Source organism: Polyodon spathula, chromosome 1, assembly GCF_017654505.1.
Source record: "Polyodon spathula isolate WHYD16114869_AA chromosome 1, ASM1765450v1, whole genome shotgun sequence".
In the NCBI taxonomy this organism is placed as follows: Eukaryota; Metazoa; Chordata; class Actinopteri; order Acipenseriformes; family Polyodontidae; genus Polyodon; species Polyodon spathula.
In genome coordinates this window covers 72,416,072-72,560,250 of record NC_054534.1, presented here as the reverse complement: position 1 = coordinate 72,560,250, position 144,179 = coordinate 72,416,072, and the positions used below count along the sequence as shown (strand labels likewise).

Here is a 144,179-nt window from a genome sequence, read left to right as displayed (position 1 = left end):
AGCTTTTGCTCCTGTTTTATGAATACAGCATCTAGTTGGTAGAAATAATGTATAGCAGTACTGTATTGTATGTGTAGGAGTTATGTATTTATTTTTAATCTCGCTAGATGTTTGATGCAGTGCATTCATCAGCTGGCATACTTTTTATTTATTTTTTTTTTATTTTTGTGCAGGCATGGTGGTGGCCTTTAATTTATCTAAATTATGACATGCATGACTGAATTAACTAACATGAATGGTCATTGTATGGTCTGGCTGTTTTTAATTATGGACGGTACATAACATATCTTAATCTAATACAATATGAAGGGATTATCAATAAAATGCCCACTTATCACCCCTAAGTCAAATAACATTCACCATGTGAATTGTATCAATTAAAGCTTTACTTACCAGCCAATTTCAATATACAATGCCTATAGAAAGTCTAAACCCACTTGAACTTTTACGCATTTTGTTGTGTCAGTGCCTCAGAGTTACATGGTTTAAATGAGGTTTTTTTTTCCACTTATCTACACACCATACTCCACACTGTTAAGGGGAAAAGTTTTTATTGAGAAAAAATACAAAACTCAATGATCATAATTGGATATGCCTTTGCACACCTAGATTTTACAATATTTGACCATTCTTCTTTACAAAACTGTTCAAGCTCTGTCAAGTTCCTTTGGGAGCATTGATGGACAGCAATCTTCAAATAATGCCACAAATTTTCGAATGGATTTAGGTCGGGGCTCTGACTGGGCCACTCAAGGACATTTACCTTTTTGTTCCTTAGCCACTCCAGTGTAGCTTTGGGTCATTGTTATGCTGAAAGGTGAACTTCTGTTCCAGTGTCAGCTTTCTTGCAGAGGGCAGCAGGTTTTCTTCAAGGACTTCTCTGTACTTTGCTTCATTCATTCACCCTTCTATCCTAACAAGTGCCCCAGTCCCTGCCGATGAGAAACATCCCCATAACATGATGCTGCCACCACCATGCTTCACAGTAGGGATGATGTTCTTTGGGTGATGCTCTGCGTTGGGTTTGCACTAAACATAAGGCTTTGGATATAGGCCAAAAAGTTGCGTTTTAGTTTAGTCAGACCACAAAACTTTTTGCCACATCGCTACAGAATCTCCTGAGGGTTTTTTTCATAGTTCAAACAGGATTCATGGTGGGCTTCCTTGAATAAACTACAGGCCAGATTTGTGGAGTGCTTGGGATATTGTTGTCACATGCACACTTTGACCAAACTTGGCCATAAAAGCCTGTAGCTCTTGCAAAATTACCATTGGCCTCTTGGTGGCCTCTGATCAGTCTCCTTCTTGTTCGGTCATCCAGTTGGTGGGACAGTCTGATCTAGGCAGGGTCTTGGTGGTACCATACACCTTCCACATCTTAATAATCATTAATATGTGGTAGATGTATGGCACATCCTCATGACAGCATGGAGAGGCAGCTGAGGAGGAAAGAGACCCCATTGGGGCTGGCAAGGGTTAGCTACCTTGGTTGGCAAAATCCAGCTCTATGTTTTCAAAGGTAAACAGGATGCTGGAGACACCCTCCCAAGGCTTCTATGAAATTAAAGAGAAAAATACCCCTAGAGTCTGCAAGGGCAGGGGCGGAAGATGACTCAACGTTGGAAAACACGGTTAACGACTTAGGAACGGAAACAGATATGAGAATAGAGAGTACTTCACAAAAGACTAGTTCAAGATCTGCAGTTAGCAAAGACATGGAACGCCAGGTTTGTGTCTGCAGCTGGAGCAAGACGACAACGGTCAAGGGGGAATGAAATGCTTGAGGGAGAAGGGACAAGGGCCTTGCATTGATCAGTACTTCTTACGTACAGTCAAGACAGTCGAATGAAATCTAGCGACAGGAAGCAAACCACAGTTCGCAGGATATCAGCACCCCTGTCATAGACGTGAGGAGGACTTGCGTGGATACAACTAGCAATGAGCCTAATGATCCTTTTTAACCCGGTCAGATGAACCAGCATAAGAGAGAAAAGAAACTCAACGGGCACAAGCCTGGAGTTAAATGGCCAAGAGCTTGTGAGAAAACTGTGTGGGACACAGTAAACATGGATATCTGTTTTACTTTGGAAAGGTTAAATGGAACAGTTGAAAAGAAGCTGGATAAATGTGGGGACATCATCTACGCATATGGAAGCGAGTGGTTTGGAATTAAAAAAAGAAAGAAAAAGGTATAGACAGCAGCAGGAGATTGAACGCTTAGTTAGAGAAAGGAGGCAGTTGAGGAAGCAATGGAGAAAAGCAGAACAAAGTCAGAAGGAGGGACTCAATCTGTTACAAAGGGTCATAAAAGATAAGCTTGCAACATTGTGCAGAGCTGAGCACCTACGGAAATGCTACAAAAATAAAGAGCGCGCGAGAACTAACTTTTATAAAGATCCACTCAAATTTGTAAACAAGATATTCACCAGTGAGAAAAATGGCACACTAAAATCATCTAAGTTTGAGCTGGAGAGATATTTGGAGGAAACACATATAGATTAAAAAAGGCAGGAGCCTAAAAAGCAAGGGCATCATCATCTCCAGGGCCTAATGGAGTTCCATACAAAGTGTACAAGAGTAGAGTTATACGAATCTTATGGAAATTGATGAAAGTGGCATGGAAAAAAAAGGTTGCACCAAGAGCATGGCACCGAGCAGGTGGAGTCTTTATGCCAAAAGAAAAGGATTCTATATGCATCAGTCAGTTTCATCCTATTTCCATATTAAACATAGAACAAGATTTTCTTCAGCATTATTGCTCAGAGATTGTCAACCTACCTATTAAAGAGCTGCTTCATTGACACTTCCGTACAAAAAGCAGGCATTCCAGGTTTCCCAGGATGCTTAGAACACATCAGCGTAATCTGGCAACAAATTCAATCAGCAAAAAAGGAGAGGAAGGACCTCCATGTGACATTCTTGGATTTGGCTAATGCATATGTTTCAGTGCCACATGAACTTCTTTGGGCAGCATTTGATTTTTTTAGCGTACCGATGACAATAACAAATTTAGTGAAAGCCTACTTTGGAGATTTGCAAATTAGTTTTTCAGCTTCAGAATTCAGCACTACATGGCAATGCCTAGAAGTTGGAATAATGGCAGGATGTACCATTTCTCCACTGGCTTTTACCATGGCAATGGAAGTAATTATAAGGGCATCAAAATGGGTAGTGGGAGGAGAGTGCTTGGCTTCTGGAATGTGACTACCACCAATTTGAGGATACATGGATGACATGACAACAATGACTAGAACAGTAGCCTGCACTAATTGGTTATTAGGCAAATTAACCAATAACATTGAATGGGCACGAATGCAATTCAAACCCACTAAATCGAGGAGCATCTATATAATTAAAGGTAAAGTAGTAGATAAAAGGTTCTACATTAACGATGAGGCAATACCAACAGTGTCTGAGAAGCCAGTGAAAAGTCTAGGGAGATGGTACGACGGGGATCTAAAGGACACAGTTTGTGTAGGAGAAGTTAGACAACAAACAATGGAAAGGTTGAAGAGCATAGAGAGCAGCACTTTACCAGGCAAACTGAAACACTGATGCTTTCAGTTTGGTCTACTGCCAAGACTGCTGTGGCCACTGACTGTGTATGAGGTTTCCTTGACAACAGTTGAGAAGCTGGAAGCTTTAATCAGTTCATACGTCAGGAAGTGGGTGGGAGTTCCATGCTGCCTCAGCAGAGTGGGACTTTATGGTAAAGGAATACTGCAGCTACCAATCTCTGCTCTAAGGAGTTTAAGTACGCCAAAGTCCAACTGGAAATGACATTAGTAGATTCACGTGACAAATGCATAAGGGAGGCAGCACCTGTGTTGAAAGCTGGAAGAAAATGGACAGCAAAGAAAGCTATGGAAAATGCTAAGGCTACCCTTCATATCGGAGATATTATGGGTCAAGTTCAGCATGGAAAAGGAGGTTTTGGTCTCATTTCAGCTCCTGGCACAAGGCAACCCCGGCTCAACGGAGGAAGCTGGTAGTCAATGAGGTGCAAAAGCAGGAGGAGGGGATTAGGTCTGTAAAGACCGTTTCCCAGGCCAATAAAGGGAGAAAGGATGAGATGGGAGAGTGTGGAACACCGCACGATCGGCTGGCAAGACCTATGGACAGTGGAACAGAGCAGGATCAGTTTCCTCATCAGATCAGCATATGATGTTCTCCCATCACCACAGAACCTAAACCTCTGGATGGGTGAGGATCCCTCATGTCCTTTGTGTTCATCACCTGCAACATTAAGGCACATTTTGACAGAACGTAAGGTGGGACTTAGCTAAGGACAGTTTACTTGGCGCCATGACCAGGTGCTGTGATGTTTGGCCTTTGCATTGGAAGACAAACGTAACCTAACCAATAAGTTGCCAGCAGTTCCATCAAAGCATTACACACAAAAGACAATATTCCTCCGTCCAGGAGGGCAACCACCAAGAAAAGGTGTTAAAACCAAGCCTCGCTCAGGACAACTGGAAGCTGCTAGAGACTGGAAGATGTTGGCAGATGTTGTTCAACGGCTTATTTTTCCCACTGAGATTGCCACCACTAACCTTCGACCAGACATTGTCTTGTGGTCTGGATCAGCACGCCTTGTTCATCTGGTAGAGTTAACAGTGCCATGGGAAGATACTGTGGATGAGGCGTATGAGAGAAAGAAACTTCGGTATACTCAACTAGCTGCTGAAGCGGAACAGTGAGAATGAAGAGTCCGAGTTTACCCAGTGGAGGTGGGTTGTCGAGGATTTGTGGCACACTACAACTCGGTTTCTCAGAGACGTCGGTTTCAGTGGCCAAGAGTGGGATCTCAAGCACAATACAAAGAAAGCAACGCTGATGTACAGGTAAGTAAGCTGGGCTGAGCTGAGTGTCGGATGGAGGGAGGTGATGCTGGGACACCAGAATCACTGCTGAACCCTCTTGAGGTGTCGTGGGCTAGTCAACGAAACACCGAGGATGGAAGGTGCCCACTTGAAGACCCCAGAAATGTATCCTACTTAGCTCAATCCAAACGGTTGTCATGATGATGTGCTGGGGAGACCGCACTGGGTTGATCCCCGGAGCCAGCATTGCAGCCGTTGTGTGTGCTGATGTGCTGGGGAGGCAAAATGAGCTGATCCCTGGAGCCAGCATTACACTTCAGCAATCAACACCAGACAGAAGGATATCTACATCACCATATGGAAAACAATGCAAATGGATGGAGATGCGGATGGATCACATCAGTTTACTGCAAAGCTACGTCTTAGTTGGTGCTTATCTTGGTGAGAGCAGAGTTCAAATTAGCATGAAGTTCAACATCTATTTGACCATGCTCCAAGGGATATTCAAGGCCTTTGATTGTTTTTTCTTTATACCCATCCCCTGATCTGTGCCTTTCAACAACTTTTGAAAGTTCTTTTGAAAGTTCCTTGGTGCTCATGGTTGAGTCTTTGCTTTGAAATGCACTATCCAGCAGAGGGAAGCTACAGGGACTGCTGAATTTATCTTGAAATCCATGTGAATCATTACAATTTAACACCGGTGGATGCCACTTGGTGTGTGATTTTGGTTAGACCTGAGCTAATTTAGGATTGCTATTACAATGGGGGTGGACACTTATCCAACCAAGCTATTTCAGTTTTTATTTTTAATTCATTTTCAACAAATTTCTAGAATTTTTTTTCACTTGAGAAGTTGTGGAGTAGGATGTGTAGATTAATAAAAAAAATAAAAAAATGTATGCATTTTAATTCCAAGCTGTAGGGCAACAAAAGGCTAACATTTCGAAAGGGGGTGTAGACTTTCTATAGGCACAGGTACGGTCAATTCCTCAGCTATAAGCCTTTGGGCCACAAAAAATAATAAAAAACCAGAAGGATTCAAAAGTAAGTGTATCTATTCAGCTGTTTTTGTAAAACTAATATACACAGGAAACCATTAACATCCTTGACTGATTCTTTTTAAATTATTAATTTAAGCCATTTTTTGAGTTGCTTACAGAATGTCATTCTGCAGTTGTCATTATAGCAGTTATATAAGTCTATTTTAAATAAGTATGTAAAGTAAGATCGAGTGTAATAAAGTTACATTACAGTAATATTACCTAAAATATCTTAAATATAAGGTATACAACATAGAAATACTATTTTTAGTACATCAATTTTGTTTCAACGCTTTTTTTACAGTATTTTTTTTAGTACTTAAATGCTTGCCAGGTTCCTATTATCATTCAGACGATACACAAGGGATTTTAAAAGCCCAGAACAGATAATTATTCTAAAACATCAACTGTGATGGTGATTATTTCAGTTATGGTAATGAATTGAACGTTCTGGTAATGACGCTCAAAACTTTTACTTTGCAAACTTTTTGTTTATTTATTTTCACACCATAATATGCTAGTAACAACTATACATTAATTGACCAATCATTTTTCATTGGCCAGAAACAGCATCTGTTATTGTGTAAAATGCCAAAACAAGGATTAGCTGCATAACCCAACTTCATGCACTGTAAACATAAACAAAAATTACTAACCATTGTTTTAATCTTCAGTAGAACTTTAGAGTTGCAAACACCTTGGGAATTGGACATCGTTCGTAACAATGAAATGTCTTACAATATGAATTTTCAATAGTTTTAATAAATGTGTACATTTGCTATCTACATCCTTAATCTGGCAAATAATACAAGGATACAGCACAGTAAGTTGCTTTAAAACCATACTATACATGAAAAAAGGTTACATTTAACTTCGTATTCAAACTGTAGCAAAAGCACAGTGAAACGTCCAGGAAAACCTGAGGTAAGATCATGCTTGTTTTATTGTATTTTAAACAAAACGCATTTGTGCAGCCTGCTCATTTATTCAGACTCCTTTGGATCGAAAAAAAAAAAACATTTGTTTTAAATTGTTGGGTTTATTTCTTGGCCTTTTGTTTTTAAATATCGCCGACAATTTCCAGATACCGTATTCCCATTGCTGAAAATGGTATCACTGTCAAGTTTTACGAAATATTTTCAATGTCTTCCTTCAATTGAAAGTGTAACATGTTTGCATTTCCCAGTTATTGCTATTTCAGTAAGTAACCTTGTGCCTTTTAAAACTAGATTCTGATTGCATTGTAGGCATGGTTGAGAGATTGAATACTTCCACCTGCAAGTCTGGATGACCGGTCAGTCAGGCCATTGATTTTTATTTTTATTTTTTTTAGCAAAATCACATTTAACTGGACTGTACTGAAAGTTTTCCATTATATTTTGAAAAAATATTTAATAATTTTTTAGACCCTTCAGAAGGATTACATTTATTTTAATCTAGAAATCTAATTGTTATTGTACATGTATGATCACATTCACAGCTTTCAGATACCTACATTTAATTCCTACATTTTGTACAGTTACAGATCAAATATTTGTGTGTGAACCAAATTTGCCATCAGCTGACATGACAACACTCTGAATATAAAAGATTTAAGATACCTCATGTTTAATAAAAACACCTCGTATTCAGAGTATCACTCAGGGACCCACACCACTCAACCCTTCACTATTATAAATACTACATGGTATATGCAATGACTTATGTAGAATGTTTTCCAAAGAAAAGCTGCTACTCCAATAAAAAAAATAGTTAAAACATGGCATTTCTTTCTTTTTGAAGCCCATCAAGTATGTCTATGTATTTGATAAAACAAGCACAAATAATGTCTGATGCTTTTTACTCAGAAAATGGAATATACATTGAGACTACTTCCTCAAGGGACTCCGAAGATCCTTCTAAGGAACAGTGTAACTGCTGACCTGGGCTGCCGCAGCTATATTTTGTTTTCCCTTCTTGTTTCTAGGTCACATTGATGTGCAGGAAGGAGACCGTTTTTAAATCAGTTAAAGAAACAAGTAAATGCCAATATCTGATGGAATTTCAAACTCCTGCAGCGTGCCAGCCATTGCTACTTGAAATGAATGTGCATAATGAACTATGACAACAAAGATGTTTGAAGTGCTGTAGTCGGTGACAGTTGTGATGAAGTCACCGTTTATTTTACTGATCAATAATACAGACAGATTCCTAAAATATATTTGTTGCAATTGACCATTTCTGGATCATCACTGAATAAACTAAATTGTCTTTCGTATTGCTTATACAGTAACTGTTTAACTTTGTATTGTACTGTATGGCATTTGTTAAGACATTTTGTTTTTTGTAAATTAAAGAAAAAACACAATAAAGTCAATACAGCGACTTACTTTAGTACCAGTTTAATTTCCCACCTGAATGTGTTTTTTGAAAACTTTTAATCAATGTCTGACCATTAAAAATGCATCCAAATACATTAGTATAGCAGTGTTGGCATGTGTGAGGTAACATGGCTGTACAACAATAACATATGGAGACTTTTTATTCAACGCATTGCTGCAGGGAGATTGCTTCTGAAAAGCCGTCACTTAACAAAAGCAAAACAAAAGAAAAGCTGTCTGCAGAATTAACTTGCCAGATTTAAAGGGCAACTTGTACAGGATTGTTGCTAATTGTGTAACAGATGCTCAATTTTATGAACAAAATTCCAGGACCATTGTCTAAGCCTACGCACATGTCTGGAAAAAAAAAAAAAAGTTTACTGACTAGAGCTGGTTTCGACCCATCTTGCGAGATTGGCCTCGAGTAGTTTGATATACCGTGTTGGGAGCTGCTGTGTTGCTGTAAGGAGACTCCGCTGGCTCGCCATCCTCTACGCCTATTTAAGTGGTCACAGCGACCGGAAAAAAAAAATAAACACCTCGGGCCTAGCGCCCCATACCCCCCCAGGTGTAAACATCTTCGGAGCCAACTACAGCCCGACACTGACCGTGCCTACCATCGGCACCGACCTTTGAACAGGTCCACTCGGCACTAACAGCGCTCTCTTCGACGCCGATCCCGGCACCAGTTGACCATCTTCGGAGCCGTCTATAGCCCGACACCGACCGTGCTAGACATGGACACCAACCTTGGCACCGATTGACTCAGCACTGACAACGCTCTCCTCAGCACCGTTCTCAGCACCAGTGAACCTTCAGAGCCGTCTACAGCCTGGCACCGAACACACTACACATCGGTGCCGATTGACTCGGCACCCACCACTCGGCACCGACAGTGCTCTCCTCTACGTCGATCCCGGCACCGACTGATTTGGCACCGGTGAATCACTTTTAAGCATCTACAGCCTGGCACCAATGCCGCTATTATCGGCACTGAGCGCAGCAGCTTTGCCTGCGAAGCCATGTCAATACAGTTGACTGGGTCCTCCGCTGGGTTGCACAAGTGTGACCAGTGCGTAGTGAAGCTGCCCAGGCAGGACGTGCAACGGTCCTGCGCCAGATGCTTAGGGCCAGAACATGTGGCCAAAGAACTGGCAGGTGAGCTGGACTGCTCCCCGCGTAGGAAGTTCGAGAAGAACTAAAAGATGGAGAGCAGCCCTATCACCAGCAGAGTCTCTCTCCCCGAGCCATGGTAGAATGAGGTCCATGCTCCAAGGGCCTCCGCATAGTTCCTCTAGGACCTCCCATGCTACTGTGACCAGGGAGCTCTCCCACACACCTGGGACACCCTCCCCTTCTCCACCACCAGTACAGAGGCGCAGACACCTGAGGAGGAGGCGAGATGGTCACCGCTGAGGCAGAGCCACTCATCAGGGGACAGGCGGTTGCCACATAGGCACCGCTCCCCTTCCCCACACAGGCGCAGACGATCCCCGTCAGTCGCCTTGAAGGCGCCCAAGCTCGGCTGAGTGGCACTTTGCGGAGCTAGCAGAGACTAAGGGCTCAGCAGACCATGTTAGAGACCCTACTAAAATCACAGGGCAGACTGCCCCCTACCACCGGGCAGTCCCAGCCCCCACAGTCTTGTTCGCCATCCCCACTACTTAAACCTCCTAGCACAGTTGCGGTGTCCTTCATGGCATCCAGATCAGACATCTTGGACCCAGCCACTTCCATGGGGCACGCCACGGTGGGGGGCTCCTTACTGTCCTTGCCTCATGTGTCGCAGAGGGAAGAGTTCTGGGCACAATGCAGCGTGCAGCTGCAGCCATGGACGTTCCCTGGTCGGCAGAACAGGAAGCAAAGGTGAACTGCTTCCTCCAGTGCAAAGGCCATCCACAGCATGCCCTCCCTTAATACTAGGACTTCCTGGAATTGGTGCGCTCCTCATGGAGAAATCCAGCTTCTGCACCTCCAGAACAGCAGGCGCTCAAGAAGCAGGCCTAGGCACATTCCCCACATGGTCACGGTATTGGTGCAAGGCTCCACCTTCACCAAGGGGGATATGGATTCAACCTCTCCATCCAAACCTTTCAGGTCAACAGATGCAATGCTTAGTAAGGCGTACGCATCGGCAGCGCTGTCAGTCCGAGCAGCAAATGCCATGGCTATACTGGTGCTCTACCAAAACCAGTTAGCAGAGAGGCTGCAGGAAAGGGCTACAGAAGCAGACACAGGGGAACTCCAGGAGGTACAAAGCCCGATGACTAACCTAATGGGGAATTTAGGTCAGGCATCAGGGAGGTCATTGGGTGCGATGATGGCTACTCGCCGGCATTTGTGGCTGACGCAAGCCAAGGTTGTGGAGACCGAGAAGGTGGCATTACTAGATGCCCCCATCAAGGCCACCTCCAAGTTTTCGCACCTTCCGGCTAACCGTCAGCGCCAAAGGTGGCATTCACAGCCTGCTGGGATAAAAGGGTCTGAACACCGCCCTCCACCCCAGAATAAACAAGCAGGCAGAGGCAGAGCCAGCGGCAAGGGACCACCCCAGACCAGAGGTAACCAGTTTTCCGGCTAGAGACCATCTCCCCATCTCGACCCCTCCCAAGCCCAAGGGAGACCACCCCTGGGGGGCCCCGGCTGCCACCAAAACCCCCCACAACCGGACTGACCAATGGAAATGACCCATGGCAAGGCTGCACCCAGAACTCCTAGGTGCTATTGGCAATGAGACATGGATACGCTCTACAATTCCGCATAGGTCCGCCGCCCTTCAAGGGTGTGATCCTCACCACCATCGAACCAGTGAGAGCGATACTCCTTTAACAGGAGATCGCCAATCTTAAACAGAAGAATGCTGTATGCCTGGCAAGTCAAAGCGATGCCCTCAGTGGCTTTTACTCTAGGTACTTCCTGGTACCCAAAAGGGACGGCAGTTTCAGACCAATTCTGGACCTCAGGATCCTCAACTTGTTCATCAAACAGAGGAAGTTCAACATGTTGACAGCACAGCGTATCCTCCAGTCCATCCAACCGGACAACTGGTTCACATCGATCGACCTGCAAGACGCCTACTTTCACATCCCGATCCGAAAATTTCTGCACTTTGCCTTTCAAGGCAACGCGTATGAACTCTTCATGCTGCCAGCAGGCCCCCCCTAGCGCCTCGCACATTTTCATAATGCATGGATGCAGCTCTGGCTCCACTCAGGCTGCGGGGTATTCGGATCCTAAACTATCTGGACGATTGGTTAGTTTGCGCGCATTCCAAAGCACGCGCAGAGGCGCACACGAAACAGGTCACAGATCATGTGACAAAGTTAGGGCTCTCGATACATCAACAGAAGAGCAACGTCATACCGTCTCAGTCCACAGTGTTCCTGGGGATCTATCTGAACTCTGAGAGCATGCTTGCCTCACTGTCAGAAGACAGGATTCGGTCGTTGGAGGCCCTATTCAGAGAGGACGCTCTCCTACAGGTCAAAGTATATGAAACGTTGTTGGGGCTGATGGCAGCCACCTCGAGAATCCTTCCATGAGAGATGCTGAGAATGCGCCCACTTCAAGCCTGGGTAAATACACTCAAGGTGCACCCGGTCCGAGATCGGCACCGGCTGGTGCAAGTGTCCAGACAATGCCAAAAGACACTGGAGTGGTGGGTCCGTCCCAGCAATCTGCGCCTCTGATCTCTCATCCCCTCACAGAAGGGAAGTGATTACTACAGATGCCTCCAGTGGGTTGGGGGACAGTCTGGAACGGGAGAGGAATAAGAGGTCAGTGGAAGGGACATTGGCAGCAAGCGTCCATAAATGCCGAAGAGCTACAAGCAGTGAGCCTGTCGTTATCCTATTTTCGCCAGCAATTAGAACACAAACATATGCTGGTCCGGACAGACAATACCACAATGGTAGCCTACATAAATCACCAAGGTGGCCTGCGCTCACCGGACCTTCACCACGCAGCACACAGACACTATATATATATTTTAACACGTCCACTCTCACTCACATTTGTTTGCTCCTATAAAAACGTAGACCTGAACCCGACACAAACTTGAGGTTTAGTGCTTTTTAATAATAATAATAATTTTTTTAATAATAATACAAAAATAAACAAAAACAAAATAAACACCTTGCTTTACTTGAGAACAAACCAACCATACAGGAACACGCTAACTATAAACAGGACAGCTAAATTGTTTTACACACTGTAGCACGGCAACACACAGCACCTTTCTTTTTTTCTGCTCGGTAACAGGGTACACCTTCCTGCTTCCTTCTACTCAGCAGCTGAGAACAGACTGGCTGTCTTCCTTTATAAACTATATTATATATATATATATAATATATATATATATAACTATTTATTTATTATTAAAGGTAAATATCAATCCTTTCAAATGTTCATGATCTCCCCAAACTGATGCACATTTCTCAATGTTTATTTGTTGGATTAAGTTAAAAACCAGCATGTACTTCTATAATTTGTACCGAAATGAAAGATAGGATCCATAATCCTGTGCTCATTATTTAGGCTTAAGTCACTGTTTAAAAAAAATAAAAAATACTCTGCTTCACAGCAGGAAACAGAATTGAATCATTTGAATAGCAGAGACCGAAGTAAATGTATAAAAATCAGTCTGTCACTGATTTACATCAGTTTGTTTAGATCTGATACATACAATAAGGGCAGCTTAACAAGTTTCTACAAACAATGTGGATGTAATTTTCTTGATATTTAATGGTTTATAAACTAAGGTTCAGGAGGAAGTACTGCCCCCTGCATACATTATCCAATTCAAGCCTATAAGAGATATATAAATAGATGTTATGGGGGATCCACTGCCTCATCCAGCAAGCCAAGTGATAGGCCCTCAAACCAAGTGGGTCTGAGCCAGTTAATAATCATTCTAATAATTCTAATCATCAATAAAATATGAATTATTCAAAATTCTGTGTTGTGGTGGTATGTTCTAATCTACTGAAATATATTGTATATTAGTTTGAACCTACTCAGTAACCGGATAATGTAAATACTAATCATAATGTTATATTAGAAATGCTATAAAGTGGCTTTTAACAAAAATGACTGTCTTTTAAACCTGGACTAATTCTGGTAGCTCTTCTTTGCACTCTTTCTAGAGCAGCAATATCTTTTTTATAGCGAGGTGACCAGAACTGAACACAATATTCAAGATGAGGTCTTCCTAATGCATTGTACAGTTTTAACATTACTTCCCTTGATTTAAATTCAATAATTTTCACAATGTATGTATGTATCTGAGCATCTTTTTGGCCTTTTTTATAGCTTCCCCACATTTTCTAGATGAAGACATTTCTGAGTCAACAAAAACTCCTAGGTCTTTTTCATAGATTCCTTCTCCAATTTCAGTATCTCCCATATGATATTTATAATGCACATTTTTATTTCCTGTGTGCAGTACCTTACACTTTTCTCTATTAAATGTCATTTGCCATGTGTCTGCCCAGTTCTGAATCTTGTCCAGATCATTTTGAATGACCTTTGCTACTGCAACTGTGTTTGCCACTCCTCCTATTTTTGTGTTGTCTGCAAATTTAACAAGTTTGCTTACTATACCAGAATCTAAATCATTAATGTAGATTAGGAATAGCAGAGGACCTAATACTGAACTCTGTGGTACTCCACTGGTTAACACTCCATTCTGAAGTTTCTCCTCTAATCAGTACTTCTGTTTTCTACATGTTAACCACTCCCTAATCCATGTACATGTGTTTCCTTTAATCCCTACTGCGTTCAGTTTGAGAATTAATCTTTTGTGTGGGACTTTGTCAAAAGCTTTCTGGAAATCTAAATAAACCATGTCATATGCTTTGCAATTATTCATTATTGATGTTGCATCCTCAAAAAAATCAAGCAAGTTAGTTAGACACGATCTCCCTTTCCTAAAACCATGTTGACTGTCTCCCAGAACCCTGTTACCATATAGGTAATTTTCCATTTTGGATCTTATTATAATTTCCATAAGTTTGCACATAATAGAAGTCAGGCTTACTGGTCTGTAGTTACCTGGTTCAGTTTTGTTTCCCTTTTTGTGGATCGGTATTACGTTTGCAACTTTCCAGTCTGTTGGTACCACCCCTGTATCAAGAGACTGCTGCATGATCTTGGTTAACGGTTTGTAAATAACTTCTTTCATTTCTTTGAGTACTATTGGAAGGATTTGTTTAAGAGCTCCTTGTCCCTTTAACACTTCTGTCTCGGTTATGCTAAAGTTATTTAAAACTGGATAGGAACTAGATGACACGTGGTGCATGTTGTCCGTATCCTCCTTTGTAAAAACTTGTGAAAAGTAATCATTTAATATATTTGCTATTTTTTTCTTCATCTATGATTTTGCCATTTGTATCTCTTAGACATTTAACCTCCTCTTTGAATGTTCTCTTGCTGTTGTTTGTAATGTTGGAAAAACATTTTGGAATTGGTTTTAGCCCCCTTAGCAATGTTCATTTCTATTTCTCTCTTGACCTTTCTAACTTCCATTTTGACTTGCGTTTGCAGTTCAATGTGCTCTTTCTCTGTACTTTCTTTTTGGTCCCTTTTTAACGCTCTATAAAGTGCCTTTTTTTGCTGAATATTTTTTTTAATTGATCTATTAAACCATTTTGGCAATTTAGTTTTACATTTAGAGAACAGCCATCCTTTTTCTGTGGATGTTTTCTCTATTTTATTCCAATCTACTTCTGTTAGTCTCTGTTTCATACCTTCATAGTTTGCTTTTCTAAAATTGTAAACCTTAGCTTTAGTCATTACTTTGGGGGTTTTAAATAGCACTTCAAATGAGACCATGTTTTGACTTTGAGCTGCAGTGTTTGCCCAGTGTTCTGTGTTTTCTGATTAAAGCAATTAAAGATGTAATTTCTCCTTACTGCTTCTAAACTGCTCTACAATTTTCCACACCTGTACTTCTCCCACGCTATCGCTTCCACTTGCTAAACTGTGTATGAAGTAAAAGACAGCAAATATTTTACTGCTGAAGAAGTCAACGATTGAATCAATTGGAATTATAAAAAGATTGAGTGGATGAAGTGGATATTTAAGGTTTAATAGAGGAGTCTTGTGTTTAAAATGGGTGATTACATATTGTAAGCCTGCAGCCATCTGATTCCATTTTAGAATTAACAATGTTTAAAAGGCTTGAATAGTCTTTCCACCCAGTTATAGAGCTTCAATTTGTATTGTGTTTTAGGCATTTTGAAAAGGTCAGTATTGCCCTTGGGGTCCACAGATAGAGAGCTGTTCTTACAGTTTAAGTATGTTACTCACCTTTCACAAGCACTTCATTTAATGCAAATAATATAAAGTTAGACATGCGACTCTCACAAGAAGGACCCTTGAAATTAATTGCATTGCACTTTATTTGTATGTGCAAGGCTATGAAAGTCCAAAATCCAGTATCAATTTAGGAATAAAAAATAAATATAAATGCAGATCATGAGAAACTCAATAGTAGAAGCCATATTTCCTGCAGGTGAACAGACTAAAACAAAACTCCATACAGTTCTATTGATATTTGGGGCAAATATATCAATAGGCTCAGAGCATAGGTTAAATATGGGTAAAAGTTTTAGGGTGGTGGTATATAGATATAACACTGTTTAGATCATTAAGACAGCCTGTACCCCCCTACTCAATGAGTCTAAATCATGTACTGTGAAATATAGCATGTTTTAGGAGTCTAGTTCAACAGTCTGGTGGCATCATATAATTGATAAAACAATTTTAAAAAATGGAACCTAAGTTTAAAAAGTCATAATTTGTCTACTTTATTTTCAACAGAGGTTGTCACCAAAGGTTTCCACGAATCAAGGTTTTACCTCAGGCCCTGTGCATTTGTAATAAGTCATTAACAAGCTTGTCACTGCTGTCAGGCAATATATATAGATCAGGAACACAGATTCTGAACATTATTCCATGTAGTGGTTTGGTATTGGTCTGTTTACAAATAAATGTAAATGTATTTTACGGGTTGGTGTTATCAATATTATCTGCATCCTGCTTAGATAATAATATATTTCCTTTTAGATTATAGTTAAAAAGCAGCCATCGATTCAATCATTTAAACAGGGCCCTTTGAGTCCTGGTATCATGGTTCTGAAAAACAACATCTCTTGTGTGGAATCCCACCTATGGAGAAAATAAAACTATATGAAAATAACAAAATTTCAGTATTATTCAAGACCAGTGTTTTTCTGTATTACAAATATCTGTTTAAACAGGAAACTAGCACATTGAAGTAAGTCCTGTCCGTTTCCATTGCAGCAGACGAAGATCAAAACTTTTGGGACTACAGGTTGGCAGAAATCGATCACTTTACTAATGAGCGTCCAATGATAAGGAAGCTAGAGGCAGAAATAAAAACAGGGCTGTCCATTCATTTTACTACAAGTAAGGAGGTGTACAAAAAGATAATACATTTAAGCAATAAATGGACTTTGTGTAAAAACTGGATGCAGGTTTGTTGGACTGGTTTCTTCTTGGTGCAGATGCAAACAGCAACTGAAAACCCGACAGTTATGTAAAAAACACAGTTTGATTAATGTATATGGGGAAATAGTGAGACCCCAGTCCACAGAGTCTTTCTATTTGAAACCGTGCAAAGCATGTCTGCAAAAAGAAAACAATTTTAATATCATTATTAGTACGGGTATAAAGGTCCATTGTTGCCTACCCTTAGGAAAAATTACCACGGTGCTACTATGGTAAAACCATGGTACATAATCTGTGGTATTTCTAACACTACTTTGGTAATATAATGGTACTAGAATGGTACTACCACAGTCGCTTTACCATGCTACTACCATGGTTCTACCATTCTAATACTGTGGTTCTACCACGGTCTCGTACCACAACATTACCATGGTGCTACCACCACAATTCAACCACGATAATAAACACAGAGATACAATGATTTATCCATAATATAATGGTGTTAATTTACATAAATTAGGAAACAATTAAAACATGAAGCCAGGTTACGGTGACAGTTCTGTTTCTAGTATAAGTAATGCAATGCATTAATAGAGTGCATTTACAGTTCTGGAGGCGACAAACTTTGTCCAACACTAAAGCGCAGCACCTGCTTGACTACCGGTCAAAATCATGGGTGCAGCAAACAACTTACAAAATGAATTGAGGGGGTTCTTTCTATTGCCCTTTATTCTTTTCTTACAGAATATCTTGCTATCTCTGATTAGATAGTCAACTCCTCTTTAAATGGGTCATTAATTAAATGATCATTAAAATCTTTTGCATATTTTAAAAAGAGACAATTATTCAGGGATTTTATTCTATTCTATTCAGGGATAACAATGTATTTTCTAAGAGGGAAATGAGCAAAACAATTAAGTACAGCTTAGACTTTGTTTTAACTAGCAGTATGAACATTTAACCAACATTTTCATTTTTACATGTGGTATAGGGAAACACTTTTTTTTTTTACTTTCACATCAAATATTACATTTAGTTATTAATTAATAAACTTGTACTTTTCGATGCATGTACCACATGTTGTTGGGCTGTACAACATGCTATATATATATATATAAATATAATATATATTATATATATTATATTATATATATATATAATACGTGGTGTGTGTGGGGTGACACATACACAGTGCCTTGCAAAAGTATTCCGACCCCTGACCAATTCTCTCATATTACCAAATTACAAATGGTACATTGAAATTTCGTTCTGTTTGATATTTTATTTTTAAACACTGAAACTCAGAATCAATTATTGTAAGGTGACATTGGTTTTATGTTGGGAAATATTTTTAAGAAAAATAAAAAACTGAAATGAGCCGCTAGGACAGGACTGCTTCGAAGTTACAATTGCCATTACTCTAAATTATTATTACCACCTCTAAATAGAGAGCTGTGTCTCATGAACCATTTGTTATGTTCTACATACAGCATTTCAGCAGGTTTTTGTTCTTTTTCTACCCCCTGTACTGTATGTTCTTTTGGTGGTTACTCTTCTTGGGAAGTTAGCAGCCAAGAAACAACTAATTATGTTGCTTACAATGGAGATAATAAACCAACTGGTTGAGTGGTTTGCATTGGGATATGGCCAGGCCTAAACTTTATGCTACTGTGATCTACATCAAGCCGGGGGCCATTTCCCAAAAGCTACTTTAACTAAACCAACATTGTAAGACCATCATAAGATGAACGGTTTGAAATGGCAGTGTTTCCCGAACAGCATCGTAACTGCAATAGCTCTTGGACATATACTTGAGTTCAGAAGTGGTCTGCGGTAATCGTGAAATGCCTGTGGAGGTATTTACGCTTTAAAAATATTATATTATGTGACTTTTTTCTTTATATATATATATATATACACACACACAGAGTACATTTAATTACATAGCATACTGCTTTAAATCATCATTGTGGATCAAACTTGTGAATTGTGGATCAAACTTCAATGCAATTGATGTGCATTGAACAGTTTTTGCCAAATAAAATTGCCTTATTTGCTTTTTTTGTAAATATATCATTTAAAGATTATTTTGTCCCATCTTCAAACACTTCTTTTTCTTTTGGCTTTTTTTTTTCAAAAGCATACAATCATTTAGACCACTTATATGCATTTCAAATGTGCGCCCTTTCGTGTGAAACAGACACCACCATGTGATGCACTTCAAGATAGCTAGTGAAGTTGTAGTTTCATGTGGGGTTTTAGGAAACACAGGTGAAGATCGATCGAAAGCAGCTGCAGTGAATCCTCATCTTCAAACACCAAGAACTAATGTCATCGGGAAACGGCCCCCAGGTCAGTCACACTTGTGACATATCAGCACTGAGTGTAAATAAAAAGCAAAACTACAGGGCAATCAGATGACATTGAAATGCAAATGTGTTCTATGTATATGCCTACAAGTCAAGCTAAGCTTATTCACTCTAACAAGAATGAACATTTGATTGTAGAAGTCATCGTGTAAGCCTATATTTATTGAGGCAGTGTTTTTGACAGAAAAAAGGAATAAATAAATAAATGCAATGACATGTACCAATATGTTTCTGTGCTTGGATATTGATGTACAAACCATAAACTTGAAAAGTGTCAGCATATTCTGTTCTTGCCATCTGTTCAGTGATAAAAACAGAATGATATTGTAGTTTACATAAACTTGACTATTTTCTGAAAACGGCCTTGTTGATGCAATATTCTAAGAACAAAAAAAGTTTGTACTAGAAAACATTTTTACTTTGATTTTAAATTGTAGGTTCCATGCTCATTCAAATTCAGCACCATTTTACAGTGCATAAAATAAGGTACTGCTTGAGTGTATTGTTTTTTTAAAAAAAGTTTTTCTTTTTTTTAACACACTAGAACACTGATCACTAGTTATGTACTATTGGAAGTACTGTTCCTCTCTCAAAATTTGCTTTTGAACTCACTTTTTGTTGTTGTTTTGCTTACTGGTCTTTTAAGGTACATTGTGTAAAATGAATTAATTGTTTAAAAATGAAGGATTTCCCTCTGGAGCTGGTAGTGGCTGAGAGGGTCTCATATCTAAATCCAGCAGAGTTTTCTCTTTCTTCATTGAAAATCATGATGAACTAAATAAAGGATGGTCATGAATAGAAAATATATCTAGATTTGTTTTAAGTATATTAACGATAAAGAGTTATATAATAGTTATAGGACTATGGGCACCTATGGATGGGTTATATTGACATTCGTACCACCTAAAGTTCAACTGCTGATATTACTCACCGACACAGATGTGAATTAATTTTGTAAAATAGTGAAAATTAGTTTTTAGGTTCAGTTCAAATTCTAAACAGACATTTGAATTGTTTATCTTCTGAAACACTGTATTTAAAAACAAAACTACTTCTCTAATTATACACCTGCACAAACTTTATAACCAGTCAGGCTGCATAGTTGCAGCATGTGTCATGATACAAATTATCGCTAAATATACAAGGTAAGCCATGAATGTTCATGGAGTACTGTACAGTTTAATAATCCAGATATGACCCTCTTTAGATAAATATATATGTGCAGTATTTTAATTAAAAAATCCCTTTGACTTGGAAACCAATTTTAGTAGAAACCATATACAGTATGTGATAGGCACGGTAGGCGGCTTTAAGAAATAATGCAAAAATCTGTCAGCTGCAAACATCATCAATTCTAGAGATCCTTGCAGGATGACAAGAGGGTGGCCTTGGAGATGACAGTTTTAGCATTGCTTAAGTCACCGTAGTGATGACGCTCCTAAAACCAGTGCTACCAATGCAGTTCGTTGACATTCTAGTTCAAATATTTATTTTTTTGCTCTTCTGAAGATCACTAACAGCTATAAATTGTTGCCCCCCCCCCCCGTCCCCCCCCCCCCCCCCCCCACAAATACTCATTAAAATGATAGATGACAAACGCTGCAGAAGATTGATGTGACAGATATTTGTATCTCTAAAATATGGTTCAGTGGGCCAGTGCTGCTGGGCTGCTTTGCTGTGCATAGTAGTGTACATTTACACCAGATGATTGACTTATGTAATAAAATGTTATTACCGATTCCAGGGGTACCTGTATACAAGTTCTACAAAATAAATAGTCCAATAGGCCTGAAATAATCCATCACTTCTTAGATAACGCACAAGAGTTTGTCACATGTATTAATGAAAACAGCTAAAATACAAGAAAGTCAAAGCACTCAAGTAACAGTTGTTGCTATGTTAAGTGACAGAGAGAGAAAATTATGTTACAAATGACAAAGGAACTTATCTGAATGGATGTTTGATTTTAAAATAACATAATTGACATAAAAATGTATTTAATCTTTTATTGAATCTATACTTTGTAGCTGTGATTGAATTGCCTGTGCAAGACCTGTACTGAATGGTGATTTTCAAAAATCAAACCAGAAACTAACAATTTTATACAATTGGCTTCATACTTAATAGTAATTGTATGTATAAATATAACTACAATATATGAAACATTTTGGAGTTCCAGGCATACTTGATGGTTGCTGTGAGGACTTCATTAATAGGAAAAAACATAACCAATCGTGGGTGATTCCTATTATGCTGTGTAGCACTGTAGTAATATATGAAGGAGTCGCACAGAGAAGATTCTTTAAAAATTGAACACTCTCTATAAACATGCTGCGAGATAAAGTCTTGGAAAGGATACAATTTAACATGCAAGTGATATGATGAAATGTTTTAGTGGGTGCCTGTAGAGGCAAGATATATAATTACAGTAGCTATCGCTGTTTTGAAAATGCAAAAGTAATTGAGTCACCTGCAAGACAAAATCCTGAAAACTGCTAAAAAATAACTATTGTTGCCAGTCTTGTTTTCTTATAGTTAAAAAAAAAAAAGAAAAGAAAAAGAACACTTTTGCTTTCAGTTACCAGGCAATTAAATAAATTAGAGACTTTTTATGGTATAGTGTGGAATTGTACAAGACCCCCTTTACAGTCTCTCAACAAATTTATAACACGGCTTGGAAAAATAACCACCTCTGATTGGTTAAACAGCATCACATGACCATGCGTATATACAGCATATACCATGGCTTGCATACTAATGAGCCGCTTCACACTAAATAAATCACTACGCACCACTACATTCTAAATTCCATGACAAACTGCCATTTTATTTGTTGTTCGTTACAAAACCACTGCCAAAAATGAGTAGCATTTCACCTATTTCCTTTAATATATTTGGGAATGAAAATCCACATAACTGGTACAACATTAACTTTCTGAGAGAAGACAGCAGTAAATCTGAAAAAAAAAAAAAAAATAAATAAATAAAATAAGTGCACCAGCAAGAACAGACACAACAGTTGATGAGGAACAGTTAAATGATACAGAAGAAAACAAAGCTTGAAAAAAAAAACATATAAATAAAGAAATAAATAAAATAAAGAAATAAATAAATAAACTACAGCATGGGCTGGTTAATGTACTTAAAGAAAAAAATATGGACATTCATTTTATAGAAATAAATCAAAAAAAATCTCAACATAAAGGAATTTTATGCCAGTGTAAGAAGTTAAACTAAGGAGCAGTATTCAGTTTTATAACGCTGAGCTGGACTAAACACATATTTTAACAGTAGAAGTTTTAACATCTCTGCTGACAGCGAGTTTAAAACCAGCAGTAATGTATTCATGTCAGTCAGGAAAACTCTTAGAAAAGCAAATAATGACAAGGCCAGACACAACCTCCCGAATTACTGGCCTGGATTTTAAACACCTGCAGCAAACTGAGGTACTGTCCCTGACACTGCGGTCAGATTGATGCGTAAAGTCTGGTTCTATCGTCAACTTAATCTGGCATGACTTGGATGCGAGGATGTCTGACAAATAACAAAAACATATCTTGAGATCCAAAAGAATGAATATGTATTAGAGTATGTGTAAACTTTATAGTAAATGCTTGCATATAACGAGTTAAACTCACTTCAAGATCTGGCTTCAGTCTCTACTGCAGCTGCTCTCCTTACTTCCTTTGTGTATTTTGAAACTCCCTCCATCATCCAGTTTGTGCTCAGCCTTCTATTTCTAGTGAGATGGCATTTTCAATGCAGAAATTCACAATAAACGAACATGTGCAATTTATTTTTAATAAGCGAACAATGAATGAAATTAAATAAAATTTAAAACTATATTACACTGAGGATATATAGACAATAAAACTTTGTTTTGTATTAATTTAAATGTGTTTTAATTATTTGTTATTTTTCTTCCCACAAATGACAGGTAGCTGTGTTATAAGCAGTATAAACCACTTTGGGCCGTGCAGTTCCGATGATATATACCACTTGAGGGCTGGTTAACCCCACCCCAGATCATAGGAACCGCACGACCCACCATGGTTTTATATATATATATATATATATATATATATATATATATATATATATATATATATATATATATATACACACACACACACACACACAAACACACACACACATTCAATATTAGTTTTTTTTACTATACTTTTTGGACCACTTTTACTTATCTGTTATGAACGCTTGAGCAGCAATACTGTCACCTTAGAAATATGTGCATGAACTTTTGAACAGTATGAAGAAGTATTCTTATGAACTACTCTTATAAACGCAATAAGGATATATTGTGCATGATCCATACCACTGGAGTGCAAAGGGTTATATTTTCCACTTAAGCCATTATCACATTTATCAGCAGTCAATAACACAGCAAAACTGCTTGCAAGAATCACAAGAGAATCCAGCTTTTTTTTTTTGTTTGTTTTTTTTTTTCCCTGAGCTAAATCAGTGTCTGGAATAAAATCAGTTTATGATAATGTAGTGTACGTTAAGTTCAAAGGAAACAGGACTCAGGAGACAAGGTGGGATTGCAAATAATACCGCTTTCTTGTTTGTGGAAACAGACAAACAACGAATCCCTGGTTCATGCCAAAATAAAACTAAAACTATCTATCTATCTTACTTTCCCAAAAAACCTTCATTACTCTATCCCCAGCTCTCTTTCACTCTCATTCCCACTCTCCAGACTTCCCTTCACTTTCTCTCAGCCTGTCTTTCTGTCCCTCGTGGTCTATCAGCATCCCTTTAGGTTCAATTCTTGGTGCGGTTTGCAGCTGCAGGGAATTGCCCCTCATTTTTTATATATAGAGGGGGCTCCACTCACTGCCCTGTCAGAACCATTCCATGCGACCCTCCAGCTCTTGCCAATTCTGGAGAGTGGAGAAGAATGACTCTGACTGATGCATCCCTTGGCAGCAGGCGACACACCCCACCCCCACCCCACATACACACGCACACTCTTTCCACTTCCCTACTCTAATGGCGTGACCCGTTCCCATTGCCTAGGTCGTTATAATACCAAGTGTTATTTAACTGATTGGTTGCTACTATGGCAACTTACTTTAGTCACATTTTTTTTTTTGCTGCCTGCTCAGATTACAGTGTGTATATTGTTGTAAACTACAACATTACAATTTGATTATACTTTCTGCTCCTAAGAATGCTAGCAATAATATTTTTGTCACAAGTAATAAAGTGTTTTACTGTAAGATGCCGCCTTTGATGTTAACAGCTAAACATGTAAGGTGGTTTGACTAAGCTAATTGCTGTGTCTAGACATTAGTTATCCTGGCTGTTTAGGGTAGCAGTCAGCTGAAGGTCTTCAACAGCTCTTGATCAGGACAATTTGGGATTGACCTCTGTTAATCCGAATCCCTACATTTTCTGGAAAGTTTGAGGGAAATCAAGAACAAGTACCGTAGCAAAAGGAAAAGTGTAATGCTTCTGAAACAGCTTGGCTACAGACATGACTCAGGTTCTCTATAGGTTGAAAACAAACAATGCAGAAGAAAAATAGCAATCATCTTAAAACAGTAAAAAAAAAAAAAAAAAAAAAAGAGACAGAAGAGAGATCGATCCAACAAAACTGGACCTTGAAAAGTAGAACATTGTTTTAAATAGAAAATAATGAATTTGCTTTAAGTTGTTGGTCACTTATGCATCATTTTATTTGTCAGCATACCCCTTTATGGAATAACAGCTTTATTATCTACAGTTCAGCCTACTTTATACCTATAATTATTTTAGCACGTGACACTAACAATATATGATATCTGCTATTAGCAGCTGTGTTGCTGCTACTATTTCGCGTATTATGTTACTATTGTGTATTATGCACTGTCCACTGTATTTAATGTACTATTTCATGTATTATGCTACTATCATGTATTATGCACTTCCCATTGCATTTAATGTATTATGCTTTTTTTTTTTTAAACCGTATATCATGTATTATGCATTTCTCTGTATTTTAAGTATTATGGATTTTCTTGTTTTTACTGCATCTTGTAAAGTGCTTTGTGATGGTGGTCCACTATGAAAGGTGCTATATGAAATAAAGACTGATTGATTGATTGACTGACTGATTACTTTTTATTACTTAGATTTTTCGTATTTGGCTACTTAAACATGAGCTTGAACAATGTATTTGTCAATACACTCTTCTGTCGACCTCTCTGCACCAATTCAAATAAATATTAATTGCTGAATAGAATAACAGCCATTGAGACACTTTCCACCATCTTGGCTGTGATCTGGAGAACCGGTGGCCAGACCTGATTTTTGGAACATATCATACAAAGTGGTCAGACACAAAATAAATGTACAAAAATTGATTGTAGTTCTAGTCTGCTCAGAAATTCACCACATTCATAGCTTTGTAAAAACAAATTACTTTTAGATATGTTTCTTGGTGAGACTTATTAACACCAGCTCGAAATGAGAGGATATCAAGGCCAATGTACTAAATGGTCTTTGTAGAACATTGAAATAGAACAATGATAGTTATAATCTAGAGCAGAAAACCCACTTAGCAATGAATAGGAGAAAACTTTCAAATTGATTTGACTTAGTATTTCCATGTGTATTAAAAAAAAAAAAAAAAAAAACCTCTGCATCATTTTATAATAAATTATTTCAGTGTTGTGTAGGGGAGTGCGATAATACCGATATACCTGTATATTCGATATTCCTCAGTTAATATAATAACCAGTATCTGAACAACAGTACTGTTTTTTTTGGTTAAACTGGTTCAGGGAAACTACTGGAAAAAGTCAACAGTTATCTCGCGAGATAATCACTTCCCATGAGAACTCATAATGCGAGCTGTGCTAACACAAACGAAAATATGACAGAACACCACAGCAATTTTGAGCTGCTTAAATTCTGCACAGCAAAGTCACATGTGGAATCATTTCCTAATAAAATAATCTATGAAGGATGGCTGTACAGCATCAAGCATTGCGGTATGTTTATCCAAGGCTGTAGTAAAATATGCTGGCAGTGCCACCAACCTTACATGCAGCGGTGTAGTCCTACATCTTAAAGTACCGCAACGCCAATTACAAGATTGACTTTTCTAAAACAAATTATACAAATTAACATTTTAGTTGTACATTGAACTTAAGGTAACATTTAACCCTCCTACTATGTTCAGAATGTATGTACATCTGTTATGTTTTGGGTCATATTGACCGAATGCAATTTCAAACTAATTTAAAAAGCCTTAAATTGATTAAATGTTTTCATTTGCAAAGGTTTTACTCTTTTATGCTCTTTTATTCCAGGAGCTGTGATAAAAATATATTTGACTGCCAACCTGGGAGCTCCTCATTTTGGAATTTCTATACCAGTGAGATGCTGTTGCAATACTGACAGAGAAAATAAGGCTCTGCCTTGTAGATCTATATTGTGTGTTTTCTTGTTTATAAATATCTCCAGACAGGTGCAGCCATTTCCAGAAATAATAATACAAATATAATAAAAATAAAATGACAAATGAAAGAAGTTTGTTGCACACAAATCTATATACAGTAGATAAATGCCACAGGTTAGAGTGGCCCAAAACATCTTATTTGTATACATGACCTGTTCTTAAAAAAAATAAACATCTCACAGGTTCTGTTTTCTGTGTATAAGTTCAAGACCCCAACTTAGGAAAAGTCATTAAATATTACACAGAAAATGAAAAGTCGGGTCAAATAGACCCGAAACCTAATAGGAGGGTTAATAGGTAATGCATGCATCTCGCATGCGACTTTTAGGCTACTCCCCCTTGATCAGTGCTGCTAGATGGGTGGGTTTTCAGCCAAATTTGGCTTCTTTTGAGCATCTAGTGTGTAAATTATTTATTTATTTATTTATTATTTAGTCGACCAATTTAAAAAAAAAGTTAAGAGGGGCAATTTAAAATACCCCCCCCCCCCCCCCCCCCCCTCCAAAAATACAAACAAACACCGTGCTTGTGTGTATGCCAGCACGCTTAGCAATTGTTATTATTCTTAGTTATTTAATTTACCACTTCGCACCTGTTCTCTACTTCTAGACACACTCCACCCTGAGCGCAAACAGCTACAGGCTTTTATACAGGTGATCATCTCCCAATTAGCAACAATTAATCAATTAACTAACTCAGGAGATGGTGACCTCTTCAGTTACTTCAAACACACACACACACACACACACATTATATATATATATATATATATATATATATATATATATATATATATATATATATATATATATATATATATATATATATATATATACACAAATAATATGCAAAGGGGAGGGACACTCCACCACACTCCTACATCCATATTATTAATATGCTAATTATACAATGGCACGAAAAAGTCCTGAGCTCTGATTGGTCAGCCTTGCAACAGACCTGTGATGTTACACCAGCATAACATCACGGATATAGTACCAGCAACCTTCTCACTGAAAACCTAGACAGACAAAACAATCTGCCGTGACTGTCAGCAACACAAAATAAATGACACAATTCCTGAAGTCAATTTTACCTTAAACATGACAACTGTTGAAACATTTTTTGGCAAAGAGCCTTCAAACACAGAGCAGCCAGGAGACCAGACACCACCTCTCAAAAATATTTTAAAAAAGACACTTGGAGATCGACTCTGAGGGACTAGACAAGATAGAATCTGACAGAAATGAAGCATCCACGAAATGACAAACCAACTAGGCAGTCAAAGTTTTTTTTATGACTGGGTGAGTGAGAGTAACACAAATATAGACTTGAAAACTGTCACGAAAGAACACCTTAATACAGTTCTATGACAATTTTAGGCCTCTGTCAAAAATAGCTCCAAAGAGCTGTATGGCATAAGCAGTTATGTGAGGCTCAGAGCGGGCTTAAACAGACACTTAAATGAACCTCCCCTGAGCCGTAACATTAACATACTGTCAAATGCAGAGTTCAGCTCTGCCAGCAATGTGTTCACAGCATACATTAAAAACTGGAGTCCTGTTGTTATTAACTCATGTTAAACAGAAATAACACTTTAGTATAACTATTAGAACATCATAGAATGCTTTACTACTGTTGTAAATGAAAAACAGAAACTATTTTAGGAGGCGGAATGTTATTTCCATATTTGTCTAATGAAAATCACTTTTAAACAAGTCTTATTTCCTATTTTTCATCTTTTTCTCTGTCTCACCCCTCTCTCCCTACTCCACCTACCCCCACTGTCACCTCCTACCATAACCCTCGCGCTCTCTCCCCTTCTGTCCTTGCTTCTACCGCTCTCTCTCACCTCCCTCCTATCAACTCCTTCTCCCAACTCTCTATAGACTCTGCTACTTCCACCCTCTTCTCCTCCCGCGACTCTAATTGTCCCCTCACCTTCCGCTCTGGTCAATCCACTGAAACTGTCTGGTCACTAACTCGTTAAACTCTGCCCGTGCTGCCACTCTCTCCTCGCTCCTAATTCTCCCCAATCTCTCTGCTGCCTTTGACTCTGTCGATCACTATTCTCCTATCCTCTCTAGCTGACCTGGAAATCTCTGGCACTGCTCTGGCCTGGTTCTCCTCCTACCTCTCCAACTGCACCTACCATTTAACCAGGAGCGGCTCAACCTCCACAACTCACCCTCTCTCAACAGCTCCCGCATGGATCAGTCTTGGGTGCTCTCCTGTTCTTTCTCTACACCCGCTCCTGACCCCCTCATTGCATCCTATTGTTTCTCAAACCATTTTTATTTCCCCCCACTCCCATATCTCTACCTGTCTGTCTGCTAACCTCTCTAAATCTGACCTCTTTTTCTTCCTCATCTTCCCCCTCCTCTGATCTCTCTCTCTCTGTATTCCTCTGGAATCTACCACGCTCTTTCCCTCAGCCAAGAACCTTGGAATAACCCTGGAGCCCTGCCTCTCCTACTCCCAGCACATCTCCACTCTCGCACGCACCTGACGAGTCTTCCTGAGCAACAATACAAAGAATGTAACCCTTCCTCACCAACTACTCCACGCAACTCCTCGTCCAGGCGCTGGTACTCTCCTGCCTAGACTACTGCAACTCCCTCCATACTGTGTTTTATATTTGCTATTAGGACTGAAGTCATTGTATTTTGTATCTTGCTCTTAATTGTACTGTAATTATTTATATGTATTTTTCTGTATACAACTAAGTCGTCCTGGGAAAGGGTGTCTTCAAATAAATAAATATTTACAAGCAGCTGGGGGCCAAGGCGACTTGCACTTTGATGACATACATTTTGGAATGGTCGCAATGATCTATACTGTGTAAATTCTCATGTTTGTACATAAATGCCAGATTATAACTCAGATTATTCAGAAACTAGTAGCGAGAAAGAATTTGTGCCCTAATTCGACTTTTCCACTTTATTTTACCATGCAAAATAATTGCTTATTCAGTCATGCCACATTCAGTAGTTAATTCCATTCTAACTTGCATATGACTATTAGGACCCCCCCCCCCCAGTCCTAGAAAATAGGGATTCATTCCTCATCAATTGTTCTCCATCTTACCAAGAATACACAATGGAAACAGAGTGAAGAATAATAAATATTTGAGTAGGTGCATTATTATTTTGTTCTTCCACAAGCGCCTCTAACTTTTTAATATCATTCTATTGTCAATATTTATAGAATGCACTATTATTGCGACACTTGATGCAGGGTTGTCAAACTGATTTGACGTTGTCGGCTGAGATATTAGAAGGTAAATATAGACGGTCCCCCAAAGGCAGTTTTTACTTTGATTAGCCATAATGAACCAAAGCGAGATCTGAAATGAAAGTCTTTTGCCAGCTAACTAATTAAAACATCAGATTTATTTAGGAAACAAATCAAATTACTTTTCACACAAGTGTGAGGGGTGTAGCTCAATGTTGTTTAATAAAAGGCAGTGACAGGAATGTTTACAGTACAGAGGATATGCCACTTTGGCCTGTAAAATAAGTGGCCAGCCAACAGACTAGTAGAGTGGTTACAGCCACATCATGTGGTTGTGCTGCTGCATATCTATACATTTGTGGCATTATGGAAACTTATTTTATTTACAATAATTGTAATGTAGGCAATATATTATACTGCATTTTCCACAAATAATTTGAATTAAAAAAAAATGATTATGGTACGGACCCAGTGCTAAAGTCACCGAACCAGTGCTGAACCAACCGAACTGGTACCGAACCAACCCGATACCGACCTGGTGCCAACCAGGTTCAAAATCGGTTCTGAACCAGTATCGACCCGGTGTTAAGTACACCAAGCTGGTACTGAAGTGAATGCAGTAGGGATTCAAGGAAATGCATGCACATGGATTAGGGAGTGGTTAACGTAGAAAACAGAAAGTACTGATTAGAGGAGAAAACTCAAAATGGAGCAAGGTAACTAGAGGAGTACCACATGGATCAGTATTCGATCCTCTGCTTGTCCTAATCTACAATGATGACTTAGATTCTTGGTATAGTAAGCAAACATGTTAGCTTGCAGATGACACAAAAATAGGAGGAGTGGCAAACACCATTCCAGCAGCAAAGGTCATTCAAAATGATCTAGACAGCATTCAGAACTGGGCAGACAAATGGCAAATGACATTTAATCTAGAAAAGTGTAAGGTACTTCACGCAGGCAATACAAATGTCCATTATAAATACCATATGGAAGATACTGAAATTGAAGGAGGAAGTTATGAAGTTCTAGGAGTTTATGTTGACTCAGAAATGTCCTCATTTAGACAATGTGGGGAAGCTATAAGAACGGATATACAGTGAAGTGTTGAAGAAGAGCTACCAGAATTATTCTGTTTAAAAAGGCATGTCATATGCAGACAGGCTAATATAATTTAATCTATTCAGGCTTGAATAAAGAATACTACACAGCGATCTGATTCAAGCATTCAAAATTCTAAAAAGTATTGACAATGTCGACCCAAGGGACTTTTTTGACCTGAAAAAAGAAACAGGGGTCACAAATGGAGATTAGATAGAGGGGTATTCAGAACAGAAAATAGGAGGCACTCCCCCATTACTCCAGCACTCACTCACCCACTCACTGAAGTGAAATGCAGGCAAGGTTCCGTCCACATCTATATAATGATTATATTCAAAAGAACGATTGTGATAGCAGCATCACTAGTTTTAATACATATTTAAAACATAAACAGGTAAGCTGCAATCCTGATCGTTTTTTTGAATATCATCATTATATACAATAGATGTGGACGGAACCTTGCATGATCAAGATTGGTATGCAACATAGACCGAGCTGGCAGATACTAAAACTACATGTAAAATGCAGGAAAGCTTTACTTTAATAGACACATACAGCAGTATATCAACCCTAGAGTGATCAAGCAACAGTTTTAATCTCACCATGCATTCACATAGATTTTAATATCAAAGACACTGCTTGTAGAGTAGTAGGCTAAGGTACGGATTACTGTCTAGGTAAAGTTAATGTACAAAAGGTGCTCCTTTCTTATTCCACTGCCTGTTCAGCCAGTTTTATTTAAGCTGAATTACTTGCCCTCCACCAAGGTTTGTCAAGCAAGTTTTTACAAAATCAGATCAGTCCAGACCCAGATATAAAAATTATTTAGGGACAGTAGACAAATTAAAAATGGGATCTAATACAAATTATAATGCAAGATAAAGGATTTAGTGAAATATGTTATGCAAAGTAGATCAATCTACATATGCTCAACAACTAGCTAATCTGGCGTTTCTCTCCAATACCAGCTCAACACAAAAAGTGTGGAGATACAAGGTTTCAAGTGCAGTAACTTAAAAAATCACTTGGTTCCTAATGTAGTATTTCCCTGTATCCTCACATCAACAAAACAAGATGCAGAAAATAAATCAGATGTGTTACTTCAAATCTAATTTTCAGAAACAGCTCTGTAACACAGCTCAATCAAAAGAGAATATATATATTTTTTTTTTAAACATAAATCAATCCTCATTGAAAAGAAACGAAAGCTACACACAGAGTGGTTTAAATTCACTCTGGATGTATCACAGCACTAGCCAGTGCTAGCGTTCAAACAGGCTCTAACATACCCCTTTTCCACCTGCACACCTGAGCTGAGCCGGTGCCGATAGTGATCAACTTTCATAATGTATTTACTTTTTTGCTGCGAGAGGAGCTGCGGTTTCTCCAGGAGATGAGAAGCTTCAGCCCCGCTCTGGCAGCTGAACCTGAGGCGAGCCCATTCCCTCTTCCCCTCGCCCGACCTGCTCACCTTCTCACACTTGGTTTGGTTGTCTGTTGCTTCGAATTGAACTCCTGACCACCATTTAGCCAGGCTATTTATAACTTAAAGACTGCTAATTAAAATGATCCAAGAGTGGGAATTATTATTTTTTTTAATGTAGTGTTGATTACATGGTGCTTTATGAATGGTTAATTCACGGAAAGTTACATTTTTGCATTAAAGAGGGAGTTATTTTATTTTGTATTTTAGTCAGGTGTGTGTTGTGTGACCTGCGATGTCCAGGTAAGGAGTTAGGAAAACATTTACATTGTGGTCCTGGGGGTTGTCACTTTTTAACCCTGCCCATAGCCTGCTTTGGCCCGAGCCAGATTCAGACACGTTGCGAGGCACACCTGTACCGTGAGGGCTCCACACCATCACAGTACGGGTGTATTTACACCAGGAAATACCCGAGCCAGGACCAAGCCTTGAAACTCCAGCCTTGCAATATTAACCATGTATAAAGCACCATGTAATCAAAGCTATATATTTTTACAAAAAAAAAACACACCAAAAAAAAGTAACATTCCCACTCATGGGTCATTTTATTTAGCAGTTTTTAAACTATAAATAACCTGGCTAAATGGCGGTCGGGAGTTCAATTCGAAGCGACAGCAAACCAAGTGTGAGAAGGAGAGCAAGCTGGGATAGGGGAATGGGCTAACCCTATTTCGGCTCCTGCCAGAGCAGGGCTGAAGCGTCTCGTCTCTCGGAGAAAGCTGCAGCTCCTCTCGCAGCAAAAAAGCAAATACATTAGGAAAGATATTTATTTAGTTAGAAAACAAATGCTGAATAAGATGTATGTGCTATAAAGTGCCAGCGCAGCTTTTCTTCAGTTCAAATACTGAATCAAAAGGGAGAGGCAGAAATAGAAGTTAGACTGAGAAGTTGTTTACAGTTTGAACACCACCGGCACTGTATTTACTGAAGAAATATTGCATGAATCACTAGTAGGGAATCGAGGGACATGCTGTATCCAAGGCACGTTATAACCGAGAGCCTTATAGTGAGGGAGTACTATAGATATTAAGGTTATCGAAAAAATTGAAATGTTAAACCAAATATTTCATTTTATTAAATTAATGCTTTGTTCTATTTTTGCAGTCTGTGACATGTTAATTTAAATTGACTAGGCAAGTTCATTATGCTTGACATCTCTCAGCTCGGCTTGCCTTTCTCTAGTGTAAAAGCAACTCCAGCTACCCGAGCCATACCAATCTGGCTCATTTTGGGTGTGCAGGTACGGCCATGAACCATCATGGCTCTAGTGTTAAGGTGGAAAAGGGGTATTAGGTTGCACTACTGCGTCACACCGAAGATATTGTAGCATTGTGGGTTCTTGGGATAGGAAACTAGACTGAGGCTGGAGGGAGTTGAAGGCTCACGTTGTTTATTTTTTAACACAGCACGAAAATAAATCATATAGTAAGGGGAAGGGAACTGGGAGTAGAAAATGAAAATAAAATGATTTACTTGTATTAGTTTTTCTGCACCCTTAACCTTTCCCACCATCTCCCCCTCTCTCCAAACACACCTTTCTCTTATTCTTGCCTTCCTCAATCCCCTGATTATTTTATATCCCCTCACTTCCACCCCACCCCCCACGTCTTTCACGCCATTCCTGCAACCGAATTTCCCTATACACACCAACCATGCACCCCCTACACGCACACAACCACACCATTTATACTAAACTGACCCCCTCCAGGATCGCCACAATATTTTATCTGTGTAACAATTAAATTGAAACCAGGGACCCACTATTATCTGTAAGAACTTGAGCATTTATTTTGTACCAGGTAAGTCCAATAGCAGTCAAGGGGTTAAAGGAAAAGTTAAAAAAAGTAAAGTATTGCACTTAATTTACTTGACATTGTTCATGAAATATGAAATAAATATGATGTTAACAAGAAGACATGAGGGAAACTAGGGGTGGTGGAAGAACGGTTCTGTCTGTTCAGATAAATACTCTTCTGGTAATAACACAAATTTTCAGAATGTCATTTCAGAGAAAGCTCCCTTTTACTTCTCTTGGGATAGCATTATAAGGTGACATCTATGAACGCTGACTGGGTAAGGGAAAGCAATAGAATATAAATACCAAGGAACAAAAGTCTGTCTGCAAGTTTCCCAGGCTTAGTCTAAAGTACAGGCATGGCTAACCTCTTCTGAACTGCTCAAAGTAAAACCACCAAGTGTCATGTTTTTTTTTTTTTTTTTTTTTATTTGCCTTCCGAGTAACCTATCACAGGGTTTAATTTTGGAATGTTGGAAGAGAGAAGAGTAAGAAAAGAAAACTAGTAACCATTTTAGATTGGTTGCTTACTCGTTTAGGGTTTATAAAACAGTCGCCACAGTACAGTAATAAAGTGATGGTAATGCAAAGGAAAACAAATTAAGATATTGACAAATAATCCCACAAGTGTCTAAAAAAATGTAAACATGAAAACTAGGAGTGAGGCTTTCTCTGAAGGGCAAATGAATCCTACCTCATAAAAACAGCTGCTAAGGAAACTTCAGAGAAAGATATTGAGCCACCAGACATATACTGCATTCCTTTTGAGACTAGATGAAAACTGTTACTTCGCCTCTATACCACTGAGTAATATGGGATTAGACAAAATCAGTACCAGGCCTAAAGGTTCTGAGTTAAAGATATTTTCTGTGCTTCAAAACATACTTTAATGAGCCTACAGTTTCACATCCTTGTATTAGTCAGAAGCCAACATGTAGGGATAACTTATGGGAAAATACACCCCCGACCACCTACGCACAATCATTGACTAACAAGAAATCTCTGAAGTCAATTGCACATCTGTTCTACATACACATGGTTAAGGAATTAAACAGCACTACATCAGCAGTATGCATTATACAAACCCTATGTGAATTCTGTTGAGGTGCAAATTAGAACTACACATCTGATCAAAAGCAAATGTATCACTAAGATTAAAAAAAAAAAAAAAAAAAATTCCTAGGCAACAGCAATGCGATTTTCTAACACCTGCGATAAAGCAGTAAAGATGAATTATAACTCCAGTCCCCTGGTACTGCACAGGGAAGGACTTGTCACAGAAGAAAAATTGGTTAGATATTAGTTTTGCCTATGAATTAATGTATAAGGATCATCACAACATGAGATTATTTTTTTACAATAACTTTTTTTTTTTAAATCTCTCTTCCTATAGTGATGTAGAGGCCAGATCTCAAATGCCAGTGCACTAGAGCAGACATTTTGAAAATAGTTTTGAAACAGACTAAAGTTTGCTAACAACGAAAATAGAAAATTACAGGTACGTTATTTAACAGATGTAGCAACACGTGGCGACGAGTAACGCTATTTTTTCGGAACCCCACTACTTATTCTTTCAAACTAGAAGGACTGCGTTTATAGGCATACCTAGAACCACCATGACAGGTCAATTTAAAAACAACATAAATATTATAATGAAAGGACAACTGAATTAATAGTTTTATTCAGGAAAGTCATAAAGCATCTACACAGCCGAAACTTTGTAAATAAACAGACATTTGAAAACAAATATGTTTATATATACAGACATATTACATAAAGTGCAACCTCAAAAAATGGTAAAAAAATTAAATAAACAAATATTTGAATATAAATGTGTATATCATGCACATACAAAGCTGTACAACTGAAATGATGTAAATAAGTATAAAACTTTATATAAATGGATTTATATTGTCTACATAAAGCATATATACGCAACCAAAGCTATGCCTTTATACACAGGCATACTGTAATCGAAATGACATGAAAAATAAACATTTGAACAGTTCCGGCACAAATCGCACAGATCCTGTGCTTTTCAACATAGTGCCATGAAAAAGTATTTGCCCCCTGTCTGATTTTCTGCATTTTTCACATTGAATTTGGTCAGATCTTTTTTGTGGGTTGTAGTAGTATATAGAGGGAGTCAGAGAAAAAAAATGACACCAAAGGTTGGTGCTTCTTTCATTTGTTTGGTGCACTAGGTAATCAAACATGCAACCTTCAGGTGTGAAAAAATGATTGCCCCCCCTAGTTAACTCAACCCAATTACAAGGATAGTTAGGGTCAGCTGTTTGAATGCTTTGGTTAACAAATCAAGCCTGATTTGGGCCAGCCCTGCCAAATATAAATCTGACTAAATTTAGCCCTTACCATCAGAATTAAGTTGTCAGCACACAGGTTCTAGAGGTACATCATGTCGCGATCAAAAGGAATTCCTGAAGACATCCGGAAAAAAGTTGTTGAAGCCCTTCAGTCTGGAAAGGGTTACAAAGCCATTTCTAAAGATCTGGGGCTCCACCAAACCACAGTGAGAGCCATATTGTCCAAATGGAGAAAGTTTGGGACAGCAGTGAATCTTCCCAGGAGTGGACGTCCTGCCAAAATCTCTCCAAGAGCAAGGCGTAAAATCGTCCAGGAAGTCATAAAGAACCCTAGAACAACATCCAGGGATCTGCAGGCCTCTCTCGCCTTGGCTAAGGTCAGTGTTCATGACTCCACCATCAGAAAGACACTGGGCAAAAATGGGATTCATGGCAGAGTAGCAAGGCAGAAACCACTGCCTCACTAACATCATGAATGCTTGTCTCAATTTTGCCAAAAAGCTCCTGGATGATCCTCAAGAGTTCTGGAACAATGTTCTATGGACAGCTGTCAAAAGTGGAACATTTTGGCCAACATGGGCCCCATTATGACTGGCGAAAAACAAACACTGCATTCCACAGTAAGAACCTCATACCAACGGTCAAGCATGGTGGTGGTAGTGTCATGATTTAGGGATGCTCTGCTGCATCAAGACCTGGAAGACCATCATTGAAGGAACCATGAATTCTGCTCTGTATCAGAGAATTCTACAGGAGAATGTCAGGCCATCCATCTGAGCTAAAGCGCAGCTGGGTCATGCAGCAAGACAATGATCCGAAACACAAAAGAAAGTCTACATCAAAATGGTTGAAGAACAAGAAATTTGAAGTTTTGGAATGGCCTAGTCAAAGTCCAGACCTAAGCCCCATTGAGATGTTGTGACAGGACCTGAAATGAGCAGTTTATGCTTGAAAACCCACAAATGTCACTGAGTTAAAACAGTTCTGCATGAATGAGTGGGCCAAAATCCCTCCACGGCGCTGTGAGACTGATCAATAGCTATAGGAAGCGTTTGGTTGCAGTTATTGCTGCTAAAAGGTAATGTAACCAGTTGAGTCTAAGGGGGCGATTACTTTTCACAGGGGGCATTGAGTGTTGCATAACTTTAATAAATAAATTATATAAGTATAAGTTGTGTTATTTGTTCACTCAGGGTCCCTTTTATCTAATATTAGATTTTGGTTGAAGATCTGATAACACTCAGTGTCAAAAATATGCAAAAATGCAGAAAATCAGACAAGGGGCAAGTACTTTTTCACAGCACTGTATGCAGAGCACTTACCTTAGACCGCCTGCACATTTGGCGTGAAATGGCAGGTGAAATGGCTAGCATCCTTGGAGGGGCTGCCACAGGATTGCTTCTTCAGTGTCACTGCTGCTGGAAGATTCATCTTGGCAAACCCATTCTGCTTCAGAACCAGATTCGTCATTGTCTGTCTCTGCTGCATCAGAATAGTCTGGTAAAATTTGCAGTAATTCCAAACACTGCTTTGCTGAACTGTGTCTTCCATGATCCATTTTCAGTGTGTATTGGGGTAACAATGGATTTCTTAGGAAACCGTGTGACTTATAGTAACCGTGTACAGACATACAGCCTGGCCCTGTGAGCTGTCAAGGCTGATTGATGGGCTATCAGGAAGCTCATTGAAACAATAGAAATGTCAAAAGACCACTCACTTTACGAATGCAGACTGATATAATGAAACCTCAATACATGGTGGTAAGTCCTGACTGAAATACAAATAATGCTGCAACATTTAATTGTTATAATGTTTTATATATAGCGGTTAATTTGACAACTCCTGGTCAGAATAGGTATGACAGCATTTTATCTCCCTAATTTTTGCAGCTATGTGATTCTTGGTCATGGTAATTAGTGCATATATTTAGGAAAATTCAGGAAATACTGCCATGGTCATTCTAGTGCTAAAAAGCAATGGTCATACTGCAGCATCATTACTTGTGCAGGTCTCATTAATTTTGTCTAGGAACTACATTTCTTAAATGATTAAATTCTATGCTACCAAGTAGATTAGATGCACACCTCACACAATATTTCACTGGAGTCAATTATTTAATTATATAAAATGGTAATATCCTACTCGATTACTTTACTGTATAGAGACAGTCTAGGAAGTAAATACATTCTGTAATGGCTTAATGTATCATCATAATGGTTTTCAATCAATTTATAGGTTTAATTAGTTCTATTACATTTTTAGTGACTTAATGTAAAGGTGCCAATGCTTTTGTCAAACAAATATTTAAAAGTGCTTTTTTTAATACAATTGTTCGATAAACTACTAGAAATTGTGTATTTTGGTTTTTGTTATTAATTAGTGGCTAATGATCGCTAAAAGCTTGTATTTAACTTGTATTTTTCTTGAATGATCTTACATTAAGTGTAGGCTGACAACACTTTTGAATGGGAGGGTACATCCTTTCAGTCTTAACAATTAATTTAAACATATGTTTTATAAATTACAATAGTTCAAGAATGTTAAGTTAGTTAAAGATTGCGCTGGTCACCATTTTCATAAACATGTGAGGTATGCGCACACATTGAGAATGTACCAGGAATCAACTTATGATTGGTTCACTGGACATCAAAATTAAGGATTGTATCCATCATAATATCATCACAATCACTCCCAATATATCAAATAGGGCAGTCAAGGCATGCCTTTGGATACTCTTTCGGTTAGATGCAGATCAGACAGTTTTGAACATGTACAGGAGTCATAACCACATTGCCTCGGTTATTTGGTTCCTGGTTACAAACATGATCAGTCAGGATTATATAAACCACAACAATTCCTGTTGGTCTACAATATTAGGTAGTTTTTTTTTTTTTTTTGGACAACGTGATGTCTCTTTTTTTGAGCCGACTCCATTCAATTAAACTCTTGGAAAAGTGTTGATTGTGAAACAAATTCACTTCAGTTTTTTTCTTCTGTAACTTGATTGAGACTATGATTCTGTTGCATAATGTTAAAAAAAAAACTAAAAAAGGCAGCTCCGTATTTAACTCAAACTGAACTCATAGCGAATGAAGTTAAATTGATTTAATTCAATTGTAATTAAGAGGAAACTTATTTGAAAAACAGGCTATAGCATTTTTGCAACAAGTCATTAAGATTTTAAATCTGGAAAAAAAAAAAAAATTAACTCCACTTGCTGTTTGCATTCGATTTTAATTAAAAATAAGGAGCTGTTTTTTTTTTCTACATTATCAATAAAACAGAATCTTAGTCTCATTCCAGTTACTGGAGAAAAAAAAAAAAATTGATCTTGGTTCACAATCAACGAGTTTAATGAAGAAATTGAGTCGGCTCACTATAAACTTTAAAAAGACAACATGTGACATAGGGTACAAAAAGGATTATTTATTAGAGCTCCTTTATGAATAAGTTAGTGGTTTGAGCACAGCAACTGAATTTTGGATCACCATGATTGTAATTTTGAAATAACTATGGATTATTTTCTTAAACCATTATTGGATATTAATATTTCAGAGTTTAAAAAATATTTGCATGGGCCAACAATCAGTTTTTGTCATTTCACAGCTGAAAGTTGATTGCATTTCTGGTTCTTGGCTTTTATGAAGGATGGATATTCTAAGTTAAAAAAAACAATAATGTTGAATACACACATACAATATTAATTCTGTATTCGTGTTCAAACATATTTCTAATTTCCTATGTGTTTTTAGCACTTTCAGAAATCACCAGCTTTATTACAAAAAGGGATACATTTTGAAGGAGAAACTACTAACCACCACCGTCTACCAACTGAAAGTCTAGTTACCCTGCTGCTGTTAACCTTTACTGTTACATTAGAACAAGACATCTTCTAAATATAGATACTCCCTAGCTGTTTTGTAGAGTCACTTTGGATTTCGTTGCAAGCTCGGCAGCAGTACTGCATTCAATTAAATGACATGCAAACCATTAATTTAATTTTTGTATTCAGCTGGCAGAGGGTTTAGCTTTCCCCTTAACTGTTACACTAGACACTTCACCTCTTACAGACTGATCCATGTTATGGAAAGAATCTACTACAAACACATAAGCCTCCCCCAAATATGAGTTTAAAGTTGCACAAAAGAGTTAAGGATGACAAAATATCAGGTTTAGCATGAGAGGTATATTGATTGCTACTTTAAATGTCATCTACATTAAAATCAGATTCCCAAATGGAATTGAATTTCTGCCTAAGGAACAATGCACACCTCACACAAGACAAAGCAAAAACTAGAAAACCACCAAATTGCATATCATTTTGTATTTTTAAATTGCAAATAAAATAGAGCATCATAACAGGTGTGTAAAATAAATATTCCTCTATGTAGTATATGCTCAAGAACGTGCTACATACTGGCAAAATGCCAAACACTTCAGCATTTAGGAATGGCCTACTTGATTATTCAGTGTCAAAAAAAAGGAAATTGAAGATCTAGATTCATTTGCTGTTACATAAGTCAACACCGTAGAACATTTTTATTTTCCTAAATAAAAAAATGACAAGTAAGTACATTCAAATTAATTGAACAGTAACTGCTGATTTCAGCAGTACGTACAGAAAAATAAAACCACTGGCCATAAAGATTCCATATCTAGGTACAGCAGGTTAACAATTCAATAGTGTAGATTACAAGAATATAAACTAGCAGACCAGTGTCTAAGTTATAATTTGATTGTGATAGTCTGACACAACTTTATAGCATTCAATTTTGGTAAGAGAATATAAATTTGTATTTTATACATTAAATCAACTTTGGGTTTGATTCTCAGTGCTTTTTGCTCCAAATCATCATTTGCATGAGCAAGTACCTTGTACAAAAAGCTCCTAGTTGTTTATTTCTTGTTTGGTAACTTTATTGGGTGTGTTACCCCATATGGAAATAAATTATGCTAATGATGAATTGGAGTAAATAGCTTTTGGGAATGTAGCCCTGTGTTAAATTTGACTTATAGAAATCATATTTGCTCTTAAAATACTGAATCAGTCATATCAAAGTGAAAAATAAACCATATTTTTAATCAGTTTTTAGGTAAATGCAATGTAACACTCATGAAAACAAAGCCACATTGAAGCTCTGGTGAAGTTCATTAGAAGTATTGTGACAGGCTAACCGAGTGAATGAATGATGTCCCCAGACCAGACACAGAAACTGACAGACACACAAACAGGTATTCTGGTGAAAAGCGTGCTGCAGCACCGTTTTTATTAAACACAAAATACACTGCTCACATAGCAAAAGAAATGTTTTGAACCAAAACTAATCAAATACAAAACTGACGCCAACTAAACAAGTACCATGCTGGTGTTTCCATGTTCTTTCTCTCGCACTCTCTCTAAAAACACAGGCTTATATAGGAGATGGCCATCTTCAAAGTAATAACCAATTAATTCATTCGGAGACTGACACATTCTGCATGAGGTTTTACAGGGATGGGGCTGTCAAACAATAACACAGAATCGCTCATTTTTTTAAATAAACATAAAACACTACATTTTAAATCAATACATTCTCCCGTAACCAATAAACCCCAAATAACCCATTTTATTTATATGCAGGGCTTTCTCTGCCCTGTCACAGGCATATATACAGAAGAGATGTGAAAGCAGTGCAAGAACACCTGCAAGATCCAGGATGTGCTAGTGAATAAATTACAACCCTACCTGTTGGCTCAGTTTTATATGCAGTACATTCTGCAAGAGGCTGTTTAGGGTAAGAATTACCAGTGCAGGCACATAGATGACAGTCAATTCCATAATAAGCACAGTGAAATACTATATGAAACTTCTATAGGAGGCTAGGGGTTATAATAAAAAAATGCTTAACATTAGTCATACTAGATAATTTACTTTATTCTATCCATGGACTACCCTGCAAGATTCAACAATTGGCATCTAAATTTATAAATCACACACACACACACATACATACATACAGTGCCTATAGAAGGTCTATACCACCTTTCAAAAAGTTCACCTTTTGTTGCCTTACAGCCTGGAATTAAAATGCATTAAAATATTTTTTTTTTCCTCTTCATTTATCTACGCATCCTACCCAACAACTTAAGTAAAAAAAATAAAAATAAAATAAAATATTCCAGAAATTTGTAGAAAATTAAAAATAAAAACTGAAATCGCTTGGTTGGATATACACACAAAGTTAAGTGGCCTCCACCTGTGTTATATTGTAGTGATTTCACGATACATTCAGCAGTTCCTGTAGGTTCTCTCTGCTGGGGAGTGCATTTCAAAGCAAAGACTCAACCATGAACACCAAGGCGCTTTCAAAAAAAACTCTGGGACAAAGTTGTTGAAAGTTACAGATCAGAGGATGGCTATAAAAAAATGTTCAAAGGCCTTGAATATCCCTTGGAGCACGGTCAAGATGATTATTAAGATGTGGAAGGTGTATGGCACCACCAAGACCCTGCCTAGATCAGGCCGTCCCTCCAAACTGGATGACCGAGCAAGAAGGAGACTGATCAAAGAGGCTACCAGGAGGCCAATGGCAAATTTGCAAGAGCTATAGGCTTTTATGACCAAGACTGGTCAAAGTGTCCATGTAACAACAATATCCCAAGCACTCCACAAATCTAGCCTGTATGGTAGGGTGGCAAGAAGGAAGCCATTACTCAAGAAAGCCCACCTTGAATCCCGTTTCAAGTATGCAAAAAAAAAAAAAAAAAAAAAAACAGGAGATTCTGTAGCCATGAGGCAAAAAGTTGTGTGGTCTGATGAAACTAAAACAGAGGTTAAATGTCTAAGAGATACAAATGGCAAAATCATAGACAAAGAAAAAAAAATAGCAAATATATTAAATGATTACTTTTCACAAGTTTTTTTACAAAGGAGGATATGGACAACATGCCCCACATGTCAATATGTTTTATCCAGTCTTAAATAACTTTAGCATAACCAAGGCAGAAGTGTTAAAGGGACTAGGAGCTCTTAAAATAAATAAATGCCCTGGGCCAGATGAGGTCTTCCCAATAGTACTTAAAGAAATGAAAGAAGTTATTTACAAACCGCTAACCAAGATCATGCAACAGTCTCTTGACACAGGGGTTGTACCATCAGACTGGAAAATTACAATCGTAATACTGATCCACAAAAAGGGAAACAAAACTGAACCAGGTAACTACAAACCAATAAGCATGACTTCTATTATATGCAAACTTATGGAAACTATAAGAAGATCAAAAATAAAAAATTACCTATATGGTAACAGTATCCTGGGAGACAGTCAACATGATTTTAGGAAAGGGAGATCGGGTATAACTAACCTGCTCGATTTTGAGGATGCAACATCGATAATTGCAAAGCATATGACATGGTATATTTAGATTTCCAGAAAGCTTTTGACAAAGTCCCGCACAAAAGATTAATTCTCAAACTGAACGCAGTAGGGATTCAAGGAAATGCATGCACATGGATTAGGGAGTGGTTAACTTGTAGAAAACAGAAATTACTGATTAGAGAAGAAACCTCAAAATGGAGCGAGGTAACCAGTGGAGTACCAACAGGGATATGTATTAGGTCCTCTGCTCTTCCTAATCTACATTAATGATTTAGATTCTGGTATAGTAAGCAAACTTGTTAAATTTGTAGACGACAAAAATAGGAGGAATAGCAAACACTGTTACAGCAGCAAAGGTCATTCAAAATGATCTAGACAAGATTCAGAACTGGGCAGACACATAGCAAATGACATTTAATAGAGAAAAGTGTAAGGTACTGCACACAGGAAATAAAAATGTGCATTATAAATATCATATGGGAGATACTGAAATTGAAAAAGGAATCTATGAAAAAGACCTAGAGGTTTATGTTGACTCAGAAACGTTTTCATCTAGACAACGTGGGGAAGCTATAAAAAAGGCCAACAAGATGCTTGGATATATTGTGAAAAGTGTTGCATTTATCAAGGGAAGTAATGCTAAAACTGTACAATGCATTAGTAAGACCTCATCTTGAATATTGTACTCAGTTCTAGTCACCTTGCTACAAAAAGGATATTGCTGTTCTAGAAAGAGAGCAAAGAGCAGTGACCAGAATTTTTCCCGGGTTTAAAAGGCATGTCATAAGAACATAAGAAAGTTTACAAACGAGAGGAGGCCATTCGGGCCGTCTTGCTCGTTTGGTTGTTAGTAGCTTATTGATCCCAAAATCTCATCAAGCAGCTTCTTGAAGGATCCCAGGGTGTCAGCTTCAACAACATTACTGGGGAGTTGATTCCAGACCCTCACAATTCTCTGTGTAAAAAAGTGTCTCCTATTTTCTGTTCTAAATGCCCCTGTGTCTAATCTCCATTTGTGACCTCTGGTCCTTGTTTCTTTTTTCAGGCTGAAAAAGTCCCTTGGGTCGACACTGTCAATACCTTTTAGAATTTTGAATGCTTGAATTAGGTTGCCACGTAGTCTTCTTTGTTCAAGACTGAACAGATTCAATTCTTTTAGCCTGTCTGCATATGACATGCCTTTTAAGCCCAGAATAATTCTGGTCGCTCTTCTTTGCACTCTTTCTAGAGCAGCAATATCTTTTTTATAGCGAGGTGACCAGAACTGCAAACAATATTCAAGATGAGGACTTACTAGTGCATTGTACAGTTTTAACATTACTTCCCTTGATTTAAATTCAACACTTTTCACAATGTATCTGAGCATCTTGTTAGCCTTTTTTATAGCTTCCCCACATTGTCTAGATGAAGACATTTCTGAGTCAACAAAAATTCCTAGGTCTTTTTCATAGATTCCTTCTCCAATTTCAGTATCTCCCATATGATATTTATAATGTACATTTTTATTTCCTGCGTGCAGTACCTTACACTTTTCTCTATTAAATGTCATTTGCCATGTGTCTGCCCAGTTCTGAATCTTGTCTAGATCATTTTGAATGACCTTTGCTGCTGCAACAATGTTTGCCACTCCTCCTACTTTTGTGTCGTCTGCAAATTTAACAAGTTTGCTTACTATACCAGAATCTAAATCATTAATGTAGATTAGGAATAGCAGAGGACCTAATATTGATCCCTGTGGTACACCACTGGTTACCACACTCCATTCTGAGGTTTTTCCTCTAATCAGTACTTTCTGTTTTCTACATGTTAACCACTCCCTAATCCATGTACATGTGTTTCCTTGAATCCCAACTGCGTTCAGTTTGAGAATTAATCTTTTGTGCGGGACTTTGTCAAAAGCTTTCTGGAAATCAAAATAAACAATGTCTTATGCTTTGCAATTATCCATTATCGATGCTGCATCCTCAAAAAAATCAAGCAAGTTAGTTAGGCACGATCTCCCTTTCCTAAAACCATGTTGACTGTCTCCCAGGACCCTGTTACCATATAGTTAATTTTCCATTTTGGATCTTATTATAGTTTCCATAAGTTTGCATATAATAGAAGTCAGGCTTACTGGTCTGTAGTTACCTGGTTCAGTTTTGTTTCCCTTTTTGTGGATCGGTATTACGTTTGCAATTTTCCAGTCTGTCGGTACCACCCCTGTGTCAAGAGACTGCTGCATGATCTTGGTTAGCCATTTGTAAATTACTTCTTTCATTTCTTTGAGTACTACTGGGAGGATCTCATCCGGCCCAGGGGATTTCTTTATTTTAAGAGCTCCTAGTCCCTTTAACACTTCTGCCTCAGTTATGCTAAAGTTATTTAAAACTGGATAGGAACTGGATGACATGTGGGGCATGTTGTCAGTATCTTCCTTTGTAAAAACTTGTGAAAAGTAATCATTTAATATATTTGCTATTTTTTTTTCTTCATCTACGATTTTGCCATTTGTATCTCTTAAACATTTAATCTCCTCTTTGAATGTTCTCTTGCTGTTGTAATATTGGAAAAACATTTTGGAATTGGTTTTAGCTCCCTTAGCAATGTTCATTTCTATTTCTCTCTTGGCCTTTCTAACTTCCTTTTTGACTTGTGTTTGCAGTTCTGTGTACTCTTTCTGCGTACTTTCTTTTTGGTCCTTTTTTAATGCTCTGTAAATTGCTTTTTTTCACTGAATATTTTTTTAAATTGATCTATTAAACCATTTTGGTAATTTAGTTTTACATTTAGATTTGTCTACTTTAGGGATATAATTGTTTTGCGCCTCTAGTACTACATTTTTGAAGAACAACCATCCTTCTTCTGTGGGTGTTTTCTCTATTTTACTCCAATCTACTTCTGTTAGTCTCTGTTTCATACCTTCATAGTTTGCTTTTCTAAAATTGTAAACCTTAGCTTTAGTCATTACTTTTGGGGATTTAAAAAACACTTCAAATGAGACCATGTTGTGGTCTGAGTTTGCCAGTGGTTCTCTGACCTCTGTTTTAGTTATTCTATCTTCGTTATTTGAAAAGACTAAATCATGGCATGCCTCCCCTCTAGTGGGTGCCTTGACAAATTGTATTAGGAAGCAGTCATTTGTTATTTCCACCATTTCTATTTCATCCTTCGCGCTACCCACCGGGTTTTCCCATTTTATTTGGGGGAAGTTGAAATCCCCCATTAGTATGGCTTCTCCTTTGCTACACGCATTTCTAATGTCATTGTATAACAGATTATTGTGCTCACCGTCTGAATCTGGCAGTCTATAGCATGTTCCTATTATTATGCCCTTTGAATTTTTGTCCGTTATTCTGACCCATATTGATTCGGTTTTATTTTCTTTGTCCAGGTTTAACACTTGGGCTGCAAGACTGTTTCTTATGTATAGCGCTACCCCTTCTCCTCTTCTGTCCTGCCTGTCTTTCCTATACAGTGTATACCCACAAATATTATATTCGTCCCCATCACTCTCAGACAACCACGTTTCTGTAACACCTATCACATCATAGTTACCTGTTAGTGCAGAAGCTTCAAGTTCTAGAATTTTGTTTCTGATACTTCTAGCATTTAGATAAATACATTTAATGGTTGTCTTACCTGAGTTGTTGTTCTTGTTTTGATGCGGTCTCCCTTCTGTTTTTTTGTTGATTTCTCCCCCCTTCCTTTCTAGTTTAAATGCTTCTGAACCTTCTCGAGGATCATATGCAGACAGGCTAAAAGAATTGAATCTATTCAGTTTTGAACAAAGACAACGCACTGACCTAATTCAAGCATTCAAAATTCTAAAAGGTATTGGCAATGTTGACCCAAAGGACTTTTTCGACCTGAAAAAAGAAACAAGGACCAGGGGTCACAAATGGAGATTAGTCAAAGGGGCATTCAGAACAGAAAATAGGAGGCACTTTTTTACACAGAGAATCATGAGGGTCTGGAACCAACTCCCCTGGGATCCTTCAAGAAGCTGCTTGATGAGATTTCTGGGATCAATAAGCTAACAACCAAATAAGCAAGATGGGCCGAATGGCCTCCTCTCATCTGTAAACTATGTTCTTATGAACTTTTTGGCCTAAATGCAAAGCATAGTGTTTGGTGCAAACCCGAGCGCATCACACTAAGAACACCATCCCTACTGTGAAGCATGGTGGTGGCAGCATCATGTTATGGGGATGTTTCTCATTGGCAGAAACTTGGGCACATGTCAGGATAGAAGGGAAAATGAATGGAGCAAAGTACAGAGAAGTCCTTGAGGAAAACCTGCTGAAACTTGGACGGAAGTACAACTTTCAGCATGACAATGGCCCTAAGAACACAGCCAAAGCTACACTGGAGTGGCTAAGGAACAAAAAGGTAAATGTCCTTGAGTGGCCCAGTCAGAGTCCCAACCTAAATCCAATCAAATTTGTGGCATTATTTGAAGATTCATCAATGCTCCCAAAGGAACTTGACAGAGCTTTAACTGTTTTGTAAATAATAATGGTCAAATATTGCCAAATCTAAGTGTGCAAAGTTGGTAGAGACCTATCCCAACAGACTCACAGCTGTAATTGCTGCCAAAGGTGCTTCCACCAAATATTAACTCAGGGGGGTGGAGACTTATCCAATTATGATCTTTCAGTTGTGTATTTAATATAGAATTTTTCTCTCAAAAACTTTTCCCCTTAACAGTATGGTGTGTGGATAAGTGGAAAAAAATCCTCATTTAAATCATGAAAATGAGGCACTGAACAATAAAATGTAAAAAGTTCAAGGGTATATAAATTATATATATATATATATATATATATATATATATATATATATATATATATATATATATATATATATATATATATACATACACACCTCATTGACACATGCATACCAGTTTCGTATGCATATACTGCTGCCAGCCTAACCCCACGTGAGAATGGCCGCTCATTTGACTAGAGCAATGGCTACATTGATCGATATCTGTACTGCGGCTAGCTGGCCTATTCCTCATATGTTCTCAGGGTCTACAGACTCAATGTGGTAGATCCATCCATGCCTTCATTAGGCATAAGGGTCCTTGAGGTTGCAAGCTCACACCACGGGAATTAGTTCAGTGGTAGCTCTCATCTGCTGTCCGCTCATGCTCATTCACGACTGCTTTGATTTACTTCACCAAAAGTATTGTTGTTGGTCGTCTTCGAATTGAAAGGGAACTGTAGGTTAGGGATGAACACAGGCATTTTTTGCATTTTTTTTTATTTTTTTTTTAACAAGGGTTTAAGTAACAGCCAAAATTGTTTATGACAGACTTGTTTGAAAATCTGTAACAAAATGGTTGATGTTATTGTTGATACATTGTAAATATAACTAAAGACACTCACCGTGCAGGTACCACAAAGTCCATAAACAAAAAATCATTAATAAATTAGTTCTGCAAAGTATAAAATAGAGTTGATTTTACCAGTGCTTGCTAGTCTAACTGATTAAAAGGCCTTTTGTTGTTCTCCAAATTGCTGCAGTGACATTGTAAATGCTGGCATAACAAATTACTGTAAATCAGATACTGTTTTAGCAGACATTTCATAAAGTAAACATTTATTTGAATTTTTGGGGAATTAAAAGCAACTGCATTGCATTTTTCTTTGATTGACATTTAGTGATGTAATTTCTTCCCAGCCTGAATTCAGACTTTAGAATTCAGGCCAGCCTAAAAAGTAAAATTTGACCAGAGAATTCTGTGGTTAAAGAAAAGGGCTTGTAACCAGGAGGTCCCCGGTTCAAATCCCAGCTTACTCGCTGAGACCCTGAGCAAGTCACTTAATGTCCTTGTGCTCCATCTTTTGGGTGAGATGTTGTCGCAAGTGACTCTTGCAACTTATGCATCGTTCACACACCCTAGCCTATGCAAGACGCCTTGGATAAAGGGGTCTGCTAAATAAACAAATAATAAGTCATGGGTGAAATTCTCAACAAAAAAAAAGTGCAGGTACTCCTATGCACAGCCGTTTGTAACCATTTAAAAAATTGAAACAGTTTGAGTGCCAATGAATGAATACTTTAAAAATGTATACATATCCGCACATAATACATTTATAAATACAAAATTAGCCTTAAATAACTGATCACCATAGACAAAGTAGCTAAAAATACTGAAAGTTTTGTACAATCTACATGTATCACTCAGTCATGTAGTGTAATATAACATTTAAGTTAAACCTTAAATGACAACCATTGAGAAATATTACACTATGCAGTAAATACTGTAGAGAGAGTTTTGTTTCAAGATATCCTTAAACAATGGATGACATAATATAAAAAGCAACTTTGCTATGAAAATTTTTTACAAAAAGGTCCAAGTCAAATAATGCACAATAGGGGCCAAAATACCCCTCAAATTTATTATGTAACAGGCACTGATACTACTAATGATATACAGTACTTGTCCATTTTAATCTCCATAGTATTCTCTGAACTCATCCCCATACTTTCCAGACCCTGGGTACTCACCTACACAAGGACCTGACCATGCTACAGTAGCAGCCTTGGATTAGAACATAAATCCCTGTTTCTTTTATTTATTTTGTACTTACTACTTATCTTATGATAATATGTTCTGTGTGCTTCTCTTTTGTTTCTGTGTAGATTAATTACCATGACCTATTCCAGAAAAAAAAAATAATAATAATTTTTTCAGGCAAACAGTATAAAAGTAGACTATTTTATCCTTGGTATTGTGGTTTGTGCACAAGTGGCAAAGAACACATTTTCATGGAAGTAATCTCATTATTGTGATTTATTTCTGTTTTTTTTTTTTTTTTTTTAAAGATGTGCACGCAACTGAAAACTCATTTAAACTTACATAAACTCTTCAAAATGTTTTAGAAAAGGGGGCATTGTACAAAGAAAAAACACCTCACCGTTTGAGGGGGGCAACTCCAGCACATACCTGGGTTACGTGGTTCATGGAAATGTGGTATAGGTACATGTTAAATACAAGCATTTGGTGAACGTTAGCCCAGTACACAATTTCTGGTAGTTTAACAAACAATATTCTCTCAAATATTTGTTCATGACAAAAGTATGACACCTTGACATTAAGTCTGTTAAAAAAAAAAAAAAAAAAAAAAAAAAAATGTAATAGATAGAATATTTGGCAACACAACAGATGGTCAAGACAAAAAGGAGTTGGATTCACATTTGAGAAAAGCATTTGTAGCAAACCATAACAAAGGGAACGGCTACAAAACAGCATCAGAGAAATAAGGCATACCAAAATGTACAAATCAGAGCAATAATAAAGTACCAGCACAGAACACATTTAACAGCAACACTTGCAAGTGGACGTCCAAAGAAAATTATGGGCGGGCCAAGGAACGGGCAAAACATCACAGCACACACCCTCCAGTGCTACCAAATATAGAATAAAGTTCTGAGGTCCCCTGAAAGACAGAGGGTGCCATATATTACAGTCAGCTTTAAAATCTAGCATCCCCCTAGACAAAAATAATGGGTGAAACAGCACACCAGACACCCTGAACATATTGCCCCAAGGTAATTTTACATTTTATATAGTGTGAGTACATATATCTTAGAAAAATAGACTTTTGAAGCAATGCGTTTTACACAGCTGTATTCAATAATAAAAACATGGCAGCTGCAGCCCTATAAAGTAGTATTCCAATGAGATTGACTATAAAAAATGCCTTTCCCCTGAATAATGCCAAGTATATCATATTGTCTAATAGACAAATCTTAGGAAAAATTGTTGAGATTTACAACCTACACAACATGGGCATCACAAATGAGAATCATTAGCGCATGTGATTAAACAGGACATTCTCAAAATATTATTGCAATCCATAACCCAGGTAGCCTCAATGTTGACATGTTGTAATTTATGAAAATTACATGATACATTCTTCATTGTTTTATTTTCTTTAATAAAAAAAAAAAAAAAAAAAAAAAAAAAAAAGTAATCTAACAGAAAGCCTGGATTCTACTTAATTTTTCAAATCTGGACAACACTGCCCGGGCTGGTCACTTTCATTCAAATTAGGTTGCTTTTAAGGTCGTTCACATGAAAAACACCCTTAATTTGTGTATAAACAGAGGTCTGAAAAGGTGCGTCTAGAGGAGGCACCGGAAGGTGGTCATCAACTGAGCAGTCCTGGATATCCGTGGATAGGTTGTTCCACCACTGAGGGGCATGGGTGCAGAAGGAGTGGGCTTTGGAAGTGGGGAAGCAGAGGTACAGCTAATCTGCTGGTGATGGAAGAGCAGAGGGGGCAAGAGGGGTGTAGGGGGAAATGATAGTCTGGAGATAGGAGGGAGCAGAAAAGTCAACACAGCAATAGGCGAGTAGGAGTTTTGAAATGTATGCAAGCAGCAATAGGGACCCAGTGCAGAGAGTGGAGCAGCTGTATAGCATGGAAGAAGTGAAGGGAAGAGACAAGGTGAGCAGCAGAGTTTTGTTAAGTGAGGCTTTTTATATTTGTGCAGAATAGCCTTTGAAGTTACAGGAGAGGAGCAGTCAAATAGTTAGAAAGAAGTGTCAACCTGAGAGATTTATGGTTAGTTTCATTAATCTTAAAACAACCTGTTGTTACCTTGGATAAGGCAATCCCATATTAGTATTAAATCAGGGTCTGTGAAACCACCTGTGAGTATTTTCCTGGTGAGTGAAATCTCAATCCAATGTTCCCTTCAGAATCCCCAATGACCACAATACATCAGTCAACTTAGGTCACAGGTCAATGTTTACATAAATATAAAAAGCAGCCTCTCAAATGAGATTTATTTTTGGTCACAGATGAATGAGAAGAACAACCCACAAAGGAGGCCCACAGAAATTGTTTGGCCCAAACCAAATGTCTCCCAGACAAAAAAAGACAAATAAAATCAACATCTTAAAACTATTTATTAAATTGTGGGCAAAACACACACACACTTACATACATTTTAAAATGTCATTAAAAAAAAAAAGACAGACTATTTAAAAGACATTGGTCTACACCAAAAATCTAATAACTAATTAAAGATACTAGAGTTCAAAGTAACAAAAGAAAAATTGATAGCATTGAAAAAGCGTTTTGCAAAGCATTTATCCCTGTAGCCTCAATTTGAGGAATTGATACAAAACCAACAAGAAAATGCTTCAGCCACACCCCTGTGCTTACATTTCTGTAATGTTTATTTAATCCGGTAAGTAAACAAATAAAAAAAAAAAAAACACACACATTTGGGTGAACAAAATCATAATATCCTTATTATGATTTTGTTCACCCAAACATCCTTATGACTGAACCTGAACCATTTGCTTGGCCATTAGGATGTTCTACCTCTTAATTTCTGTTCTTCAGTTTTAAAATGCACCAGGAAAATGTTAAGTGAGGCTTTTTATATTTGTGCAGAAGAGTCCCTGATGTTACAGGAGAGGAGCAGTAAAAGTTAGAAAAAAGTGTCAACATGAGATTTATGGTTGGTTTCACTAATCTTAAAACAACCTGATGTTACCTTTGATAAAGTAATCCAAGATTAGTATTTAATCAGATTCTGGATAGTAAATGATAATTTCAGATCAATTATAAAAATGTTGAAATGCCATAATTAGCTGTAATTGGATTACTTCTAGTTCAAGATTAACTCCACACATAAACCTTTGATCTCGTTGCCAGCCCAAGGGCTGGTTTTTCAAAACAAAAGTAATCTGGATCAAAACTATTCAGATTTTCTAATTCTATATTTTATGATCAAGGTTCCTTTGTTAAAAAAAAAAAAAAAAAAAAAAAAAAAAAAAAAAAAAAAATGTAATTTTGTAATCTAGATAAATGTAATCCAGCAGTAATATTTTCTGAAAAACCATATAAAAAACAATCCACTAAAAGTAATTTCGATCACAAAATCCAGATATTTGATCCAGATTACAAAAGTTAAAAAAAAAAAAAAAAAAAAAAAAAAGCCACAGAAGAATGAAACAGAGCTTCCCAGAAGCTATTGTGCAGAATTGCTTTCAAGTACCTCCCACCCCTCCAGGTGATATAGGAGGATGGATGTGTAACAAGAGAGAAAGGAAGAATGAGAATCACCCATGAATTAAATTTTAATTTTTTTAATAAGATTGCAGAGACGGAGGCAGAAAAACTTAGGGATGTGGAATTAAATCTCAAAATGGAAAAAATCTTATCGGTTTCCACATGGAACCCCTTTATAGTGGGGCTGGGGGCTGGTAATGTTGGAAAATGGTGGACAGCATTGAGTGTGCAAAGGAAGGTTGTGAGCTGGAGATGTCTTGGCTGTCATGTTTTCTGAAGGAGCAGAGACCAGGTTGCTGCATTGCAGATCTATGAGGGGTCAGACAGTTTACCTGGGCCAGGTGGTTTAATGTCAAGGTGATTTGCTGGTGTGCTTCCCTGGTTTTAACTGCGAAGCAGATAACATGTGAAACGAGGCACCCCCTGGTAACCAGAAAGGAATGAGGCCCTGTAGTAGTGACATTGTGTTAACCCCTGTAAACCTGCTTTGTTTAGGTTGGAGCATGAGGTGTAAAGGTCAGAGCCAAAAAGCGTATTACCTTGGAAGAGCAGGTCTTTTAGCAAATAAATTATTTTAGTATTGAGGCTTTTTAGGTGGGTAATTAAACGTGCTGTTATTATTGAGGCAGCTGCTTGTGCACTAGAGTCTAGGCTGTCACAGGCCACCTGAAGCTGTAGCCTTGTGCTGTGGCCCTGGTCTGTCAGTCGGTGCTGCCTCCAGCTTGTATCAAGTAGGGTTGGAGCAGCTGAGAGCCCAGACCACAAGCTGTGCAGATATTTTGCACTGTATTTAGTAGCTGTCTATCCTCAGCTAGGGTGGAAGATGAGTATGCAAGCCCTTGGATAGACTGTCTGATGAGGGTGTTTGATGGGAGATATTTTGCATGTATATGGGGTCAATGGTTGCATTGTGGTTTATTCTTGCAGAGGGAGGCTGGTGTTGCCATATGGGGGCACTGCCATTCATTTTAATAAAGCGTCAGCATCACTCAACCGTGTGGTGTAAATTTGATAAAGAAATTGTAACATTCATCTAAGCTATGTCAAGACGAGTAAACATGATTTTGGATATTATCAAGACACGCCTTTAGTTATGTATAAACAATATTTCACTACAAATGATCTAGGGTGTTACCACAATATTCTATCTTACCATCAAAACTAATTTCATACATACATTCAATGCTATCATATCAGTGCTGTTCAATGGTGAAAATCAAAACAAATCTTATTGAAAGTAATACTTTAATTGGAAAAGATACAAAAGTAGATTGTAATATTTTGTTTCCAACGTATAAAGTATTATATTAAGTATGATTAGGAAAAAATGAACATAACCAGTTGTAATTAGGATTTGAAATATTTATTCAACATTTAAATGGAAAAAAATTAGATTTTCACAGACTGTTTAAACATTAAATAAACCTAAGTAGACAGTATTTCAGATCACTATAAATGCCTAAAAAAATAGTGGTACTTGCTTCCTTACTAAAAGTGCTGTCATTTGTTAAAGGCAAGCAAGTAACACCCCCTAGCAGTTGCTGTCAACATCCTGTTTGATGTGGACTTGACCATATGAGACTACACGTTCTGCATCCACTGAATTGGTTGGAAGTGTAAGGCGAAGCTTTCCCAAGTGATAGATGTGAAAATCAATTAAAAACACTCCAAAAACTGTTGCCCAAGGGCATCTGACAATATATGCAGCACAATTCTTGTTATTTGTTTCATCTAAAAATGTATTTTATTAGTACGGAGTCAAAACGAAGAAAACGTGCCTATTTGGGTCCAAAATTTGAACTGTGTTCAAAAAGCAAGCAGCAAGTTGTTTGAAGTGAGGTGGCTGTGCTAGATCGTACCTGTAGTACAGATTTAAACTTGGCTACAACCAATAGGAATACTTCTTGTGTGCAGAGTTTCCATGTTTTTTATTTTTTTAATGAAAGTTTATTTTACATTCTGTTCAGCAGCCTCTGTAGTAGCCTTTCGTTTAATGTGCGATTCTGAAGCTAAACAGCAAATCAAATCGTTTTGTCTCGAAAGACATTGCAAGATGTGCAACGCAAACAGTTACCTCCATATGCATGTACAGTTTCTTTGGGAAATATCTTGACACAAGCCGAAATACACTTTGCTCTTTTAGCTTTGTTGTCCATTTCTGGTATTTTACCTCCAATGCTGAAAATTAGATTTTAGCAAACTAAATCAAAACAATGCAGCAATGACTTTGTCCCACCTCCTACTGTACAGTACAGGCACACTGATAGGCGGATTCAAACATTGTTGTCATTTTAACAGTAAACATGAACATTGAATGCTTTATTTATATTTATATGCTTATTTATATGCTTTATATGCTAAGTATTTATTTGTAACTTGTATAAGGACGTTTTTTTTTGACAAAATGCACTTTTCCTCTCAAAGCATAACTTTAAAAAAAAATGCATCAAACACGAGAAATAACTCAGTTATACATTTTACTTAATCACATTTCTATTTTCCAGATGTGATTTCACACAATGCAGTACCAAATAAAATCACATATGTACATTGTAATTAAAGAAATTAAATTTGCTGAATAAATTAAATTTACAGATTTCATTAAGGCCTTGTTTAAAATTTGAGTTCACAAGAATTAACCTCTCAATGAAATCTATACCAAAGCCCATGTACAGTTGAGCGTCACATAACCGCCCTAATCAATTAACTGTCTCACTAAATAAATAAATGCTAAAAATTAGGCTACAACAGCAATGATGTGCAGTGTTCCATGATGGAAACAAAGAAAACATTATATACAGCCTTTTGGTGCATACCCCTTTAAGAGAGAGGGGCTGTGTGCGTGTGTCAGCTGTGTGTAGCAGTAACATTTCAATACCAGTTGAGAAAGCTGTTTTACTCTTTCATGCAAATTGTTTATACGGAGTGCACGGTTGCAGATATTGGCAGTGTGTTGTAGCTTTTAAATGCACTTGAATTAAACAAAGCAAGCTTCATAAACACAATGCTTACCGGCCGTTTGTTTAAAATAGAAGCAATATTTAAACTGAGCTTCTTAACAGCTGTTTCAATATCAATAAAGTGCAAAGTACCGTGACAGATATTAAGGAGGCAGAACCAGGAAGGCAGGGACTTATAGTTAAGAAGCCATCAGTTGCAGGTTACTGTACATCTACCATTTATTTTGTATTTTTTTTATTTATATTTTATAAAAGCTTTGCGTGCAAATGGCTTATAGTAAACCGCATCGCAACAGTATTGTAGCATAATTTGGTTTACGTTTGATTACTTTTAAAGCAAAGACTGTCAGCAAATTTAACACGATTGATTATTATACCATAATTTAAAAGTTAGTGTAGATTAAGAAGAGCAGAAGACCCAATACTGATCCCTGTGGTACTTAACTGGTTACCTGCCCTTTGTTTTCTACACGTTAACCACTCCCTAATCCAAATGCATGCATTTCCTTGAATCCCTATTGCATTCAGTTTGGGAATTAAATCTTATGCAGGACTTTGTCAAAAGCTTTCTAGAAATCTAAATAAACCATGTCATATGCTTTACAATTATCCATTTTATATGTTGCATCGATAGACAAGATCTCCCTTTCCTAAAACCATGTCGAGGGTGCTGTTACCATATAGGTAATTCTCCATTTCGGATCTTAGTTTCCATACAATAGAAGTCAGGCTTAGTGATCTGTAGTTACCTGGTTCTGTTGCATCTCTCTTTTTGTGGCTCAGTATTACATTTGCAATTCTCTAGTCTGTCAGTACAACCCGTGTCAAGAGTATGTTGCAAGATATTTGTTAGCGGTCTGTAAATAACTTACTAATTCTTTGAGTACTATTGAGAGAATCTTATCCAGCCCAGGAGATTAGTTTATTTTGAGAACTCCTATTCCCTTTAACACTTCTGCCTCCGTTGGGCTAGTTATTTAAAACTTGATAGGAACAGTTCGGCTTGTGGGGGATGTTCGAATCCTTTGTAGAAACATGAAAAGGAATCACTTTGCTAGTAATATTAATAGATCAGGTAACTAAGTTGGCCTATAATGTCATAACCGTGTGGCAAGACAATTCTTAATGCAGTCATGCGGTCTTAAGCCAATCACAGCACTTAATTTAAGCCATTGTATAACCAAATTGTTTAAGAGGTTATTTGTCAATTAACTTGTCATGATTCTTTAGTGATTTTGATCATTAAGGCAAAATTGTTCTGTTCATTAAAATTCCAAGGACTTCTCTTGTGCTTCAACTTAGATTCTCAATCAGATTTAGATTGCGACTTACTTGGCCATTCCAGAACCTCAATTTTATTCTTCAACCATTCTGAAGTAGATTTTGATGTGTGCTTTGGATCGTTGTGTTGGAACATCCAAATTGCACTTTAAAACCAAGGTTTGCAGCAGACAGTTTCAGGTTGGTCAATATCTTTTACTGTTATGGAATCCATTTTTAGCATGCATTGGAACTAAATTTCCTGTGCCAGTAGAGGAAAGTCAGCCCAATAGAAGGATATTACCACCTCCATGCTTGACAGTATGTATGGTGTTTTTTGAAAGCCTCACCGCTTTCTCAAAAAATAAGCGTGATTAAATAGCTTGATTTGTATACTGTAATTGATTCATTCATTGCAGTTTAAACCATTTTCATAAGTACATTTAACTAAAAATAAACTTGTAAATACTGTAAACGTGCAAGTTCTGTTATTTATATGCATGTTAATGCCATGGCTCACGTGCACCCGCAGTTAACTTGACACCGTGGATAAATCAACATTAAAATGGCATCCCCGTGGGGTGTTGAGTTAACCAAGTTTGACTGCATAACATAGAAAATGCTGTTCAGTCTGGACAAGAATTCTCTTCTCACCTGGAGGCGGGGTATCTGGATGCAATACTGCTTAAGAGCTTCTGCTTCCATTCTCGCAAAGAAATTGTAGTTCTCGTTTGGAGTTAAATCAGAATCAGCGAGAAATATTGTTTTTAAAATAGTTTGACTCTTTAAGCTTACTGAATAGAATGTAATTGAGCTTCAATGCCAAGCACAATTGTTAACCAAGTAAAATCCTTTGTAAAAGTGTTCCCTTGACCCCAGCTGCTAATGCTTTCTATTCCTGTATTGTAGTTGTGCTTAAAACAATCTCAAAACAATAAGGCTAGTCCTAAACACACATGTAGTGGTTTACAACATGTATGTTTATTTTCACTTCAGAAATCCAGCATTGCCCAAAACACTAAACAAATTATAATCAATGTGTTGAAGTGTTGTGACCTGAAATCACTGATTTCGCCAAATGATGGACAAAAGGTAGAATTTTACTTCGTGCCTGTAATGGGACTTAACTTGGGTTCAGGAGGTGGGGGGTAAATGTGTAGAGATAACAAATACCCAGATCAACTTGATCTAGAGAATGAGGAGTATGAATTTCAAAAGCATAGGATCATTTAAATCTGGAAACCAGTCACATGACAATACATATGCATGCCTGCCATCTTGGGTCACAGGTCAAAGTTTCCATAGCAAATATAAAATGCCAACAAATGGTAGATTTTTGATCACAGAAGTAGTTTAGTCATGTGTAAACCAGAAAAAAGCTTACTTATTTCTTCATTCTTAACAGTGCAGTAACATCCATAACTTCACACAAAGTGCAGTGGGTGAGTGAGTTTACACAGTAATTGAATGGATCTAATTTAAAAAACAATAATTTAATTGCTAAACACACTCTGGCAAAAAGGGAAAAAAAAACTAAACAAAAACAACCCCCAAAGATATCTGCATTTCCCTTCAACTTGTTTATTGATGTACTGAACATGAAAAAACACAAAAGTATACAAACAAAAGAAAACATGTACATCCTCTTAAATACCCAACAGAACCAAGTCATACTGTACAACTTCAAATAAATAGCAACCTTACATTTAAGTGTTCTGACAAACATGGTTGACATTTTTATGCCTTACCATCAACGCTTTTTCATGTTGCAGGAGACATCCTTACATTTGTTATTTTACCTGCGTTTGCCTTCCCTGCAGCATATAAGTCCCCCTCCCAGCATACTTCTAAAAGATACACTTTATGCTAACACAAAGCAACATGTTTGCAAACAGCATCGAGTGGAGTAGCATAAAAATGTTTTCTCTGCAGCACGTGTTTCACAGTATATGTACTCTCAACTATATGGATTACATTTCTACAGGATTTTTAAAAAAGCAGTTGCAAAGATAATTATACAAGTATGTTTATGCATAGCACACTGCTTGTTCTAAGGGGAAGCATAGGAGTATTAAATTGGTTTATACAAAGCAAGATGTAACTACAGTTATCAGTGCATCCAGGCAGAGGGTTTTCCAACCCCCTTAGCCTTAATTATGATCAGAATATTAATCACAAGATGTTATTCAGAAAATACTTTATATTGATTAAGAGCTAGTCACAGAAACTGCTTACCCCCCCCCCCCCCCCCCCCCCCCCCCCCCCATAGTGAAATTGTAATAATGTGTTTAAATTTGTCGTATGTATATTCAATGTCATACTATTTTAATTCGTTTAAACAAAGTATGATAAAATTAGGTATGGTAAATTTGTTCAACTGTATTTTATATATATATATACAACACACACATAATATATATATATATATTATCTATATATATTAAAATAGTGTATTATATATTATACATATACACACAATATATATATATATATATATATACATATATATATATATATATATATATATATATATATATATATATATATATGTATATATATATATATATATATATATATATATATAGTATATTTAAATAATACAGAAGCAATGAACGAAGCAAGACTATCTATAGACCAAACCACCAACAAATGTGATGCACTGTTAATCTGGCCCTTAAGACAACAAATCAAGTACACTAACTACCAATGTTAATGAAACCTACAAAATTCAAAAAAATAAAAAATCTTAGCACTTGGCATGTCAATCCAAAACACAAAACTGTTGAAAATTCTTTAAAAAGAAAAAAAAAAAAAAAAAAACTTGTATTTACACAGCTCTTAGCTCAGGTCTAATCCTTCAACACTTCATTTTACCAACATACCAATTTCCTTTCTCCTACTTTGCCAGTGTTTACACAAAGAAGCTATAAACCCTTAAATGTATTTAATACCAAGACAAAACAGGTTAACTTACAATATAGCAAGTACATCACTAAACACTGCAAGCTCTATCAGAAGGGAATTCTTTAGGAAGAACTGATTTATTCCCCCCACCCCCCCTTAACCTTTTTTTTTTTTAAACACATTATAATCTGCATGCTCATTTGCTGTATTAACCTTGGTATCATTTATATATTCTTTTCTTTTTCAAAAATCATAAGTAAAACGTGAGCTTCTTGTCACATAACAAGGATAATTAGAATTCCATTGACGATTATACAAATGAAACCAACAGTGCCATTAATTCTACAAAGATCTTAAAGGTTTCTTTTACATCATAAATCTTTCCAGAAATTCCAGTCATTGTAAATTTCCTGGTAAGGTTCAAAAGCTCACTAGGTGTCATATGAAGATATTTCTCAAAGTATCCAAGTCAAAATATTTGTTCCAGGTCCAGTAAAAAGTTTCTCCAAATTTTTTTCTTCAATATAAAAATAGATGCTTTTTTTTTTAAACCCACATCAAAGAGGTTTAGCTCTTTGGCAAGGTACTGCTTTACGAAAAATGTTTTCCAGTAATCTTACAATAAGCAACAGCACACCCATAACCCAACCAAAATACAATTTCACTAAATAAAAATAAATGCAAACAAAAATGAGCTCAAACTCAAATCTTTCAATAAACCACTAAAAGGCAGATCTACCAAAAGACAAATCAAGCAACTTACTGAGAAAACAAATCACAACACAAAGCCTTACTTTTTCAAAGCAGTTATGTAACAGAAAAAAGGTATACCTTAGCTGAAACATTAAAAAGGCCCACCTTCAAAGAAGGTAACAATGCAACATGACAGGTAAAAAAAAAAAATCTGCTTTTTCCTATATTTAAACATAAAAGATTTAAGAATTTTCAAGTCAAAAGACTAGCAATAAAAAAAAAAAAAAAATCAGATTTGTAGGACGCTAAATATTCATGTTGGTTTCCCTTCATAACACTGACTTAAAGACTTTTACCTATGTATAAAGTTTACCTTAAACTTGCCATTTTTGTATAAACAAACCGAGGAGACATTAGGCTTTGTGCGTTTTGTTGGTTTTAAATGAAACTTGCAATACTCTGTCCCCTAGACGATATCCATTCAGACTGGCTATTGCCATCGCTGCCTCATCATAGTTTGTCATGGTGACGAATCCAAAACCTTTGCACTTGTTTGTGTTGAAGTCACGGATGACTTTGACATTGGTTACAGCACCAAATGGTCCAAACATTTGCCATAAGATGCTCTCATCCGCGTCGGGGGCCAGGTTGTACACAAAGATGCACCAACCAGTTCCAGCATGACCTGGTATGTTTATTCCGGCCAAACTTGTTACTCCATCAATGGTCATAGGGGAAAACCTGCTAAAATTTAAAAAAAAAAAAAGCCCATGTCAAATTCCAGTAGAAAAACGTAATACAAGAAACACTTAAGATACACAAAGGTTAACCAGAAGATGGAAAATTCCAGGTTTTACAGGAGTACATATGGGTGGTTACATGACATAACAGCAAGTCCAAAAACACACAGACATGACAGCAACTGCCCAGTGCTATGATACCACAGCGCCGAACTACAATTCCCATAAGATTGCGAAGTTCACAAAAGCTTCCCTTACCGGGAATTCAGACACGACTCTGAGCGGGGTTCACCACAGATTTTGACTGGAGAAGACTATAGTCGTCCCCCCCCCCCCCCCCCGTTCCCATAGATCTCCATCATAACTAGACTGGTAAATACGTTAAATAAAACCACCCTGCAATAAAAGCGTATCCAAGAGCATTTATGTAGTTGTGCTGCATATTGTGTTTTTATATATTTGTTTTTCACTCGTTTCAGAATGATATTCAGCACATTCAGCTACAATAACTCCTCCACAGGACATTCAGGATTGTGCTAGGACTATAAAAGGATAGGACAGTCAATCCCATGATGCAGTTCAGTACTCAATTACAGGCGTCATTTGTGCAGCCCACTCAGTACTGAATACATAGTGGCGATGCTGTGTTGCAGCACCAGAATATACTGTTATTTTTGGTAACAATACAATATATTAATATGAAGTGACTGACAAGCATTAATTTGCATAAATGTCAAACATTTTGCCAGGGCAAGCGCAAATACATTAAAAGCACTGTGAGTGCACTGTTAAAGTGCTCTACGGGCTCCAGAAATGGCTCCTGTTTACTAACTCCGCCCACTTGACCATTTTCCAATCCTTTATATAGTCCTAGGATTAGGGACCGATAAGGACATGACATGTTTGGATTATTAATTTATTTTGTACAGATTTGTTTTTTTTATATTGTTTTCCTTGTTTCTCTGCCCCGTCGTATCCACACTGAACCCAGTTTTCTAGCAGGAGCGAGTTCGTTTTTGTTGTCAGATAATTCCCCTTTATGTACTTGCTTGGCATGTAGTTGTATTATTCTAATACTACTGCTAATCAGGGTCTGCACACTATTCCCAATATAAGGGAATATTAAGACCCTTAAAAGGTATTTGCATCCGCTAAATATTTAACTTTCAAAAGATGCAAGCTTGATCCAATTCCTCCAGTGACAGTGCGAGACTTGCAGCTCTTCCCCATTCCCCTGTATCCGAGTAGAAGAAGTTTATTATATTGTGCATTCATATCTATTTGAGCGAGTCTTCCACCCTCAAGATCTCAACATATTACACTCGGACAAAATCCTGTTTGTGAAAGGTATCCCAATGTATGCTTCTGTTGCACACAAATGGTGATTTTTTGTTTTGAAAATATTTGAATTTCAGGGCTACAAGAGCACAACACAAACAAAGCAGTATGTAACTAACAAGCTGAACAGACAGTTTTGTTTTGCACCATCTTTCCTTCTATTAGAAAACAGAAAGGGGATTTTAGGAATAAATAGGGGTGTTTAAGAATGTACTATAACATGTATTCAACATTAATTGTAGGGTCTTACACTTCCATAAGTTAGGGGTTGTAAACTTAGGACAACCACTGTATATGCACACACTGTATAAATCTAATCTCTAGCAGTTTACAGGATTACATCTGTGCCCAAACGAACGTTTATACATATTGTGGTGGCAGGCAAAAGGAACACAAAGGCAGATTTGGCACCAAAACAGCGGTAACCACTGTTTATTTCTTCCTTGAGAAACTGAAAAATGGAATGGGGGGGGGGGCTATTAAACCAAGAGAAAACATGCACATCCAAAGTCTTTCAATGTGCAGGGTAGAAAGGTTTTAAAAGTTAAACAAACATTATGCTCCAAAGTGTTTATATTTATTACACCCGAGGTCAAAGTTTCAATCTGCAAGAGATCTCTTTACCAACATACTGAACTGCTAGACAAGACTTTAGTCCATGCACCCCCCGAACAAAATCAGACAAATTCAATGTAAACAGCAGCAATTAACTCAAACAGCATCAGTGCATCTAAATGTCAGTGGGCACTTAAGCTTAAACTTGAGCACATATGTGCGTCTTTTAAAAACTGTTTAGTTTTCAATATAGTGCTGTACGCAAACTGACTTAAACCTACATAGTTAGGGTCTCGTTTAATTTAACATCTAAACTGTTTCAAGTGTCACATGCATATTTTAATGAACTGTTACCTCTTTACACCATAAGCCATATTAAGAAGATTGTCCAACCTACAAAAGCAAAGAAAAAAAAAGTTAAAATGTTCTTGAAACTCAGACTATACTTATTAAAAGCAAAACAGTCACTTCTGCAGTAAAACCGATCATATTAAAATTAATTTTGCTCACTGTAGATTTACAGCAGGTACTACGGCTTAATTCTTTCAAGCTAAAGAAAGAGAATACTACTGTTCTACAGAAAACAGATGCTATGGAAGTGAAAAGGAGGCGATAGACCTTTATAGCATTTAAATATTTAGAAAAAAACTGCATCAGTCCATGGGTATACCAGATTTAAGGTTTTACATAAAGGACAAAAATAGAAAACACCCCTCAAACATCACTGGAGGTTCCTTTTGGCTATATATTTTTACCAGACTCAATTTGTTGAATTTGAATTACAAAAAAAACAAAAACTGATCCATCATCCTACTTTTTACACTTAAACTGAAACTATAGGACACGTCCCATAAGTATATATATATATATAATATATATATATATATATATATATATATAGATATATATTATAATATATATATATATATATATATATATATATATATATATATATATATATATTTATAGGAAAGAAATCTTTCTGGTTTAAGTTACAAAAACATTCCCAGTTTATCTGCAGTTCCTTTGGCTAGTGTAGGCATCCTTCAAATCTATCTTACAAGTTGTGATAATATGAATATAAAATACCTCTGCAATCCTACTAGAGAAGTGGAGCAAACCCCTTAGGTCTGTCATTTACTGGGACAAAGAATGTTTACTAATCCTTATAAAAACAGCTGTTGGCTACAATCCAACATGATACAGCAGCAATGTAGACCTGCTCTAAAAAAGATGACATGAATATTATACAACAGCATGTAAGACTAACTACTGTATATTCACCTGAACCTCTGAGCTTGTTGAGCAAGGGGTCCTGGGTACCTTCTGTTTGGAGACTGGTACAATTGTGACAGCAGTGCCTGGCTGGTTTTCTGGCTTGGGTTATTTGCAAACTTCACAGTGATTGGTTCTGTGGCACCTGGAGGCTTCTGACCATTAAGGCCTTTAATGGCTTCTTCTGCTTCAATTCTTCGATCAAATCGGATGAAACCAACACCTCTGGACACCCCTAAGTAAGATGATGAAAAAACATTCCCAAAACAAATTCTAAATGCAACATCTTTACACAAGACATAAACCATGTTTTCCTTAAAATTGAGCTTTACTGCCCAGTAACAAACTCACTTTTTACCCTCCCAGCCAATAATGACTTCATGCTCAAATTTATATATTTGTTTCAAAATACAAACTCCATACCTTTGCCAGTAACCTACTGAGCACTGAGTAACCAAACTTCCAGGCATGCCTTTCTATATAAAACCTGAAAGTTACCTTGGCAGCAAATTACCAGTCAGACCCTTGTCCATAATCCTTGCCTCAGAACATACTGTACATTTTACAATAAAAAAATCACTTGGAGATTGTTTATTATAAGGAGCGCTTGGACTATTTTCACATAGAAGCTTGGAAATAGACATATAGCAGCCTTACATTTATTTTATTGCTAGCCGCGAAACAGGCATTAAACCTGCACCTTCAGGGTAGAAAATACAATGTCTAGCATCCTGCAGTCTGCAATCTTTTTGTCTATACATATTTATGAATGGTTCCAGCAGAAAATTGCATTTTCAGGCCGACATATCGCCAGCTTTGATATATTCTGTAGGCAACAGAGCTGCATTTGAAGGCATAATTTACTGGCTGCCAATCTAAAAGTGAAAGACAGTGCAAGTCTGCCTACTCACCAGTAACTTGGTCCACCAGAATACGAGAGGTAATGATGCGTCCATGCTGAGAAAAGAGCTGTTCCAGTTCTTTCTGAGTCATGGTTTTTGGAAGTCCACTCACATACAGATTTGCATCTCTAATGGAAGCCGAGCTTGGACGGGCAAATGAAACCTGCAAAAACCACAAGGAAAAGTTGATATTCATGTCCGATTCCGCACATGCATTTATTAGCACTAGATATATGCACAAAACAATTTTAAAAAAAGTGTGCAGTACAGACATACACCAACCCCCCCCCCCCCGGTTTCAGCAGTGCTTCAGCATTTTAATCCTGTGAAGAAAAAAATAAATTTCCCACAGAAGTAGTTCTAACAGTGTTAGTTAATTTTGCTCAACTATCAAACTATGGCCATCAAATATAGACCTACATTAGTTGGGCTGGGGAAACAATCAAATATGCATGCCTCATCATTAAACTGACTGACTAACTCTATAACTATGGAATTGGTTTGCTGTTCAATACTATGTCGTGTATAATGTTAAATGTCAATTATTTCCTCAGAAGCAAAGAACGACACCACAATAACTTATCTTTTGCCCTTTCCTTACGTACTCCAGTAACACCGTATTCATCAGGAATGCTGCATGAAACTATCTTGTTGATTAATCTATATATTGCTTCAATTACTAGGATTGTGGGGGAAAAAAATGGTTCTGCAGTCATTGCTTTTGTTCATTTCAAAATGAACAATTTTTTCTTCAACTTTCTTAAACTTGTAGTTTGAAGTTTTGCAAAAACATAATTTACACTACTTACATATAAAAAAAAAATTAAACTCCCCTTAATACCCTCAGAATATGTAGAACTGAAATGCTCGTTTGCGTTTGTCAAAAAATAACTTATCCTGGAGCAATAATTGACGAGCTAGTACCTTGACTGAAGGCCAACAATTCATTAACTAGAAAGGATAAACCATAATAAGTTTGATGTTAAAACTTCCACAACTAAATTTGAGGCAAACAAATCTTTCAGTTTCACACCTAAACTTATTAAAACTACTGCACTGGTATCAATCCTTAACCTACAACGTAAAAGGTTATAGTAAATGCAATTGGCCATTAAAAAAACAACACACAAAACCAAAGGCATGAACTAAACTTGCATCATGTTAGTTGATTCTACCCAAATTGGACCTTTAAATTACTAGCATGCAAGACTACCTGATCACTGGTCCAATTACTTGGAAATCTTACCGACCAAAACACTGCAATTTCAGACTTTGATTCCATTTTACAGTATGCACCACTATTGCACAGTAATGAACCATTTAGTAAAAACTAAGGTACCTTAGGTCCTTTATTACCTCGATGACTAAATTACTACATTAGGTTGGCCTAAACACTGCAGCTCCACACAAAACAATTTTCTAAAAGTAATTGCACATTTCCCCCACTTTACATTGTTGAAGTAACGTCACTTATGTAACATTCTATTAGGAAATACATCTGTCTGAAAGTGATTTTGCTATTTGAATTCATAAAGGGTGTAATACTTTCTCATTCACACTCTGTAGCATTTCCTTCCAAGGAAATAATTAATGTTGCCAGGCAGCAGTTACATAAAATCACTGTCCAAAACCATTATGTACATAACACATTTAGAAAAAACTGCAGACCCCTGCAAGTGCAACAGCCATGTGGAAGAAACATCCTGTTGAAATCCATTACTTAAAACTGCACCATGAAGCAGGAGAGTTTAAAGACCGAACATAGAACATGATACATTTCATATACAGTTCATGACACAGAGATAGACAGGACCTTTTAAAAGGGAACTGTTCAGGGCTTGGAGAACAATAAGTAAAAGGATACAATTGAAACAGTAAAAGTTATGGCAGTCACAGCTAAAAAAAAAAACACATAACAGGAATATGCTTACCTTTTAATTAACATATATCCCTTGTAATTTGTGTTGATGATTTGTTACATTGGACATTTAAAGTCTGGTTGTAAGACTACGAATTTTACAATGTCAACCGTTAAGTGTACTGCTCACTTCCTATTTTCACAATGGAAACAAATGGCAATTCACAGGTTCCGTGAAATCTGTGACCATTTGGATATTCCTTACTGTGAAGGATATAATTATGTCAGCACAACAGATCAATAGAACAAATTCCTACTGTAGGGCAATTTGTATATACAATTTACAGAATGTGGGCAAGCACATACTTAGTTCACAGTAAATTGTTATTGTCAAAACTAAAAAGAAAAACAGGTATCATAACACTAAGACCCCCAACATTTCACTGGGACCTTCAGTCCTGGACCCTCAATGGGAAAAAGTTTTAGTGAGCCCTGATACAGGCCATTTTGTTACTGCATTTGAAACCAAGAAATATCAATATGTTTTTAAAGGGCTAATATTGTGCTATGGTACTAGTAGTATTTGAAGTTGCTGATTTCAAAACACAAATCTTTGAATATTGCAATTAGAATGAGAAGAGATACCTTTTATTGGACTAACTAAATTATTCACAAGCTTTCAAGACCTAAAAAGGACTCTCCAGGTGAAAGTAGGAAAGAGAGATTGATGTTTACATTCAAAAGGAATTAAGGAAGTTTAGATTGTACTTTTCATATCACAGCTGTTCCTGAAGACTAACACTGATAGTAAAAAAACAAAAAAAAAAAAAAAAAAAAAAAAAAAAAAAAAAAAAAAAAAAAAAAAAAAAAGGATCGCCCAAAAATTTGGTTACACATACACAGTACCAGTCAAAAGTGTGAGTACACTTACTGGAAACTAGTTTTTTTTTCATAATTGACAATGTTTTATGTCATACGTTTCTGTAAATACCTGAAACGTAAAACACACGTTACAATATACAAAACAAGGAGTATCAAAGCAATGTTCAAGAAAATTGAAAATTGTCTCAATCTTGGATTCCTCAAAAATAGCCACCCTTTGCCTTAACAGCCTCACAAACACGAGGCATTCGGTTAACAAGTTTCAGCAGGAAGTCACCCGACATGTCTCCCCAGCTCTTCTGCAGCAATTCCCAGAGAAGTAGGGCACTTGTGGGTAGCTTTGCTTTGACTTCTGTCCAGTTCGTTCCATACAAGTTCTATGGGACTGAGGTCTGGAGACTGGGCAGGCCAGGTCATTAGATTGAGTTGTCCTTCACTTTCCTTCTCCAGATAGTTCTTGTACAATTTTGAGGTGTGTTTCAGGTCATTATCTTACTGAAGAATGAAGGACTACCCAACTAGCTGATGGAATGGCATGCCTCTGAAGTATGCTATGAAAGCCATGCTGGTTGAGCTTGCCATGGACTTTGTAAGATCACCAACTCTGGTCACCAGCAAAGCAACCCCAGACCATGACACTGCTTCCTCCATGCTTGACAGTGGGAACCACACATGCAGAACTTATGCGCTCACCCTCTCTGCGTCTTACAAATACTCTGCAGTTGGACTCATTTCAAATTTTGACTCATCTGTCCACAAGACAGACTTCCACTCCACAAACGTCCAGTTTGTGTTTTCCGGCCCAGGCAAGTCTCTACTACTTATTCTGCACTCAATGGTTTCTTTGCAGCAATTCTTCCAGTTAGGCCAGCTTCACACACTCTCTTCCGAACAGCTGATGTTGAAACATCTGTACTTCTAGTAGCATTTAGCCGAGCTTGTATTTCAGGGGCAATTAATTGCTGGTTTCGTTGACTGACTCGAATGAACTTGTTATCAGATTCTGAGGTCACCCTTGGCCTGCCTGACCTTGTTTGGTCCTCAGGAGTGCCAGTTTCTTCAAATCGTTTGATGGTCTTGATCACAGCAGTTATCACTTGGAAAGTTCTTTGGATTTGTCTTAAAGATTGACCTTCATTTCTCAAATTTCAAACCATCTCTGCTTAACTGAGCATATTTCGCCATTTTTCTGCTCCCTTACATTCAGGAATGACAAACATGTGCCTATGCTACCTATATTTATAGTAATCATGGATCCTCACCTGTTAACAATAATTGGTGAGGAAAGGTTAATTAGGTAACATGCTAGTTAACTCAGAAAATCTAACAAAGATTTAGGCCAACTTAAGCCAGTGTTCTAACACCGCGTTATACACATTTCAGACTTAACTGACTTGGGCTTCAGACTGAAATCCCCTTGCTTTGGGTGACCATTTCATTGAAATTGACAAGATTTACATTTTCATTTAAAATTAAATTTCTGAATGCAAATCACTTATGATTCAGCTTATAAGTACACAATGAAATTTGTTTATAACAAGTTTATACAGTTAAAAGCGCAAATAAATCATGAAAAACCTGGTTTCAAGCAGGTGTACTCAAACTTTTGACTGGTACTGTGTGTGTAATATTTTTATATATATATATATATATATATATATATATATATATATATATATATATAATCTATCTATCTATCTATCTATCTATCTATCTATATACACACACACACACTTTTCCAAGGCACTTATATTCAGACCCCTGAGCAATTCTCTCATATTACTGAATTACAAATAGTACATTGAAATTTAGTTCTGTTCGATATTTTAACACACTGAAACTGAAAATCAATTATTGTAAAGTGACATTGGTTTTATGTTGGGAAATATGTAAAATAAAAAACTGAAATATCTTGCTTGCATAAGTATTCAACCCCCACACATTAATATTTGCTAGAGCCACATTTCGCTGCAATAACAGCTTTAAGTCTTTTGGGGTAAGCATATACCAGCTTTGCACACAGTGACAGTAATTTTGGCCCATTCTTCTTTGCAGATTTGCTCCAGGTTGTTCAGGTTGGTTGGACGACGCCTGTGGACCGCAACGTTCAAATAGTGCCACAGATTCTCAATGGGATTGAGATCAGGACTTTGACTGGGCCACTGTAGGACATTCACCTTTTTGTTCTTGAGCCACTCCAGTGTTGCTTTGGCCTTGTGCTTGGGATCATTGTCCTGCTGAAAGGTGAATTTCCTCCCAAGCTTCAGTTTTTTAGCGGACTGAAGCAGATTCTCTTGCAGTATTTTCCTGTAGTTTGCTCCATCTATTCTTCCTTCAAAATTGTAACAAGATGCCCAGTCACTGCTGATGAGAAGCATCCCCACAGCATGATGCTGCCACCACCATACTTCACTGTAGGGATGGTGCGTCTTGAGGCATAGGCAGTGTTAGGTTTGCACCACACATAGCACGTTCAGTTTTGGCCAAAAAGCTCTATCTTGGTCTCATCTGACCACAAAACCTTTTCCCACATCGCAACTGGGTCACTCTCATGCTTTCTGGCAAACTCCAGATGTGCTTTCAGATGCTACTGAGTAACTGCTTCTTTCTTGCCACCCTCCCATACAGGCCAGTGTTATGCAGAGCTCTTGATATGGTTGACTGGTGCACCATTACTCCACTCCCAGCCACTGAACTCTGTAGCTCTGTGGCTTCTCACAAGTCTCCTCCTTGTTTGAGCATTGAGTTTTGAGGGACGGTCTTTTCTTGGCAGTGCCTGGGTGGTGTGATGCCGCTTCCACCTCCCGATTATTGATCCAACTGTGCTCACTGGGATATCCACACACTTGTATATTATTTTGTACCCTTTCCCTAATCTATGTGTTTGTATAACTTTATCTTTAACTTCTGTAGAATGCTCTTTGGTCTTCATCTTCCTTCAGATTCACAGCCTTACCAATGATCCTTCAACAGTGGGGTTTTTATCCAGAAAATGTGACAGCAACTTTAATGGTTCACAGGTGGAGGCCAATGGTAAGGTAATTGTGTCCTCGTTAAGACAATTTCTTTTATCAGTGCAAACTGGGAGCTTCCACAGCACAGGGGTTGAATACTTATGCAAGCAAGATATTTCAGTTTTTTTATTTCTTAAATATTTCCCAACATAAAACCAATGTCACCTTACAATAATTGATTCTGGAGTTTCAGCATTTAAAAAAAGAAAAATCAAAACAGAATGAAATTTCAATGTACCATTTGTAATTCAGTAATATGAGAGAATTGGTTTTGCAAGGCACTGTGTGTGTGTGTGTATATATATATATATATATATATATATATATATATATATATATATATATATATATATATATATATATATATATACATATACACACATATATATACACACATATATATACACACACACTTTTTTCAAAAATAGGCCTCTCCTGTTATTGTTTTTAAATCAGGCTTCACAACAAATCAGGTCATGTCTACACAGCTATGTATATTCTAGTGGTTCAACAATTAAATCAAGGCCTCTATCTCCTTAATTTCCCAAGCTTCGATTACGCATTTGGAGAATCTATGCATCAAATTACAACCCAGTTTGAAGTTTGATGCCGGCTTGAATTAAAACTACGAGTGCGTGAATGAGTTTCAGTGCTAGTATGTACGGAAGATAAAACACCAACACGTTGCTAGGCTACATATTCAAAGCGAGTAAATTAGGTTGCCAACTGCACCACTAATATATTCATATAGATATAAAACCAAACTTTAAAGAAATTAAAATATACTTTGACTTGAAAACAGGTGCATGTTATACCACAGAACACAGTAATTATTTCTCTAAAACTGCATTTGGGATTGAGTCACACATTTTCTAATGTGTTTGAGAAATACATTTGACTGTAGTTCACAAAATCAACTGCGTTTTATTTTTAGTTAAGTAGACAACCTGGTTTAATATTGATTGCTGGAGCAGGAAAGCAAGATTGCAAGCAAGTTTGGGTACCCTAAATATTGACAACTTGAAAAGACGATTGCACTGTATTGTGTTTAAGGAAATGACACCTTTGGCTAAACATCCTTTCCCACAGTTAACTTCAAAAAGGAAATAGGCAAACTTAATTCCAATCATAATTTATTCTTCCCCTTTCAACTATAGTTTTATTGCCTTGTGAGTGAAACATCTTAGGTTGCATTAACTTAGAAAAGTGGGCCCCATGTGATCAATATTAATGGTTGATAGGAGGCTTGTAAAACTTGCAACTGTATCCAATTGTCTTTTCCGATAGTTTAAGGAATAAGAGGTGATGGCAAGAGAAGCTATATTAATCCCAAACATTGAAAAACTAGTTCATAGGTTGCAGTATATGCAAAATAGTGCTTCACAGGTTTTGACAAGAAGAAAGCATGATCACATCTCCAATGTTGGCATCTTTTCATTGGTTGCCTGTAAAATTTAGAAGAGATTACAAGATCTTGCTGCTGACTTAAAACTTTACATGGCCTTGGTCCAATCTTTAAGGACATGCTCTGTCATTGTGCCACAGCGGAGTTTGCAGTGTGCTAGTAGTGTTCAACTGCTTGTGACGAGGACTAGGGGTGTTGCAATACGACCATAAAATAAAATTGTGATAAACTGACAATTATTGTATCGTCAATATTGCGGTAATTTATTTATGGATTTGTCAACCTCCAGTCAATTTGTAATGCTAAATTAATACAAGTTCTAATTGCAGCGATGGAATTTTTAGTGATCTGCCAGTACCATACTGTATACTTCGTCTTGCATACTCTTCTCCAGTACAGAAACTGATCTACTTTTCTAATGATATGATTGGTCATGTTACATGAGCCACCTGCTGAAGATTATTTGAATTGCGTGTAAGTTTTTGGCACGCATTACAAGGTGACAGTGGAGAGAAACCAACTGTACCCCACCCAAAAAATTTAATCAATGTGGAATTATTTTGGTTTAAATAATTTTATGCTTTAGCTACTGTAATTTTCAATGATCTTTGTGCACTGTACTTGAACATAACTTGACTACTGTATATTTAATTGAATGTTACTCGCTGAATATACCTGAAACTAAAATTTGTGTTTTTACATTTGTTTAATATGTATTTGATCATGTACAGTCACGAATTAGTAATGCACAAAACAGTTTGCATTTTGGACTCCTTTTAAGAACGCAAACGAGCACTGACTTTACAGTTAAAAGTTAAAAACCTTGGCCATATTGAATGTTTAAAATAGCTCTGTACTGTTGAACAAAACAAGCTTTTTATTTTGCTACCAAGTTGTGTTTAGCTGCTTTGCATAGTACTTTTAAAATGAGTCAACCGACAAGCCAGGACAACAATGTCCTCCTGAAATAGAGTAGTATCTGCTGGTTATAATACGGATGTATTCTTATACATGGTGTATATTATAAAAGTAGTTTACATAGTGGAGAGATGATGACCATTCAGAATTAAGTTTAATTTATATATTAAATTTAAAAGTAAAAACAAACATTTGAAAGATGTTGCTGGTGGTAATACATACATTAACACGTAGCTGTTTTGTTTATGAATAAGATGTAAAACATAAACACACCCAAACTAAATTAGTTTAAAAAAAAAAAAAGTTGGGCTGAATATAAGAATTTATTTTTGTTTGTCAGGGCCAGGTAACTGCCCATTACATATGAAATGATTGGAAGTTGCATGTCTGGAGGCATTGTTTTTGCCCAAGCACCACACTGCAGAAAACACTGTGGAAGATTTCAATTACATACTAGAAAAGTGGGGGCTGGATTCAGAAAAAGGTGGCAGCTGTAACAGACAATGACTCAAATGTAAAGGCAGCCTTTAAATGACCTCATGGATGTGCAACGGTCAAGTTGCTTTGGCCATAATCTCAATTTAGCCATCAGTAAAGCCCTAAAATAGACCCAAGTTGAAACAGCTGTGAGGTCCTGCAGGAGTCTTGTTAAAAGGTCCAATTGCAGCTGGGGACAAATAAAATTTTAAAAAAAGGAGTCGACTAAAAAGCAAGTTAAACTAGGATGTTCCTCAGCACTTGCTGCCCCTTGACGTGCTCACAAGATAGGGATCAACATACTTGATTGTTTCCAGGTTCATGGAGCAACAAGCAGTTTGTGCAGTACTTGCTTCTGACCACATTTCAGGGCATTTAATACCAACAGATTGTATCACCCAGACTCTTGAAAATGTCTGTCAGGTCCTGAGCCCATTGCACATATTTACAGATTTACCTGCTGACTGAGCAGGATGCAAAAAATAAAATGCAACTACTCTAACACAGGCATCCCAAAGTACTACTGACATTCCAGGAACTTCCTCTGCTACAGCTCTGCCAAATCCACTGGTGAAAGACAGACTTCAACAGGTTTCCAGTCTAGTTGGTATTTTAAAACTGATTACAAAAGTGTGTGTGGGGGGGGGGGGGGGGTGACCAAAAAAAAAAAAAAAAAAAAAAAACACACCACACCAGAAGCAAGCCCCCGAAAATGGGATGCTTGATTTGAAGGCACAGTTAGAAAACACACCCATCCACTACCTTGCTATGCCATTAGCTGTAGTGGAAACTGATCCTCTTTCTTGGTGGAAGGACCATGCCGATGCTCTGCCCCTGTTCTCCAGCTTAATGAAAAAGCGGTTTTGCATCCCAGCCACTAATGTGCCAGAGTATTTTTTAGTTCTGCTAAAATATTGAAAACACCCTTTCGATCATGTCTTTCACCAGAACATAAACATGTTAGTGTTTTTACACAAAAACCTGAAGTGGAGTACCATTTAAGTTTGTTCGCCTCATGGCCAATAAATATTGTTTATACATTTATTTAATCCTCCCCAGATTGTTCTGTTTTGGTGTCAACAGTCCAATTTAGAATGAGCAAAGAAAAAATGAAAAGAAACACTGGGATGATAATTTTCTGAAGCAGTAGTCAAAAAAAAAAAAAAAAAAAAAAAAAAAAAAAAGGCTAATTACTTTGGAAATGCTGAGGACTAGTTGATGTCTGTCAGTAGTCCTCTGTACACACTCACATTCAGTCTTGCGTTCAATGCAGGCAAGTCAATTTAACAGGGTGTAGCAATAGTGAATAAGCAGTCACAAAATGCATAGAAAACAGAAGTCACTTGTTACTGAAACCTCCCTTCATCTTCCCTGCAATGCCAACCACACAATGACGTTTTACGTTTGTGTTCTCCCTCTGCATGGGATGCAAAGTTTATCATTTAATTTACTGAAATGTTGCATCTTTTGAAGTGTAAAGTGAAATGGAGATTTATACTGGGTTATGACCCTGACTGAAGATGTCATTACCAACAAGGTCAAAATTAAAATTGCCAGAACTAAGCCAGGTAATTCCAAATACTTTTGCCATTCAGGAATCTGACACAGGAAGTTTGTCCAACGTCAGGAAACCAGCTCAGCTCGCCAGTTATGTCGCAATTCAATTTAATTTATCTAATCTTGCCATGTGAGAAAATGACACTACATACTGTATTGTTGCCATTCATTTTACTGTGCACCTTCCAGCACCAAGCCACAAGATGTACTGTATCATTGGTTAATGAAGCACAAACAGAGGGAAGGATGCTGTTAGACTGTGCTCAATATGACCACGTTTCCAGGTTCACTGGCAGCGATTCCCCATCACCTTAATATGTTAGAGCCACCTGCACAGTCTGCATTCCACTGCATTTGGATCATTTAAGCATTTCACAAAAACACAGCAGAGTTTAAGCAATTTATTTGATGCTTTTCTGTCACACACACACCTTACTCCCTTCTCCCTCGTTAAGAGCACAGGTGCTGATACTAATAAGTAGGTAGTAGAATGTAGGTAGCAAAATGGTCCAGTAGCAGTTTGTTTACTGGAAACGTACCCACCGTTTTCATTTTAATGAATAGACCAAATTACCACAGTGCACTTAATCAGAAAGTTTAACCATCTTATACTAAACAGAGTAAAGCAATATTTATATTTGTGAATATCCTTCAAATAATGTTGATATTTAACAATGTCCTTTAAAATTTAGTTTAGTTCTTTTTACCGTGTAGTTAAATAGTACAATGCATGGCAGAATTTATTTTTGCCAAAGCCATTCAATTAAATTCAGTAAACAGCATATATAAAAAACGCTATACACATTGTTGAGAGATCTTTTAAAGTTTTTAAAAATGAGTGACATTCCTGATCACATTTGATCTTTTCAGAGGCATGACTGCGTACAAGTGCATAGAATTACAAAACTCAAAACCTCAGTTTGGAGGAAGCGAAAAAAGCAAGAGACATGTCAACTTAAATCAAATGCTTGGGCAGGTGGTGTTTTTACTGATTTGATGAAACAAAAAGTGGCAAAACTAACTTACAGTTTGTCTTAATATCCAAGAGCTCCGTTACGATAACTTGATGCTTCAGTGCATTTAGCTGGTCAAAACGGTATTCCATTTTAAGTTAGCCTCTGTGCTGGTCTCAAATCGCTCCGTAAACAGTGCGGACATAAAATGGCAACGACTGTCTGTGACCAAGCCAATAATGTATTTTTGTATTGGCTTCTCCAGGGTCAGCAGTTGTAATGCGTGAATAGTGTTTTTGCCTCCTTTTCTGTATCTTCATTAACAAAAATACATGACTGGCATATTTAAATGCTTTGTTATTAACAAGGCTAACATTGTTGGTTAAATTGCTCTGTTTAAGGAGCGACTGAGACCAGCACAGAGGCTTCATTCATTTGAATTAAATCACAATAAACACAAAAGTTGAAAACCTCCAGTTTAAGATTTACAAAAATGAAAAAAAGAAAAACCTTGTTTGGGACTATCTTTCTCCAAAGCAGAAGGATATATTTTTTATTGTAATCATTTTATAAACAATAACTTGTGCGTTGCATTAACATTTATCCAAGTTAATGCAATACAACACAAGCCCTGTCGTGTTTTACTTCACAAGCTGCTGTATTGCATGTATGCGAGCGCAATACACAAAAACGTTTGGTTACTTACCGTAACCCTGGTTCCCTGAAAGAGAAGACTACCACCACCACTGTCCACGTACAGGATATGCCTGCCTATTGGTAGGTATTTTCTGAGCTCTTCATACCAGAGCTGCAGAAAGGCCCCTTCCTGGGATGACTCCCTTGGTCCCACCTACCGAGGGATTAAAACCATCATACTGGAGGAAGCCATTTCTCTTTTTGCATCAAATTCGTGAAGGTGACCGGCAAGAAGCTGGGTAAAGTTGGAGGCGTACATCATAACCATTTGGCAGGTTAACAACACTCCCATCCGCACAACCCTGCAGGGCCGTTGAGCACATACGAGACACTGTCGCACTTGGGGCATAAATGGAACGCACTGAGCCACACTTAGAGTGGGCGCATGTGTAATAGACCCAGCGCGATGGCTGATATGGCTGCAGCCATCAAATCCAACATTTTTTGGAACCGCACCAAGGGGACTTTCAATCCCTACTGGAATAGGGCGGCAACCCTGAATAGCTGCTACTCTGTCGTCCAACAAGTATGCACACATCCAGCCAGAGCCTAAAAGTACATCGTGCACTGCACTGGCATAAGCAGATTTTTCACATCGTTGGTGAGGTCCAGTCTCAACAGATGCCGCATTACAATCACCATGTGGGCCTCTGATCCCTCTCGTGACTGAGCACAAAATCAGCCAGATTTAGTTATAGTTTGAGTACTCAGCGAGTTAGAGTACTTGAACCTCTGCAATCGTTAGGGGGCCAGGATAGCATGAAAATGTACGAGGCACTAGGGAGACTGAATAGCAGCACAGTGAACTCAAACAGTTCCCTGAAAAGCAAAGCTGAGGCATTTCCTGTGCTCCGAAACATGAAAATTCACATCCCGCAAGTCCACAGTGATGTACCAGTCGCCCGGCCGGACTGGAGAATATGACCGAGTCAGCCTTTGGAACCTCCTTCCCTTCAAGAACTTAATCTTAGGCCTAAGAGGGTGAAAATAGAGTAGAACCCTCTCTGCAGGCGGTGGGGTCTTTGAGTCGAATGGCTCACTTGCACAGCAAGATGTATACTTACTTTGAGAAACGAGACCTGAAGATGGTCCAACATGCATCTGTAAATGACGGGGGGGTGGGGTGTAACAGTTGTGCATGGTAGTGAGCACAGGTGTCAGAGGTGCAAATCGTGCCAGTATTACAGTTGTTGGGCGGTGAAAGGATGGGTCAGAGGCCACAAGCCTTCAGGGCCACTGCTGGTTGGGGCAGAGCACTGAGGCAGTTGCCTAGGGAAACTGCCCTGGAATTCCCTCCTGGAATGCTGTTGCACAGATGCACCACACCCTGCATTAATTGTGCTCTGTGGAGGGGCTCTGTTTTCCATCACCGCTGTGGCCTGTAGGCAATGCCTCAGGTCACTGGGACTGTCCTTGTGACAGTACATGCCAGGGGGGCCTGCCAATGGCTCAACCGACCCTGTGTCAGAGCACGGGGAGGGAGCAACACAGACACTTCCTCCATCTGTGGGGAAGGAGTCCTCATCCGAGGAGGCCGCTAAACTCCTCTGCCAAAGGCTGTGGCATTGCCTGGGCTCCCATAAACTGGTGCGGGTGGGAGTACGTAGTATAATAGATCCATAGTATCTCTGTCTGCCTTGAGCGCTTCACCCTTCTCATCTGGGGAGGTTTCGTCTATCCCCATGACCCTTCTGAGCCTATTGCGACATACCCTGGGCTGAAAAGCTACGCATAAGTCACAAAATCCTCTTGGCCCATGGCCTCCGTGGCATGTTGGACCACAACGCATAACATGCAGAGTGGATGCTTGTCACAGAGTGGAATATTCACTTTACAAGACGTGCAGACATGGAACCATGGGATGCTAGTCATGGCTGCCACTGCCGAGTGCGCCAAACACTGTATGCACAACTACCTTACCATTGGCCTCCACCTGTGAACCATTAAAGTTGCAGTCACATTTTCTGGACAAAAAACCCACTGTTGAAGGATCATTGGTAAGGCTGTGAATATGAAGGAAAATGAAGACCAAAGAGCATTCTACAGAAGTTAGAGAAAGAAATACAAAAGCATCGATTAGGGAAAGGGTACAAAATAATATCCAAGTGTTTGGATATCCCAGTGAGCACAGTTGGATCAATAATCAGGAAGTGGAAGCTGCATCACACCACCCAGGCACTGCCAAGAAAAGGCCGTCCCTCAAAACTCAGCGCTCAAACAAGGAGACTTGTGAGAGAAGCCACAGAGAGGCCAACAATCACTTTGAAGGAGCTACAGAGTTCAGTGGCTGGGAGTGGAGTAATGGTGCACCAGTCAACCATATCAAGAGCTCTGCATAACACTGGCCTGTATGGGAGGGTGGCAAGAAAGAACCCCTTACTCAAAGTACCATCTGAAAGCACATCTGGAGTTTGCCAGAAAGCATAAGACTCAGCTGTGATATGGGAAAAGGTTTTGTGGTCAGGCGAGACCAAGATAGAGCTTTTTGGCCAAAACTCAAAGCACTGTGTGGCGCAAACCTAACACTGCCCATGCCTCAAGACACACCATCCCTACAGTGAAGTATGGTGGTGGAAGCATCATGCTGTGGAGATGCTTCTCATCAGCAGTGACTGGGCATCTTGTTACAATTGAAGAAAGAATGGATGGAGCAAAATGCAGGAAAATACTGCAAGAGAATCTGCTTCAGTCTGCTAAAAAACTGAAGCTTGGGAGGAAATTCACCTTTCAGCAGGACAATGATCCCAAGCACAAGGCCAAAGCAACACTGGAGTGGCTCAAGAACAAAAAGGTGAATGTCCTACAGTGGCCCAGTCAAAGTCCTGATCTCAATCCCATTGAGAATCTGTGGCACTATTTGAAAATTGCGGTCCACAAGCATCGTCCAACCAACCTGAACAACCTGGAGCAAATCTGCCAAGAAGAATGGGTCAAAAATCACTCCGACACTGTGTGCAAAGCTGGTACATACTTACCCCAAAAGACTTAAAGCTGTTATTACAGCGAAATGTGGCTCTATCAAATATTAATGTGTGGGGGTTGAATACTTATGCAAGCAAGATATTTCAGTTTTTATTTTTCTTAAATATTTCCCAACATAAAACCAATGTCACCTTACAATAATTGATTTTGAATTTAAGGGTTTTAAAATAAAATATCAAAACAGACCGAAATTTAAATGTACCGTTTGTAATTCAGTAATGAGAGAATTAGTCAGGGGTCTGAATACTTTTGCAAGCCACTGTATATAATTGGAGTCTAAAATAACAGTTGACCGTTTGCGGTCCTACATCAGACCAGGCCCAACATTACAATTTTCCCTTCCAGTCCGATGTAGAACCATGTCCTACATCAGAAAGACATCTCTGGGAAAAAACAGAAAATCATTCAATGGCCCAGTGAAACCGATGAGCCTTTTTTAAAAAAAAAAAAAAAAAACCACAAGGCTTCATAGCCCCATGCACTACAGAGAACACCGACAAACAAATATAGCTGCTTCTGCATTCAGTGCAGAAAGAATATCAGGGACATTTGCAGAGCTTTTTGAGATGTTATAGTAATAAAATAATGACTTCAATTGCATTGAGGAGTTTGGTGATAAGTGAACAGAAGAGGATTTATCAGTATGCACATCTAAAGAGGCATGTGAAATACAGTGAAGGGGTGGGGCTTGGCTGAAGATACAGTACTGAGTGTCCTTTTGCGATTCAATGCCTTTGAACTTGTTTTACTCAATATTTCACAACAGCGTGTAAAATAAACAGCGCGTGTGAAAATAAATTGGACCCGACGGTGTAAATTGAATGCAAAGGGTTAACAGATATTCTCCATATATACATTTTCCAGCATCTGTAGCAGAGTTTAAGGTCTCAGATTTTGGGTTTGCAATGGGATCTATAAAAACTGTGCTGCTGCTCCCTTTCCATAATTATGTAACCTTTCCACAGACCACCTGAAAAGGAGCTGGCCCACCACCAGTTGTCCACAGACCACAGATGGAGAACCGCTGGCATAGAGGGTTTTAAAAGAGCTTTAGTTACAGGACACATACAAGTGTTATATTTAGCTCTTAACAGGCTGATTGTACTAGCACTCAACAAAAAAAAAAAAATAATACCTGTTGCATCCTTACAAATGAATGTTTGTGATTATTAAAAGGAGGAACTGTACAGAGGTTGTATTGGAGTAGAATGCATTTGTGATCAGAAGTTATTTGTGAAGTTCAAGGTATTGGTCTAAGCCTCCAGTCTAATCAGTCAGTGGTGTGTGACCAAGTTTAGTAAAAAATACCCTGAATTTTTTTGCCAAATTCCCCCCCCCCCCACCATTATGAAAGTTTGTTTTAATTAGATTTTAAAAAAATGGAAAAAATATATTTTTGTAATAGTGTGTGAATCACCCAGAAAACATTGAATTGCGTTTTTTGAATTTCAAACTTTGTTGTTGTGAATTGTGAATCCATAAAAAAAAAAAAAAAAAAGTCTGTGCCCTTGGGTTGGATTTATAATTTTGCCTTATTCTGCCCCCTAGAACTTTCTTGGTGCCCCTAAATCTTCATGCCCAATGAAGGCAACATTGCTGTGCCCTTCATGACCTTAACTTCATGCCCTGCAACGCTACCATTAATGCAAAAGGCAAGGAGTTGCACACACAAAAAAAGGCACATTTCTGAAGTCCCCTCAACTTTTCTAATGTCATAAAACATGACTTACCGAATTACCAAACATACTTCAATTATTTTAAAATCCACTTGTAATGTCCACTTGCCTGATGGTTTGCTAGACAGTATCTACAACTTTGAACAAACTTATTAGCCTATAGGCATTTGTACTAGTTCAATGTAAAATCAACCATGCATAGGTGTTTATGATGCTCAAGAGCAGCCAAGGCAACTTTAGGACACATTTTGTGCAAGTCTGAGAATTAAGAACCCCCCCCCCTCACAAAATGTGCCAAATACCATTACAGTATAGCACTTTGTACCTTTAATAGGTAGTTCACACATTCTCCTGTGCATTTTGAACCACACACCCTTAGTAATATGATTTTTTTACTAATCTACACACTGCTTACCTTTATGGTTTTGGTCTGAAGTCTCAGGCCATTTAATGTATTGATGGCTTTTTCAGCATCTTTTGGGTCCACATAGTTCACAAATCCATACCCTAGGCTCTGCCCTGCAAACAGACAAGGAACATTTTTAGACTACAGATGTTCGTTTTTGTTCTAACCTCTGGTTTTTGAAGTAATGACAGTTATTCTGCTAGAAAGGTGTACTCTTAACAGCCTTCATTTCAACCAACTACAATACTAAAAATATTTTTATAACATTTGCTGCCAGCAAATGTGGCAGAACAGGGGTTTTATTTTAACACTTAATGAGCCATTATAGTGGAAAGACACTACATTGTCAATTTATTTGACGATTTATTTCTCCACCCCACCCCCCCAAAAAAAAAAAACCTCAGTACATTGTCCACATCCAAAGACATAAGGGAAGCCACTAAATGCACTATTTAAATATGAATGCAAGGTTAATCAATTAACACGTAAAGCACTACATTAAAACTAGCATGTCACAAAAGTACTTTATTGGGGCATAAAATGTAGTGTAGAAGAAAGCCAATATAATGGCGATGGTAATATCTTATCTATGCTTCAAATAATTTCAGTTTATAACAAGGAATTTGAGCAAATTAGGCCACTTAGGCTAAATGGTCTCAACCAAGATGCAAGTTCCTTTTTCATAGCTGCCTATACTCCCAAAAATGTAAACAGAATTACTAACAGACCAAATGTACAGGGTTGAATTTCAAGCCATACTGCACCATTACAACTTTATAGTTTAATACCTGACAGTACATCCATGTATTTATCGTTTGTATACAGCATGGAAGTCCAAATGTAACATTTTACCACTTAGACTACACAACATCTCAGTTTATGAAGCAAGCCTGACACATCTATTAAAACACAAGACTGAATATCCTCATTCCAAATAGCGATACTCAATATGAAGCACAATTAGTTAATTTCAGAGCCTTCAATTTTTCAACTTCTAAATCTCAGCAAAAAGAAAAAAAAAGCCATTAGATCATAACAAGGACCAGATTAACCCAGCATCGCCCCTATGCCCGAGCAAAAAGCCACACACACACCTCTATACACTACAGCCTTTATAACTAGCGCTCCACCTAGGTTTGCCACCTTTTCCACAGACCAAACCCAGACACTTGTCAGCCTTCCTATCAAAACTGCAGTATACTGTAGTACAGCAACAATTGAAGGAGAGTTGGCGATTCCCAGTCCTTACATAATATGCCTTTAACGTTAAAATGCAATATGTTATTGCACTTCAATATGAAAATCACAGAATAATTTATAAACATTTAAAATGCACCATAATTGCAAAGTATTGATCTACCTAATTTTAGGCTTCTTAAACTGAACAAAAGTCTTTATGCACGTACCTTACATATTGTTAATGCTGTGCAGAATATTTTTGCACACCAGTCCTTTTAGCTTAACAGTTTAGCAGTCACTGAAGTTGATTTTACAGGAAATCTACAGATTCCAGGTACCAGGGCTTCGTAGGTTTTTTTTTTTTTTTTTTTTTTTTTAAATCCCATGTATAAAAGCGAACTTCTATATCAAATATATGGGCCTATATTAATTGTGAATCTACAGAACGAAATGTTACATGTTTACAAACAGAATACTGTATACAATTCATATTACTGTATTTTCTAAAACTATTGAAAATGTATATTTTCTTAATTGGCAACACGTACTGAAGCATGAAGGTAAGTAGTATGCTCCGTGGTTGCAAATACATTTTACTGTGAAAGATACCATTTTTGCATTAGCTGCCACACGTTTTGACCGCAAGTATGTAGCATGCTGGGGGTCAAGACTGCAACCCTCACTTGGATTGTTTACATCATGCGGATATGTTTGTTGTCCTCAGCATTATTTAAATGCTGGGGACAAAGTAGAATGTACAGATTAGCACTCAACAGTACATTTCAAATAAGTGGAAATAGTTTAAACCACTAATGTATGCCAATGGAAATATTATGGTTGGTGTTTCACTGACACACTAGAAGAGACAGCTCCTTTGTACAGCAGTATCGGCGCTATGCTTTAGTGAGAGAGGTCCCGGGTTTAACGCGCCCACCCTCCGCCTGTGTGTGGACTGCTTTTCCCAGAGTGATGCACCTGGCTGCGTTTACAGAGATTGCTACACTAGTGTCAGAGGTGGACATAGGTATACACTCCGACTGTAGCCTGGTGAACCAGTCCAGGGCGGACCCGAGGCTGGCAGGGGCGTGTGTAGTGTGCATAGGGGTAGGCAGCAGCAGGGCTGGCAGGTGACGTAAATCACATATGGAAGGCTATTTGGGTCAAAAACGTGTATGGTTTAGTAGACATTTCAAATAAATTACGCATAGTACTGCAATACACTACATGTTCTATATTTATTATACATACAAATTTGGGCCAATCAGTTCTTTAGAAATAAGAACCAATGCATTTAAAAGAACAGTATGTGTAAATGATCGAATGAAAAAAGTTGCCTCATTTTCCATGCACTTCCAAAAGTGATCATGGAATCTGAGCCTATGCATATTTAAAAGCTGTCTCAATTTAAACTTGCCTTTCCAATTGTTTAACTTGTTTGTTAAGTTTTTTTGCCTACTTTCTGTAGTAGGTTTTATTTGTCACTGTAAAACTGCCAATAAAAAAAAAAAAAAAAAAAAAATCAGCAAGTCTTTTGTAAGCAGCGAGTTATGAATACAATGTGGGTCATATACTGGATGTGGTCTTTAGTGGATTTTATTAATTAGAGGCAATGCAGTTTTTCAATGCAGATTCGTTCTTGTTAATTTCCAAACGTTTTGCAAATCTTTTTACTTTTGCTTTATACTTTGGGGGTGTACAATACAGTAGCATTGTTATAAAATAAAACCTTACATAATACCCACGGACACATCCTTTTAACAATGTTGAAATTTAGTGATGTTAATGCTATAAGGTTTTAAGTTAGTGGCTTCTCCATGATTGCATCTGAAGTACATTATCTGAAGAGGTTAGTGATGTTACATAAATAACGCTGGGTCTCAACAGGTCGGCAGGGCTTCTGGAAAATTTTGTAAATAAATGCCCTAAGCACTATACAAAATAATGGAGAATAATAAAGATTGTGATGACCCTTACTATGACAGTAAAAGGAGACAGAACAATTACATGTATTACACTTGATAATAAAACAAGCTCCTTGTCTGGGCCAGGACCACACCACGTAAAAAATGCCAAACCTCAATGAGACTGCTGCACTCAAATGTATGCTTGTTAATTAGTCTGACATTAACAATTACAGACCAGTTTCCAATGTGTCAGTTTTGGACAAAATTTGTGAATCTGATCAGTAATCAACTGAAATGTTACTTGGATGCAAACATTTTAAACATGCAAGCTGGTTTTAGGTCAGGTCATAATACTGTGACTGCACCATTAAAAGTTATGGATGACATTGATATTTCCAAGGCTTTTGATAGTTGATCATGCATTACTCAAATTGTGTGCCGATATTGGATTGCAAACAGCTGGACGGTTTCATTACCTTACTAACAGATCAGACTGTCAAACATGCAAATATGATGTCAAATCCTGTTTTGCTAAATAAGGGTGTTCAAGGATCTATTTTTGGCCCGTTACTGTTCATCATATATATTAACATCAATGATAACATTAAACAGAGTACCCTCTTTATGCAGAGAATACTATTTTATACTCATGTAATCCCTCCCCTACCTTGGCAATCAATTTGCAGGCCGATTTCAATTCCATTCAATGAGCCTCAATCTAACACGTCTAATTCTAGTAAGACAAGCGCTATGGTATTTTCTTCAAGGACAAATGCAAGTAATTGTTTTTTTTTTTTTTTTTTTATGTAACATTTTCTATTTTAAAATGTTACATATTAGGTCTTACTGTAAAAAAGGCACAGAGGGCCACAGCCATGCCACCTGATGCTATAAAACATCTCTGCCTGCGTACAGATCAATATAATGGTTATTTTTTTTTTTTAAATAAAACGAACATTCAAATTATAAGCGAAAAGCCATACATGAAAACCCTTTGTTCGCTCCACCACTATTTAAAATAGAATAGTTCCTAACCTTCCACAAGATGACACACACTTACCTGACTAACTGTGCAAGTGGGTTACTTCTATTACTGCAAAAGGCAATATCAGCATGTGGTAACATTTAAGTAGAGCGCTATTTCAGGGACCATCTGGGATTTACTCAGCCCACAGGTTGTGCACCCTTTGTACAAGCAGGGTCAGTTGTTTGGTTTTGATTTATGCAATGCATGAAACACCACCACAGTATACAAGATAGTGAAGCCTGTCTAATCCAGAATGGGTTGGGACCAGGATTTTACTACAGATGTACCACACCCACAGACCATGCACACATTTACCCAATATATTTTATTAAAAACTTGAAAAAATAAATCACATGACTTGGTACCAGACTGCACTCAGATTCACAATGATTTAAGCAGATAAGACTTAAATCACAGCAGATTCCAGAAGACAGGTTCCGGATTGTTGAACATATCACATGATTGATTCCAAACTATACCGAATGCCAGTTTCTGGAAGGACTGGATTAGACAGATTTTACTGTATATAGCGCATCCATATCTCCTACTAGAATTCTTTAATTTTTAAAATATAAAATGTAGTATAAAGGGGGTGATGCAAGTATAGGCATAGTCCAAGTAACTGCAGGTGCACAATTTCATTGCAGGCAGGCAATTATTTTGTACTGCACCCTACGTAAGCTTAAGAGCAATGCAAATTACTCAACATGCACAAATATTAATCTGCAATTATGATAGACGGTCTCAATGAACACAGTCTATTTAGTGTCCAAACTTGCAGAGTTAGGAGTACAGAGGGCAGCAGTCGCTAGCAATGGATAATTAAAATAAGTCCTCTTGGCAGATGGTTTTGAGGAAGTCAAGAGTACTTAAGGCTCAGGTCACTCAGCATGAAATGCTTTGAAAGTCAGTTATGCAAGTATCCTTAGGAAATGTATTGGCATGCCATGCTGAAAAGGGCATTCAGAAAATTGCCTAGCACTCTGAAAAAAAGTGGATTGGGCTATCCCTCCAGACATTCCAACGTCTGAAAGGAACCTGAGGCCAAGTAGTGCAGAGATAGCGGTCCCTAGATGACTGGGGGATGGGGGGCTCTAGCAAGGGTTTGTACACAAGTGTAAATTTCCAGGCCACAACATGGTTTCCAGGCACACCATACAAATCGAAAAATCCATTAAAAATGGTGTGTAGTACACATTACATATTCAAATGTTATTTTGCTTGCTAGCTTTTTTGCTCTCCAATACTATTTGTAATTTTTTTGCATTATTAAATTTACACTTTAGATAACCAATTTTTCTTGTCATAGGCTACCAACTCCACTGAACACAAAAAAAGCTGCTTCCTGGCCGTTGAGGAGAAAGCAATGCCTTAAGTACGGTGGCTTAGAAACACCAAAAAGAAACATTGCAGTGCAAAATGTACAATTTGATTATGTATTTAACAATAAGCTTTCGTACTTATTTTATACAGTTAAACCAGACATTACCATTTTACAGCGTGTTTAACATGGTAAGGCTTGCGTTTCTACACAGGTAAGATTGAGAAATTAACAAGTGGAGTATTCCAATCACAATACTGCACATTTCCATGCATATGATGCATCTTGCAGACGAGAAACAAAATGCCTTTGTTTAAAACCCCAAAAAATGGAAGAGACTCAAAATGCAGAGTGTGGAAAAGGTGGATTGAGCATACGGATATTACATAAGAATTTACAAAAAATGAGAAAAGAGGCCCATCTTGCTCATTTGGTCGTTAGTAGCTTACTGATCCCAGAATCAAGCAGCAAACTATTCTAGATGGTCTTAATGCGTTGTGGAAGTTAACATTAATTTCCCTTCATTTAAACACATAAATAAGTAAGCATTTTGTTGTCTTTTTATAGCTTCCCCTTATCTAGATGAAGACATTTCTGGGTCAACAAATAATCCTAACGAAATACTATCGAAACAGATGCATCTGTCTTACACAGTGACTGAAAGTCTGACATTTTCAAGTATGACAAGGTTTGATAAGGTACAGTAGCTGATGTTTTAATATACCAGTACCAGCTCGGGGGAGAAAAAAATACTTTATTGAAAGACATTGTAAATAAATATTTTCTGAAGCTTTATTTACGGTATTTGTGTTCAATAACCCAGTCGTTAACTTCAAATAACCAATGAATGCGCTCATGTCAGCGCATATAGTAAAGCTAACTCTGTCAAACTTAGCTAGCTACAATAATTACTTACGGATGGTACAAAGCATAAAAGGTTCAAATAGGTTAAAATAAAAGCATGGACTAAATGAATACTAAACTGTATAACTACAGAACATTAATATTGTATAATGAAAAAAGGCTGGATACTTAAACTGTAAAGCTTGTTAAATTTCCAAAATAGTAGTTACAAAATAGTTACATTTATAGGATCAATGTCTGTAAAACCACTCACTATTTATTTCTTACCAAAAATACATTTAGAAATCTTTAGTTTGTAGTTTTAATATATAAAAAATATATATATATATATATATATATATATATATATATTATATATATATATATATATATATATATATATATATATATATATATATATATATATATATATATATATATATATATATATATATATATATATATATATACACACACACACACACACACACACACACTTGCCGTCTGTCCTGTTATTTCAATTAGAATGATGGTAGCCATGGTGTTGCATGTTAAATACGATTAAGTTTCGCGAAACGACACATTTCTCAATGCCAATTTTTTTATTTCACCCGCTCTGCTTGATTAACACATTTAAGAAAGTCTGTATTTTGCAAAATAAAAAAAACGAATAGTAGGAAGCCTAATAAAATAGGTTTCTACATCTATCTATTATACACACAACCATGCTTCCAGCAAGTTTGATGCAGCAGTCACATGCAAAAATAAATCTGACCGAATCCATCAAGGCAATTGTTGTCTTCCCGTATCCCAGAGCTTGCTCCACCAGCTGCCATCTAATGTTACACGGTTTTCGAGAAATGCCTTACCCAAACCTTGCAGTGTAGCACATTTCTGAACATCCTACATTTGTCTATTATCTACAGTCAGTTTGATGTAACTGATTAACATAACTAATGTACATTCACGACTTCACAGATTTAGTACATTTAAACAATGTATTTAACATAGCATTGACAAAGCTGTTCACGGCTTCATTGTGTAACATGTCGGTTGTCTCCCAAACAAGGGGGCAATAGGGTTTTAGTGGTTATTTGCATTATAATTAGTAGGCCACTCGTGATTTTTGGTTCACAGCCAGTCTCCAGCAGCAACTTTTCAAAGCTGCACTGTGCACGACCTGCAGATTTCCGAGGGTGGAGTTCAGTGATGTCACACAGCAGCACTTAAACGTGCATCTCTGCAATTCTGTGCAGGTCTCTACAGAACTGCAGAAATCTGCACTACAACTCTACCACTGCATGCATGTCTCCTATTACATACGAGAATAATTTTCATAGCAAGATGCAACTAAAACTGTGGAACAATGGTTCCTCAATTTAAAAGGGCAATCAAAAGTCAAATTTAAGGCTTATTACCCTTCAAGGGTTTTCCAAGCCCCGTACGAATCCTGTCTAGCACATCCCTAGTGTTCTGCGTTTCTGGTTAATTCCAAGTAACATGATTATTTATTTTTTTTTTAACTGGACGTCTGTTTACAGATTTACACTTCCACGAATACAATATTTTTACTGGATGAGGAATGGAGAGAATGCAAAGTCAGTTTATGAATATTCAAAAGAAAACAAATGTTTCTGGAGTATGCAAAAAGTAAAAATAGCTTAAGTGGATCAGATGAGGCAGAGTATGCCTAGCACTGCAAATACTGCTGCACTAAGGTACGTGTTCACGCTGACAAAACACTGAAATAAGCAGCACATTAAAAAACTAACAAGAAAGTGAACAGAGAAAAGCAATCCATTTATCCTGCTTTTACATGTGCTTTAATAGAAAGTGCAGAATAACTTTAGTTTGTCGCAGCACTGTGCTTTACTGGACAGCCACCTTTATTGCAGAGATGTATTGGTGACAGTACTGTCTAGTAAAACACTGCCTAACGCCAACAATCTTAAATTGTAAATGGTGATGCTTTAGTTGCCTATTGTTTTATGATTAAGGTGAATAAACCTGGCTTGTTTTGTGCAGATGTCACGTTCATATCTTCTGTAGAAGGTATTTCCTTCAGCACAGCAACTACCCAAACATTAGCGAAATATCAGTTAACTTGGGAAAATGTGGTTTTGACTTCTGCATCATCATACATGCCAGGGACATTAAAATCAGAAGCCAGAACTGCTCACATTCTACATGCAAAGACTTTTTTTTTGCGATTCTCTCCCCCCCCCCCCCCCCCCCCCCCCCCCCGATTTACCGAAGTTTAAAATTACAAACTTTTGTAGCAATGTTATCCCTATTTTTATATAAAAACCTGAAGATTTAACAAAATGCATTGACAAACAGGGAAAATGACAAACTTTTGTATTACTCCATTCATATTTTGGAATTAATACAAAATAAACATAATTGGTCTGGTCTTAAGTTCAACAATTAAATATTTTACAACTCATTCCACATAACAGAAACAAGGTCCTTCCAATATTACTTATGTTATTGGGGTTGGTCTGGTAGCCTAACAGATTCAGCTATTTTAGCAACCAGTTTAAGCATCCAACTGAGTGTTACACTATAGTATTCTGTCACCAAAATGCAAGTTAATCAAATAAAGCAACAGCAAGTTCCAATAGACCAACAATGTATTTAAAAATAGAAATTATAAATGGGTTTACAACGTGTTTGGTTAGAACAGATTTAAATACAAAAATTAAGACCAGTGATGTTTAAAGAACGACTCAAAAGTCAAAATCTGGCTTTATGCTGGGTGTGCTACTTAAAGGCTTAATGTTAAAAATGAATACAAAGGCATTTTGCTCTGTAAAATCTAATGTTTTCCCTCACCAACATCCCAAAACACTCTGTTCTTATAATGTTCTACCCACTCCTGGATCAAGCCTAACCTTTGGCCAAACACCCGTTTTTTTTGTTCCCATCCATTACTGGTTCTTTTAAAAGTTTTAAAAATGTCACCTACAGGGGTAGTACAAAATATTGGTTTGGTTGATATTTAACAAGCATTTTGATCACAGTTCTATCTAGCTAACAAAAAGCAGGCATGACAGGAAATGACAAATTTAGCAGCAGCCGTTTTGGTGTAGCTACCAAACTTTACTTTAAAAAAAAAAAAAAAAAAAAAAAAGAGATAAAGGCCAACTCTAAATGACAGCAACTGTCCTAGAGGCAGACAAAAGCTAGTTTCCAGAAAGTAACACCACCCCTTAAATTGTTCTGCCAAATGCAACTTGGATTCACAAATAGTTGTGTTTAGATGCACCAAAATGTAATAATTTTAACCACTAGGGAGCACGTGCAAAATTGGAAAATTATTCTGATGTGGGAATGCTTACTACATTAAATGTGACGTAAAATGTATCTGTAGGAGAAATGATTAAATATTTTGACTATTTCTTACAAGCAAATTAGGTTTATTACACAGAGACAGCACTGTAAATGTTATGTGAAAAAAACACTAAAAAAAGTTGTTGTATTATGAGTTTTGTTTAATTTATTTGTTGCAGTTCCCAGCAGATTAGAGATCACAGGTTATTTGATTTAGAGCAAGCAGACAGATTTCTGTAATTCATTAAACAGGTCAAGATATCCAGTAGTAGAAGAATGACAAATCTATGACTGCACCAAACAGATAACTGCCTACACTGCATTTTTGTCTTCACACAAAAACCAAGGGTTTTACAGCCACTGCATCTTATTTAACCCGACAGGGGTTAAACAGCGACAGGGGTCCAAATAAACCCCAGCGTGTTTAAAACTAACATTTCTGGAAAAATAAACATGCATTTCACATACTGCAATCATAACTCCTAAGACCTGCAGGATATGAAAATGGTGAAACTGTTTATAGTTTATTTAATATACTTTACGCTACCACACACAGCTCCTGTTTACTTGTAGAATAGGGTGCTGAGTGTGGCAGGAGAGCTGGAATATAGGGTATAAAAACTGTACCAATTCAAATCTGATTTAGGATAAGATTCATTTTGTTTAGCACCAAATAGTCAACTTTGTTTGCAGCACTATTTGATTATTGCATTACTTACATTACTCTGCTTATTACCACTAGTTTATTTTCTCCACAAGACTATATAAAGTATTACTTAAATTTGGCACTGCAGCATTTATTTTAAATTAATCAAAATGACTGCAGCCCTTAAACAAGGGCAGCAATTATACAAGGGTGGCCTTTATTAATACTATGCTTTACAAACGCTGCAATATTCCATTACATGATTTAAGGCATTTTAGAAGCAGCGCCTGAAGTCCGTCCCCCCCCCCCAATCTGCAACGCTATACTCGTGTTTTGGGGCTTGTATACAGTGCATGTACTGACAGTTAGAGCGCCTATTAGGTGGGAGGTCAGGGGAGTACTGTACCAGCAAATCAGGAGTGTGTATTGGTTGTTATGGGGCAGGACAAGGAGAGAGAACGGTCGTTGAGTCTGATGTAGTTTAACTAAAAATATTACCTCCGAATATCGGTTCTGTTAAAACATGCTCAGCACATTAACAATGTTTATTTCAATAAATTGTTTAAATATAAAACCAGTTGTGTGTTTGTGGGGTGCATTTGTACCGCCTTCTGTGCAAGCTCATGTGTATCCCTACACATGTCAAAAGACCATACCACCCCCTCCCATTTTATTTAGGACATGTGAAAACACATTTACAAAAAAAAAAGGAAGGGTTAAGGATTACAAATGTACCAGAAAGATGAGAAACAGATGGACATCACACACAAACCCCAAATAAAAGTACCTGTTATTTTGTCTCGTACTAGTTTACACGACTCAATTTCACCAATGCTCCCAAACAAACTCTTCAGTTCCTCCTGTGTCATGTTTTGAGGCAGGTAGTTGACTATCAAGTTAGTTTTACTGTCCTCTATGCTTCCCGATTCCACTGGTGATGAACAGTTGTTAATAGTAGTGGGACCATTAGTCGTGTTGCAGCTGGGTCCATTGGACAGCTGTGTTTCCATGGCAGCAATCACCTGCTATATTAAAAAAAAAAAAAAGTCACTTGCAGTATAATACCAGATTAATTTCGCATTTGTTAAAGGTGTTACCGCTCTAAATTACATTAAAAGCTATAATTAATCTCCCCAGTAATGCATGGCTATAAAGGAAAATGATAGTTCAGAAAGATCGACCAAATGTACTTATTCATAACAAGTCTGAATACTAACAGGCTTAAAACAAAAGATGTTATGTATGAGAAGCCATTCACAAGTCAAGTAAAAGGGACATTGCAGCAGTTGGCCAAAGTTACCTTGGATCCTATCGTTAAGGTTTAAAGTTAGTAATCGTCCAGTTTGAAACATAAAACAATTGAACATTAAAAATGCAGTGTTAAATCAAGTCGGAGATTTTAGAGCACTAATATGCAGGCACAGGGCCAAAAACAAAAAGATGTGGCAGAGATGACAAGCTCACTGAAATAACTCAAGTGCAGGTACCAGGCCAAACAAGCTAACCTTAACTGCAAGATATCTAATGATTTGGCTTCCAGCAACAGTCTCAGCATTCTGGACAAACTTTTTGCCTTAGGAGCCAGTGACTCCTAGACCAAAACAAATTGGTCACCAAATCCAATTGCTGGTGCCACTTTAGGAGGAAGTTGGTTGCCATCATATTTGAACCGCTTAAAATACAACAACTTGCCAAGAAACTTGTAATGCTAAAAGGACCGTTCACACCGGACACGGCGCTGTAGTGCCGGGCAGCAAAAGCAATCTTTTTTCAACGAGGGTGGTCACGCTCAGCTGCACTCCAGCCGCACCACAGAGCGCACAGGAGATCATATTTTCAACTTTCGCCACGCCGTGACGTGAACTACCAGAAACCAAAATCAGGGGAAAGTAGGTGGTTCCTTTGCAAGGAAGAAAATGCAATGGAGGAAGCTGTAGTTCTGATTTCTGATTTTCCAGAGTAGTATAATATTAAAGTAGGTTGTAAATCTGCCTTCAGACTGGAGCTCCTGTATCTGCCAATGATATTCGACGTACATGAACCCGGAGCGATCTTACTTTCCCCCCCCCCCATCTCTCTGGTAGAGCAGGATAGAAGGCAAAATGAATGGAGCAAAGTACAGAGAAGTGCTTGAGGAAAACCTGCTGCCCTCTGCAAAAAAGCTGAAACTGGGACAGATGTTCACTTTTCAGCATAACAACCCAAAGCTACACTGGAGTGGCTAAGGAACTAAAAAGTAAATGTCTCCGAGTGGCCCAGTCAGAGCCCCAACTTAAATCCAATTGAAAATTTGTGGTATGACTTGAAGATTGCTGTCCATAAACACTGCCCAAGGAACCTGACAGAGCTTGAACAGTTTTGCAAAGAATGGTTAAATATTGCCAAATCTAGGTGTGCAAAGTTGGTAGAGACTTATCCCAACAGACCTACAGCTGTAATTGCTGCCAAAGGTGCTTCCACCAAGTATTAACTCAGGGATGGGGAGACTAATTATGATCTTTCAGTTTTGTATTTAATATATAATTCAATAACCCCCCCCCCCCCCCCCCCCCCCCCTCAGTGTGGAGTATGGTGTATAGACTTTCTATAGGCACTATGTGTATAAGGTACTGTGCAAAAGTTTTAGGCAGGTGTAAAAAAGTAAGGTGCTGTAAAGTAAGAATGCTTTCAAAAATAGACATGTTAGATTATATTTATCAATTAACTAAATGCAAAGAGAGTTAACAGAAGAAATCTAAATCAAATCCATATTTTGTGTGACCACCCTTTGCCTTGAAAACAGCATCGATTCTAGGTACACTTGCACAAAGTCAGGGATTTTGTAGGCATATAGTCAGGTGGATGATTAAACAATTATACCAAACAGGTGGTAATGATCATCAATTTAATATGTAGGTTGAAACAATCCAACTGAAACAGAAACAGCTGTGTAGGAGGAAACAGTGAGAAACAGCCAAACTCAGCTAACAAGGTGAGGTTGCAGAAGACAGTTTACTATCAAAAGTCATACACCATGGCAAGGCTGAACACAGCAACGACACAAGGTAGTTATACTGCATCAGCAAGGTCTCTCCCAGGCAGAAATCAAGGCAGACAGGGGTTTCCAGATGTGCTGTCCAAGCTCTTTTGAAGAAGCACAAAGAAACTGGCAACATTGAGGACTATAGACGCAGTGGTCAGCCAAAGAAACTTACTGCAGCAGATGAAAGACGCATCATGCTTACTTCCCTTCGCAATCTGAAGATGTCCAGCAGTGCCATCAGCTCAGAATTGGCAGAAAACAGTGGGACCCTGGTACACCCATCTACTGTCTGGAGAAGTCTGGTCAGAAGTGCCCTTCATGGAAGACTTGCGGCCAAAAAGCCATACCTCCGACGTGGAAACAAGGTCAAGCGACTCACCTATGCACGAAAACACAGGAACTGGGGTGCAGAAAAATGGCAGCAGGTGCGCTGGACTGATGAGTCAATTTGAAATATTTGGCTGTAGCCGAAGGCAGTTTGTTCGCCAAAGGGCTAGACAGTGGTACACGAATAAATGTCTGCAGGCAACAGTGAAGCATGGTGGAGGTTCCTTGCAAGTTTGGGGCTGCATTTCTGCAAATGTAGTTGGGGATTTGGTCAGAATTAATGGTCTCCTCAATGCTGAGAAGTACAGGCAGATACTTATCCATCATGCAATACCATCAGGGAGGTATCTGATTGGGCCCAAATTTCTTCTGCAGCATGACGACCCCAAACATACAGCGAAAGTCATTAAGAACTATCTTCAGTGTTAAGAACAACAAGGAGTCCTGGAAGTGATGGTATGGCCCCCACAGAGCCCTGATCTCAACATCATCCAGTCTGTCTGGGATTACATGAAGAGAGAGAAGCAACTGAGGCTGCCTAAATCCACAGAACTGTGGTTAGTTCTCCAAGATGTTTGGGCCAACCTACCTGCCAAGTTCCTTCAAAAACTGTGTGCAAGTGTACCTACAAGAATTGATGCTGTTTTGAAGGCAAAGGGTGGTCACACCAAATATTGATTTGATGTAGATTTTATTCCGTTCACTAACTTTGCATTTTGTTAATTGATAAATATAATCTATTAACATGTCTATTTTTGAAGGCATTCCTTACACTGTGTGTGTGTATATATATATATATCAAATTTTATAAAGTTGAATTTGTGTCCCCTAATTTAAATCAGACTTCTTGTGATGTTCCATGGCACATATGAACTGAACGATATCGGAAAGTAACAATTCTGTTTGTCACCTGGGTAATGCACTACATGATTGTTCCTTAAATGTGTAATTGACATTTGAATGAGAAATAGAACCATTACAATTTATGCTCAATTGACTTAACCTTAATTGTAAAAAAAAAAAAAAAAAAAAGGTAAAAAAAGGTATCCAAAAGGTGAATGTATAGATTCTAAATTGTTGTACATTTGTTAAATGATTAACTTGATTGCAGTTAGATTGCTTTCTTTTGAAGAGACACAATGGACATTTATATTCCAAATAGTCATTTTTGGATGAAATGAGGAATGCAATTTGATGTACTTGAACTAATTGTAAGAATAGTCAAATTCTATGAAAGAATTAAAAGCGTTCGATTGTTGTCCCCAACAAATGTTAGTGCCGATTTAACATGGAGTGAAAGGCCACCAGAAATGTATATTATAAATGTATAGTATAAATAACATGATTAATGTTATCAAACAATTCCAGCAAATAGCATAAGTAACAAAACTAAGTATGGCCACCGCAATATTTGTCTGCAGTTTAAGGACAGAGAAGCACCAAATGTTAAGTGCTTTTAGGAGTGCCGTTTAGATACAGGACACCCTCGCTGTAACGAGTCTGTTGTGGTCCAAACCTTTTGTTCGTTATATCAAGGGATTCATTATAGCAAAAGGACCATCAAAATTAACAATACTGTTGGAGCAAGTTAATGAGACGAGATTGTGAAGTAGAATTACATGTACCTGTTAGTGTCATGTACGCAGTTGCTTTATCCTATTTCGAAGAATTAAAACAGTACAAAAAGCAAAAATCCCAAATTGAATAAAAAAGTGCAGCTTCAAAAAAAAAAAAAAAGTGTCAGTGCACCAAATATTAACCCTTTGAAGTCACAGGTCCCTACCTAGTCTTTCACTGGAAAAAGCTTTCAATGGCTGAGGGAGGACAAGAGAAGCTGGGGGGGGGGGGGGGGGGGGGTAGAGGCAGAACTAAGCAATACCCATAGTCCCTTCACCACCGACAAAAAGAGATAGTTGCTTCCGCATCCAACATTCAAAAGGCTATCATACATTTGCCAAGCTTCGAGATGTTCTAGTAATAAAATGGACTGACAGGATTATTGAAGTTTGGTGATAAAATTGTTAAATCAGGAGATTTCAGTATGCACAACTATGAAGAGATGATGGTTCTCCCCAGAAATTCTGTACTGCTGGGTGGCAGAACATTATAGCCAGGAGCACTTCATCGAAAAATAAAAATTGCATAATGTGTTGGCTTTTGTTGACTGCATCTGGCTGCTTATGTTCTATTTTCTTTTTCATTACTGTTTATTAAATTACCGTGCTTATTAGGCACTCTACAATTTGACTGGGGAAAGACCAGTCTTTTACTTGTTAAAAGCATGTCTTTCATTCTACTTTTTTTGAATGCAACTGCTGAATCCCCCCCCCCCAACAGTACATTTGGTCAACTTAACTGTAAACTGGACTAATAATCCAGCACCTCTGCACTTAAGCATTTGTAATTGTATATCAGCTGACAAGTGTTCAGCCGATATCCCATCACATCATCTTAAAAGGCATACAGCCGCTATACATGAACTCCCAAATCTCACAAGCTCCTGGGTACATATTTTTTACGATCCACAAAATGAATACGCTTTTTGGTACATATGTATAGCTATTATATACTATATATCACCTTACCAGTACAATGACAAAAAATGGACTGTGATAATAGCCAAAAAACTTAAATAAAGTAGCCAGTGCAAATAGTATTAGGCGGTGAATTGTGCAGATTGGCAGCTTATTTTGAAAACCCTGCATTCATTGTCACTATTTTTGCTTTAACACAGAAAACCTGCCCCTTCAGTTCTGACTGGTTAGAGTCAAAAACATAACAGCTGTCATGTGGTTGAGACTTTCACTTAAAGGCACAGTAGCATCTGCAAAACTGGCAGATCAGGTTTGTGTTTTTGTCAGACAGCCTGGAGAGAACACCAGCGATGTGGTAAATACAGCGAACAAAGGGTGGGGCAGGGCTGGAGTGTCATGTTGATATGCAGTGCCTTTTTTTTTTTTTTTTTTACTGTGTTTTACTGCGAATTTTTTTTTTTTTTTTTAAAAACAGTGTGTGTAAGATATAGCTGGTGAAAATATTGAACCCGACATGCCCGACAGGTGCTGAATAAACTGACCACAAAGGGTTAATCCAACATACAATAATCCCAAACGTCTGCTTGATTTTTGGAATAAAAGCAAAGTGGAGACCCAAGTTAATATTTATTTTTTCTTGAATCAAGGTTTCGCTTTGCCGCATGGTTGCTGAGCAAGCCAAAAAAAAAAAAAAAGGGGCACTTCGACAACCTATATTCATGACAGTGATATGGCTGCATTACTCCTTTTCTCAAAAAAATCAATGGCCATAACTATTTTCATTTCAGGAGTCTTAAGGAAAGAGTTGACTTCACTGCAGAGGTAGCATCCCGTGATTACAGACTGGGATGTTGACAGTGTGTGTATTATCTATTTTACTTAGGGTACAGGGGCCAGGTTCATTATAGCCAAATGTTCATTATAATGTAGGCCATTATAGAGAGGGTGTACTGTAGTATAATAAAAGCAGCAAGAACTGTTAAACTATCTGGAAATTAGCAGGATCAGGGAAAGACAACAATCACACTTAACTACACATTTAGTTTCTAGTCCAGGTGGCAGAATTTATATTCTTAGCCAGCATTAAAGTGAACAGCTGCAGTAGCCTATGTGCTGGTAAATTACAGCATTTCCGATCTAGAGAACCATCTGCTCTGAATGGATTCCTAATGCTAATATGCAAGATTGTAGATTAATCAGTGAATCAGCACCAGTGTTCATATTTCTTTACTTCTGCAGCCAAAAATAAACAGTGCTCATTTTTCAAACATTGAGCATCAACCTACATACATTAATCCATACGTAACTGTACAGAATACCAACATGCAAATAAAAAAGTTGTAATGCATTAATAATGTACCATTCTGTACTGGGGTGGAGGGACAGAGAGAAAGACAGATGCAGAGTTTATTATTAAAATATAAAATGTTCAGTATGGCCTAAATGAAGTTATGATCTAAAAATTAGCCTACAGAATTTAAAGAAAAATCCCACAGACCCCAGTCCAAGGCTCTGCTGCCCACGAACCACTTCTAAGCAGAGAAGCCACATCACACAGTCTGACTGCCATGTTAGTTTGGAGTTGCCGTCTGCAATATGGACACAAAAAAGTACTGTATGTTAGATTGACAAAATGCAACAATTTACAGTAATTATCATATTCACAGCATGTCCATGCAGTTTGGCTAACTCAATACAAAGCAATTACACTTTAACATGCTGTATTTGAAGTGGAAGTATTAAATTATGTACATAAAGCTGCGAGTGAAAGCAATCTTGAATGGAAGGCTTATAGAACCAACAAAAAAACCGAGGTACATTAATGTTTATGCATGCCAACAATACTATGATTTGATTTTTATTACCACAGTTGTAGCTTTACAGTACCTCAGATGTAAAATTTAAGGATGTTGGAAATGGTGGTTTGTGAATAGTTACATATCAGAACTAAAATTACTCAATGTTAAATGAATACATAAAGCCAAATCTCTGTGGAACTACAAGAAATGAGATGGAGTACACCAGAGAAATACCCCTCACTTATCCCAGTCATTTTCTTTTACTTGTCTGTCTTTGATTTCCTCTGTCAAAAACGCAGTTGTTCTTAGGACTACTTTGCTTTATAGTGTGTTCAATTGTTAAAGTTTGATTGCACCACTAAATAAAACCTGGTTTCAGTGGGTCTCAACACAGTGCTCAATTGTTTATTTGGAACCCCCATTGTGCCGTCATCAGAATTGCTTCTGCAAATGTTAAATGGGCCAGGTGCTCTAACGGGGCAATACATGTCTTCAGAATAGCACTTCAGTGCAGTATTCTTTTTTTTCCCACTTCGCTCCATTTGATCAACAGAATCAGGGTCAAGAGCTGTTCATGTTCGCATTTGGGCTGTGATCAGAATACAGCCTTGAGTTTAGCTTAGACCCAACATCTTAAATGGTTGTTAACAAAAGGCTTTTAAAACACTGCATGTCTTTTACATTAAACTGGGTATCAAGAATTAACTTTTCATTGAAATATCTACATATTCCTAAACAAGCATAATATAAAAGCAAGGAAAACATTTAATGATAGATAGATATATAGATTATATATATATATATATATATATATATATATATATATATATATATATATATATATATATATATATATATATATATATATATATATATATATATATAGACACACACACACACACATTAGCACACTAAAGTCGTTACATAAAGGTTAGCTGTCCTTTAAAATGCAAAAAACTGAACACTAGAGATGCATCCTATTTGTTAAAATAAAATATGCAGCAGCACCCCCTCCCCTACAGGGGGGGGGGTGCCAATAGACAGACAGTTTCCTTTTCTGCATACATAGCCATAGTAACACATACTAAATAAACAAGGGTAGTAAGGCATTTATTTTAAATTTAGTTGTTGCCAATTATGTTATTTTCTCAGGAGGGTGAAGACGAACACACGCTGTCCTCCGAAGTGTGTGCAGTCAGCAGACTTTTTTTTAAATATACTGCGGATTCACAACCCAGTCACCATAGCGTTGGAGGTCAACACAGCTCCCGGGCAGCTAAGACAAGCCCGCAGGCGCCCAGCCAGACTACAGGGGTCACTGGTGCGAGGTGAGACGAGAACACCCTTGCAGACCTGAACCACCCAACCCCCCCCACCTCCCAGGGGACGCTCAGCCAAGTTAGGGGCTGCCTCCTGGGAGCTGCCGTCCATGGTCGGACGTGGAATAGCCCATCCTGCACTCACACAGAGCATATTTGCAGGATGCACTACTCAGGAGCCCCCAGAATGGCAATATTTCTGTTTTATACTACAGCGTTATTCAAACTCCTTTATTTCAAACAGACTGCAGGTTTAGTTAAGGCCATATTCTTTAGAGAATCAATTTCCAAAATACATAGATCAGTACTAACAGAAATACTGCCTTTCTGCCCATTAAATATTTTTTTGCAATGTTGCCGATACTAGAAATTTGTTTGATGCAACTCATTTGTCATTGGTCTCCACATCCTGGTTGTTTTCATGAACCCTTATTTATATAAGAAATGCAAAATGTATGTGTAACAGACTTGAGGTTTGAGGACTCTACTACAGGTCCCGAGTGTCGAGTCACTATCATTCGAGTCAGAGTCCTTGAAACAAACTCAAAATCAATTGTCATTCAACTAGTGATAGTAGTGAGGGAAGAGTTTAACTAACATTGTCCGAGATCCCCAAGGATAAATGCACAAAAAAAATTGCTCGATTATTCCATTTGCATGCCTTTTTCAACTTCTGGTCACTGTCATCTTTTCTTTTTGGAACGGGAACACTGAGCATATCTGAAGTTTATAGATGAGCTTTACATTCAAGTTTGTGGACGTTGTTTATTTTGATAGAAGCCGTGATCTGGACAAGAGCCCAGTAAGTGCCAGAACATGGTATGTGTACAGACTCATGTAAATGAACGAAAGTGGTACGATGTCAGATTTTGGTACATGTACAATCAATCTCGATCTGATGGGTGTTTTCCTATTGTCTAAAGAGGTAAGCAAGTTTAAAAAAAAAAAGTACAAGACCCAGTGTATTACATACTATTTTCTTAAATGGTGGAAATATACCGAGCATCAAAAGAAACTTCACTATTAACACATTTAAAAAAAAAAGTATATAAAATGACTGACAGAAATACAATGTACAAAAGTTCTGGTGATAAAACTTCATCCCGACCTGTGAGGGCGCTAAAAGAACGGGAAGAGAAGTATCTGGAAGGGCTGGCCTGACAGTTCGTTTCCGGGAAGTGCGTCAGCCTGGAAAGAAGCGAGACTGTTGTAAGACCGTATTGACCGGAAAGGTAAAACTAGGGGCAGCTGCAAGTAATAAGGCAGCTGCAACCGTTTACCTAGATGTCATGCGGGATTACATATAGGGGCCAGGGTAACGCTGATCTTTTCCTTCATTTGGGTAAAGGCTCAGGAGAGACAAGGACAGAGAGAGGAGCTCTCGTGCAGAAAGAGAAAAGAGTGCTGTGTATTGTCTGTGTTTTGCACCACCAGACAGTTAACTCAATCCGGAGCTGTCAACGAGGGTCAGCACGATCTGGCTCACCACTGCACAAAACAGTCTCGAAATACCGTGTCATTTTTCAATCACATCTAGTGAACTTCAACCAAATATAAGTGAACAGTTTCTTTTGATGCTCAAATAAGAGATACATTTCTTTTGATACTCAAATATAAGCAAAGTTTATTTTTATGCTCAGTACACAAATAACATTTAAAAAGATGCCAACCACCAAAAACAGCATAACATTTGAATGGGGCTTCCCTGCTTTTAGTGGAAGTTGTTTAGCCATGACAAGTGCAGAGTATCATTTTAATGTGTTCCTGAAAATAACTACACAGGTAAGAAATAAGCTACTTTCACCTCTGACTATAGCATCTACTTAAACATTGCCAGAACTATATACCCTGTTAAAATAGTACATTTAGAATTTGTTTTGGAAAACAAACATTGATTCACTTTCATTGCATTTACACTTTTATAAAGTCTAATACAATGATGCATTTACGAGACTGCTTCAGTTCATTTGATTTCAGATCAGGTATTTACGTTTATTTCCCAGTGGTGGCTGGAGGCCAAAATGCAGGTGAGAGGGTGGGGGTCCAGGCGACCAACCTCAGGTGGTAGAAGCACTGTCCAGATTGACGCAGCTAGCAACAAGATAAAAAATAGTATAAATTATATACAATACAAAACACAGTACAGTATTTAAGCAAAAAACAAAAATTGCCAAACACAGCAAGGTATTACTGAGCTCAAGTTATGGCACTGCTAAAGGTAAGCAGCCTTGAGAGAAAAAAGGGACAGACGGCACAAAATAAAAGCAGATTAAAAAAACTGAAAGAATGAAGTTGAACAAATTAGAAACATTAGTTAAATAAAGAATTACACTTGTGGATTTTATTATATTTAAAACAGCTTAAATGTTTCAAAAGCAACACATGCAAGACTGGGAAGACAAAGTCATGCTGCACATATTTATAGCCTTTGCTGTTTTGGCACACGCATACCGATCGCCCGGCTGCGTTCCATCTAGACGTTTGGCGGCTGGCTGCTACTGCATATTTACACGACAGATTTGGGTGCTCATTTCTGAGCAAGCACAGCCCAGCTTCAGCCCATTAAATACACATCACCCAGAATGAGGAAAGCACAATTCATTAAGAGACTCTGGGTTCAGCGAGCACTTAACCGGCCGCCCCTGGCATTTTGCCTTTGTGTAGGTTCATAACAGAACAAAAACATGAAGTTCACACAAGACAGATTTCTAGGTTGACACTGCACAACATTTGTTTTTTTTCCCCCTCATCCATAATAAATTCATTTTAGTAAATTAAGTGGTATCAAGTTATTCTGTCTTTTTTGCTATCAATCAATTTTATAGTTTGTTTTCAATACTCAAATTACATATTTCAAGAATGCAGTTTTAGAAATTTATTTCTACAGTGCTTAAACTTAGAACAGTTTAAAGTAGTAAAGAGAAATAGGTACTTACTATGCAGACAATTTTATTCCTTATAGAACTTAATGCGAGAGAGGAAAAAAAAAAACTAACAATCCTTAGGGCCCCACGCAGGGACAGCACCTGCCATGCTTCTCCTCCATAGGCAGACTGGCCTTACATGTCTCATAGGGTTAGAACCAGGGAATGATGAAAGGAGCAGGCAATGTAATGTACTGAATAGGGCTGTACAGCAGTTACCTCAATTTGCTTATATATAGACCAGCCAGGTCAAAACAAGAGTAGGACCGGTTCATTTAACACCGGGTACTGGTTCAGAAACTGGTCGGCACCAGGCAGGATTGGTGGCTTTGGCACTGTTCGGAACTGGGTCTGTGACTATCACCACGGATGGCAACATACAAGGATGCCCACCTGCAAAACCACATCAGCCAGTAACAAGAGACTGAGGGAAGCCTGCTTGTTAGAATGGACTAATAGCCTTTGCAAAGGTGATGCTAAAAAGCTTGTCACCATAATATGAAGTTACTGGGGTTGATACAATAGATTGAGTCCTGCTGAGTCCAGCTGCTACTCACTGCACGTGTGCCAAGCACCACGTTGCAGACAGGCCTGCGTGTAAAACTGTAAAAGCAGAAAAAACAAAAAACAATTGTATGAAAAAACATTGTACAGTGATACATGGCAAAAACGAGAAAAAAAAGACTTCTGTTGCTGGATCCCTGGGAAGAAGCAACTCAAGCCACCGGCTTCATGCGGAATGGAAGGCCACAGCAGGACATAACTAGCCAGACTGCAGTGCATACAACTTAAATATCAAATTGATACAAAAACTGGGAAATACAGGACCGAAGCAACAAAGCATTTCAGAACAAGGCTCTGAGCAGGTCAGTCTTGACACCTTGGGGGCAGAGTCATGACCATCACAGGCTCAGGAAGCAGCTTTGGTATTAAATACTTGCGATTTGGGTCTTCAGGAGGCAAAAACACCATTTGGTAATGGCTACATTTCAATGAACTGGCGATGTCATGTTGCTGGTTTATTTGGGTGGGTTTGTGGTCGCAAAGCCGTTGCTAAACAATTATGCAAGTTACACGTATTATAGTACACAAAAATGAAATGTCTTTGCACACTGCCAAGCTTCTGAAAGCCATTTTCTTTATGCAGAAATACAGCAGTGCATGACTGACTATTTAAAATGTTGCCAAACTCATGTTTATCCATCTAAAATAAAAATCTAAAAATAAAGTCTTCGGGAGTGTTTTGTGTGATCGGTTAAAACTGAACTTCAATATAAATACATTAAACTGTGCACAACATCTGGCCATTTAGCAAAGCCATCAGTGGCGGACTACTGTTTTATACCATGGACAGATGTGTGCCACAGGATAACTTGCACACTTTCACATTATTTGGTTTTGGAGAATCCTGAAACTAGCAAGTGGACAGGATATGAAGAGTCCAGTTAAAATGCTATCTACTGTTTTGTTATTAAGTGCCAGAAAATCCCACCTTGGATTAGCACTTTAAGTTTCAGGGGAGTCATAGTATTTTAACTTAATGCCATAGCGTGAGATTACTGGGGATGCCATTGTAAACTGAAATTTAAGCAACAGTACATAACCTGAACCAAAATGAAAATCAGCCTGGGTGTTAGTCAACACTATCAAAGCAAGTTGTACAAAATAGTTGAAAACTGACCTACTGTAAAAGGCCCAGCACTCCTACTGACTAAAATAAAACATATGGCATTAACTTTTTTTTATCCTGACTAGGTCAGCCTTACTTTGCATATTCCCAGTGGTTATATCAAGTCATCCTGCCAGACAAGGAGTCTGGGGAGATGTACAAGATTGGGCATTGTTGGAAACAAGCTGCCAGAAAAACGTCAAATTTTGCATCTTGCCTACATTACAAAAATGTAATGTCAATCAACTACCTATAATGCTGCAATAATCTGAACATTTGAAAGTGGTGTTCTTGTTAATTTCTTCCCCTAGCCGTTCCTGCTTCTTAACTGCCATTTCTACCTTCAGTATAGCCAGATATACACTGCATAAGTATAGTATGAAGAGAGGTATGGTATGCAGAAAGCAAAACAGTATCTAGGATCTCAAAATGTAATGTTTTCCACTAACAAGGTACAAAAACACCAGAGTGCAAGTCTCACGCATTCTGTACCTTTGTCATGTTGCCAGAATACACAGACAAAAAGCAGGAGATAAAAGGTCCTCCTCTGTATAAAAATACATTAAACATTAGAAAATGATTGTTATCAGCCAGTCAGCTTCCAGCTGTAGGGGCATGTAGCAGGGGGAGATCTGTGCTGACTCTGCTGGCGTATTCACAGTACTGCAGGAAGAGGGCGGCAGTCGTCCAACCGCCTGCGAGTCATTGCAGTGACAGAGGTTGGAAAGTGGGTGTGTGGACTTTCCCCTTCTCTGAATGGCTGAGAGGAGAGTCTTGGGAGATTGCTAGCCCTATAAAAAAAATGCTCTGCCGTTTCCTCAGGTCTGCCCTTTAAATGCGCCGAGAGTGCAGAAGCGCTGGTTGAGGACAGAGAACCAGTCGGGAGAAACCGACACAGAAACAGTGTGTTGGAGCGAAACCCTTGGGCAGACCCCGGAGTATTGTAACGGAGCAGGCTAGTTAGCCAGCAGTGGAGGACAGTGATCCAGGTCACACGAGTAGCGGCGACTGGGATATAGCTGTCAAGTGCAGCACCTTTGTAGTTTTACCGTTTTATTTTCCGTGTTTCTTTGTGCCTTCTGTTTTGAATTATTGTTTCAAAACACCTGCAAGGGCGCCGGTATTGTGTGCCATTGCTTGGTATGCCCGTGGTTCCGTTTACCATCGTTGGTAAATCAGACCACAGACCCACAGCACCATCTGCAGGCGCAAAGAAAAATAGCACCCTGAAATAAAACTGAGCACCTGTGTGGTGTTGCCAAATCCACCTGTCTCCTGTGTCAGTGAATTACCCACCACCCTAATACGGGACAATACACAGTAGATGCCCACTGGAATACCACCACATCCCCTGTGAATGAATCTGGCTCCGACTTGCTGCATTTAAGCATAGTTCACATGTATTGGACAGTAAATACTAAAAAAGACAATTGGTACAAATTTATTGTCCACCAAAACCAGCCACAGTAATAAATACTCATCATCAAAAGCAACAAATCCTGTACCTGCCACTGCCACGTCAGCCAAATCAAAGCCTATCAGGTTCGACTGGAGCGCAAAAGACAAAGCGAAAACAAACATACAAATCGAAACAGAGTGCAATAATATTGCTCCACTGGCATGGTTCAGATACACTATATGCAGTCTATACTATAAGGCATATGAAAGTCAATAGTTTAATAGTTACACCCCCCCCCCAATTGTGTGTAATTCTTGAACTTTTTTGGGACTATTTTCCTAAAACTTCTTGGCGTAAGGGTACCTGGCAAATTAGTTCAAGTGTAGGGTTTAACCTCTTTGCTGCCAATGGTAGTTGCCACCTCCCTGGCCACATGAATTCTACCTACAGTTTTGTTCAGCATACATTAAACTTTCCACTGGTGCAAACCCCACGTGTAACTGGTAAGAACCAAAAGAGCCAGATGTAAAAAAAAAAATAAAATCATAAGGCAATGTTGAAAGCTACATATTGTTGAATTTGTCTTTCAACATGCTTCAATAGGCTTCTAAATTTACAAAAAGCATATCTAACCACAATATACAATGAACAAACCAAAAGTTAAGGGTAAACACACAAACCAGTGTAGGTACGTAAAATAATAAAATCTAAAAACCTACAAATAAGTGACAGGTAAGGAAGATTTTTTGATTACAAATGGTTACAACTGCAGTAACCAGAAGCATGTAACTGCAGGAAATGCAAACAAATATACAGCTCTGGAAAAAATTGAGACCACTGCAAATTTCTTAAATCGGCATCTCTGCCTGTATGGCAGCCATTCCAGTGTCTGTTGAATTCCAACACAGGCACACCTCATTCTACTGAATGAGGTACTGATTAGGGGATCACGTGAACCAAATCTTATTTAAAAGAAGGAAAAGTATAAAAACCACTCCTGTGGTCATCACTATCATCTTGCAATAGGACCAGCTGGATGGCAAAACAGTGCTAGCAGTACTTCAAAAGTAATTGGAATCAAAAAATAACTATTGACCATGCCCAGAGAGTTGAAAAGGGAAGTTTTGAGTGAGGAAAAGGAGGGTTCAATTCTGGCTTTACTGGCAGAGGGATACAGTGAGCGTCGGGTTGCTTCCATCCTTAAATTTAAAAGATGGCGGTTCATAAGAACACCGTCAAGCAGCACACATTGGGGACAAAGCTACAGACCGGCAGAGGGCAAAAAAGACTCCTGACCGGGATCCGCCAACTCATTTGAACGTCACTCAGCAACCGTAGAATGACATCAAGTGACCTACAAGAAGAATGGCAAACAGCAGCTGGGGTGAAGTGCACGGCGAGGACTGATCAAAACAGGCTCCTAGGGGCAGGGCTGAAGTCGTGCAAAGCTAGATAAAAGCCCTACATCAACGATAAGCAAAGAAGAGCCAGGCTGAGGTTTGCAAAAGACCATTAGGATTGGACCGCAGAGGACTGAAGTAAGGTCATCTTCTCTGATGAGTCCAATTTTCAGCTTTGCCCAACACCTGGTCGTCTAATGGTTAGACCGAGACCTGGAGAGGCCTACTAGCCACAGTGTCTCGCACCCACTGTGAAATGTGGTGGAGGATCGGTGATGATCTGGGGGTGCTTCAGCAAGGCTGGAATCGGGCAGCTTTGGCATGAATCAAGCCAAGTACAAGGTTGTCCTGGAAGAAAACTTGCTTCCTTCTGCTCTAACAATGTTCCCCAACTCTGAGGATTGGTTTTTCCAGCAGGACAATGCTCCATGCCACACAGCCAGTTCAATCAAGGTGTGGATGGAGGACCACCAGATCAAGACCTGTCATGGCCATCCCAATCTCCAGACCTGAACCCCATTGAAAACCTCTGGAATGTGATCAAGAGGAAGGAGGACAGGCACAAGCCAAACAAAGCAGAGCTGCTTGAATTTTTGCACCAGGAGTGGCATAAAGTCACCCAACATCAATGTGAAAGACTGGTGGAGAGCATGCCAAGACGCACGAAAGCTGTGCTTGAAAAATCAGGGTTATTCCACCAAATAATGGATTTCTGAACTCTTCCTAAGTTAAAACATTAGTATTGTTTAAAAATGAATCTGAACTTATTTTCTTTGCATTATTCGAGGTCTGACAACACTGCATCTTTTTTGTTATTTTGACCAGTTGTCATTTTCTGCAAATAAATGCTCTAAATGACAATATTTTTATTTGGGATTTGGGAGGAATGTTGTCAGTAGTTTATAGAATAAAACAAAAATGTTCATTTTACCCAAACACATACCTATAAACAGTAAAATCAGAGAAACTGAATTTTGCAGTGGTCTCAATTTTTTCCAGAACTATGTTGTTGGTAGTTTTATAAAGTCAAAGACAACACAAAACAGGAATGCGCTAGTAGCTGATCAAGGGAGTTATTTGATGCTTGTTTACTTTGACATTAGTGCATTTGCTAGAAAGTGCAAAAACAACATTTTCCGACATGTCTTTAAAACTACCACACGTCAAATGTTACCAATTTTTTATATTTGAGCGATAGAAAGACCAGACTTCACTGCCAGTATATCAGTTTCCCCAACAGGATCAATGTAACGCCTCACCTGCGGAGGTTCCGTGTCACAACAAAAGTCTGCTCATGCACACGGCTACAGGTTCAGCATGAAAACAAGTACTTGCAGTTTAAAGTATAGTGGTAGTCTTTTGTATAATTTACTTTCTCTGCAGGATTTAACAACCAAGATTGGCCAAATGGCCTCCTCTTGCTAGTAAAATGTCTTATGTTCATTAATGTTATTGTGCACTGGGGCATTTTACCAGAGACATTTGGCTTGAAACAGAATTATGCTCCAACAGGATGCAAGAGGAAGGCCCATTTGTTTTCTTTGGTATATGTAGCACTTAAAGCAGAATGCTTAACTTTTAAATGTCACTTTTGAACTGTGCACGTTAGCAGTGCACGTTTTTAGTAATGCAGGGTTTGTTTTTTTAATCTTGAACTAAATAAAATTAAGTTGTGATTTTCAAAATACCAAATATCACAAAGGCAGTGGTTAAAATTATACATTTGTATCCCCTAATGCAACACATTACTGCTTGTTTAAAAATGAATTTGTTGCAGTGTGTTAATCAGGCTAGTCGAGTTTAGCATTATACAGAATTTACTTGTTTTACTTTCTGAAAGATGGGAACAGCATACATTCATGGAGGTTGTGTTGCAGTGACCAACACCATAAGAAATGTTACAAACATGGAAGGTCCATTTAGCCTATCTTGCTCATTTGGTTGTTTGATCCAAGCAAGAAACAAGCTATTTTGTTATCTAAAAGAATTAAGAGATTCCTTGTAATTGGAGTATTTGAAGCTCCCCAAAACGGCAGAATTCTTTATATATAACAATAGAGAAAAATGGTGTTGCTTGCACCAATTGTTGCTCTTACCAATTTTAAAGTCAGTGACATTGACCTTTGAATACACAAAATTGTTTACAGCAGTGTTTGTATGTGTAAATTTAAATTAAACAGCAAGTATTCCACCATGCTGTAGCATTAACCCCATGTATTTTTTGCAAAACAAGGAATTTGGCAGCCATTTAACATGTAATGGACATAAGAGCCAAAGTATCACAATAGTATCATAGATACTCTAAATGAGCCATCACAGAACACCAATACACAGTGCCTATAGAAAGTCTACACCCCCTTGAACTTTTCACATTGTGTTGTGTCATTGCCTCAGAGTTTCATGCATTTAAAAGTGAGGACCCCCCCCCCCACTTATCTACACACCATACTCCACATGGGGGAAAAAAGTTTGAGAAATACATATTAAATACAAAACTGGTTAAGTCTCCCCCCAAGTATTAACTCGGGGGTGAAGAACCTTTGATCAGTCTCCTTCTTGCTCGGTCATCCAGTTTGGAGGGATGGCTTGATCTAGGCAGGGTCTTGGTGGTGCCATACACCTACACCTTCCACTTGTAAATTGTCTTGCCCGTGCTCCAAGGGATGTTCAATCTGTGCATTTCAAAAGAACTCTGGGATAAAGTTGTTGAAAGGTGTCTTGATGCTCATGGTTGAGTCTTTGCTTTAAAATGCACTACCCAGCAGAGGGACTGCTGAATGTATCCTGAAATCTTGAATTACTACAGTTTAAACAGGTGTAAGCCACTTGTGCGATTCTAAAGGCGATTGGTTACACCTGAACTAATTTAGGATTGTTAAATTACAAGGGGGGTGGACACATCCAAAGCTATTTCAGTTTAATAAATTTTGTACAAGTTTCTGGAATTTTTTTTGGTTCACTTTGAAGTTGTGGGGTAGGATGTGTAGATAAAGAACTATTTTAATTCCAGGCTATATGGTGAAAATGTTCAAAGGGGATGTAAGACTACAGGCATTAATTTATACATATTTTTACATACATGTGTATTATATACACATACACACACCTTAAATTATTGGCGCTCTTAAATAAAGATAAGCAAAAAAGGCTGTATTAAACACAGGTAATAGCTATTTTTATGCTCAAATGTGAGAACTATATTCTTTTATACCAATACAACTGGTAAGGGAAACATTTATTTTGAACACTCAAAGATAGGTGCCAATTATTGGCACCCCTAAAGATTCTTAATCAAACAATTAAATCTGCAGTCACTATTCTACTTTAAGTACATCTCAGTCTTAAGGAACTGTATTGTGGCCTTCCATGGCTTCCTGTTTCACTGGGGAATAAAAATGAGGCAACACGTATGTAAAATCCATTTGTCATCCATCACCATGGGGAAAGGCAAAGAACTCACAAATGGAGACAAAAAGCTGTTGACCTTCATAAATCAGGTAATGGTTACAAAAGATTAGCTAAAAACCTAAATATACCACTTAACACTATTAGGGTAATAACCAAGTTTATAACTAGTGAACCTAGTGAATCTGCCTGGTAGAGGACGCAAGTGCATCCTGCCCCCACGCACAGTGAGGCAGATTGTTTGGGAGGAAAAGAATCCAAGGACCACAGTTGGTGAATTACAGAACTTGTTTGCATCTTGGGGTCACAAAGTCTCCAAATCTACAATTAGACACCACCTCCATGCCAACAGCTTATCTGGAGAGGTTGCCAGAAAAAAGCCTTGAGAGTAACCAATAAATGCAAGCGCCTGGAGTTTGCTAAAAAAATCAGCTGGCTCGTGGATTAGAACCAGGTGCTATGGTCAGATGAGACAAATCTAGCTCTTTGGCCACGCACACCAGCAGTGGGTACCAGTTCATACCTACTGTAAAATATGGTAGTGGATCTGATGTTATAGGGTCATTTTTCTTCCACTGGTCCTGAGGCCCTTGCTAAGGTTAACAGCATCATGAACTCTACCAAGTACCAAGATATTTTAGCCAAAAACCTGGTTGCTTCTGCCAGGAGGCAGAAACTTGGCCGCAAGTGGCTCTTCCAGCAAGACCATGACCCCGAGCACACCAATTCAAAGAAATGGTTAACTGACCACAATTAACATTTTGCAATGGCCACCTCCGTCTCCGGACTTAAATCCCATTGAAAAACCTGTAGTCTGAATTGAAGAGGGCAGTCCATAAACACAGACCGAATGATAAAGGATCTGGGAGGATTCTGTATGGAGGAATGGTCTAAGATCCCTTCCAATGTGTTCTCCAATCTCAAATTATAAGGCGGCTCAGTGCAGTTATCGATGCAAGGGAAAGGTCCACAAAGTACTGAAAACAAGGGTGCCAATAATTGACAATTTCTGGAAATGAATTTATCATTTGAGAAATGTAATTTTGGTTGATTCGGTATATAAAAATCACTACACATTCAGGAAGTTAGGTACTGCAAACGAGACATTTCAGAATGATGTGCTTGACTTACTGTTCCATGATATTCTGGCTCGCTATAAAGATGCACAATGCATTTTGTTCGAGATGGCGTTCCATACCAATCACTGTTTACACATGCATAATCCGTTTACTTTGTCATCTAAAACTGATATAAACTGAATAAGACAGTAATCAATCAAGTAACAGTATAGCCAAACATTACTAAAGCAATTGTGTAACAAGATAAATCAATTTGATAGTTTATATTGAAATATCACCTTCAAAACAGAAGACATCAATTGGATTTAAAATTAAATGTTCAAGTACATAAGTTAGTACAAAAACATTTCTATAAAAACACCTGTGCATGTCAAAACCTAGCCCACAATACAAATAAATGCAATTGTTACAACAAGCAAAGCCATAATTGTATGAACAAACCACTTCAACACCATGACGCAGATCAAAGGAAAACCCACTTGCAGTACCATGCCATGCGTCAAGTTTCCCCATTCTATAATTGGTTTCTCAAGCTAGTGTTTCAGGTTTCATTCTCTAAGGCAGTGCTAGTATTGAGGAATGTGCAATGAAAGTCGGGGGGGAAAGGTCAGGTAACATTTTTATCCAATTGCGCGTCACAGCGATTCCAAATCACCTGTGGGTGTTTAGGACAGATATTGCGGGAAGCCATTCAACTTTTACAAGTATGTCCATGTAATGTTAATATTTTAAAAATTATTTGTTTTCATTTTAGTTGTAGGTTTATATAGTTTTTATATAAAGCTAAAACATGTGGTCTTTCTTAAATGAGTAACAGGATTGAAGTTGGTTAGAAAGATTGATACCAGCAACAGCGATGCTGACTTATCACTAACGAAGAGGATGTGGAGCCAAGAACAGTACAAACATAAGAGCATGCAGCTACTTTACAGCTAAGCCAGCTGCAAACGGGAATGTGCGTTTTGAAATGGCAGTGCTATGACAAAATACTTTCAAAACATAGTACTGAGTACAAGGCAATGAAGCAGGGGTCTGTGGCAGCCAGATCCATCAATGCCTGCACAAAAGTAGCCCTGTACACACATTTGTGACTATCCCTCCAGCACAAGGGAAGCAGATACCACAAAGGTGCAAGATCTGCTACAACAAAATGTTGTACTGAACATTTAAATAAATGGCACAGAGCAAGTCGATAATGGCACACATTGATGTTCGATTTTTATTTGATAATTACCGTTTACTGATTAGCATTTGTATTCATTGTTTAAAAAAAAAAAAAGTGTTTCTCTATATTGAACATGGGTATGTAGTACACAGAAGCATAGAGGGTCAATAAAAACAGCTTGGGTAATGTATGTGTTGTACTCCTCACATGTTAACATTTAATAGCAATTACAGGTTTGAAAACATTTTCAAAATCTGGTTCCTGGGAAGGGGTTTTATTTTTATATCTGCAGTCGAAGTGGTTAATATCCCAAAAGCACGTATTTTTATAAATACAGAATTTTGATCAGTTATATCCAAAGTTGATGGAATTTTGTGAGGCAGGCAGACTGACACATTCAGCTTGTTTGATGTGGAACACTAACTGATTTTAGCCTTTTGGCTGACAGCAATTTGGGGATGCTGTTTGTGCACTGTGGGGATTTTGATTAGACTAAAAAGTTCCAAGCAATAGTTACAGCATATGTAATAAACTAGAACATTAATACAGCACACTGTACATGCACATTATATAAACACACACACCACTATACAGTACAGACTATTGTAAAATCAACACTACATTTATTGTACTTTGCCAGTACTTCATGTACAGTTGTAATTTATCAAAGCGTGAATTACCAGTACAGCTATGGGCAAAAGTTTTACACCCCCCCCCCCCAAAAAAAAAAAATTAAATCATTGCTACACGGAGTCGAACGAGGCTTGTAGAATAACACTATTACATATCCAGTCTATTTTCATTAAAAAAAAGTAGGAAGCTAGAAATCCCAAGTAGAAGGCAAGAGGGGTAAGGGGGTCCTTCCCCAGCACTGATGCAGGCGGCAACAGGTGTATGAAAAGTAACTACAAAATAGGTATATTAGAATTTTAAAACCACAAACTTGTCTTGGCCCACAGCGCATCTCAAAGTAAGAGAACTGTTTGTAATACATTATTGCAAAACCAAACAGAAAAAAGAACCAGACACCAATGACAATTATATTTGAGGCACAAAAACCAGTCACATTATATAGATAATACCAAGTGACAAGAGAAATGAAGCAACTTCTAAATTAGACATAAGATAAGCAGTATTAATTGGCAATAAATTTGAATGCAGAAAAGGTAAGCCATAAGCTGTACTTTGTTTTCTATTTCTCAAATTCAACTTTCTTTTGCATTTTATACAACACACTAAGTTTCTAAAAATATGGAACCAACCAGTCCTTATTTATTTTTGTCTTCCACGATTCCGAGTATACATACCTTCCCATGTCGCTGTTTCTCATTAAACTATAGAATCCGAGAATACGCAAATGCAATATACACTTAAATGCACTGCAAGAACTGCAATTTCAAACACTGCTGATTCTACAGTTCAAAAGTGTGTTTGTTGCATTTTCTGTAAAACACTCATTTCTACATTAAGTTGTATTTTTATTTATTGTTAATATTAAGTCTTAACTGTTGCTTGATTAAAATACAATGTTTTTGCATTTACTTGCACGTAGCTTGAAAGTCCAGTACATAAATATCAAGTTACCGGTATATGAAATGGAAAAACATGGAAACTACTTTAAATGGGAAAAGTAGTAATGTTGAAATGGAAAAACACTTTGGTGTACAAATGACATGCACAAATGGTTTTGGGTATTTCTTAATCATTTTATTAAGACAGGATTAGCACAAACTGACATACCACTTCATTTAGGAGATTAGCACAAGCTACTATAGGAAATCTGGAGCAGCCTTTTTTGGTTGGTGCTTGCAGTCTGCCACAAAACACTACAATACGCTGCTTACAAGAAATCACATTAATGTTTATGTAGTACCCTGGACAAGGGTAAAAGTTAATGTAGATTGTATACACTATTCAAGACTAACGTAATACTGCTGTAGCTCAATTTTGCCAGAATGTGTTGCCACTCAGATCGATGAGCCAACCACACACCTGGTGTGCGTAGGAGAGAGAGTAAAAGTTTCAAAGTGAAAACAAAACTCATTCATTAATGCCTACATTTTTATGCTGCATCTGTTTGCACCATGCTTTTTAGCACCATAAAGGCCTGGACACCAGCGCATTGCTCCATCCACCCCCAGGGTTAAAAAAAAAAAAAAAAAAAAAAAAAAAAAAAACACTTTGGCCTTACACTTGGCATAAAAATACCCTCCCTCCCCAGACTGTTGCTCTTGCCTAATATACAAAGAAAATAGGGCTGTGTTGGGAAGACGTGGAAAGTGACAACAGAAGAGGAGGAAGACCTGTAATGTACACAAGTTTAAACACACATTTTATTTTGACTTGAACAGGAATTGATACTCCTAAAAAATAACAAACCAGTCTTTAGTCATCAAGTACTGTGCCTATTTACACAGATCACACAATGTGTATTTGTATGTGTGTATATAGGTTTATCTGCATTTTGTTTGTAAACTTAGTGTATTACTTGACCACAGTTTTACAGCAACTGATTATGCAGCAAAAGACCTCGCACATCTTGTAGCTCAGTAACTGAACCAGCAAAAAAAGCACAGAAGTCATTCATTAACTGTGCAAAGCAAATATTGTTTCCTAAATAAATTGTGCATGCTAGGTTTCAGGTTGATCCTCCAAGTCAACGCAGAAAGCATTTTACAATGCTATAACTCACTTTTGTACACTTGTACAAAAGACGATCTTACATAGAAAACAGGTTATTTTTTTAAAGTTACAATTTCATAACTGCTATGACTCTGGTACAATAGTACTGTTTGGCCTTCATCACTTCTAAGACTGAAACTTGGTCCATTGCGATTCACAGCATCCATGGAAATAAAGCCCAGAAAGAAAATGCCCTCGGAAGGAATGTTCTACTCTACTTCCATAAGTAATGAATTGTGGAAATTGTTAATTTTCTTCCAGTAAAATAGCAGCTTTAATACTATTCACTGGAACATACAAGCACTAATTTTTTTAAACTTTTAGGCGGCACATCTGGCAAAGTAGATTGCTGCTTAACCACCTGCAGTTGTCACAGGAAATAAGTTAGTGTTTACCTTTGAGCCTTTCTACACATGCATGAATCTTAGAGCTTAAAAGGCAAGGTTAAGCCATCAACTGTGTACTTTTATTCAGAACAGACTTATTGCAATGTTTTACTGTGTCCAGTAAATTGTTTTACTCTTAATGTTGTCAGGATCTATATTACAAGCACGTCGTAATATTTACATGTTTTCATATTTAATAGGTTAACTTTAGAGTACGTAGTTTACATTTAAGTCGCAGGCTACTTTATTATAGGTTTTCTTCATACATGTTCTTGCAATATTAGTGAAAAATATACAGATGCATTATTTTCTATATGGTTATGACAAATTTATAATTTGTCATGAGATTTGTGCAATTGTTTAAAATGTAACAAGTTTCTAATACGACATCTATTTAATAGGTGTTAAACTTAACTCCCAGTTTACAAAAGACGTGGCAAACAGACGTTATTTTAAATTTGTAATCGCCACAGATATTTATATTAGCGTTTCTTCATACAAATACAGCAAAAGAAATAAATACATGTGTTGACAGTGTATCAGAAACCATTATACATTTGCCCTGCAATTTGGATGTTTAATTATATATTGTGGTCATAAAACTGTTGGAAGCCATCAGCCCATTTTAAAATGCCGGTCAAGCTATCAGACACTTCTCGCAATCAAACGCTTAATTTGTATAGACAATTTCCTTGTTTCAAGCAGCGAAATTCTTCACTCAGATTTAGAATGGCACTAGAATAAAACGAGCAAAAGAAAATACATTTTCAAAAAGAATGAAATGCAATATTTAAGTATGAAAAATCTGACCAACGGCTTACTGTAACAGTCAAGACAATTCCATGTTTAAATTATTGAGAACAGATATTTTGGCTGCTTAGTATTAAAAGGTGTTTGACCAAATACGTGTGAGAGACAGAGAGGAGAGAATACACACAGGAACTTCATGGAAGTTACCAAATGTGGTGGGGGTGGGGGGGGGATTAAAAAAAAAAAAAAAAAAAAAACCTCCACAGGGTGGACCTGCCAAAATCCTCTCTCCGCTGGTTCGGACAGAGTGGGCTTATGTGGCTTGCTTTTTTTTTTTTTTTTTTTTTTTTTTTTTTTTTAAACTCCCCCCTTCTTACAAACCTGATATCCCGGTGATTCATGATGGAGGCAATGATTTAGGTAAACTGAAGTGTGGAATTAATTCATTCATTTAATAAATTTTGCACAAACCATTTCCAAATAGAAAACTAATTCTTGTGCACCCAGCAACGTTTTTGGAAAGAAAAGGCATAGCCAAAAAAAAAAAAAAAGACTGGGTGAATGTAATTTTGGATTTTGAAAGGGGATTCAATAAGACATCCTGAAATTAAAAACTTAAAATTCGTGTATACTTAGAGGCTCAAAAAGACAACCACTAATTTCACAGCTAACTTACTTCCCGTGACACCAGTACTGAAATTAGGCCGAAGGCAGTTTAAAAGGGAAATGCTAGTTATAACATGAGTTTCTTTTCAAAGCTGCACGAGACTAATGTAGCAATTATTTAAAATGACCATTTAGCAGATAATTTTATCCAAGACACTAAGGGGTGAACTATATACCAGTAACTGCTGCTGCAGAGTCACTTACAATTGTACCTAGGTTTTACACCTCATCTGAAGGAATGAAGCAAGTGACTTGCTTAGGCCAACAGCCTTTCTTCAACCACTGGGCCACCAAGCTTCCTTAACTGTTCACTTTAAGAATGTTGGCTGGGGTGGATGTGAATTCTTAAATACAGTATTTTCAGCTTTGTGACAACTGCAATTAAAAACTAAACAATCCTCTACATATCTGAAGACTCTGGCATGTCCTGCAAGAAAACAAACTAAAATGGGGTAAAATTGTCAGGAATTCATAACGTAAAAGCTGAAAAACCAAACCCTTTCCTACACCGCTGGCAACTACAAAATAAAATGTAGTGTGTGCCTCCAACAGTGCTTCAAGGCATCTGCTTGTCATTTTATTAGCGCAGATACTGAGAAAGAAAGAGACTTGGCAAGCTTCACTAAATCTCTTGCCTCCAAAACAATCTTGATATCTACAGCCAGCAGCCTCCTCCTCCTCCTATTACTGGCACTTACCTTTTCCTGGAGCACTTGTGTAGCTATTTCAAAGCGCTATACTGGTTAACTTCAGCTTCGCAGCTGCTAAACCAAATCTACCTACAGTGTTACCTAATTTCACAGATTCCCTTAAACGCATTAAAAGTGCATCAGCTTTCCAGCTTTTAAATCACTGTTGCTGTGAAATCCCACAACTAACTCATCAGCAAGCAATGTCAACATAAAATGCAATATTCAGTTTAGAACCCAAGGGCATACTGTAGCAGAATACCTTTAAGGAGCTGTTCTCCAAATAAATGTGGACACAGGATCGTTTACTATCTTGTTACTAATTTATCTAAAATTAGAACTATTCAACTATTATACATTTGTAAAATTACACGACTATGGTGGTCACTGTAAAAGTAGTGGCAGTAAACAACATGAAAATTTAACATCTATATAACATTAACATATGTTCTGATATTTACATTTGAAAAGCAGTAACTTAACTGTGATCCTTTGCATCATAACATCCATGAAGTAACACCCTAGAGTCAATAGTGCCAAAACTTAAAGCACAATGCAAATAGCATTTGGTACCCAAATGCCAATTAAATAGTGCTTAAATAATGTGTAGTATTTCTTTGCCCGATTCTTTCATTATTATTTATATATATATATATATATATATATATATATATATATATATATATATATATATATATATATATATATATATATATATATATATATATATATATATATATATATATATATATATATATATATACACACACACACACACACACACAGTGCCTTGCAGAAGTATTCGGACCCCTGAACAATTTTCATATTACTGAATTACAAATGGTACATTGAAATGTCATTCCGTTTGATATTTTATTTTAAAACACTGAAACTCTAAATCAATTATTGCAAAGTGACATTGGTTTTATGTTGGGAAATATTTAAGAAAAATAAAAAACTGAAATATCTTGCTTGCATAAGTATTCAACCCCCACACATTAATATTTGGTAGAGCCACCTTTCGCTGCAATAACAGCTTTAAGTCTTTTGGGGTAAGTATGTACCAGCTTTGCACAGTGTCGGAGTGATTTTGGCCCATTCTTCTTGGCAGATTTGCTCCAGGTTGTTCAGGTTGGTTGGACGACGCTTGTGGACCGCAATTTTCAAATAGTGCCACAGATTCTCGATGGGATTGAGATCAGGACTTTGACTGGGCCACTGTAGGACATTCACCTTTTTGTTCTTGAGCCACTCCAGTGTTGCTTTGGCCTTGTGCTTGGGATCATTGTCCTGCTGAAAGGTGAATTTCCCCCCAAGCTTCAGTTTAGCAGACTGAAGCAGATTCTCTTGCAGTATTTTCCTCCATCTATTCTTCCTTCAAATTGTAACAAGATGCCCAGTCCCTGCTGATGAGAAGCATCCCCACAGCATGATGCTGCCACCAACATACTTCACTGTAGGGATAGTGTGTCTTGAGGCATGGCAGTGTTAGGTTTGCGACACACATAGCTCTTTGAGTTTTGGCCAAAAAGCTCTATCTTGGTCTCATCTGACCACAAAACCTTTTCCCACATCACAGCTGGGTCACTCTCATGCTTTCTGGCAAACTCCAGACGTGCTTTCAGATGGTACTTTTTGAGTAACTGCTTCTTTCTTGCCACCCTCCCATACAGGCCAGTGTTATGCAGAGCTCTTGATATGGTTGACTGGTGCACCATTACTCCACTCCCAGCCACTGAACTCTGTAGCTCCTTCAAAGTGATTGTTGGCCTCTCTGTGGCTTCTCTCAAGTCTCCTTGTTTGAGCACTGAGTTTTGAGGGACAGCCTTTTCTTGGCAGTGCCTGGGTGGTGTGATGCAGCTTCCACTTCCTGATTATTGATCCAACTGTGCTCATTGGGATATCCAAACACTTGGATATTATTTTGTACCCTTTCCCTAATCTATGCATTTGTATTACTTTATCTCTAACTTCTGCAGAATGCTCTTTGGTCTTCATTTTCCTTCAGATTCACAGCCTTACCAAATCATCCTTCGACAGTGGGGTTTTCATCCAGAAAATGTAACAGCAACTTTAATGGTTCACAGGTGGAGGCCAATGTTAAGGTAATTGTGTCCTTGTTAGGGCAATTTCTTTCATCGGTGCAAAGTGGGAGCTTCCACAGCACAGGGGTTGAATACTTATGCAAGCAAGATATTTCAGTTTTTTATTTTTCTTAAATATTTCAAACATAAAACCAATGACACCTTACAATAATTGATTCTGAGTTTGTTTAAAAAAAAAAAAAACAGAATGAAATTTCAATGTACCATTTGTAATTCAGTAATATGAGAGAATTGGTCAGGGGTCTGAATACTTTTGCAAGGCACTGTGTGCGTGTGTGTGTATATATATATATATATATATATATATACACACACACACACACACACACATATATGTGTAATTATATATAATTACACACACAGAGAGGCGGCACCATGTACAGCAACTGAAAAAGGAGCTGGCATAAAAGGTCCATGCAGAGAGATAGTGTAACTAGTGATATGGCCATTTTTAGGAAAAGTGAAATGGAAAGTTTTTTTTTTTTTTATTACCCGAAAAAGCTCCTAGTCCTGGGTCTTTCATGGCGGGTACCCGGTTCTGGATTTTCTACCCATGCCGACCTCCAGTATAAATACACATACATGCCTTTCATAGTGGACCACCATCACAAAATCACTTAAGGGTGAGCACTAATATCGATATTTACTGATTGTGGGATAAAATACATTTTAGAAAATACATACATATACACACAGAGGCTCTGAAAAGTATTCACCCCCTCCCTGGACTGTTCAGTTTCGATTCCAAAATGTGGTTTTAATTAGGCGTTTTTGCCACTGATCAACACAAAGTCCAGAATGTCAAAGTGTAAAATCTACAAATCTCTAAATTACAAATATAAAAACAAAATAATTGAGAAAGGAAGAGCCACTGGCATCTGAGCAGATGGAAAGCAGGCTACAACACAGGAATTGTGCTGCTTGGATAGATCTTATTCAGGGTCCAAGTTAAATATCCATTATGTAATGGTTACATTTTGTACTTAATAAATTAAATTAAATGCCCCTCCGGAAGACTTGGGGTCTCTGGTGGTAACTGCCTGCAGCTTCAGGCATAGGCGTTCTAGTCCCCTGTACGTAACAATAGTCTTTCCTTGGGTCAGTCATTTTCTACTACAGCCCTCAGACATATTTAATACACCACCATCTCAATAAATGGCATCTGCAGACAGTCACAGGTAAGAGTATTGGCACCCTACACAAGGGTGCGTTCACACTGGGTCATTGAAACAACGTATCAATTTTCTCAGTGTTAACACTTAACTGCGAGCAAAGGGACCAAGTTCATTTGGATGCAAGTTAAAGCACATTTGTCCTTTTCCAATTAAAAAAAAAAAAGGAACGTCTGTGTGTTAAGAATGCAGTTTGCATGTGCACTGTTTATATGGTCGTGAACCAGATGTTTCCAATATACTGCAAGGCATATTGAAAGATGGCAGCTACTGATGTAGTGCTGTTTTTTAATAGAGCATGTTTTAGATTCTTACATATTGCTGTGGAAGAAAGCATTGGGGAGCACTTCGCTAATTTAATGAACACATTTCTTGAATGCCTACAAGTAGGAGAATACAGTTTACGCAATTCTGCACGGTTCTCCTACTGTCGGCATTAAACAAAGTAATTTTACTTTTGTCAGTTTTGTCCAGCTCAGATTGGACTTTGCCATTTGTCATACTGTCAAGTAGTTTAGAATTACCAGATTTCTAGTGTTAAATTGGGACAGCCCCCCCCCCCATTCATCAATGCCATAGCAACTCTGAAGCCATTATGATAATGGTATACAAATTACACAATAGTTGTAAAACTAAACTGGGTGAATTTATTGCAGATCATACATCTTATATTGTGATCTAGTCAAAACATAATGTACAAAAACAAATTTTAAAAATATAATATGAATCCATAATGGGTGTGCAATTCGTATTGCCAGAGATAAGATCGATGGTGACAGAACAAGTTTTGCCGCTATACAAAGTTTTTATGTAGTTAATTCCTAATTTTCATTCTGTTGCTGGAAAGACACTCCAGGTGTATTTATAGAGAGCCATGCAAGTTTCTCAAAGAATTGAGAAAGTGTTTAGCTGCGGATGTTGTTAATCTTCTATTTGTTACAAAAACAGAGCGCTTCTGGCAACAGACTAATCTTAAATTTAAGGTATTACGGTATTTGTTTTTGTTTTTTTTTGTAAATTGGCAATTAAGTGATACTGCTTACTCTTAATACATGAACCTGACATCAAAACACAGCAATCTAGTAAAGTTACAAAAAAGAAAAAAAAAAAAAGGTTGCCAAGGTATTAGAGGATTAGAAAATAGTCTAATAATTTTAGTGTTGCTAACCTAGTTTGCTATTTAGCGTTTTAGTAGTTCAGTGGATTAGGTTTTTTAAACTTAATGTTCTGAATTTGAACAGAAGCGATATTTGTTATTTATTGGACATGCACAATCCACTGATTTATGAAACTAGGCTTGATATTTTGATTTTAAATAATCAGTAAAGCTCTTGGCATCGAATTCCCCAAAAATGAGTTGGACAAATACATTTACATAGGATAAACATCGGTAAAACCACTATTCTCTTATCAAATACATTTAGAAATCCAAGGTTTGTGTAGTTCTTACACTTTACACAAAAACTTCTTAAATCATCTTTTGCAATAAATAGAAAGCCTACTTGTATGACATAACTAAATCTCATGGCAATGTCTTACAGGTACTATTGTTTAATTTAATAAACATTTGAAAATTAAATAGTTTAATCGTTAATAAAAACATTGTGTGCTATTTAAATAACTTACTGTAAATTACTGCATGTCTAGAAATAGGTCTTCTGATTGCATTTTACCTGTGCTTTCCAACTCTGCTTAAATGCAATTGATCCCCATTAAGCCATCAAATCACAACTGAGAAACTTTGCATTTGTGAAACAGGCTTTTAAAAACATACCTTTCATTTAAATGCAGACGCGACTTCACTTTTATTAATGTAAATAGTTACTCATAACAATTGTCACTGTCCAGCAAAACACTTTCATTATAGCTTCAATAATGATAAATCGCTTAACATGTTGCAATCTTGTTTGTATGTTCTGCTTGTAAATGAAAAATTAAGGCTTGGCCTATTTAAAAACCCATTAAGTTATTTGACAGAAAAACAATTACTAAATTAAGCCTTATTTATAAAAATAAATGTACGCAGTGAAGCAATATGAAAAATAGCATCATGGGTATGATTTTTTTTATATAAGAGGGCGAACAATTGTATTACAGAAATTTTATTCCGTCCGATTATTCAAAAATGTAATTGTAAAATCCAAAAATCGCCAATCTACACTGTAAACAGCCTTTCTCAATCAATTAAGTTAACTTACTTCTACTAACATTAGAATTAATGCATTTTAAGCAAGTTGAACTTTTACTGCAAAAAAGTACCTAACTGGTCTAAGCAGCTTGACCAGTTGCCAATTTGCACACACACTGGAACACTGGTTTGGTGCTACGGTTAAATCTGTGTGTACAGTATTCAGTTTGCTAGAAAACAAGTAACTCATCGTGGAATATAACTAGCAATACAATTAACAAATGGAACACAACTAAGTTAGACTGCAAGTCTCAAATCATATTTTCAGTTAACCACACACACTTCAGCAAGTTACAGGAAAATGATTTCATCTAGGGTTTGTGACATCAAAAAAGGACAAAACTGAAGGCAGAGTAATTTAACGGTCACAGAAACACAATGGAATTGCTTTCCAGTAACTGAAGAGGTCCATCTATTTTTTTTAATACATGGATACCCCTGTGATGCTAATATTAAGAGGTTCAGCAGTACAGACGTTCTGACTATCCATTTCTCCAAGAAATTAATGTACCAGCTTTACTTAACGTATTCTTTTGTTGATCACGAATGAACATTTATGTACTGCTGTCGCGTGATTGAAAACGAGACATTGTATTTTAATTAAAGTGACAGTCTCGAGGAGTCGAATGGGTCAAAATACATTTTACTGTGGAGGAATTATCACTGTGGCTTTTTTTTTTTTTTTTTTTTTTTTTTTTTTAAGAATGGCTCACGATGCAAATATAGCCTGTATGTGTGATGGAGCTTTTTGAACAACTTATTTAGCAATTAAGTAATCAAATTCTTGAAGTATATTAAACTCCCCCCCCGCAAATGTAGTCTGGTAAACCGCAATTTTTTTTTTCTCCCAGTGTTTTTACAGACAGATGACTAAGCCCCATTGAAAAACATCAGTGCAAAAGGGACATCTGCTTAACCACTACCTTCAAACGATTGGTACCACTACCTGATTTCTCTGTATTTCATGGTGAACCCACATGACAATGCAGAACATACTTGGAAGACCAAAGTTTAAATAATGACAGTAGGACATTTTGTAACACTATATATAGCCATTATTTGTATACCATTTTAACCAACGTTAACAGATTTAACATTACTAATTTTATAGCAAAGTCCAAAAGCACAGGCTGTCAAGTTTCTTTAAAAATGTTAACTTACAAAAATCAGGGCAAGGTTGTTTGTTTTGTTTTACCTTTTGTGCCGAATTCCATAGAATTGCAAATATCAACCTGGAACAGTTTCTACTCAGCACTGGATTGCCACACACCACACCTGCATACACTTGAGAAAAAAGGAACAGCTTCTTTTCACTCTGCAGGGCCGCCATGCAGCCACCTCGGAACTACAATGCTCTGGGCAACTTACAGACAGGCCCACAGGTGCCCAGCCAGTCTACAGCGGGCGCTGGTGAAAAGAGGACACCCTGGCAGAACCTTGTTTTTCAGAAAACAGATTCAGGAGACCAGCAAATCAATGACATACCTGTGGACCTTTTAACACTTAAATGAAAATGAGATTGCACATACAATGCACTTCAATCCACTGAACATTTCAATCATACTGGAGAGAAAAGTTGTTATGTTGGACATTACGTGCACGCCAGAGGCTTTGGTTCAAGCTTAAGCCAAAGCTGCAGACTCAGACAAATGCCCAGTTTATGAAACTGATGTGTTAACTCTTTGCTGTCCATTTATTCAGCACCTGTCAGGCGCATCAGGTCCAATTTATTTTCACGGCGCAGTTTAAAAGGCACTGCATATCAACAGAACACCAAGTACTGCATTTCCAGCCCCGCCCCTTGTTCACTGTATTTATCACATACCTCTTCATAGTCGTGCATACTGATAAATCATCTCCTGATCACTAATTTTATCAAACTCCAATGATGCAATCCAAGTCATGTTATTACTAGAACATCAAAACACTTGGCAAACATCTGATATTCTTTAAGCGCTGGATGTAGAAGCAGTTATCTTTTTAGTTTATGTCAGTGCTATCTCTGTGGTGAAAGGACCATGTATGCATCGCTCGAGTCGCAGTCCAGAATAGCAGCTGCAAACTAAACCAGCATCTCCCTTGGTACAGGGTGCAAACCTCGCCCTCAACATGGCATTCTGTAATCTGGCTCAGACATTAACTTGTTGAATCTGGTATCCTCCACAATTGAAATTGGGTGCATGTCAGTTGTGATCATCTCAGTCAACTTGTTTTCAACCCAGCTTGTTTTTATCATTTCCTAGCACTACCAGCATACACTTGCATTGTTGTTTGTCTAGGCCCCACCTCCTCCGCCCTAGATCCAGCACCAGCAAGCAGAAGCAGACATATGTACAGGAGACTATTGTCATGTGCTTTACCACTGTTCCCATACTGCCGCTGTAGCTGAACTCTGCAGAGCACCGCTCTACATTTTATTTCACTTTTTTTTTTTTTTTTTTTTTTTTGGAAATTGCAATATGCCCACACAGGGCTTTGTTTATTTTGAATTCCCAAAGATGACACTGCTAGTCACTAAAGCATCATGGGGCAAGAAGAAACTTGACAGGTTAAACACAAGTTCATAAGAAATGTGAACACAGCCTCAATATAAGAGTTTAACAAACCATGTTAAATACAAGCATTTAGTGAACATTAGCAACTAATGACTGAGCAAAATAGAATTTCTGGTATAAAAAAAAAACTTGGGCAATTTCAAATATTTGTTCATGACAAAAGTACATTAAGTCTGTTTAGCCTACATTTAATGTCATTTACAAAACATATTCATTGATTGAAAAGCATAACAGTAACTAATCTTCATTAAAAAAAGTCAACTGCCAGAACAGGTAATTATTTCTACAGCTGTTGAAAAACAATTTTGGCAACAAAGCAGATAAGAAAAGCACCTCTGAGAAAAAGCACTTAGCAAACTACAACAAATAACATGGCTACAGAACAGTATCAGAAGAACATGGAATACCAAAATCTACACAAATCTGAGCAACAATAAATTACCACCACAGAACAAATTCGTCCAACATGACAACCCAAACCATATGGCTAAGTCAGCTAGAATTCTTAACAGAAGTTCTGAAACAGCCTTCACTCAGTTTACTAATCAAATATTAACCTTAAAAAAAAAAAAAAAAAAAAAAAAAAAAAAAAAAATCGAGCCTCCACATCAAGGTAAACCCATCAGTTTGATATCATTCATGCAAAGCATTAACAAGCATATTCATGTGCGTCTTGCAACCAATTCTCCGATTTCCCTCTGTAAATACACGGTGCATTACTGCATTTGTTTTTTTTTTGCAAGATGAGTTTATTCATCATGTCACTTCTCACAAGTCTGAAACTCAACATGACGGCTGCACCAAAGAAAAAGAATGCAATGTATGTTACACAGCTAAAATAAAAACGGATTATCTGTACGACGATGGTGGGACAGTATTCTTAGTTTTGTTGCAATTCACTTTTCCGAGTCAATACCATTAAAAATCACAATGCCAGTCGTAAACACAGATACTAAGAAATCAGTAAGAGCAACAATGGCAAAGCACTATTACACTGTGCTGAAGAACTTAGACCTACGGTACTGCGCTCAAGGCGGTGCTTTCCAGAAGCAAGCTAAATTAATTAGCTATTTCATGGTTTAGTATTTCTTTCCACACTACCTGCCTTTAATAAAGCTATAAAAAGCTGAACCATGGTTGTTTAAATTGATAATTTTCTGGACAAAAAATTAGCTCAAAGTGATGTTTTTAGCTATACATTCCTTAAAGAATTGATCACTTTACTGTGCAAGGGATGTAGTCACTCCACTGCACACTTTCACAAAGACATTCTGTCTGCAGACATGCATTTACATTATAAGGGGCACCATTTACAGGCAATAGCACTGAACCAGGGTAGAGCAACAGTACACCTTTACCAGTGTTTCACATTTTATCCTGGTTATTTTAATGCCAGTAAAATGCTACACTTAACTTCGAGTACTGTACATAGGATTACTTGCATTCTTTTACCATCATCCCTCAAAAAAAAAAAAAAAAAAAAAAAAAAACCCATCTCAACCCTACCTGCCCTGCTAATTACCACCCATCTCTCCTCCCATATTTCTCCAAGTTCCTTGAGCATGTAGTCCACATGCCTATCACACCAAATATCCACTTTACCCCAAATTTCAATCTGGTTTCCGTCCCTTCCATTCCACTGAGACCGCCCTTCTCACTGTCCAGAATCGTCTGGCCAACTCACCCCATGATGGCCTCTCCTCAATTCTCATTCTCTTGATCTTTCCTCTGCCTTTGACAGTCAATCACCCCATCCTTCTCACCAATCTCTGCATCTCTGGCACACTAGTTTAGGTCACCAATTGTTTATCATTTTCTCCCAATTCGGAAACGCTATTTTTTTTTTTTTTTTTAAGCTCAGCTAACCGCTACCACCCCTGCACCGACTTGGAAGCTGTGAAGACGAACACGTGGTGTCCTCTGAAGCGTGTGCAGTTAGCCGACCGCTTTTTCACACTGCAGGCCCACCATGCAGCCACCTTAGAGCTACAGTATCAGAGGACAACACAGCTCTGGGCAGATTACAGGTAAGCCTGCAGGCACCAGGCCAGTCTACAGGGGTCGCTGGTACGCGGCAAGCAAAGGACACCCTGGCCAACTGATTTCTGACTATGACATCACGTTTAGCAAATATTTGTCAATAGCCACAATACTCAGATACCTGTATCAAGATTCCGAACAGCTTAACCTAGTCGGTGCCTCAGGTTCAGCTAGATGCAAGGAAGGAAGCCAAGTACATAGCTATAATGGTAGATTAAACTGATGTCGGAATCGCAGCTCAGCTGTCTTGCTGTTTCAGGTATGTGACTGACAGTTTATTGAAACAGTTCATACATTGTGAACTATTCGCTACAGGTGTCAAGGTGTTTAGACACTGGTCTGGGCCCCTCCCTATTCTGTGCATCCTGTGAATGCAAGACTATTCTCCATCCAATGGATTTATTATGTCTACAACACATGACAAATAACCTTAAAAACCACACAGCAAATGATCAGATAAAGGCGATATTTACATGGGCAAAAGTGGCCAATGATCATTGAATCTCCTGGGTCAAAACCAACATTTTGGCCAAAGCTCTGGGGTTGTTCATGCTGTCAGGTGCATTCCGAGCCATTTTGGTCAACTTTCAGAAGCAAATTTGAACTTAAATTCAGAAATTACTTCTTACACCTTGTTATTTTACCAGCTGTATTAACCTAAACATAGTTTTTGAAATGTTACTCAAACCTTTTTTGTATGCCCATTTCACATTATTAAAAAAAAACTTAATTATAATCTGCTTAAATAAAGCCAGCTTTTGAATTAACTGTATAATAAAAATCAGAAGAGCACTCGCCTGAGTCCAGAGAACAGGAATTCTTAACAGCAGGGCGGCAAAACATAGCCGGGAGCACTCAACAGAAAAATACACTTGCCTTCCCTTAAATATGTAAGGGGACAAAGAATTTAAATAATGTGTTGTCTTTTGTTGCGCATATCTGTTTGCGCTTTAACATTTTTTCATTATTGTTTTTATCGTGGTAAGTTACCGCACTTATTTAGGCACTCTACGATTTGACTAGGGACAGAATGTTTTCCCTTCCTTTTTAGCTTAATTGTTTTCTTTAAGTTTTCAGGGCATTTTGTTAATGCACGTCTGTTTTTATCTTGCACAAACAGCACTTGCACGTTTGGTCACCATCATATTTCACCACAGTGTAATAATCCAGTACCTCTGCACCCCCCCTACCCAACCCAGCAACGTGCAACTGATCTAGTCTGCTAGAAGCTAAATCAATCCTTATTGTTAAAGGCACAGTAGCATCTGCAAGACAAGCAGATCGGGTTTTTCAGCCAGGTGGCACCAGCCACTCTGCCAGGCACAGTCCAGCTGAAAAGACCGGTGGAGAACACTGCATCGTCTGGCTAAAAGAAGTTATCAGCAGATTTATCAGATTCATACTGGTTAAGAGTCCATCAATTGTCTGCATCTCAACACAAAAAGTTTCCTAGTGTCCAAATAAATAAAGGACATTGAATTTGTGGGATACACTATTGCAAATACTATTAATCTGTAGAAAAGGACAAACAAGGTCATAGTACAGTACAGCTAAATAAAGCAACAAACACTTATCCATGCTAATTACATTTTGCTGTACAATACATAACTGATCTTCACTGCACAAGCAGTTAAGCATTACATATTTACTGGTGAAAGGCTATTAAATATTTAAATTCTAAGTTCCTAAAAACAGTGACACTATTTGCAAGCAATTGTTACTTCACAACTTAACAGGGCATGATAAACATTTTTCATACTCTTGGTATGTCTATTCTTACATGTAGTTATTGCCATCAGTCTATCATGAAAACAGCATGACCTCTCATCCGATGAATGTCCACTCAATGACAAAACTTAAGTACAGACACAGGTTTCCTTATATCTCCAATTAGTGGTACACACTACAAAGTGTTGCCACATTTGTCTAAGCTTTTCAGATGCACATTTAAAAGTAGGAAATGACAGTCGCTTCCCTATACACAAAAGGTCAGGACTGAAAGTGTAGGGTGACATTAAAACAGCAGAACTTATAGCTTCCAACAGACTGGTTTAAATATAACCTAATCCTAAAATAGATATGTCCATTATTAAAACACATGCACATTTAACACTTAATTGATAAAGTAGGTGGCCCGCATGGATCAAAACAGGAAACAATGTTTTCACAAATAGTAAATAAGGGGGGAAAAAAGCAAATTTCCCCATTACAACTCAAACACCGATTTGAGCACCCGTTCTAGGAGGCCACCTAGGAAGGAGCATTTTGATATCTGCAATCTGCAGCAATTGCCAATTTTTACTAGCTGCTTTTGTAATAAATGTAGGTCTAAACATAATACACCAGAAACCTACACAGTATACTGTACAATGCAACCATGGTTAAAGCATTAAGATGTTTTTTACTTTAATATTAGCTGCATGAATATAAATACATTTGTTTTGTATTGAGATCTTTTACCTTAAAAAGCTTTGCCAATTACTTACTTTACAAGTTATCACAAAGATTTATAGCGCACATGTTGCCCTAAAAAAGCCAGGTTATTTGGTTACCTTACCTATTCTGTTAAATGGATTTCACAGCAGAAGCAGACGTCTACCACTACTTCTGTTTTCAACGTGGTATTGTGTTAATGTTTTACAAATTGCCAGTCACAATGCTATGGAAAATAGAAAGTAAGTTTAATACATTGCTCATACAACTTCATTACAACGAAAAACGTGATTGAGGGATCTTATTTCGTTTTAAAACACAATTATATTTGACAATGAACACATATTTACTTAACTGCAACCTGGCAATTAAGTCTCAACGAGCAGCCTGTTGAGAAAGGGAAGCCAAAGAGAAAAATCACTGATTCGCTGTAGCAGTTTGATGGTCCCCCATCATCGCAAACCACCCCTCTCCAAAAAAAACAGTCAAAACAACCAGCGCTATTGCTGTGCTTGTATGAGACAAAATGTTAATTTAGTCAGACTAGGTTTGGGTTTTTCCACTATAAATAACTTAGTATAAGTAAACTGAGGTTATGTATTTAAAATCACACGCAGATGTAATCCAAATCATCCAGAGATGACATAACAAAAGCAATAAAACTATCATTACGATTACATACCAATAACCGCACAAATTAGTTTTCTGTGTTCAGCGAATCGATAGTCATGTGACTCGTTTAGGAGGGGGAATAAGAATGTAACCACACACTTACCGATTACTTGTTTATTAAAACACTGCTGGCTACTATCGGTACCTCTGAATTAGTTTTCAGTTTAATATTTAGAGACTTCAAAAACGTAACGTTAAAGTTACATTATAGAACAGGTATGTGCACCCCTGTAGCACACCTAGTATTAATCACAATATCAGATCACCTACTTACACGTGCTAAACGAGCAAGGTCACCATTCACAAAGAAAACATTAAATAATGAAGCTTTACTTTCAGACTAAAGACTGGAAAGAACTTTGAACAAAACAAACACTAGACTAATTGTGAAGGCTAATGACTAAAAAGGTAATTGTATTTTTTAAACTAATATACACACACGTATTCTAGCGGGAGGAAAAAAAAAATGACATTCCACGGGCCGGATCCGGCTCTGTATGTCCGACACCCCTGAGAGATATATAGATACATATTAGGGGCTTAATGCAGTAACAACTAAATCTGACTTAGATTTGCGAGAAAATTACCCGAAGAATATATTTGACCCTACTGGGAATGGATTGAATGTTTCGCATACAACTGGAGAATGAAACAAATTACAAAAGAACCTTCTGGACGTAGACATCGTTCTCTTTTTGCCTAATGCTAATCTTATATTCTAAATTAGTGGAGGGATATTGATAAGCTTGTGAAAAAAATGATGTTAAATAATTTAGTTCACAAGAAATGTATGCTCTTAGACAACTTTCAGAGCTTAATGATGTGATTGCAAAACCAGCGGATAAGGGGGTTCCATAGTAGTCCAAGATCTGGACAATTATAGGATAGAGGCATTAAGACAATTGTCTAACCTAGAATATTATAAACCATTGACTTGTGATGCAACTACCAAAAGTAAGGAATGTACTGAGGTAATCTTAATTGGCATGTGAAAATAATTGGATAAAGCAATAACTTAAATTTGTCAATCATTTCCCATTAAACCAGAATTTTATATGTTGCCTAAAATACTTAATATGCAGAATCCCCCAGGTAGGCCCATTGTTTCTGGTTGTAGTTTGATAACTGAACATTTGTCCAAATTATTTGAGCTATACTTGAGAAAAAAGTTGAACAGCTACCACCATTTGAAGGATTTGAGGGCTGTCAAATTGTCTCACTAAACTGAAAGTAAAATCAAATCGTTTGCTAGCGAGTTTTGATATAGAAAGTTTATATACGAACATTCCCCATGAATGAGGTTTACAAGCCAAGCCATTCATTCTTGAAGATCGGATGCTTCTCTCCCCCCTCCCCCTCCTCATTTTTTATTTGATTTGGCTAAATTTATTTTAAAACAATGTTTTGCTTTTGAAAATCAACTTTATCAACAAGTAAAGAGAACAGCTATGGGGTCCCAATTTGCTCCATATTTCATCAATCGTTGTTGGTAAATGGGAAAAAATCAATTTATGACATCAGTAGGAATCCCTTTAACGATATTTCTGTATGGAAACGATTTATGTATAATGATATCGATGATATAATAATGATATGGGATGTGACAGAGCCTGAGCATCATGAATTCCATACTTACATGAATAGCCAGATGCAAGTTTGAAGTTTACTTGGATTTTAATGAAACTTTTGGATTTGGATGTTTACAAATATATATTTTTTTAATTTTATTACACATCGATTTATAGAAGAGATACTGACAGGAATACTGTTGAGAGCTTCAAGTTTCCACCCTAGACATTTGATTAATAGTATTCCATATAGCCAGTTTGTGAAATTGAGATGTAGACAAGGATTTTGTAATGCAAGCTGCTTATAACGTGGTTATGATATTGCAAATACAAATCAATTAATCGTGCAGCTATTAAACCAAGGCAGGAATTAATTCTGACTTAAATGTTAAACACTTTGACACCAATTTTTATGACTGATTTTAACACAAACTCAAGATGTGATGAGTCATTCTTAGACATTGGAATATATTACAAACTGATCACACTTTAAAAATGTGTGGCGATAACTCCAAAAAGTGTTTAGACAGGCCCGAAGAGAGAGATTTGGTTCATAGCGATTTAAAAATAATGCCGCAAGACATGATTGGGCAGTCAGCCTAAAGGTATAAAATGTGGCAACGGTCCGCTATGTGCAGCAATACTGCAAATTCTGATTCGTTATGTCATCCTCGCAGCGGAAAAGGGCATCAAATAACGCAATCAGTTAATTGTAGTACAACGTTTGTTGTATACATAAATTGGTTTGTCCCTGTGGAAAACCTTATACGGGGAGGACAAGGAGAACATTAAAACAGAATTAAAGAACATGCAACAGCGATAATACGTACTGGAAATCTGGAGTATGCTATGGCAAGACATTATATACAAGCTGGTCACGGGTCATCTACGCTAAAACTTATTGTTATAGAAAGTTAATTGTCCTAAACGATTATCATTCGCATGTACTGTTGAAACGAGTCTTTTTGGATTTATACATTAAATACTTTGCATCCCTTTGGTTTAAATGACGAACTAGACTATAGTCCTATCGTAATTCCTTATAGTTGATGCACTTTATGAATGGGTGTGTATATAACTGATTTGTATCATGTGTAAATTATGAAATTGTGTTGGATAATAGATGATTGATAATCATTTACATATGGTTCAATGTGTAACTTTTCACGTGCAGCAAGTACGTCAGGTTATTATGGTTAAATTGTTCTACTTGTTAATTGTCAATTATACAATTCCTGTGAAAAGTTGACACGTTATCCTGATGAAGGCACTGTGATGCCGAAAGCGGTAGATTTTTTTTTTAATCCAATAAAGCATATTGAATACACTTGTGTGCGCCATAAATTTGTTCTTCTCAATTGCAAGTCGTCGAAATGCGAGATAGAGATATTACATACACTTAAATTTAAAGAACTTAGTGTGGTTACCATTGCTTCAAATGCCAAGAAATACCTCCAATGGTGGTTTTAAAATATTTCCCCTCTGTCGTTTGTTAATCACACCGAAACGCTGGGCTATTGGCTTTGAGCAAAACACACACACATATATATATATATATATATATATACACACACACACACATTCTCTAAATACATATCCTCCACTTCAGACGTGTTCTCGAGTAAATGTAGTCGGTTGAAACAAGCGGGGGATTTCAAACCCCGAAAGCACTGTATTATTAAACTATCGTAAGCTTGTATTGGTTTTTAAAACAGGGGACTTAATACTCTTCTAATATGCCTTCCAAAGTAAAGACTTGTCTGTATTTACAGGCCCGTCCTTCCCAAACCTGACTCAACTAAATGTCTCCTGGTTTAATTTAACCCCATACACCGTGTACACTAACAAATTGCGTTTCCAGGAAAACATTATTACATCGCAAGTAAACGCACATGTAGACACGCTTTAACTTTAAGTTTAACAACTTAAAAAAAGATTTTAAATTATAATACTACGCAACCGCCAAGAATAACCCAGGTGCGTCTGACGTGTTATATACACGTCGTGTATTATTAAAAATGACAATGTTGCATACCTTAATTGATAAATGCAGATTTGTAGTAGTGTCGTTTTGTTACTGTAGTTTATTAAAACCACTTCTAACCCAGCCCTGTTCCTCTTCCAAGTCTTGCGCGAAACCAAAATCGTCTGCACTGAACTGGGGGACCCATTGGCGGGAAACTAGCTGTATTAATTGACATTCTACCCAGCCAATCATGCTACAAACGACAACATTCCAAATGGAAATGTGCTATTTCTAATACACCAATCGTCATAACAATCGAACTTAACAATATGCAGGTGTTGGCGTTTAAAAAACACGCACACGCACACGCACTCACACTCACGCACACTGGGCGGTAAATAAATTATTCAAACATTGGTTTGAAAAGATATATGCCTTTCTTATGTCGTTTGAAGTTACACAAATTTATCGTAGTAATACTGTCTCACAATAGTTACGCTTTTTCTACATTCCCAAACATCTTCAAGCTTTAAAAGAAATTGATCTGGAACCAAACATTTTGAGGTGAATGGGTTGCTGAATCTGGCTATAAAAAATAATTAAAAAAAAAAAAAAAATACATTGCTAGACAATTTAGAGGCGCTAAAAATAATAAATGGTGTTCTAATTGTTTTCTGGAGTTTAAAAAGTTGCAAATTGCAATATGATAAAACGTCACAAAACGTCTTATATACACCTACAGAAAAAAAAAAAAAAACCCTTATAAAGTCTATCCGGACCTTATATTGTTGATGGTGGTTTACAAATACATTACCCAGTCCCTGCTCACCGCATGCACACACACTACTTGCCACTTGTCATTACAAAGGTACAACCTCCATACATAGATTAACATGGGTATTTGTATTTATTTATTTATTTTACAGTAAATGGGCATATAATGTATAGACAAACGTGTAACATTCCTTGCAATGAGCAACTACCGCAACTCTGACCTATTGTCCTGCGGTAGGTGGGTAGAGTAGCTCTATATAAGTAGTGCTGCACCCTTCACAAAACTGAGGTGTCACTGAAGTAACTAACAAAAATACCCATGCACCAGGCCGATTAGTCATTTTCTCAATAGTACAATTTATTTATTTATTTATTTATGTATTTATTTATTTAAAACTGTGGTTAACAGAAAGACAAACCATGGCAAATACTTTAAGAATCCCACCATTGCCTGATTCACACAATGTTATATTACAGAGTATAACCCCACCAAGCAGCACTTTTAATATCCAACACAACTACAGACTGCAGATTATTTTATCTCAGATTTTTGTTTGACTAGAATTCAAACTTAATTCCTATAGTAAACTAGAAAATGTCGTTTAATACAGTGTTAATATGTTGATAAGGTATCCTTCCCATTGTGCTTCCATTTAGGAAGGCGCGTACGTATTGTTTTCTGCAAGGTATCACACACACGGACCCATTGCAATGTCTATTCCATTCATACAATAGCTACTGCTATGAAACAGCTGAAAAAGTTGTCTGTCACTAAGAATATTACCCAGATAATACAATTACTGCAGTCTATGTGTAGGCTTATATTAACCTAACCCTGTAAAATTCTGCTATCTTTTTGAAGCTATCGCTTTAAACCCATAGAGTGTATGAACGCAAAGCTTCAAATAAAGTCATCCGTTGATCTTACTGGTTCAATTTCCAGCCCATGCAACATCACTAAAAACTACCTATAGCATCCTTAACGCTTTTCTATTGCTATATGCAGTGTTAATGCATGCATATATATATATATATATATATATATATATATATATATATATATATATATATATATATATATATATATATATATATATATATATATTTATTATTGCGTAATTTACAAAAATTTAAACATGCCAAAAATATAATACACGTGGGTTACAGATTTAAGTCAGTGTCAACGTATTACAAAGTAGATGTCTAACTAGCAATAACAAGAAATAAACCATTAAGGAGATGTCCTTACCGTTTCTATAGAAAGTGAAAGACGTCCTTACTAGGAGAGCTAAAGTCACAAATGCCACTGAATCTCATACACAACTGAAAAATACTATTTGCACCAAGCCTTTGCAAGATCGACTCCGTAAACTTGATATTATTGTCGCAAACAAAACAAAAAAAAAATTAAAGTATATGAAAAAAAAGCTCAATAAAAATAAAACACTACTGTGTCTTAATGACAATACTAAAATAAAAGGAAAGGTAACAACTGAAGAAACAAAAGAAGAATCAAAGAAGGTAAAAAAAGTCGGCTTCTGCCTCTGCCTCTGCCTCTCTCTCTCTCTCTCTCTCTCTCTCTCTCTCTCTACAGGTTCACAACACAAACAGTCGACATCGCTAAGTGAGATCTGAAGTAAGGAGGAGGTTGTCTTTAAATGGAAGGTAGTCCTGCCGGTAAATTTATAGAGCCGTATCACAGCAGAGCTATACCTCTCCGCACTAACGGTGCAGCATCCTTTCAGTCTTATTACAAATTCTGAGAGCACGCATGCACGCGGAAGTATACGCCTAGGGACCGATCGATCTAGCATGTTTATATGAAGGACTCCTTCGGTTGGTTATATGGTGACTTTTGGATTCGTCTTCACCAACAGCCCTGAAGTGCGATTGGTTTGGTTGTTTTGTCAATCACATAGATCTCGAGAATCATATCTAAATAGGCTGAACTGTCAAACAAAGCTTCTCAAGTGAAGAGAGGAGCGGTTAGACTAGAGCGAGGTTGAAGTCAGGGAGATATCACTCTGTCTCAGCTGATACAGAATGGATAAGCACTAATATGGTGAGGTTGGCAGTGGAGTCTAAGACAGAAGGGAACGAGTATTAGCACCTATAAGGTTGAATATCTGCATCTGTTCTAAAAAACAGAAATAAACACATATCACCAAAACACGCGGAGGAAATGATTTCCATGAAAAAAGCGATCGTCTTAATGTAACTAAGCGATCTGTCAGGAGCTAATGAGGGGCGTGTCCGAAGTATCAGAGTGGGAAGCGAGACACTAGAAACATAAAATTTGTGTTGTAAATGTGCTTAAATAAGTGTAATCGAATTAATATGCTTGTATTTAATTCTTAACTGCGACATTCGGTTTATTAACCAAGTTAACATTGCTGAGCCCCTGAGATGTTTGCATTAGGCTATAGTCATTTTAACAATGAAACTTTTTTTTTTTTTTTTTTTTTTTTCTCCAAAGGCCATCTAAGAATAAAGGTCAGTGTCCTTCAAGGAATTCTACCACCTGTAGTAGCTGGTTATATGACAATGCATTGCCCACCTCTGTTTGCATGCACGCAGAAAATGATGCAAATGAATGATTTACAAACACACTCGGAGATTCAAATCGTTGTACCTTGAAAGTGTCCTTGACTGATGTTTATAAATTATTCAATGAGCGGGTGGCTGAAAATAACATTTTACTGAAGGGAACTTGTTTCCTCAGCTGTCTTCATTCAATTGTTTTAATATATAAATAGCTGAGGCCCACCGACGAAAATGCATTTTTGTTTTGAACTGCAGCACTGTTGATAAACCAGATACACAATAATGTTCGAGTTTATTCAATGCTACTTTTTTTCAGCAGTAATCTTAATTTATTACAATGGACATTAGAGAAGCAAAGGTAATTTCATGAACAAATATTTAGCAGTAACATATGCATACCGATTGTGGTAAAACTACAAATGGAAAACTGAAAATTGTGATGTGGGAGTACAGTTATTTTACCCAGCCAGCGTCATTGGTGAAAATCTAAAAGCTTGCATGAACATTTGACAGGCTTTCATTTCACACGAAAAGCAGATCGTCACCTCAAAGGACTCCCATGTGATTTCAAAATATAAGTATAGTTCGTTAAATAAGTTACCTCATCAATAACCACCTTTACCTTCAGCCCGGTGTAGACCCACGAGTCCTGAAGATCACATGTTTGAAAATCTAAGCCCCCAAGTTAAGATATTGTATGTGTATAGTTATAGACAAATGTAGGTGTATTTGTTATAAAGTGCCATCTAACTAAAAGTGACGAACACGCTCTAAACCTCATCAGCCTCGACAGAAACAAACTACATGTGAGCCGGACAGTTTCATTAGCATTCAGGACCACGGAGAGCTACAAACAGTTTTGCATTGGACATTAGTTGTCGCGTTTCAACAATACACGGGGAATTTAGCGATGTTCTGGCAGTGTTCTTTTCAAAAAACATCTTCAAACCTAAACGCTTTCTCTCGACAAAATATACTAATTGATAACATGCAGCTGGTCACGCAGCCAATACTCATATATCACACCTGTTAATATATACGTACAAAAAACGTCAACCACATTATATCAAACAATGCTAATAATAGTGAAATATATTAGATAAAAAAGTAAGACTGAATAACATACAGGTTTGATTTATTGTACTACAATTCAGGTTATAAAACATTGCAGTGAAATTCAATGTTATATTATGTTTTCAGCTTATGCATTTGCAGTAATGATAGCTTTAATTTATAAGTCGGGGCCATGGTTGGGGTGCTAGCTGTATAAACTGATTTACTATATTTAGAAAACAAATGTGTTTATTAATAAACGCAAACACTAAAGATTGAAACATGTCGAAGGCAGCAACATGATTAGAGTATAAGGTCGGTTTCAACATTCACAGTTTCAACTAATCTAGGAAAGGAAATATAGGCAACGCCCGTTTTCTTAAAAGCATATTTATTTTCCGCGGTTCTTGTTGCAAACACTTTATTCTTGTTGCTTTCAGATAAACATAGGCAGTAATTGGTCAATCAATTGGTCAACTTTCTTTTCTTGTTTTTTTTCTGAGATCAACAGTTTTTTTTTTTTTTTTTTTTTTTTTTTTTTTTTTTTTTTTTTTGTTTTTTTAAATCAAGTGTCAGCACCAGGGCACAATAACAAAGCTTTAGTTTGTATCAAAAGCAGAATGGGGTCCGCAGAGAGACGGCAGCCATAGGAACAGCTGTCTTATCAGCAGACTGCAGAGAAGGAGATGGCTCAAGAGGTCCTTTACAGATTATCACTTGAATAGGTTTGCAATGCACCAAAACTTCACGCTTGATAAGAACCACCCACTGGCGAGAACAGCACGGATCTAACTCGAGCCTACTTTATGCTCGCAGCTAGACTCGAGCTATATATATAATAGCATATATATATATATATATATATATATATATATATATATATATATATATATATATATATATATATATATATATATATATATATATAATACACACACTGGCTTGTTACATTACTAATAAACTCAATAACATTCAACACATTAGCATGTTTGCATCCAAAAACAATTAAATATGATTTGCTGATATGTTCTTACACCTTCTATGTATGTTTGATCTCTGGTAAATTTGTTTACAGATTTTTTGTTTAAAAATAAAAATAAATGCAAAAAAAAAAAAAACAGTCAAACCACTGAAAGACTAATCCACCACACAGATATTCAGTGTTGCGAAAGAGCTGATAAAACCTTAAAATATATGTCTATATATTGTTTTTGTTTCCATCTTTTGATGTTTACAAGGGTCAAATATTGATTGTACTTATTATTTATAAAGTGTCTATATTCCTTTGACTTTGACAAATGCTGTTATACATCATATACTGCAATCAATATGAAGATTAATTATTGCAATAAAACCTGAAACCAATGTGATCATGAAACAAATTAAACAAATAAATGCAACCACAGACAGGTTTGTAACCTTACCATTCTTAATGTTGAGTGTTAGTGAGTATTTGTCGATAAAAATAAAGCACATTTATGGGTTTTCAGCATTATATGTTTCACATTCACTGACTAAGGGGAAATGATAGACTCACATTGCTTATATTGAGAATTAGATTTTGCTTTAGTATCACTGATATGGCTAAATAGTCCAATCAAGATTGATACATTTCTCCAAAGCGCAACATATATGGATTGGTATACTTGCATGGGGGAGGCAAGGTTCTTTAACCAAATCAAGGTAGTTTTATAAAAGTGTGTGTGTGTGAGTTTTGGTTTATTTTCTTAATAGTGTTTGATTATAGTGAAAGGAAATACTGGTATTTGATTTGAGTAAAGTACATTAGAGGGTGTCTGGTTAGATTACAACTCAGAGCCACTCTGGTATGCCTTTCCATACAAGTTTAAAATATTAGCTGAAATGAGAGTTTATTTGTTTCAATGAATATACAAAAACAGAATCAGTATACAGAAATGTTACATATGGATTTCATTTTTGCAGTTTCTAAACCACTAAATACCGAATGCATAAGCTATATTCACCACAAAAAAACCTATAGTTTAATTTGTATCAAAGAGGAGAAATAGGACCCAAATGTTCTCAAATCGGTCCATCTCTTCATTAATATTCCAGGTTAAGCAATTATTGACAGAATATTGACTGCTACACTAACTTTGCCTTTCCTGCTTCCAAGATTGTTTCAGAGATCAGCCCTGCTTTTTATTCACTCTGACTGTGCTCAGTGTCTGGCCAGTAGGGTTCTCTGTTGCATGATGAGGAGAAGGAGTCCATGCCGGTTTCCCATTCCCCACCCTGGCAGTGTCAGAGCCAATGTGACGCCCTCTTCAGAGCCCCCAGCAAAGTTTGGTCTCTTTGCACAGCCTAGACACGAACTGGCATC

General features: G+C 37.5%; 1 protein-coding gene across 1 annotated transcript; it reads right to left on the bottom strand.

The window, feature by feature from the left end:
* Positions 1–60,729: 60,729 nt before the first annotated feature.
* Positions 60,730–139,682, bottom strand: LOC121322088 (ELAV-like protein 2). The gene is made up of 9 exons (XM_041261604.1): positions 139,488–139,682; positions 104,542–104,642; positions 100,932–101,022; positions 94,338–94,575; positions 83,307–83,410; positions 66,483–66,636; positions 65,581–65,806; positions 64,651–64,689; positions 60,730–62,407 (listed from the first exon to the last, which is right to left on the bottom strand). The coding sequence occupies exons 3-9, from the start codon at positions 101,001–101,003 to the stop codon at positions 62,077–62,079; spliced, it is 1,164 nt and encodes a 387-aa protein (XP_041117538.1). The 5' UTR covers positions 101,004–101,022; positions 104,542–104,642; positions 139,488–139,682; the 3' UTR covers positions 60,730–62,076.
* Between the last annotated feature and the right edge of the window lie 4,497 nt (positions 139,683–144,179).

Bases quoted from the DNA above. Each gene is read 5' to 3' on its own strand.
- LOC121322088 (XM_041261604.1), bottom strand. From the start codon at position 101,003: ATGGCAGTCAGACTGTGTGATGTGGCTTCTCTGCTTAGAAGTGGTTCG. The intron at 66,637-83,306 runs GTAAGCAGTGTG...TGGTTTTTGCAG, and splicing joins TTCAGACCAAAACCATAAAG to GTTTCATTTGCCCGTCCAAG. The intron at 64,690-65,580 runs GTGAATATACAG...TTGCTTTTGTAG, and splicing joins CAACAAGCTCAGAGGTTCAG to GTTGGACAATCTTCTTAATA.